The sequence below is a fragment of the Bufo bufo genome, chromosome 1 (genome assembly GCF_905171765.1).
Source record: "Bufo bufo chromosome 1, aBufBuf1.1, whole genome shotgun sequence".
Taxonomy (NCBI): Eukaryota; Metazoa; Chordata; class Amphibia; order Anura; family Bufonidae; genus Bufo; species Bufo bufo.
Window position 1 is genome coordinate 269,174,753 of NC_053389.1, and position 144,179 is coordinate 269,318,931.

The 144,179-nt window shown below is 43.1% G+C and overlaps 1 protein-coding gene across 2 annotated transcripts; it reads right to left on the reverse strand.

Annotated features, from left to right (window-relative positions):
• Positions 1-48,011: 48,011 nt before the first annotated feature.
• On the reverse strand, positions 48,012-108,081 carry CCND2 (cyclin D2). Of its 2 annotated transcripts, none has more exons than XM_040439320.1 (5): positions 107,550-108,081; positions 105,404-105,619; positions 100,069-100,228; positions 74,713-74,861; positions 48,012-49,226 (listed from the first exon to the last, which is right to left on the reverse strand). In XM_040439320.1, exons 1-5 carry the CDS (start codon positions 107,742-107,744, stop codon positions 49,071-49,073), a joined length of 876 nt encoding a protein of 291 aa, XP_040295254.1. In that variant the 5' UTR covers positions 107,745-108,081; the 3' UTR covers positions 48,012-49,070. The 2 variants fall into 2 exon arrangements, with proteins under 2 accessions (XP_040295254.1, XP_040295263.1); XM_040439329.1 differs by lacking the exon at positions 107,550-108,081 and adding an exon at positions 106,399-106,880.
• Positions 108,082-144,179: the final 36,098 nt, after the last annotated feature.

A 144,179-nucleotide genomic window follows, 5' to 3' on the forward strand; every position in this document is an offset into this window, starting at 1 on the left:
CTTTATGTTGGCATCATTATGTAAATATAATTTAATTTTTTAAGACATTACAAGGTGTGAGGAATATGGATTAATATTTACTGTCAGCCATGTCCCCACACCAGCCATCAGCTGAAAGGTACCAGAGGTAGTGAGCTCCACAGGGGGGCCCTGCTTTAAAGCCAGCAGATGGCCGAGGACCTCTAGCAGTCCACCAGTGTTTACAACTTTTCACACTTCCATTCAGCCAGGAACCCCAGCTAATGGAACAGGAAAGACCTCTCTGCAGGAGGTCTAAGCCATTCCCCAGTTCAATCAAATCTAGCAGACAGCATGGAACCGGCGATTTACAAGGAATTATGAATCGTCCAGCCATCACAGGCGCAAACCGGATACATATTTGTGTCCCTGTGGCCACGATGAACAGGTCTGTGGTCATAGTCTGGCGGTGGGAAGCCAGGGAAGGGAGATTTACATATCTCCCCACAGAAACCACACAACGGTACCAGGTTTAGACTCTACTTGTAGCCGGGACCCAGGCGGGTCTGTTGGTCCCAGGACCATCTCCCTGTGACCTTCTGGTCCTAAGCTATGAACCCTAAATGGTTTTGTGGGTTGTTGATCTGCCAGAATCAGCAGGGAGGGGGGGACCCTTCCCAGAGCCGGGAAGAGGAGGGGCCGGCTACAGTTTAAAGGGCTTGTGCCAGCAAGCGGGCGTGTCTTTTCTCTGCAGGAGGGTCACATTGTGCCATGTGTTTAGAAGGACCTGCAACCAGCTGACATCACTGCCCTCCATGTGAATACAGCGAAGAACTCATCACAACCCAAAGGACCCATATATCTCGTAAACTTACTTATTGTTCTGCTTAACTACCTATTGTACCCTATTAACTGTATTTGTAACCTCAGACCACTATATATATTCTTTGTGTATAGTGTGTGATCTAGTGAGCCCTTAAGGCGATTAAATATATAATTTAATCGTGTGCTGTCTTGTATCTCGATCACGAATCCCCACGTCCGTGTTTCAGCCTAGCAATACGCTACCGCGGGTTGGTTTCTCACCCTATATAATCCCGTTAGCGGACCAGGCTTATATCAAACAAGAAACTGGTGTCAGTCTTTCCGGGCTGAGAACTCGCTGTTTCACTGGGGCAGTGACAAGGCTCTCTCAGCTTGTTGCCTCTCTGTGCCCGTGTGGACAGGAGGAGTCTGGGAAAACTGTCACGCCTTGGTAACCAGTGACCATACCGTATCTCGTGAGCTCTACGTAGTTGAGGTCTGAAGTCAGTCCGGGTACAAGGGGTGGTATTCGTCACATATGGTTTAGAATTTTAGAAGCAATTCTTAAAATTTTCAAAAAATTCCAAAACCCACTTTTTAACCACTTCACATCCGGGGCCATTTCCCCCTTCCTGACAGAGCCTAATTTTGCAAATCTCACATGGGTCACTTTATGGCCTCATGCACACGACCGTTGTTTTGGTCCGCATCCGAGCCGCAGTTTTTGCGGCTTGAATGAAGACCCATTCACTTCAATGGGGCCGCAAAAGATGCAGACAGCACTCCGTGTGCTGTCCACATCCGTTGCTCCGTTCCGTGGTCCACCAAAAAATATAACATGTCCGATTCTTGTCTGTTTTGTGGACATGAAAAGGCAGTTATATCATTGGCTTTCCGTGCCGTTACGCAAATTGTGGAACGCACACGGACGCCATCTGCACTTTGCGGATTCGCAATTTTCGGACCGCAAAACACACAACGGTCGTGTGCATGAAGCCTATGTGGTAATAACTTTGGAACACTTTTACTTATCCAAGCCATTCTGAGATTGTTTTCTCGTGACACATTGTACTTCATGACAGTGGTAAATTTGAGTCGATATATTTCACCTTTATTTATAAAATAATCCAAAATTTACCAAAAATTTTTAAAAATTCGCAAATTTTCTAAATTTTAATTTCTCTGCTTTTAAAACAGAAAGTGATACCTCATAAAATATTTATTACTTAACATTCCCCATATGTCTACTTTATGTTGGCATTATTTTGGAAATGTCTTTTTTTTTTTTTAGGACGTTAGACGGCTTCGAATTTTAGAAGCAATTCTTAATATTTTGAAGAAAATTTCCAAAACCCACTTTTTAAGGACCAGTTCAGGTCTGAAGTCACTTTGTGGGGCTTACATAATGGAAACCCCCCATAAATGACCCCATTGTAGAAACTACACCCTTCAGGTTACTCAAAACTAATTTTACAAACTTTGTTAACCCTTTATGTGTTCCACAAGAATTAAAGGAAAATGGAAACAACATTTCTAAATTTCACTTTTTGGGCAGATTTTCCATTTTAATCCATTTTTTTATTTAACACATCGAGGGTTAACAGCCAAACAAAACTCAATATTTATTACCCCGATTCTGCGGTTTACAGAAACACCCCATATGTGGTCGCAAACTGATGTTAGGGCACACGGCAGGGCGCAGAGGAAAAGGAGCGCCATATGGTTTTTGAAAGGCAGATTTTGCTGAACTGATTTTTAGATGCCATGTCCCATTTGAAGCCCCCCTGATGCACCCTTAGGCTACTTTCACACTTGCAGCAGAGTGATCCGGCAAGCAGTCGCCAGAATCTGAATGCAAACGGAAAGCATTTGTTGACGGATTCAGATCCGTATGTCATCCAGAGAAACGGATCTGTTATATATTTTTTTCACATTTTTACCATTGTCATCCGGAAGGACGGATCCGGCATTGCGGTATTTTTAATGCCGCATCCGGCACTAATACATTTCAATGTAAATTAAATCCGACAATTGATCCGGAATTTTGGACGGAGATAATACCCCAGCATGCAGTGACTGAACTGAAGACATCCTGATGCATCCTGAACGAATTTCTCTCCATTCAAAATGCATGGATAAAAACTGATCAGTTCTTTTCCGGTATTGAACCCCTGTGATGGAACTCAGTGCCGGAAAAGAAAAACGCTAGTGTGAAAGTACCCTTACAGTAGAAACTCCCAAAAAGTGACCCAATTTTGTAAACTAGGTAATAAGGTGCTAGTTTTATTGGTCCTATTTTGGGGTTCATATAATTTTTAATTGCTCTATATTAATTTTTTGTGAGGAAAGGTAACCAAAAAATTGGCTGTTTTGGCACTGTTTTTATTTTAAATTTTTTACAACATTTATCTGACAGGGTAGATCATGTGCTATTTTTATAGAGCAGGTTGTTATGGACGCAATGATATCAAATATGTCTACTTTGTTTCATTTTTGTACCATTTTTGGGTACATATGATTTTTGATCATTCATTATTACACTTTATAGGGCAAGGTGACCAAAAAATTGGTTGTTTTAGCACAGTTTTTATTTATTTATTTATTTTTACAGCGTTTACCTGAGGAGTTAGGTCATATGACATTTTTAGAGAGCAGATCGATACGGATGTGGCAATACCTAATATGTACCATATTTTTCACCCTAAAAGTGGGGGGGAAATAGCAGTGCGTCTTATGGGGGGCGAATGCTGCGGCCGTCGGGTATATCGGCTGAGAGGGAGGAGGGGCTGGGGGCCGGCATCTGGTTCTGTAATGGCAGCGGGGCCCGGTGCAGTCACTGTATTTTACTACACCGGGCCCCGCTCACAGTAGTATCATCATATCTATGTATTGTTAAACTATTCAAATATCATCTGAAATCCAGCGCTTTACTTACTACTAACTTCATAGCAGTCAGGAGGCCGGGCAGGCGGCAGCGTAACTCACTACGTCACGCGCCTGCTCCAACCTCTTTATGAATGAAGCAAGCGGCGCAGGTGCGTGACGTAGCGAGTCACGCTGCGAGCGCCCGCCCGGCCTCCTGGCTGCTACGAAGTTGGTAGTAATTAAAGCGCTGGATTTCAGATGATATTTGAATAGTTTAACAATACCTACAAGTTAGATATGATTATATTACTGTGAGTGGGGCCCGATGTAGTAGAATAAAGTGACTGCACTGGGCCCCGCTGTAACAATCCTACAGGCTCACCTGAGTCAGAGGACCGCTGGCTGGAGGTAGGAGTGGAGCCCAGTGGCAAGGACCGCAGGCAGGTAGTAGGTAGGGACAAGCAGAAGAGTAGTCGGCAGGCAGGCGGTGGGTCAGGGCAGGCGGCAGTAAGCGTGGTCAGACAATCCGGATGGCAACGGTGGTAGCAGTTCAGTAGGTAGGGACAAGCAGAAGAGTAGTCGGTAGGCAATTCCTGGTCAGCAGTGGACTTTCAGTAATAGCAGGAGCAGCAGATGAGGAGAAGCTTGATCAAGGCTCAGGAGCTCAATAATCAGCAAGCTAGAGTGCAAGGGGCTGGACTTATATAGGGAAGTACCAGGTGTGGGGAATCAAGGGTGATGAGCAAGGCTTGGCAAGACTGAGGTTACATAATAGGTTTCAGGGAGTAATGTCCAGAGAGGACGGTAGCCTAGTAAGCAGGGCTACCGCCTGGGATGTGGCTGGTCATGGGTTCGAATCCCGACAGTACTCCCCCCCTACCAAGGTGACCTCCGGGCACCGCAGGGGCAGGCTTACCGGGGTGCCGTTGGTGGAACTCTTTTACCAGTCTGGGGGCGTGGACATTTTCTTCTGGCTCCCAGGAGTTATCCTCGGGAGGGTAACCCTCCCACCCAATTAGGTATTGTAGTCTTCCCCGGTGGATCCTGGAGTCGAGGATCTTTGCGACAACGTATTCTTCTTCACCCTGTACCCTCACGGGTGGTGGAGGGGGCGAGTGGCGGCCTGTGAAGGTGTTCTCCACGTATGGCTTGAGGAGTGAGCAATGGAAGACAGGGTGCACCCTAATGGAGTCCGGAAGGTCGAGCCAGAACGTGACCTCGTTGATTTGTGCGGTGATCCGAAACGGACCCATGTATCTTTGGGCCAACTTTTTGGAGGGGACCTTCAATCTGAGGTTCCTGGTGGACAGCCACACCTTGTCTCCCACATGGAAGCCCGGGGTGGGTTTGCGACGTCTGTCTGCTCCCTGTTTAAAACGCCTCTGGGCGAGCTGGAGGTTTTCTATAATGTTCTTTTGTGCCTCCTGTAGGGTTGTTAGGCGTTCGGCCACTGCTGGGAGGGTGGAGGCGACGGGCAGGTGGGGAATGAACACCGGGTGCGAGCCTGTGTTAGCAAAGAAGGGGCTGTGCTTGGTTGAGCTATGCTCAGCATTGTTGTAGGCGAACTCGGCCGTGGGGAGATGGTCAAGCCAGTCATCCTGCAGGTGGGAGCTGAAACAGCGTAGGTACTGCTCTAGGGTCTGATTAGTTCTCTCAGTCTGCCCGTTTGACTGAGGGTGGAAAGCGGAGGATAGGTTCACTTTAACCCCGAGCGCCAGGCAGAAGTTCTTCCAGAACTTTGAGGCAAATTGTACGCCTCGGTCGGAGACCACGTCGTCCGGCATCCCATGCAGCCTGAAGACCTCTCTGAGAATTAGATCGGCCGTCTGTTTGGCGGTGGGTATGCCTTTGTAGGGGATGAAATGGGCCATCTTGGTGAGACGGTCGACCACGACCAGGATAGTGTTCATCCCTTTTGAAGGAGGAAGGTCTACCACAAAGTCCATGGAGATCGAGCCCCAGGGGCGGGAGGGAATAGGGAGGGGTTGTAACAGACCCACGGGGGAGGAACGAGGAGTCTTATTGCGGGCACAGACCGCGCACGAGGAGATGTACCTCTTGATGTCCTCCTTGTATGTTGGCCACCAGAAGGAGCGGGAGAGAAGCTCCTGGGTCTTTCTTGTGCCAAAATGGCCGGCCAGCTTGGAGTCATGGTTGAGTTTGAGCACTTCGAGCCGTGCGATTTCTGGTACATATAGTTGTAGGTTCTGATGAAACCAATGACCGTTCTTAAACGTAAGGCTGACATTCCCTGTGGGGTGGGCGAGGAAGGGGTCATTTTCGTATCCTTCTTTGATTGTGCCCAGGAGTTCTTTAGAGTAGGTGGCCCCTACGACCCTTCTCTCGGGTAAGATGTTATTTTGGCCCTTGTTACTCTGTGAGGGCTCGGAAAACATTCTGGAGAGGGCGTCAGCCTTGCCGTTTTTTGATCCAGGGCGATAGGTGATGAGATAGTTGAAGCGGGAAAAGAATAGGCTCCATCTGGCCTGTCTGGCTGAGAGTCTCTTAGCGCTGCGGATGAACTCGAGGTTCTTGTGGTCAGTTAGTACGATTATGGGGTTGGTGGCTCCCTCCAGCAGGTGTCTCTACTCGGAGAAGGCATCCTTGATCGCCAGTAGTTCTTTGTTCCCGATGTCATAGTTCTTCTCGGAGGGGGACATCTGGCGGGAGAAATATGCGCACGGGTGTAATAGCATCCTCTCCCCTGTCCGTTGTGACAAAACTGCTCCCACCACAGAGTCTGATGCATCCACTTCGACTGTAAATGGGAGCTCGGGGTTCGGGTGGATTAGGATTGGGGCAGAAGTGAAAAGGAGTTTCAACTTGGTGAAGGCCTCCTGGGCCTCGGGTGTCCAGGAGAAGGGGACTGCCTTCTTGGTGAGTTGGGTGATTGGTGCTATGACCTTGGAGAAGTTCCAGATAAACTTCCGATAGAAGTTGGCGAAGCCAATGAATCTTTGTATCTCCTTCTCGTTTTTCGGAACGGGCCAGTTCATCACAGCTTGGACCTTCCCCGGGTCCATACTTAGGCCCTCTGGGGAGATGATGTATCCGAGGAACTGAGTGGTGGTTCGCTCAAACTCGCATTTCTCTAGCTTGATATAGAGAGAGTTCTGTCTGAGTCTCTGCAGTACCCTGCCGACGTGTTCGCGGTGCTGCTCGAGGTCTTCAAGAGAAGATCAAGATGTCGTCCAGGTAAACGACTACAAACAGATCCAGCATGTCCCTGAGGTAGTCGTTAATGAAGTGCTGGAAGGTGGCGGGAGCATTGCAGAGTCCGAAAGGCATGACCAGGTACTCGAAATGACCATAACGTGTCCGGAAGGCAGTCTTCCATTCGTCCCCAGGGCGGATTCGGACGAGGTTGTAGGCCCCTCGAAGGTCGAGTTTGGTGAAGATCTTCGCTTCCCGGAGTCTCTCAAGGAGTTCGGAAATCAGTGGGAGTGGGTACCGGTTTTTTACGGTTATGTCATTAAGCTTTCTGTAGTCTATGCAGGGACGCAGGGAGGAGTCTTTTTTCTCTACAAAGAAAAAGGGGGCTCCCGCGGGGGAGGTGGAGGGCCGGATGAACCCCTTCCTCAGGTCCTCGTCCAGGTACTCTTTCAGAGCCTTGAGTTCAGGCTCTGAGAGGGAGTAGATACTGCCAAAGGGTATTTCGGCCCCGGGCAACAGTTCTATAGGGCAGTCGTAGGGTCGGTGTGGTGGCAGCTTGTCTGCGTTTTTCTTGTCGCAGACATCCTGGAACTTGCGGTATTGAGGGGGTAGCAGATCCTTGACGGATAGTTTTGAGATGGTGGTGTCTTCGGGTGGAAGGACGGGTTTGTGGGAGCAATTTAGCGTGCAGAACTCGGATGGGAATCGTATGCAGCGGGTTTCCCAGTCCACCGAGGGGTTGTGGGTGGCCAACCATGGGATGCCCAAGATCACTGGGAACTTCGGGGAGGCGATCAGAGAGAAGTGGATCTTTTCACAGTGATCTGGTTCTATGAGGAGTTGTAGTTCGGTGGTCTCGTGAGTGGCCGGCCCCGAGGAGAGTGGGGATCCGTCGACGGTTTCCAGGTCAACGGGGGCTGCCTTGATTGTCAGTGGAATGTTCTTTTCGCGGGCGAAGGTTAGGTCCATGAAGTTGCCTCCCGCCCCGGAGTCTAACATCGCTGAACAGGGGAGTTGTCGCCCCTCAATGTCGATGAGGATGGGGACGATGAAGTGGGATCCATGAGCCGCCGTGTTGTTATTTTCAGGGGCTGCTGGCGGGGTTGGAGTCTGTGGTTGCTCCTTTAGCTCCGTGACGGCAATAGTCTTTCGGATCTTATGAGGACATTTGATGGCAAAATGACCCGGCTCCCCACAGTAGAGGCAGAGGTTTTCGGCCAGCCTTCTCTCCTTCTCAGCTGTGGATAGAGACCTACGTAGAGCGTCGACCTGCATAGGTTCAGTTACTGACTGGGGGTCGCGCTGGGCGGTGGAAGAGAAGGAGTAAGTGGGTCTGTGGTCCGAGGACCAGAGTCTTTCTTTCTTCCTCTCGGAGAGTCTTTGATCTACCCGGATGCATAACTGAATGAAGTCATCCAGATCGTCCGGGGCCTCAACTCTGGCGAGTTCGTCCTTTATTAATTCTGACAGGCCTCGCCGGAATTGGCTTCTCTGTGCCGCTGGGTTCCAGGTGGTGTCCGTGACCCAACGGCGAAACTCGGCGGTGTATTCGGCGACGGAGCGTCTCCCTTGCCGCAGACCATGTAGTCGCGCCTCGGCTGTCGCACAGCGGTTGGGGTCATCGAAGACTTGGCTCATGGCGGTGATGAAGTTGTTTAGGTTGTCCAGGAGCTGACTGTTAGTCTCCACGTATGGTGATGCCCATGCTAATGCTTCATCTGTCAGGAGATTGACCACGAATAGCACCTTCTTTTTCTCGGTGGTGAAGGGGGCCGGGTACATCTGAAAATGGATGCGGCATTGGTTTAGAAACCCCCGATACTGGCGTCTGTCGCCGCTGAATCTTGATGGGAGTGGCATGCGGGTGTCTGCGGGTGCGCCTCGGACGTCCAGGAGTTGCCTCTGTAGTTCAATAATCTCCCTCTGTTGGCTTTGGACTACGCCTTGGAGCTGGGCAAACTTCTCCTGATATGTAGTACCAAATTCTTGAAGTTCGGAGACCTGCTTACGCAGAGTGGCCATTGCGGACTCCATAATCAGTGGGGCTGATTATTCTGTAACAATCCTACAGGCTCACCTGAGTCAGAGGACCGCTGGCTGGAGGTAGGAGTGGAGCCCAGTGGCAAGGACCGCAGGCAGGTAGTAGGTAGGGACAAGCAGAAGAGTAGTCGGCAGGCAGGCGGTGGGTCAGGGCAGGCGGCAGTAAGCGTGGTCAGACAATCCGGATGGCAACGGTGGTAGCAGTTCAGTAGGTAGGGACAAGCAGAAGAGTAGTCGGTAGGCAATTCCTGGTCAGCAGTGGACTTTCAGTAATAGCAGGAGCAGCAGATGAGGAGAAGCTTGATCAAGGCTCAGGAGCTCAATAATCAGCAAGCTAGAGTGCAAGGGGCTGGACTTATATAGGGAAGTACCAGGTGTGGGGAATCAATGGTGATGAGCAAGGCTTGGCAAGACTGAGGTTACATAATAGGTTTCAGGGAGTAATGTCCAGAGAGGACGGTAGCCTAGTAAGCAGGGCTACCGCCTGGGATGTGGCTGGTCATGGGTTCGAATCCCGACACCCGCTGCCATTACAAAACCAGATGCCGGCCCCCATTCACTACACAGGGACACTCTTATGGGGGATCTGTGGATGACACATTAGATAAGATGCTATATATGTGTCATCCACAGATCCCCCCCATAGCAGTGTCAAGCTATCCACAGATGCCCCCATAACAGTGCAATCCACATATGCCCCCATAATGATGCCCCATAACAGTGCCATCCACATATGCCCCCATAACAGTGCCATCCATAGATGCCCCCATGACAGTGCCATACACAGATCCCCCATAATAGTGTCATCCACAGACCACCATTAGTTCAAAACCCACCAAAAGCACACCTCAAAAACCTAGGTGCGTCTTATGGGCCGGTGCGTCTTATAGGGCGAAAAACACGGTATGCTTTTTCTTATTTAAGTTTTACACAATAATAGCTTTTTTTTAACCCCAAAAATTATGTTTTAGTGTCTCCATAGTCTGAGAGCCATAGCTTTTTTAATTTTCTGACAGATTGTCTTAGTTAGGGTCAAAATTTTTGCAGGATATGGTGACTGTTTGATTGCTACTATTTTGGGGGGGAATACGCCTTTTTGATTGCTTGGTGTTGCAATTTTTGTAATTGACTTTTTATTGGCACTGTTTTTATTTTTTAAAAATTACGGTGTTCACCTGAGGGGTTAGGTCGTGATATTTTCATAGAGCTGGTTGTTACGGACGCGGAGATACCTAATATGTATACTTTTTTTTATTTATTTTACTTTACAAAAAAATTATGTTTTAATGTTTCCATGTTCTGAGAGCTATAGTTTTTTTGTTGTTATGATGATGGAGGAGGAGGACTAGAAAAGGAAGATTGAACCATATAGCCTTTTTTGTGGTGGAAGGGGTGCATGGGATTATGTGTATTCAATACTGCATAAAAGACACATTTAAGGTGCCTTTATGTTCAGCCACTTTCCTCTGGTTGAGTAGAGAAGTCAGGGGCGATCCAGGCCTTGTTCAGCATTTTCAGTTGACAGGCGGATCCGCTTATCAGTTATTATGCCCCCAGCAGCACTAAATACCCGCTCTGACAAAACGCTGGCGGCAGGGCAGGCCAGCACCTCCAAGGCGTAGAGCGCCAGTTCGTGCCACGTGTCCAGCTTGGACACCCAATAGTTGTAAGGCACAGAGGGATAACTGAGGACACTGACACGGTCTGCTACGTACTCTTTCACTATCTTCCAAAACGTTTCCCTCCTTGTGACACTAGGCCACGCATCAGGGTGAGGGTGTTGGCGGGGTGTCATGAAACTGTCCCAGGCCTTGGAGAGTGTTGCCCTGCCTCTGTTGGAACTGCTGTGTGTTCCCCTCGTCTTCCCTCCTCTGTTGCCCAAGGAACTATGTACTCTGCCGCCAGCGTTGTCAGCTGGAAATTTTTCGAGCAATTTTTCCACAAGGACCTTCTGGTTTTGCACCATTTTGCTAGTCCTCTCCACCACAGGAATGAGAGATGAGAAGTTCTCTTTGTAGCGGGGGTCGAGAAGGGTGAACAACCAGTAATCGGCGTTGGACAAAATGCGTATAACGCAAGGGTCACGGGAAAGGCAGCATAACAAAGTCAGCCATGTGTGCCATAGTCCCAACAGACAAGACTTCGGTGTCCTCATCAGGAGGATGACTCTTAATCTCCTCATCCTCTTCGGCCCATCCATGCTGAACAGATGGAATAAACCTGCTATGGGTACTACCCTCTGTAGCGGAGGCAACCGTCTCCTGCTCTTCCTCCTCATCATTATGAGAAGTCGAACTGAGGGTGGTCTGGCTATCACCCTGTGTACTGTCTTCCCCCATTTCCACCTCTTCCACATGCAAATCGTCCGCCTTCATTGTGAGCAGCGAGTGTTTCAGTAGAGACAGAAGTGGGATGGTTACTCTGATAATAGCGGCATAGCCGCTCACCATCTGTGTTTATTCCTCAAAGTTGCGTAAAACCTCACAGAGGTCAGACATCCATGCCCACTCGTCGCTTGTGAAGAGCGGAAGCTGACTAGAAAGGCGACGACCATGTTGCAGCTGGTATTCCACTACTGCCCTCTACTGCTCACAAAGCCTGGCCAACATGTGGAACGTGGAGTTCCAGCATGTGCTCACGTCGCACAACAGTCGGTGAGCTGGCAATTGCAAGCACTGCTGCAGCGTTGCTAGACCGGCGGCAGCTGTAGATGACTTTCGGAAAAATGGACACACACGCAGCACACCTTCACCAGTAGCTCAGGCAAATTGGGGTAGGTTTTGAGAAACCGCTGAACCACTAAGTTGAACACATGGGCTCGGCATGGTATGTGTGTTGGCTTGCCGAGCTTAAAACCGCCACCAAGTTACGGCCTTTATCAGACACAACCATGCCTGGTAGCAGGTTGAGTGGCAAGAGCCACAGCTCAGTCTGGTCCCTTATACTCTGCCACAGCTCTGTGGCAGTGTGCTGTTTGTCACCTAAGCAAATTAGTTTCAGCACGGCCTGTTGCAGCTTCCCCACTGCAGTTCTGCACTGTTTCCAGCTACTGACTGATGGCTGACTAGTGCTGCAAGATGAGAATTCAGAGGTGGAAGTGGAGGAGAAGAAGGGGGGATTGCAGCCACTAATGTAGGTGGTGGCGGAAATCCTGATGGAAGTAGGGCCCGCAATCCTTGTCGTCGGTAGCAGGTGTGCCATTCCAGGGTACGACTTTCTCCCGGCCCCCACAACGTTCACCCAGTGTGCCGTCAGGGAAATGTAGCGTCCCTGGCCAAAATCACTTGTCCATGTGTCAGTCGTTAAGTGGACCTTCCCAATAACAATAACTGTGTTGGTCAGGGCACGGGTGATGTTACGGGACACATGCTGGTGTAAGGCAGGGATGGCACATTGGGAAAAATAGTGGCGGCTGGGGACTGAGTAACGAGGGACGGTCACCGCCATCAGGCTGTGGAAAGCCTCAGTGTCCACAAGCCTAAATGGCAACATTTCCAGGGCCAGCAATTTGGAAAGGTGCGCATTTAGTGCTATGGTCTGTGGGTGGGTGGCTGGGTATTTGTGCTTTCATTCAAAGGCCTGGGGTATGGACATCTGTACGCTGCGCTGGGACACAGAATTGGATGTGCTTGCGAAGGTCCAGGTGCAGGGTGGGAGGCATCCAGGCCTGCGTCTTGGACAGGGGATTGGCCAGTACGTAACACAGGGGAAGAGGAGGCAGTGGTGTGACCCGCAGACACTGATTGTGGACCCAGGCGTTCGGCCCACCTATTAGGGTGCTTTGATGCCATGTGGCGGATCATGCTGGTGGTGGTGGTGAGGTTGCTAGTGTTCACACCCCTGCTCATTTTGGTATATCCCATACCCAAAGGGTCTGTGACTAATCCCCTCTTCTTTTTTATCCCTCTTATCTCTGCCTCATTTTGGTATGGCACAGTTTGAAAATGACAATTCTTTTATCGTCCGAACTTTCCTCAAATAAGCGCCAGACTGCAGAACACCTAGCCCTTGGCAAGGGAGATTGCCGCAAGGGGGTGCTCCTGGGAAGAGTTGGTGTGGCCCGCCTTCTCCCTTTTGCCACCCCACTTCCTCTTCCAGCCTGTTGCGGTGCTGCGGATCCCTCCCCCTCTGTACTGCTGTCCTCGCTCGGCTTGCTGACCCAGGTTGGGTCAGTGATTTCATCATCCACCACCTCCTCTTCCACTTTCTCATTCTGGTCTTCTTCCTGACTTGTAGACCTAACAAGAACCTCACTTATTGACAACTGTGTCTTATCCTCATCATCCACCTCGTGAAACACTTATTGCCGTTCCCCACCGTAATCTTCTTCTGACTGTGGATGCTCAAGAGTTTGGGAATCAGTGCACACGATCTCCCCATGTCCCTCTTCAAGCGGGCCTGGTGAGAGGCCCAAATCAAGGAATGGCGATGAAAAGAGCTCCTCGGAAGATCCGAGTGTGGGACCACTTGTTTGCCAAGACTCTCCATGGTGGGAGGAAGGCGGATCAGGGTGAGGATTCTGTTGACCAGACTCTTGGCTACTGAGACTGAACTTTGTGGAAGACAGGGTGATGCTTAACCGACTGGAAGCATTATCTGCTGCAATCCAACCGACCACCTGGTCGCACTCACTGGTGTGACTTCGAGAGTGGTGTCCTGCGCCACCCTGCAAACTGGGACATGAAGCTAGGTATCCTGGATGAGTGTGTTTCTTGTGCTCTGGCAGAAAGCACAGTTTCGCCATGACCTCTGCGTGCACCATCAGCAGCACGGCCACTTCCCCGTCCCTTACTGCTCACCTTGAGCATATTATATGGTATATATGCTTGCAAGTATGTCACACGTACAGTAGCGCAGGTTTTATAAGTGTATGCGCAAATAAATTACACTGAATGTCACAGATATTTAGGATGCGCAAACGTCATACAGGAAATGTAGCGCAGGTAATGTCGCTGTCACCAGCGGCTAAGAAAAAATTACACTGAATGTCACAAATATTTAGGATTTGCAAACGTTATACAGGAGATGTAGCGCAGGTAATGTCGCTGTCAGCAGCAGCCAAACAATTGCGCTGAATGTCACAGATATTTAGGATGCGCAAATGTAACACAACAGATGTAGCAGAGGTTGTGTCACTGTCAGAAGCAGCCAAACAATTGCACGCAATTTAGCGCAGGTTGCGCTAATAATATACACTGCTCAAAAAAAATAAAGGGAACACTTAACACAATGTAACTCCAAGTCAATCACACTTCTGTGAAATCAAACTGTCCACTTAGGAAGCAACACTGAGTGACAATCAATTTCACATGCTGTTGTGCAAATGGGATAGACAACAGGTGGAAATTATAGGCAATTAGCAAGACACCCCCAATAAAGGAGTGGTTCTGCAGGTGGTGACCACAGACCATTTCTCAGTTCCTATGCTTCCTGGCTGATGTTTTGGTCACTTTTGAATGCTGGTGGTGCTTTCACTCTAGTGGTAGCATGAGACGGAGTCTACAACCCACACAAGTGGCTCAGGTAGTGCAGCTTATCCAGGATGGCACATCAATGCGAGCTGTGGCAAGAAGGTTTGCTGTGTCTGTCAGCGTAGTGTCCAGAGCATAGAGGCGCTACCAGGAGACAGGCCAGTACATCAGGAGACGCGGAGGAGGCCGTAGGAGGGCAACAACCCAGCAGCAGGACCGCTACCTCCGCCTTTGTGCAAGGAGGAACAGGAGGAGCACTGCCAGAGTCCTGCAAAATGACCTCCAGCAGGCCACAAATGTGCATGTGTCTGCTCAAACGGTCAGAAACAGACTCCATGAGGGTGATATGAGGGCCCGACGTCCACAGGTGGGGGTTGTGCTTACAGCCCAACACCGTGCAGGACGTTTGGCATTTGCCAGAGAACACCAAGATTGGCAAATTCGCCACTGGCGCCCTGTGCTCTTCACAGATGAAAGCAGGTTCACACTGAGCACGTGACAGACGTGACAGAGTCTGGAGACGCCGTGGAGAACGTTCTGCTGCCTGCAACATCCTCCAGCATGACCGGTTTGGCATTGGGTCAGTAATGGTGTGGGGTGGCATTTCTTTGGAGGGCCGCACAGCCCTCCATGTGCTCGCCAGAGGTAGCCTGACTGCCATTAGGTACCGAGATGAGATCCTCAGACCCCTTGTGAGACCATATGCTGATGCGGTTGGCCCTGGGTTCCTCCTAATGCAAGACAATGCTAGACCTCATGGCTGGAGTGTGTCAGCAGTTCCTGCAAGACGAAGGCATTGATGCTATGGACTGGCCCGCCCGTTCCCCAGACCTGAATCCAATGGAGCACATCTGGGACATCATGTCTCGCTCTATCCACCAACGTCACGTTGCACCAGAGACTGTCCAGGAGTTGGCAGATGCTTTAGTCCAGGTCTGGGAGGAGATCCCTCATGCAGGCTCGGACTGGCTCACCGGGAAGCCGGTGAAATGCCCGGTGGGCCCCTTGCCTGTCTGCTTATACTACAGCCAGAGCCACCAGCAGGGCAGTTACTATTCTTTCAGGCACCTGGCTGTTATCAGGTGCTGGACTGCAGCACTGGCACACATATCATTTTACTTTGGTGAAAGGGACAGCACAATACTTTGCAGCGCTTGTTCCTTTCTCCAAAGTAAACTTCACCGACCCGACATGAGCAGACAGCTCCCCCCCCTCCTCTCTGCAGTGTGAGATTCCATCATGTGTGAGGAGGGGGCGGGGCCAGAGGAGCCGACAGCCGAGGCAGGCAGCAGCAGGAGATGGAGACGCTGCTCTCTCTGAGTCACTGTGCCTCCCTCCAGTATAAAGTTCAGTTCTCTTCTCTCACTGGTCCACAGCAGCACTGGGGTAAGTTACTGTGGGAGGGAACTGGGAAGTTAGGAGAGTCCTGAAGCTGCTGCCCCTGCACATCTTGTGTCCCTGTTCCAGCCCCTCACAGACCTTTCCCACCAACTATCTCACCTATACTTTATACAGGGCAAGAAGGTATGTCTCCCAGTGTCCCCCTCTTCCCTCTCATCAGTGGCATTTCACACTTTCCCAGCTCCTCACCCCCACATAATATGTAATGTCTCTGGAGCAGTGGCGTGCACACAATCCATGGGGCCCCGGTGCAAAACTGAACCATGGGGCCCCCCCCCCCAACCTCCCTCAACCAGCAGCAGAGTTAGGCTACTTTCACACCTGCGTTAGGTGCGGATCCGTCTGGTATCTGCACAGACGGATCCGCACCTATAATGCAAACGCTTGTATCCGTTCAGAACGGATCCGTCTGTATTACCACGAACAAAAAAAACAAGATAATGCAAACGGATCCGTTTTGACTTACACTAAACGTCAATGGGGGACGGATCCGTTTTCAATTGCATCATATTGTGTCAGTGAAAACTGATCCGTCCTCATTGACTTACATTGTAAGTCAGGACGGATCCGTTTGGCTCCGCATCGCCAGGTGGACACCAAAACGAATCTGCACAGACGGATCCGCACCTATAATGCAAATGCTTGTATCCGTTCAGAATGGATCCGTTTGGCTGCAGGCAGCGTTTTGGTGTCAGCCTCCAGAGCGGAATGGAGGCTGAACGGAGGCAAACTGATGCTTTCTGAGCGGATCCTTATCCATTCAGAATGCATTGGGGCTGAACTGATCCGGTTTGGGGCGCTTGTTAGAGCCCTGAAACAGATCTCACAAGCGGACCCAGAAACGCCAGTGTGAAAGTAGCCTTACTCTGCTATATTTCTGTAGCCTGCAACCTCTGACTGCCCAGTTGGGCTGAAACTACTACACCCAGCATGTTCTGGCAGTAATAGTAAATAGATATTGGTGCAATTCTGAGCTACTAGTCTATATAATACAATATAATATTATATAGACTAGTAGCTCAGAATTGCACCAATATCCATTTACTATTCCTGCCAGAACATGCTGGGTGTAGTAGTTTCAGCCCAACTGGGCAGTCAGAGGTTGCAGGCTACAGAAATGTAGTAGAGCTAGTTATAAAGCCAGCCCCCATCAGACCCTACTCGGAACTCACTCACCATAAATGTGGTGAGCAATTATAAGGACCTTTTTTTTTTTTTTTTTTTTTTTTACAAATCTTATCTTCACTTCCGGACCGGCACCGGCTTCTTCACGCTCTCCCGAAAGCTTTTCCGGCGCCTTCTCCCTGCTGTGTCTCCGCGTTGTTGTGCGCCTAGGGAAACGTCATGTCCGGTGCGGCCACCCAACAGGAAATGACTAGCCACGCCGCACCCGCACGGGGAGGAGAATCAGGGGGAGGAGACTCACTCAAGGAGGGTAGGGCTGGCCTGGCACTGCAGCGCAGAAACGCAACACTGGGCGGCGGGCCCCAGGTCGGCCGCCCGGGTTAAGGCTGTTTCACACGAGCGAGTCCATTGCGGGAATCACGCTCCGTGTGTGAGTGTGAACCTCCGCTCTGGACTTGCAGGAGCGCACAGCATTATCATGATTTATAATGCTATGTGCCTCTGCTTGACCCTATTTCTACAGAATCATACTGACAGCTTTATGTCGCTATGTCCAGAGCGGAGGTTCACACTCACACACGTGTGAAACACTCACTCGCTCGTGTGAAACAGCCCTTATACAGGCAGGCACAGCACTACTGCGGGGCCAGGGGTCCACAGGCAGCTGGGCCCCCTGGAGTGCCGGGCCCGGTCGCAACTGCGACCCCTGTATATACACCCCTGCTCTGGAGGTTATATCAGTACTGGAGCGATATAAGAGGAATGGCTGATATCAGTCACATAGGATGTAATGTCCCTGAAGGTTATATCAGCGTTGGAGCATTATAAGAGGAGCGGCTGATATCAGTCACATATGATGTAATGTCTCTGGAGGTTACCGTATTTTTCGCCCCATAAGACGCACTCCCCCCCCCCCCCCCCCCCCAAAATGGGGAGAAAATGCCCCTGTGTCTTATGGGGCGAATGCTGACATTTTTACATCGCAGGCTGCGATGTATGAGCGAGTGGGGAGGGACTGGGAGGAGGAGCTGGGGGCCGGCAATAGCGGCAGGGCTGGTGCAGTCACTGTACTCCGGCCCCGCCGCTCCAGTGCTGCAATATTCAAATATAAAATGTCTCATTCAATTAAAAGTGATTAAACATGCCCCCCACCCACTTTTAATATTACCGTACACCCTAACAGCTTCTGTAGAATGCAGGCCGGGCGGGCGGCAGCATAACTCCCTGATGTCACTTGCCTGCGCCACCTACTTTATGAATCAAGCAGGTGGCGCAGGCACGTGACGTCAGTGAGTGACGCGCTGGCCGCCCGGCCTGCCTGCCTGCGTTGTACAGAAGCTGTTAGGGTGTACGGTAATATTAGGAGTGAGGGGGCATGTTTAATCACTTTTAATTGAATGAGACATTTTATATTTGTATACTGCAGCACTGGAGCGGTGGGGGGGATCTGTGGATGACAGTTTTATGGGGGACATCTGTGGATGGCACTGTTAAGGGGTGGGGGGGGTCTGTGGATGGCACTGTTATGGGGTGGGGGGGTCTGTGATGGCACATCCATAACAGTGCCATCCACAGATCCCCCATAACAGTGCCATCCACAGATCCCCCCATAACAGTGTGTCATCCACAGATCCCCCCATAAGGCCTCATGCACACGACCGTTGTTGTGTTCCGTTCCGCAAAATGGGGTTCCGTTGTTCCGTTTCCGTTTTTGTTTCCGTGTGTCTTCCTTTATTTTTGGAGGATCACCAGACATGAAGGAAAGTAAAAAAAAATCTAAGTCAAGTTTGCCATGCTATTGATAGGAAAAAAACGGATGCGGACACGTGGACGTGGATTACAATCTTGTGTGCCTTCACGTTTTTTCACGGTCCCATTGACTTGAATGGGTCCGCAAACCGTTTTCCGTGGAAAAAGTAGGACAGGTTATATTTTTTTGACGGACTGCAACCACGGATCACGGACGCGGATGACAAACGGTGCATTAGCCGTGTTTTCAACAAACCCATTGAAAGTCAATGGGTCCGCAGAAAATCACGAAAAACTGAACAACTGACACGGAATAAAACAACGGTCGTGTGCATGAGGCCTAACAGTGCGTCATCCACAGATCCCCCATAACAGTGCCATCCCCAGATCCCCCCATAAGTGTCCTTCACAGATCCCCCCCCCCATAACAGTCTCCTTCACAGATCCCCAGTAACAGTGCCATCCACAGACCACCATTAGTTCCAAACCCACCAAAAGCACACCTTTTGGTTAAAAATATTTTTTTTCTTATTTTCCTCCCCAAATACCTAGGTGCGTCTTATAGGGCGAAAAATACGGTATATCAGTACTGGAGCGTTATAAGAGGAGCGGCTGATATCAGTCACATATGACTGTGGATAGGTTATCAGTATCTGATTGGTGGGGGTCTGACACCCGGGACTAGGGATCAACTGATATAGATTTTTTTTAGAGCCGATAACCTGTGAACTTTCAGGCCGATAGCCGATAATTTATACCAATATTTTGTGCATTTTCAGAAATTCCTACACAAATCTGTTGTTAAATGAAGAGATGCCATTATATATCTAAGATTAAATATTTATACTTAATATTTTGGTGTTTTTTTAAATTTAATAACTATCTCCCCCTCAGTAGCGTCCTGGCTGTCATGGTAACCGATCAGAGCCCCGAAATTACACTGCTTGGGCTCTGATCAGAAGCTGCCACTGCCACCAATGAATATAACTTGCCCATTAATTAAAATATAGTGACACCTGACCTCTATGAGAGGTAGCTGCGGTCCGCGGCAGTTAACCCCTCAGGTGCAGATATATGATTCACCCGCCTCCTATATTTGAATTAATAACTGAGTTAACATCATTGGTGGCGCAATGGCCACAGCCCCTCCCCTCCTCCTCCCCTCTTGCCTCTCACTGGTGGCAGCGGCAGCAGCGGCACAGGGGGGAGGGACTGCTTCCTTCTCCCCTGTGCTGCTGAGGGAACATTGATCGCGTTGATAGCAGCGCGATCCATGTTCGCGATTCGTTATCGGCATATCGGCAAGGTTAGATGCTGATACCGATAACTTTGAATATCGGCCGATAATATCGGTAAATCCGATAATCGGTCGATCCCTACCTAGGACCACTGCCGATCAGCTGTTTGAGAAGGCACCGGGGCTCCTGTGAGCCCTGTGCCCTTCTCTGTGATTTTTCTGGGCCATGTGACGTCACGTTCATTGATCAAGTGGCCTAGGAGCAGCTCAGCCGCATAGAAGAGAAAGGGGCTGAACATGATACCAAGCACAACCGCTATACAATGTACGGCGCTGAGCCTGGTGAGCTGTGAGGAGGCCGGGGCACTACTGCCAGCACTTCAATAAACTTATCCTTCTGAATATGCAGGAAACATTTCCTTCACTTTGGATATTGTTTAGGCTGGGGGACTGGGTGGTTCATCTAGGACATGGAATGTCCATGTGTGACCGCTGTCTAAACTACTGACTGTAAATAACAGATACAGTTATCAACTAAATGAGTTGCCTAAAGGGAGTCTGTCATCACAGTTTCACCTTTTTAACCCTTCCCATAGCTTTCGAGCAGCATTACAGTTGATAAAAACGTTACCTTTATAAGCAATCGTGGATTAATAAAACTGGCAAATCATCTTAGTAGGATATGCAAATGAGGGCTCGCAAGTGCCAAGGGGCGGCTTCAACCTTGTAGGTGCCCAGGCAGCTCTGCCTTATCGCCGTTTCCCCCCGCCCATCCTTTCCCTCTGCCCGCCCATCTTCTTACTTCTTCTTTTGCCGAGATCCCGCGCCTGCGCACTGAGTCCATCGGCCGGCGCATGCGCACTGCGATGTCCATTCCTGGTACGGCATCACAGTAATTAATGCGCATGTGCCGGCTAACGGACTCAGTGCGCAGGCGCGGGATCTCGGCAAAAGAAGAAGTAAGAAGATGGGCGGGCAGAGGGAAAGAATGGGCGGGGGGAAGCGGCGATAAGGCAGAGCTGCCTGGGCACCTACAAGGTTGACGCTGCCCCTGGGCACTTGCGAGCCCTCATTTGCACATCCTACTAAGATGATTTTTGGCAGTTTTATTAAGGTAACGTTTTTATCAACTGTAATGCTGCTCGAAAGCTATGGGAAGGGTTAAAAAGGTGAAACTGTGATGACAGACTCCCTTTTTAAGAGAAACTATTTGATATAGTGCAGTGCACAATACTGTTCTGTTTAGCATACTGTTACTGTATTGTGTGCTAAAATGCATACATTCATGTGTGCGAGACTGAAAAATGAACAAGTTATATCTCCAGCTCTAGGATGGGCCCCCAAAATCAATTCCACTGGTGGGCCCTAGGCACCCCAGTCCGACACTGCCCTCAGGAGACCGTCCGCCACCTCATCAGGAGCATGCACAGGCGTTGTAGGGAGGTCATACAGGCCGTGGAGGCCACACACACTACTGAGCCTCATTTTGACTTGTTTTAAAGGACATTACATCAAAGTTGAATCAGCTTGTAGTGTGTTTTTCCACTTTATTTTTGAGTGTGACTCCAAATCCAGACCTCCATGGGTTGAAAAATTTGATTTCCATTTTTTTTATTTTTGTGTGATTTTGTTGTCAGCACATTCAACTATGTAAAGTATTTCAGAAGAATATTTAATTAATTCAGATCTAGGATGTGTTATTTTTGTGTTCCCTTTATTTTTTTGAGCAGTGTATATTGCAGCCAGATAAAACAATAGTCCTTAAAAGGACTTTTGGGTCTCTAACACCTTTCCACACTAAACCCTGCCTTAAAAAAAACCAAAAACAATTCCTGTCCCTACACCAGGGATCAGCAACCTCCGGCACTCCAGCTGTTGTGAAACTACAATTCCCAGCATGCTCCATTCATTTCTATGAGAGTTCTGAGAAGAGCAGAGCAAGTATGCATGCTGGGAGTTGTAGTTTCCCCATACCTGGAGTGCCGGAGGTTGCCTACACCTGCCCTACACTATCTGCCACTTTTGCTGCAGCTCGCCCTGACTAAGACTGAGCTGAACCGAGTGTCATCGGGTGCTATATAGCACCAGATGACACGTTTTGGCCAGCCAATCACTGTAATGCCAGTCGCCAACATGGCTATGGCATTACAGTGAGTGCCAGTACTTCCCCGCACGTTTATTGGCTGCGTATTCCACTTCATCAACTTCAATTCGCTCATCTCTAGTTGCTACCACTGCCCCTACAACCACAAACATAGTTATGCATCAGGTCTTCGTCTCTCCCTGAACCTCCTCCTCATGGCAGTCCAAACTCAGAAAGTTTCTCTGTTGATGACTTATCATGTGCAGCGCATGGTGTTTTTTTTTTTTTTGCCTCTGAAAGGTTTTCTGGGCTTGCAATAATGAGCAGCAGGAGGAATGCTGTCACCTTTGGTTCCAAGACTTGGTGTCAGACATAGAGGTGACCCCCACATCATCCTGCTATAACTGAAAGGAGTGAGCCATCTAGTCCACAACCTCATCCTCTTTGTTCTCAATAATAATGTTGCGCCTTTCAAAAGCTATGGAGAACTATAGCCTACATTCTGACTCTGGGAGTACATAGGTCTTTCATTTTATTATGATGCCTATAAATAAAAAGTCACATGTATGGTAAACACAGATTATTTACTAAATTGTGTGCTTTCTGTAATTTAAAGAAAGAGGTGGCGTTACATGTCCCTCCCCTTTTACAAACACACTGGTATTGACAATTTACTTGGGGAATAATGCAGTGTTTGGGGTAATATGTCTTTGAACTATGTTTTCATATCAATTTTTGTACGAAAATGCATCCACTAACACGTATATAACAATGCAGTGTAAAATGTCTATGAACTATGCTTGTAATAACAGGTATAAAAATGGTTTTAATGCCATAAAATGATTTGCTATAATACAATGCATTTATTAACATGGATATAATACACAAAAAAAGTGCCAGTGCAGAACTGGCAGGCTAAGCAAGCAGCTGTATTAAAGGGAGTCTGTCACCACAATGTGAACATATACAGCACATTGTCTTGTAGCACACCTATACATGAATGTAATGGTACCTTTGCTATTTTCTTTACACTTGCAGAAGCAGGAAAAACGATGTTTCACTCATATGCAAATGAGCACTCGCAAGTGCCCAGGGGCGGTGTTCACTGTGTAGGAGCCCAGGCTGCTCTGTCTTCTTTCATGGTTACTCTTCCACAGCCTCTGCCTTTGCCCGCCCTCCTATTCCCTTGCATCATCCCTAGGTCCGTTCCTGAATGGTATCCGTTCGCCGGCGCATGCTCACTAGTTGATCGCAGTGCACATGCCCCAGCCCGGCGAGGCAGTGCGTAGGCGCGGGATCTCGGCCAGACCTAGGGATGACGCATAGGGAATAGAAGGGCAGGCAAAGGCAGAGGCTTTTGAAGAGTAACCATGAAAGAAGACAGAGAAGCCTGGGCTGCTACACAGTGAACACCACCCCTGGGCACTTGCAATTGTTCATTTGCATATGAATTAAACGTCGTTTTTCCAGATTCTGCAAGTGTAAAGAAAATAACAAAGGTACCATTACATTCATGTATAGGTGTGCTACAGGACAATGTAAGTGCTGTATATGTTCATATTGTGGTGACAGACTCCCTTTAAGTAAAGTATTACCAGCCCCTCACTCCCTCAAACCTTTCCCTAATCAAGTTCCCTATAATCTACACAATTTTCTCTCTCTAGTGTTCAATACCAGTGGCTTATGTCTAGAATCGTTTTTATGTCAAGACACATTCCTACCTGGTCAGAAACTAAATACAATGTGACTTTTTTTTCTCGGTCAGCGTAGGGATCTCTCTGTATACTGCCCCCCTGATTGGCTGATGAAGTAGTCTTTCAGCCTATGAGCCAATCAGGGAAAGCTTTTCCCCCTACTTCCTCCCATTGTTATGTGATTCTTCATCATCTTCTTCCCTTGTAGGTTTCCTACCAATATTAACAGTAAAATGGTGCTGGAAGCCATTTTTACATGATTCATCTGAAACTAATCACAAAAGCTTTGGATTTGTTTTGTGAAATTTGTAATGAATCCGATTAGTTTAGAATAGATTCAGTCATCTCTAGTATGGATATGGACCTCATGTGCCAAAATACAGGGTCTGTGAAAACAGCTCATGTATGTGCATGAGGTGTTCGTCACTAGTCCGAACAATTTCTTGTCTGATTACCAGGGTATTGTCCCTTCAAGTTTTTATGATGATATTTTGTTAAAGTAAGGGAAAAATCTCTCTAGCTGTGGGCCGTCCATGTATGGTAGCAAGATGTGGACTACATGTTAGTCATAATATAGCAGGAACAGGTCAAAGGTTATGTGTGATTACCTCTGATCGGAGACTGGTCAATCATTCCTTGTAAATTGTCTTGATTAATATATGCAGCTCCCATGCAAACCAATGTTTACTAGGTGCATCTGCTGATTCATGGCTACCAGTTATATGTAGCTACATAATAACATAGTAACATAGTAATAGGAAAATGAGCGAGCACTCATACACTTGGCAACCAAATTGAGATGTGCAGAAAATATTTATTAAATCCCCATAAAATACAAGTAATAAAATTTATAAGAACAATGTAGCAATAATATACAACATTACAGTCACTTGTGGTAGATATGATCGACACTATATTCATATTCATATGACTCAATAGTGTCGATAAATTCAATAATATATATCACACCAAAAAACCTCAAGTATATGCTGTTATTTGGGAAGAGGGGGTATTATCTTCTAGCGCTCTATCCCAATTTGGGAAACTGAATGTCACTGAAAATGTTGTAGGTGTATTCACTGGGAGCGCAATATGTTCATAAAGTGTCCACAGGAATCCTGATAATGTGAAAAGTCTCTTATAGCATATCCTTTTAAGGTCGATATGAGCTTTGAATTGAAGAAAACTTTAAATCGATATTTGGCTTACCGTCTAGAGTCTGCTGTCTCCCTATTGCTTCAATGGAGCTTTAAATATTTGCCGGCTTATTCAGTCGCTCCATACAGCAAGCTGGTTTAAATTTCGCGGGAGTTCCAAAGATCGCAGGAGTTGCCACTCTGTTCCGCAATTTCCTTTGGTGCAGCTTTCGACGATAAGAATAGTTAATCCTTTACTGTAGAGATTTTCTTCTGTATGGCCATACAGTATTATCGGAGGCTTTTCAATGCAGGTACATCACTTGTTTCACCATACGCGTTACGGGTAGATTCACTCTCCCTTCCTCAGTGGTCAAGTGCCTGCCTGTCTGCCTCCATTTTTATCCATTCCTTTAATTGCTTCCCAAATCTCGGACACCTGTTGTTCATGCTTCTCCCAGTTTGCCAGGGAATCCTCCCACATAATCAGGGGATAATTCTATACAGCCTTGATTTTTTATTTTTTTTCCCTCTTGCAGTTTCCATGCGTTTTTTATGCGTTTTTTTGGGGACACATGTGTTTTTTGGCCCAGATGTCCCAATTGGTGTGATATATCATTGTGTGAAATATAAACTTGATATCTGATTGCTAACACTTATAAAATGACTTTTTATAATAAAATATTAAACAAATTTTCAAGATTTAAATATCAATATAAGAATATAAAACAATAAATAATAAATGTGAGGAATCTTGAAAGTTTCATAGGAATCCTAGAGTTTGATACAATTATTCGGATTTGATAGAGAAAGGGTGGGTATCTCGGAGCCAAGGACACGTCGCAGCGCCGATAAACGGCCTAGCATGCGACGTGCCGTCGGCCACGAGACATCCAACCTACATAAATCCAAAAATTTCCAACTCCGAATTAAGGCCTTTCGGTTGTAGAGATCCAAATTCATAAATGCGTCTGGATTCTATCCTAGACATTTGTCTGATAAAATCACCGCCTCTCCAGTGTTTCTCCACCTTCTCCAGTGCCATAAACACCAGACTTGATGGATCCTGATTATGCATCTCTTTATAATGTTTAGATAGGGAATGTTTATCATAACCCTTCCTGATGTTGGCAATATGTTCGGCCACTCTTTTTTTGAATGGCCTCTTAGTACGTCCTATATATTTGTCTGTTACAGGGGCACTGGAGAAGGTAGATAACTCCACTGGAGTCACATGTAAGACAATCTTCTATCTCCCAATTAAAATTGTTCTGAGTCGAGGGGACATTAGTCGTCAGGCGGGGTTTTTTATTCATTCTACAACCCATACACTTTCCACATTTATAAAAACTCTTCAGACTCAGCCAAGTTCCTGAAAAACTCAACTTATTCTGTTTCCACGGTTTTACGGTAGGGGCCACCTTGATACCTAGATTGGGTGCCCTAGTGAAGGTAATCGTCGGAACAGTCGGGAGTAAGTGTCCCACAATTTTGTCATTCAACACATGGTGCCAACGGGTTTTAATAATTTTCTGAATCTTCCTATAATTCTCATTAAATGGAAGAACAACTCTCATGGCTTCTTCTTTATTTTGTATTTTATCTTTCTCATTATCCATCTCATTTTTATCTTTATTGTCCTCCTTATTAAAGAACTCTCTTCTATCTAATTTCCTAATTTGGTTGAGTGACTCCTCCACTAAGTTTTCAGGATATTCCTTCTCAATAAATTGTCTTTTCATCTCAATGGCTTCCATCTCAAAAGTATGTCCCTCTGTGCAGTTCCGCTTAATCCTACGGAACTGACCAGAGGGAACATTTGTCAGCCATTTTGGCAGGTGACAGCTAGAAAAATCAATATAACTATTTCTAGCTGTGGATTTACAAAATGTCTCACATATATATTTATTACCAGATTGTGTGATTAATAAATCCAAGAATTCGGTGCTCTCCTGTATGTTTGAGGTAAAGACCAGATTTAAATTATTAATATTAATTGTTTCTAGGAATTTTTCCAATTCTTCTTTACTCTTTTTCCAGATGAAGATCACATCTATATAACGGCGCCACAGGGCCAGATCCGTCCCCAGCCTCGGCTTGATGAGGTTGTACTCCCACTCAGCCAAGAACAAATTAGCATAGCTGGGGGCGAATCTGGTCCCCATGGCGGTACCCCGCTTCTGCAGGAAGAATTCCCCCTCAAAAAAGAAGTAGTTGTGGCCCAGGATATACTCTATTCCTTTCATTATAAACTCTTTCTTTTATTGCTCCATACGAGCCATCTCTTATTAATTGCATTTTTACAGCATCAATTCCTTGCTGATGTTCAATCACTGTGTAAAGTGACTGAACATCAAGTGTACCCATAATCCATCCAGACTGGACATCTAAGTTTTCCAGAATCTGTATGATTTGGGTCGTATCTTTAATATAGGAATTGGTTTTCTTGACTATTGGCTGTAACTGCACATCTATATATTTGGACAGGTTGGATGTAATGGATCCAATCCCTGAGACGATAGGGCGTCCTGGGGGATCATTCGAATTGTTGTGCACTTTGGGCAGGCAGTAGAAGCATGGTAGCCTCCTCTGTGTGCCCAAAATGAAATCCAGTTCCTGCTGTGATATTGTACCATTATCCAATCCGTCCATACTGTATCTCCTGAGCTCCAACTCAAATCTCTCAAGGGGGTCTCCCCCCAATTTTTGATAGGTCTCCCCATCTGAGAGTTGTCGGAGACATTCCCTATTATAATTAATTGTGTCCATCACCACTACCGCACCTCCCTTATCCGCGGGGCGTATAGTGATGGAGTGTTTTTTTTGTAGTTGTTTCAATGCCTCAAACTCTCCTCTGGTAAGATTGTTTGTGGCTCTTGATCTAGCCGTTAGTTTGCAGATATCTTCCTCTACACACTTCTGAAAGGCTCCTATTTCTTTGCTGATTTCACTCCTTGGGAACATGTTTGATTTATTTTTTAGGAGGTTTTTGTTAGGGTTTTTTGTCTTTTTTACGTTTTTTTCAACTACCACTTTCTCATTCCTCACAATTGGATTTTTTTTTTAAAAATTTTTTGAGGCAGATATTCCTTATTAGTTTTTAGTGAGACATTTTGTAAATCCACAGCTAGAAATAGTTATATTGATTTTTCTAGCTGTCACCTGCCAAAATGGCTGACAAATGTTCCCTCTGGTCAGTTCCGTAGGATTAAGCGGAACTGCACAGAGGGACATACTTTTGAGATGGAAGCCATTGAGATGAAAAGACAATTTATTGAGAAGGAATATCCTGAAAACTTAGTGGAGGAGTCACTCAACCAAATTAGGAAATTAGATAGAAGAGAGTTCTTTAATAAGGAGGACAATAAAGATAAAAATGAGATGGATAATGAGAAAGATAAAATACAAAATAAAGAAGAAGCCATGAGAGTTGTTCTTCCATTTAATGAGAATTATAGGAAGATTCAGAAAATTATTAAAACCCATTGGCACCATGTGTTGAATGACAAAATTGTGGGACACTTACTCCCGACTGTTCCGACGATTACCTTCACTAGGGCACCCAATCTAGGTTTTAAGGTGGCCCCTACCGTAAAACCGTGGAAACAGAATAAGTTGAGTTTTTCAGGAACTTGGCTGAGTCTGAAGGGTTTTTATAAATGTGGAAGGTGTATGGGTTGTAGAATGAATAAAAAACCCCGCCTGACGACTAATGTCCCCTCGACTCAGAACAATTTTAATTGGGAAATAGAAGATTGTCTTACATGTGACTCCAGTGGAGTTATCTACCTTCTCCAGTGCCCCTGTAACAGACAAATATATAGGACGTACTAAGAGGCCATTCAAAAGAAGAGTGGCCGAACATATTGCCAACATCAGGAAGGGTTATGATAAACATTCCCTATCTAAACATTATAAAGAGATGCATAATCAGGATCCATCAAGTTTGGTGTTTACGGCACTGGAGAAACACTGGAGAGGCGGTGATTTTATCAGACAAATGTCTAGGATAGAATCCAGACGCATTTATGAATTTGGATCTCTACAACCAAAAGGCCTTAATTCGGAGTTGGAAATTTTTGGATTTATGTAGGTTGGATGTCTCGTGGCCGACGGCACGTCGCATGCTAGGCCGTTTATCGGCGCTGCGACGTGTCCTTGGCTCCGAGATACCCACCCTTCTTTCTCTATCAAATCCGAATAATTGTATCAAACTCTAGGATTCCTATGAAACTTTCAAGATTCCTCACATTTATTATTTATTGTTTTATATTCTTATATTGATATTTTAATCTTGAAAATTTGTTTAATAATATTTTATTATAAAAAGTCATTTTATAAGTGTTAGCAATCAGATATCAAGTTTATATTTCACACAATGATATATCACACCAATTGGGACATCTGGGCCCAAAAACGCATGTGTCCCCAAAAAAACGCATAAAAAACGCATGGAAACTGCAAGAGGGAAAAAAATTAAAATAACAGTAGCATGAACAACAGGTGTCCGAGATTTGGGAAGCAATTAAAGGAATGGATAAAAATGGAGGCAGAGCAGGCAGACACTTGACCACTGAGGAAGGGAGAGTGAATCTACCCGTAACGCGTATGGTGAAACAAGTGATGTACCTGCATTGAAAAGCCTCCGATAATACTGTATGGCCATACAGAAGAAAATCTCTACAGTAAAGGATTAACTATTCTTATCGTTGAAAGCTGCACCAAAGGAAATTGCGGAACAGAGTGGCAACTCCTGCGATCTTTGGAACTCCCGCAAAATTTAAACCAGCTTGCTGTATGGAGCGACTGAATAAGCCGGCAAATATTTAAAGCTCCATTGAAGCAATAGGGAGACAGCAGACGCTAGACGGTAAGCCAAATATCGATTTAAAGTTTTCTTCAATTCAAAGCTCATATCGACCTTAAAAGGATATGCTATAAGAGACTTTTCACATTATCAGGATTCCTGTGGACACTTTATGAACATATTGAGCTCCCAGTGAATACACCTACAACATTTTCAGTGACATTCAGTTTCCCAAATTGGGATAGAGCGCTAGAAGATTGGGATAGAGCGCTAGATACCCCCTCTTCCCAAATAACAGCATATACTTGAAGTTTTTTGGTGTGATATATATTATTGAATTTATCGACACTATTGAGTCATATGAATATAGTATCGATCAAATCTACCACAATATATGTGACTATAATGCTGTATATTATTGCTACATTGTTCTTATACATTTTATTACTTGTATTTTATGGGGATTTAATAAATATTTTCTGCACATCTCAATTTGGTTGCCAAGTGTATGAGTGCTCGCTCATTTTCCTATTACTACATTTGCCTTTTAAGAGAGGGTGGGGTGATTCCCTCTATATGAGCTTGCAGCACCATACCTTAACTACTTGCTAGTGAGCCACCACAACCTACCACTATTTAACATAGTAACATAGTTTATAAGGCTGAAAAAAAAGACATCTGTCCATCCTGTTACCCTGCAAGTTGATCCAGAGGAAGGCAAGAAAAAAAGAAACCTGTGGTAGAAGCCAATTTTCCTCACTTAAGGGGAAAAAAATTGCCTTCCCGACTCAAATCAGGCAATCAGAATAACTCCCTGGCCTGGATCAACGACCCCTCTCTACTAGCTATAGCCTGTAATATTATTACACTCCAGAAATACATCCAGGCCCCTCTTGAACTCTTTTAGTGAACTCACCATCACCACCTCCTCAGGTAGAGAGTTCCATAGTCTCACTGCTCTTACCGTAAAGAATCCTCTTCTATGTTTGTGTACAAACCTTCTTTCCTCCAGACGCAGAGAATGTCCACAGTCCTGGGGATATATAGATGATGGGAGAGATCTCTGTACTGACCCCTGATATATTTATACATAGTTATTAGATCTCCCCTTAGTCGGCGTTTTTATAAAGTGAATAACCCTAATTTTGATAATCTTTCAGGGTTCTGTAGTCCACCCATTCATTACTTTAGTTGCCCTCCTCTGAACCCTCTCCAGCTATGCTATGTCTGCCTTGTTCACAGGAGCCCAGAACTGTACACAGTACTCCATGTGTGGTCTGACTAGTGATTTGTAAAGTGGTAGGACTACGTTCTCATCACAGGCATCTATGCCCCTTTTGATGTAAACCATTATCTTATTGGCCTTGGCAGCAGCTGTCTGACACTGGTTTCTACAGTTTAGTTTGCTGTTCACTAAAATTCCTAAGTCCTTTTCCATGTCAGTGTTACCCAGTGTTTTACCATTTAGTATGTACTGGTGACTTGCATTATTCCTTCCCATGTGCATAACCTTACATTTGTCAGTAGGGATGAGCGAATTAACTTCGGATTAAACATCTGAAGTCGATTTGCATAAAACTTCTTTCTAATACTGTACAGAGCAGGAGCTCCTTACAGTATTAGAATGTATTGGCTCCGATAAGCCGAAGTTATTGCTTCGTGAAGTCTCACGAGACTTTGCGTAATAACTTCATAAATTAATTTGTACTGTAAAAAAAACTATTTCCCGAACTCTGGCTCTGTTCCAAGGTACCACTTGGAGCCAATACATTCTAAGGCCTCATGCACACAACCGTTTTTCGGGTCCGCATCCGAGCTGCAGTTTTTGCGGCTCAGATGCGGACCCATTCACTTAAATGGGACCGCAAAAGATGCAGACAGCACTCCGTGTGCTGTCCGCATCCTTTGCTCCGTTCCGTGGCCCCGCAAAAAAATTATAGCATGTCCTATTCTTGTCCGTTTTGCGGACAAGAATAGGCATTTCTACAATGGGCCGTCCGCTCCGTTAATTGCGGACCGCAAAAAACGGAACGGTCGTGTGCATGAGGCCTAATACTGTATGGAACTTCTGCTCCACACAGTATTGGAATGAAGTTTTATGCGAATCGACTTTGGATGTTTCATCCGAAGTCAATTCGCTCATCCCTATTTGTCAGTGATAAACCTCATCTGCCACTTCTCTGCCCAAGCCTCCAATCTATCCATATCCCTCTGTGGCAGTATACTGTCCTTCTGTGCTAATAACTTTACACAGTTTTGTGTCATCTGCAAAAATTTATATTTTACTGTGTAAACCTTCTATGAGATCATTAATATATTGAAGAGAATAGGGCCCAATAATGACCCCTGTGGTACCGCAATAGTGACAGTGACCCAATCTGAGTGTGTACCATTAATAATCACCCTCTTTTATTCTTTCACTGAGCCAGTTAGTTACCTACATACACACATTTTCTCCCAGTCCAAGCATTCTCTTTTTATACACTAACCTTTCATATGGTACAGTGTTCAATGCTTTGGAGAAATTAATTCAAGTCTAGAACTTACCTCCCCGTTGAGACTGATTAAATTAGTTTGACATAGTTAGCTCTATGCATTGTTTAAAGTGGTATTCCACTTTTGACAATCCCATTTTGTTACATTGGTCTCCCGATTAGACGATCACAGGGTTTCCTTATGCTGGAACACTTATCAGCTTTAGGGCTCATGTACACGACCGTATGTATTTTGCGGTCCGCAAAAAATACGGATGATGTCCGTGTGCATTCCGTATTTTGCAGAACGGAACAGCTGGCCCCTAATAGAACAGTACTATCCTTGTCCGTAATGCTGACAATAATAGGACACGTTCTATTTTTATTGCGGAACGGAAATACACACATACAGAAACGGAATGCCCTTAACCCCTTAAGGACACAGCCTTTTTACACCTTAGGACCAGGCCATTTTTTGCAAATCTGACCAGAGTCCCTTTAAGTGCTGATAACTTTAAAACGCTTTGACTTATCCAGGCCGTTCTGAGACTGTTTTTTCGTCACATATTGTACTTCATGACACTGGTAAAATGAAGTCAAAAAAATTATTTTTTTTGCACCAAAAAATACCTAATTTAACAAAAATTTGGAAAAATTTGCAAATTTCAAAGTTTCAGTTTCTCTACTTCTGTAAGGCCTCTTTCACACTTGCGTTGTTGGGATCCGGCATGCACTTCCGTTGCCGGAGGTGCCTGCCGGATCCGTAACAACGCAAGTGTACTGAAAGCATTTGAAGACGGAACCGTCTTCCAAATGCGTTCAGTGTTACTATGGCACCCAGGACGCTATTAAAGTCCTGGTTGCCATAGTAGGAGCGGGGAGCGGGGGAGCAGTATACTTACAGTCCGTGCGGCTCCCCGGGCGCTCCAGAATGACGTCAGAGCGCCCCATGCGCATGGATGACGTGATCCATGTGATCACGTGATCCATGCGCTTGGGGCGCCCTGACGTCACTCTGGAGCGCCCGGGGAGCCGCACGGACGGTAAGTATGCTGCTCCCCTGCTCCCCGCTACACTTACCATGGCTGTCAGGACTTTAGCGTCCCGGTAGCCATGGTAACTATTCAGAAAAAGCTAAACGTCGGGTCCGGCAATGCGCCGAAACGACGTTTAGCTTAAGGCCGGATCCGGATCAATGCCTTTCAATGGGCATTGATCCCGGATCCGGCCTTGCGGCAAGTGTTCCGGATTTTTGGCCGGAGCAAAAAGCGCAGCATGCTGCGGTATTTTCTCCGGCCAAAAAACGTTCCGTACCGGAACTGAAGACATCCTGATGCATCCTGAACGGATTACTCTCCATTCAGAATGCATTAGGATAATCCTGATCAGTATTCTTCCGGCATAGAGTCCCGACGACGGAACTCTATGCCGGAAGACAATAACGCAAGTGTGAAAGAGCCCTTATACATAGTAATACCCCCAAAAATTGTGATGACTTTACATTCCCCATATGTCTACTTCATGTTTGAATTGTTTTGGGAATGATATTTTATTTTTTGGGGATGTTATAAGGCTTAGAAGTTTAGAAGCAAATCTTGAAATTTTTCAGAAATGTACAAAAACTCAATTTTTAGGGACCAGTTCAGGTCTCAAGTCACTTTGCGAGGCTTACATAATAGAAACCACCCAAAAATGACCCCATCTAAGAAACTACACCCCTCAAGGTATTCAAAACTGATTTTGCATATGTTGTTAACCCTTTAGGTGTTGCACAAGAGTTATTGGCAAATGGGGAGGAAATTTGAGAATTTCATTTTTTTGTCTAATTTTTCATTTTAACCCATTTTTTCCACTAACAAACCAAGGGTTAACAGCCAAACAAGACTGTGTATCTTTATTGCCCTGACTCTGCCGTTTACAGAAACACCCAATATGTGGCCGTAAACTACTGTACGGCCACACAGCGGGGCGTAGAGTGAAAGGTGCGCCGTTTGGTTTTTGGAGGGCTGATTTTGCTGGACTGTTTTTTTGGCACCATGTCCCATTTGAAGCCCCCCTGATGCACCCCTAGAGTAGAAACTCCATAAAAGTGACCCCATCTAAGAAACTACACCCCTCAAGGTATTCAAAACTGATTTTACAAACTTTGTTAACCCTTTAGGTGTTGCACAAGATTTAATGGAAAATAGAGATACAATTTCAAAATTTCACTTTTTTGGCAGATTTTCCATTTTAATATTTTTTTTCCAGTTACAAAGCAAGGGTTAACAGCCAAAAAAAACTCAATATTTATGGCCCTGAATCTGTAGTTTACAGAAACACCCCATATATGGTCGTAAACTGCTGTACGGGCACACGGCAGGGCGCAGAAGGAAAGGAATGCCATTCGGTTTTTGGAAGGCAGATTTTGCTGGACTGGTTTTTTGCCACCATGTCCCATTTGAAGCCCCCCTGATGCACCCCTAGAGTAGAAACTCCATAAAAGTGACCCCATCTAAGAAACTACACCCCTCAAGGTATTCAAAACTGATTTTACAAACTTTGTTAACCCTTTAGGTGTTGCACAAGATTTAATGGAAAATAGAGATACAATTTCAAAATTTCACTTTTTTGGCAGATTTTCCATTTTAATATTTTTTTTCCAGTTACAAAGCAAGGGTTAACAGCCAAACAAAACTCAATATTTATGGCTCTGATTCTGTAGTTTACGACCACATATGGGGTGTTTCTGTAAACAGCTGTACGGGCACACGGCAGGGCGCAGAAGGAAAGGAATGCCATACGGTTTTTGGAAGGCAGGTTTTGCTGGACAGTTTTTTTTTTACACCATGTCCCATTTGAAGCCCCCTGATGCACCCCTAGAGTAGAAACTCCAAAAAAGTGACCCCATTTTAGAAACTACGGGATAGGGTGGCAGTTTTGTTGGTACTAGTTTAGGGTACATATGATTTTTGGTTGCTCTATATTACACTTTTTGTGCGGCAAGGTAACAAGAAATAGATTTTTTGGCACGTTTTTATTTTTTGTTATTTACAACATTCATCTGACAGGTTAGATCATGTGGTAATTTTATAGAGCAGGTTGTCACGGACGCGGCGATACCTAATATGTATACAATTTTTTTTATTTATGTAAGTTTTACACAATGATTTCATTTTTAAAACAAAAAAAATGTTTTAGTGTCTCCATAGTCTAAGAGCCATAGTTTTTTCAGTTTTTGGGCGATTATCTTGAGTAGGGTCTCATTTTTTGCGGGATGAGATGACGGTTTGATTGGCATCTATTTTGGGGTGCATATGACTTTTTGATTGCTTGCCATTACACTTTTTGTGACGTAAGATGACAAAAAATGGCTTTTTTTACACCGTTTTTATTTTTATTTTTTTACGGTGGTCATCTGAGGGGTTAGATCATGTGATATTTTTATAGAGCCGGTCGATACGGACACGGCGATACCTAATATGTATACTTTTTTTTTATTTATGTAAGTTTTACACAATGATTTCATTTTTGAAAGAAAAAAAATCATGTTTTAGTGTTTCCATAGTCTAAGAGCCATAGTTTTTTCAGTTTTTGGGCCATTATCTTGGGTAGGGTATGATTTTTGCGGGATGAGATGACGGTTTGATTGTTACAATTTTGGCGTACATGCGACTTTTTTGATCACTTTTATTACCTTTTTTGGGAAGTAAGGTAGGCAAAATTTCAATTTCATCATAGTTTTTTATTTTTTATTTTTATGGCGTTCACCGTTCGGGTAAAGTAACATGACCGTTTTATAGATCAGGTCGTTACAGACGCGGCGATACCAAACAACATGTGTAGGGAATTTTATTTTTTTCATTTTTAATCAGTGATAAATGTGTTTTTTGATTTTTACTTTTTTTTCACTTTTATTCACTTTTTTTTTGACCCAGACCCACTTGGTTCTTGAAGATCCAGTGGGTCTGATGTCTGTATAATACAGTACAGTACAATATATATTGTACTGCACTGTATTTTACACTTGTCTGAACAGATCTATGCCTTTTAGCACAGATCTGTTCAGCACCATGGACAGCAGGACGCCTGAGAGGCGTCCTGTTGCCATGGGAACCTTCCCCGTCTGCTCAGTAGTGGCCAGAACTGCGCAGACGGGGAAGGGTAAGGAGGGGATCTGTCGGGGGGCTCTCTGGGGGCTCTCTCCCTCCCCATCGGGGGGCTGCAAAGGCACAGCAGCCCCCCGATGGGAGAGGGAGGGAGCTCCCTGCGCTGTTAACCTTTTCCATACAGCGGTCCGTACGGACCGCTGTATGGAAAGGGTTAAACGGCTGTCATCGCATCGCAGATGTCAGCCGTTTATACCAGGGTGCCAGCAATGTGCTGGCACCCTGGTATACCCACTAGAAACCAACGATTATACAAGGGGAGGCAGGCGGGGGATCGCGATCCCGCCTCCCGCACCGCCCGCAACCCTCCCCCTGCACCTCCCGCCACCATAAAATCATTCGGGGGTGCAGGAAGGGGGTTAATAAAACATTATTTTAGGAATATAAAAGTTTCTGACCAGAAACTGCAGAAATCGCAGCAAACCGCAGGTCTGAATTGACCTGCGGTTTGCCGCGATCGCCGACATGGGGGGGTCACGGGACCCCCCCGCGCATTTAGCCTAGGTGCCTGCTCAATGATTTGAGCAGGCACCGGGTTCCGATCACTGCCGGCCGGGCGGCAGTGATCGGAACAACACATGACGTACCGGTACGTCATGTGTCCTTAAGAGGTTAAGGGCTCATGCACATGAACATATTTTCTTTCCTTGTCCGTTCCGGTTTTTTTGCGGACTGTATGCAGAACCATTTATTTCAATGGATCTGCTAGAAAAAAAACGGAAGGTACTCAGTGTGCATTCTGTTTTCATATTTCCATTCTGCAAAAAAATAGAACATGTCCTATTATTGTCCGCATTACGGACAAGGATAGTACTGTTCTATTAGGGGCCAGCTGTTCCGTTCCACAAAATACGGAATGCACACGGACGTCATCCGTGTTTTTTGCGGACCTCAAAATACATACGTTGTGTGCATGAGGCCTAACGTGGAGGATTCAGGCAACAAGTCCTTCATTTCCTGGCAGCAGCACCACCATAGGGGATCAGAAAACAAAGGATAGTAGCCATCCCAATCAAAGGTCTGTCCTTGTAATAGGATTTGATGGGTTCTCCAGAGTAAGAAATGCACTTTGTAGCAGTTGGCGGCTCTGGCTAATAGATGCAGGTCTTGTCTTTTCTGACTTTTCTAAGCCAGACAGCCATTGGGAAATCTGAAAACAAACAATTTAAGGCTACTTTCAAACTTGCGCCAACAGGGTCTAGCAGGCTGTTTCGGCAGGGGAACAGCCTGCCGGATCCGTACTAATGCTAGCCCAAGTGTGCCACTGGAAGTCCTCTCCAGCCCCATTCACTATAACTGAAAAAAGCCTTAAGGGGTCAACATATGTGGTCCGTGTGCAGTAAAGAACAGATCGTTACTTAGCTGACAGCTTCCACACTGCTGCGTAATGGTGGAGCTCCGCACACTAAATTAGCTGGTGCCAGCAAGAACTTGGTAGTTGCACTTGTAGAAGAGAAGATTGCGGCACACAGAACCATTTGGACCAGATTAGTTCCCTGGACACCATGGTCAAGATCAACCAGAGTGGTAACATCACAGTGGACCCATACAACAAACCCACGGACCGAAATAGCTTACTCCACTACAAAAGTTGTCATCCTAAAGCAACTAAGATCCCATTAAAGGACGGGCATTTAATGGGATCAATATTGTCATTGTATTACAGATAACTAGACCGCTGAAGAAGGTCCAACTAGGATCGAAACGTCCGGTCGATATGTTTACTAAAAGTGGCTATAATAATGCATGAAGTACCTGGATCATAAGTCAAAAATTATGATGCTTAATCAATAAATGATACACAATTGCAAATATATTTTCGCAATCTTCTCTTCTACAAGCTTTCACAGTGCTGGCCCAGTTCTCCCAGCAGGTCTGTTTACTCGGCTGTAGCAATAATATCACATTGACAACATGTGACTGCTGTAGCCAGTTACCGGCTTCAGCATTACAATGAAGAGGCCAGTAATTGGCTGCAGTGGTAACATGTTGTCGACATGACATCACTACTGCAGCTGGGTAAAGAGACCTGCTAGGAGAACCAGAACAAAGAAGCAGGATCTGTTGGGTAAGTAACTACCTATTCTTTACCGCAGGCGGGTCATATTTGCAGTCCAGTTTCCTGCTGAACCAGGACAAGAAACATAGAATGTGTCGGCAGATAAGAACCATTTGGCCCATCTAGAGCTTTAAGAAAAGCAAGACAGGTAGCATGGTGGCTCACTGGTTTGTATCATAATCATTGTCTTACAGCACTGTGATCTTGGGTTCAAATCCAACCAAAGTACAATATCTGCATGGAGTTTGTGTATTCCTCCATACTCCTTTAACCTCTTCCGGACACAGGGCGTACATGTACGCCCTGATGTGAGAATCCTTAAGGACACAGGGCGGTACATGCCCGGCGGTGATCGGAACAGAGTGCCTGCTGAAATCATTCAGCAGGCACTATGTGACAATGCCAAGAAGGGCATATCGTCGATCGCAGCAAACCGCAGGTCAATTCAGACCTGCGGTTTGCTGCGTTTCCGGGTCATTTAGGTTAGATTTAGGGAAAGGTTAGATTAGGCAGGGAGACTGAGGGATAGTTTAGGGGGAAAAAAAAGTTTTTTTTTGTGCTTCACCCTGATCGGGTGTCTGGTGTCCACAGCACACTCAGCTGTGCGACCCTAGTAGACCCCCCCCAGGGGTGCTGCAGCTTGCCCCCCCCCCCCCCCATTTTTGGGGTGCAAGCATTTTTTTTTTGTGTGCGTGCGCTGACTGTGGCCAGCACTCTTAGCGTCCGGCTACTGTTAGCGTATCGCCCACCCCACGGCTGATCAGCGAGTTCAAATCCTTTTTTTTCCCACATTTTTGGGGCTCTCTTTTTTTTCATTTAGTTTTATTTATTTTTTCTGTTAGGTTTAGGGTAGGGTATAAGTGAACACCCGTCCCCCCACACACACACTAAAGTTTTACACACACACACACACTCCCCTATGGCCCGCTGGACGTTCTCAGCCGAGGAGGCATACGCCCTGCTGGTCTCAGACACTCAGAGAGCCCCAGTGAGGACGAGGATGACCCCACTTTCCTCGTTATCCACGTCCTCCTCATCATCTAATGATGATGAGCCCCCAAGGCGGCGGAGACAAGGGGCCCCCATGCCGGGGACCCTGTGGCCCACACTAGTATGAGCAGCCCTGGGGCTCGTACTAGTTTTCCGGCCCACCAGATAAGTCCACCTGAGCCCCCTACCGGTGAACTTGTCTGGTGTACCCCAGAGAATTTTGAGCCTGTGATTCCTGACTTTGTTGGCCAACCAGGAATCCAGATTCCCACAGTGGGCTTCACTGAATATGACTTTTTTAGAGGTTTTTTCAGTGACCACTTTGTGAATCTGATGGTGGAGCAAGCGAAACTTGTTCGCCCTTTGCTCAACAGCCGGGCTCCTTTTTGGCTAGGTCCGGTGGCTGGACTCCGGTCAGTGCAGCCAAGATGAGGACGTTTTAGGGCCTCGTGCTGCACATGGGCCTAGTTAAAAAAAAAAAAAAAAAAAAAAAAAACTGTTAGGCAGTACTGGAGTGGGGTCGTCCTTTACCAGACCCCACTCCACTGTATGGCCATTACACGTTCCCGTTTTGAGGCCATTCGGAAATGCCTGCATTATGCAGATAATGCAGCATGGTTACCCCGAGGTGATCCTGCCTATGACCGCCTGTACAAAATCAGGCAGTCATCGATAACTTCAGGGCCACATTTTTGGAGGCCTATGTACCTGGAAGGGAGGTCGCTGTTGACGAGTCTCATTGCTTTCAAGGGGAGACTCATTTTCCGCCAGTATATTCCCTCTAAGCCGGCGAGGTATGGCGTGAAGCCGTACAAACTTTGTGGGAGTACCTCAGGGTACACTTACAAGTTTTGCATGTACGAGGGGCGAGATTCCCGTATTGAACCCTCAGAATGTCCCCCCCACTTTGGGTGTTAGCGAGAAACTTGTGTGGGACCTTATGCACCCACTGCTAGATAAGGGTTACCACCTGTATATGGATAACGTTTATACTAGTATCCCCTTGTTCCAGTCCCTCGCCGCCAGATCCACATCCGCTTCTGGGACTGTGTGGAAAAATCAATGCGGCCTCCCTACCCACCCCCTCCAGGTACCTATCCCCAGGGGGTGAGACCTGTGCCCTTACCAGTGGAAACCTGTTGCTGGTCAGATATAAGGACAAGAGGGATGTCCTTGTACTGTCCACAATTCACATTAACGGCATCACCCCTGTCCCTGTGTGAGGTACCACGGCAGCAGTCCTCAAGACCGATTGTATCGTGGACTACAATCTGTGTATGGGATGGGGATGGTACAAAAAAGTTGCGGTCTACTTGATACAGGTTGCCTTGTACAACTCTTTTGTGCTGTCCCGGAGTGCTGGCAACACAGGGATATTCCTGCAGTTCTATGAGGCAGTCCTCAAGGACCTGATCTTTTCTGACCGGGAAAGAGCAGGCTGGGAGTACCTCGGGAACTGGAGGAACCCGGATCCTCCCTGGCCAACACTTTCCAGGTGTGGTCCGCCATACTGGAAAGAAGGGACGGTACCAAAAAAAGTGCAGAGTGTGTCACAGGAGGGGGATACGGAAGGACACCACCACTCGGTGACACGTTCCCCGATCATCCGGGTCTCTGCATTGATGGTTGCTTCAGGGAGTCCCACACTTCCATGGAGTACTAAATTTATAATCCCCTTCCCCAATTTTAATTCTATTTGGCCACAGACAAATCGCCCAGAAAAATATAAAATAAAAATATGGCTCTCTGACACTAAATCATTTTTTTTTTTCAAAAATTATATTTTGTAAAACTAAAATATAGAAATAAATAAAGTATACATATTAGGTATCGCCGCGTCCGTAATGACCTAACCCCTCAGATGAACACAGTAAAAATTTTTTAATAGAACTGGTGTAAAAAAAAAAAAGCAATTTTTTTTGTCACCTTACATCACAAAAAGTGTAATAGTAATCAATCAAAAAGTCATATGCCAATAAAACCGTCCTCTCATCCCGCAAAAAATGAGCTCCTAAGACAATCAGCTAAAAAAAAACAAAAAAAACAAAAACAAAAAATGACTCAGACTATGGAGATACTAAAATGTTTTTTGTTTAAAAAAAAAAAAAAAAGGATATTATAGTGTAAAACCTAAATAAATTGAAAAAATTTGACATTAGGTATTGCCGCGTCCGTAAGAATCTGCTCTATAAAAATAACACATGACCTAACCCCTCAAAAAAATAAAATAAACTGCCAAAACAGCTATTTTTTGCCAAATTAAAAAAAAGCAAGGATTAACAGTCAAATAAAACTATTTATTGCCCTGATTCTGTAGTTTACAGAAACACCCCATATGTGGTCGTAAAATGCTGTATGGCCAAAACGGCAGGGCACACAAGGAAAGGAGCGCTATATGGTTTTTGGAAGGCAGATTTTGCTGGACTGGTTTTTTGACACCATGTCCTATTTGAAGCCCCCCTGATGCACCCCTAGAGTAGAAACTTCATAAAAGTGACCCCATCTAAGAAACTACACCCCTCAAGGTATTCAAAACTGATTTTACAAACTTTGTTAACCCTTTAGGTGTTCCACAAGAGTTATTGGCAAATGGCGATAAATTTTTGAATTTTAAAATTGTAATGTAATAAAACCAAAAATCTTATATACCCTAAAAATAGTCCCAACAAAACTGCCACCTTATCCCGTAGTTTGCAAAACGGGGGTCACTTTTTTGAAGTTCCTACTCATGGGGTGCATCAGAGGGGCTTCAAATGGGACATGGTGAAAATAAACCAGTCCAGCAAAATCTGCCTATAAGAAACCATATGGTGTTTCTTTCCTTCTACGCCCTGCCGTGTGCCTGTACAGTAGGTTTATGACCAAATATGGGGTGTTCCTATAAACTACAGAATCAGGGCAATAAATATTGAGTTTTGTTTGGCTGTTAACCCTTGCTTTGTTACTGTAAAAAATTGATTAAAATGGAAAATTTGCCAAACAATTGAAATTCTGACATTTCATCTCCATTTGCCAATAACTCTTGTGGAACACCTAAAGGGTTAACAAAGTTTGTAAAATCAGTTTTGAATACCTTGGGTCATTTTTGGGTGGTTTCTATTATGTAAGCCTCACAGTGACTTCAGACCTGAAATGGTCCTTAAAAATTGGGTTTGTTGAAAATTTCAGAAAAATTTCAAGATTTGCTTCTAAACTTCTAAGCCTTGTAACGTCCAAAAAAAATAAAATGGCATTCCCAAAATGATCCAATCAAGTAGACATATGGGGAATGTAAATTAATAACTATTTTTGGAGGTATTACTAGACATTATAGAAGTAGAGAACTTGAAAATATACAAATTTTTCCAAATTTTTGGTAAATTTGGTATTTTTTTTTATAAATAAAAATGAATTTCTTTGACTCCATTTTACCAGTGTCATGAAGTACAATATGCTACGGGAAAAAAAAACTCAGAATAGCCTTGATTGGTAGAAGCGTTTTAAAGTTATTCACACATTAAGTGACATTGGTCAGATTTGCAAAAAAAATGGCCCGGTCCTTAAGGGGTTAACATGCCGATTGGTTAAATGGCTTTCTATGGGATGAACTCTAGTGCATTTCTGAGATAAGGAAATTAGAAGCTAAAGTGAATGCCAACAGCTCTGCAGAATATGATATCACTATATATGAAATGAGCAATCATAATAAACCATTTACAAGTGATTGCAAACGTATCTTTCCATAGTAGGGTATGGTTGTAAGGTGTGACTGCCGTGTCAGTGTGCCCCACACAGATATTTTAGATGGCCTTGAACAACTAGAGGGAGTTTTATCGGTGATGGACCCCGAAATATAACGTTGACTATCCTGAGATCATCAGACGCATTCCTTAGGAGTTAGGTGATGTAATATGCAAGTATTTATCTATCGTCCCGTCCGGGATTTCCATCAGAAGATCGCTCACAGGCTGCCAAATCCCTCTTGTTGAGATAATTTCTTTTATTTGCTTAACTCGAGGGCCTTTTATAGAAACGGCGCGAATAAAAGCAAAAGGAGTCAGCTTAGGTCAAGGTGAATTTATTGCCCAAACAGCATTCTTATTCCCCTCAAAAACACATTTCATGAATCCATCTTGAAACTAAGTCAATTAACATGTTAATAATACAAAGGCAACAACTTTAACACTGAACAGACAAGACCTTTCCCATATGTAATTGACTACACAGCGATCAGTCTTCCCCACCATAGGAAATCTCACGTACGTTCTAAAAGTTCATTAATTTAATTCTACACTTGCTATTGTTCCCTGACCATGTAATTGTCAATTTTTTTTTTAAGTTTTCTGATTTCTTACATTTTTCTTAAAGTACATTGTGAGAGAACATTGACTTGATATGGCATCACACTCTATTAAAGCAACAAGAAAATGAGACAGTTGTGCAGAGTGATTGAGGTACTTGCTGAAAATAAATTAGACAAAAACATACACTTGCCACTGGGGGAGTGTTTAGGGCATTGACATGTATCAAAATGAAGAAGAGAAAAATTAGGGCCAGCAGCATCACCTTCATCATAACATTTGGTAATATTCAGTATGGAACACTGGTCACTATGAAACTGGTTATAGGGTCAATAAAAACACCTAAGCTGTTGTAAAGGGATGACACAATAGCTCCTATCAAGTGACAAAGTTACAGTCTTGGCAAAATGGATACCTTATTCGATCTAGTGGAGGCCCTAAGGGGGCAGTACATGACTGATTCAATAACACAAGAGAATCCCGGTGTCATATGCCGCCCACTTCGACCCTGCACTAGACATAGCACAGCATCCATTTTGCCTGCAATGTTGCTTTAAATTAACTTCAAGTTTATGGTCACAGGTTATATTTCATTCACAAGTCAGTGTTTTGGTCAGTGATTGAGCCAAAACCAGGTGCGGCTTTAAACACTGAATAGGTGCAGATCTTTCCCTTATGCCTCATGTCTGTGGAGGATCCAATCCTGGTTTTGGCTCACAATAACTGATCAGAATCACTGACCAAAACACTGACGTGTGAATGAGGCATTACTATGAAAGATTATGTCGGATAGGATTTAAAAAAAAAAGAAATTCACTGTTTTTTAAAAAAGTTGGAAATTTTCTAAGAAAAAGTTTTTTTCCTTTTGCACAACTTATCATAAATGCCCCCACTGTTTATTAAAGAGCAAGTGTAATGGCAACGATCAAATGGATAGAAATTTGACAAGTCTCCATTGTGGCCAATGATCTTTATAGCAGAACAGATCGAGTCTGTTGCCCCGACCCCCAAGATCTGATCTAAATGATCAACATTTAGCCCTCAAAAACTCCACAAACTGGGATCCCATAGCCTATGGCAAATGACACGTCTTTAATGTGCTTTGGACAGTTGGTGTCATTTTACTGTACAACGTAAAAATGATCAAAAACATCAACTTTGGAAACAGACAGAAGGGAAATTGTGCACAAAAGCCCCCCCCCCCCCCAATCCTGCCCCATAAATAGACCTATAATGGACATTGGCAGCTTCTACTTTTCCAAAAACTCTGGAATTTGGCAACTTGCTGCCATTGAGTTACCAATAAATAGCGTGATGTCATATGAAGACCTTTTTTCCCCTCTGACTGCTGTTTGTGTATCATTTTCATAGAGTAAGCTTTGGAATTTCTATAGATTAGATTACTCCAGTTACAAATCAAAGTTGCCATGAAGAAAACACTTGCAAAAAACCATCAGCCATATTAGGTTTTTTTTTTTTCTTTGTCCGTTTACACCATATGATTTTTTACACAATGCCTGCTGGAATTTAATATTTTTTTTTTTATTCTTTCTTTCTTTCCATTTCAAGCAGCAATACATAATAGCAGTCTTAGATCAGCCCTCAACACCACATTTCAGAAGGTCAGGCTTTGGCAAACTTTAAAGTGTACCCATTATATATCCACAGTGGAGGCTGCCATTTTACTGTAGGGGCAGAAGAAGTTGGAACCTAATTGATAGCCGATTCCTTCATAACTGTTGCAGTCACAGCCCTCTTCACCACCACTGTGTGTATACGACAGATAAAAAATTTATGAAATACTTTAAAAAGACACAAAAAGAAAAACAAAAATTCAGATATTCAATTTTTAAAAAATTTAAATTAAAACATGTTTCAGCATTTACACAATTACCACAAAAGTCTAGTACATTTTATAAAGTCCTAAATTAGGCTATGGCTAGCCGAAGCCCACACAGAGATTGTCGCTGATCACAAAGCTCTCTGAGACTTGTAGTTCAGCAACAGCTGATAAGGCACGGATTCCCTACTTGTGTCCTAAGTACAGTTTTTCTGCTACGTAATGGTTAATAGGTCACAGACACAGAAATGTGATAGAAGCCCTTGTTCTTATTGGCTTAAAGCCAATATACAAGGTTATTATGCTGGTGAAATTAACAAAACAAAATTAAATTACCTAATAAAGTCTCTTTCATGCCAATAAGCAGAAATCTTGAGGAACACCTTTTGTATCACTTTAGGTAAACACCCTTTAAATCCCAGAAGATGATTTGTAAGTACTTGCTTTATTTGACTTTTAAATGGCCATGAAATTGCGACCCACCTCGGGTTACAATAGACCAAATGGGAAAGGTACAAAAGTGATTTGTTCCTCACCCTACAGAGGCCAAAGCAATATTCATGCCTTGAACTTCCTTATTAACCTCCCTCTAGAGTTCATAGCAAGATTGGATCTGGGGAGTCTAGCAGCTGTTTAATAGCTATATACTTTAGTATATAACTAAACTTCTTCCAATCCATAAATGCACACAATGTAACTTTTCATTTTACAAAAAATAAAAAATTTAAAATCACTACTGTAAAAATCTTCTAACTGATGCTATGCTCACCAAAGCGGTTTGTGAAATGCCATACATATCCATAAGAGCGTGAGATTTGAGTATCTTCATGTCTTTATATACATAGTATGCCTTTCCCTTAACTCCTAAAACTAGTATATAAAAGGTCATTTTTTTTCTTCCTAAATATGATAATGACAACTTTAACTGAATATTGCGCCAAAAAAAAAAAAAAAAGTAGAAAAATGGTTAAAACATTTTTTTTGTTTATTAATCTGAAAACCATATCTTGCTTCTCAATCCATTTACTTTTGCTCCCCTGAAGAAAAACTAAGACTTCAGCTGCATTTATATTAAAGAGCAGCCTTTATATCAGCCCAAAGCCTTCAGGAAAAGTTTAAAGGGGCTCCCTACATATCTAGTACCTTTAACTTACAAACTGCATGATGTCAAGCACATCAAATAGGGACAAGCCCTCTATATCTAGACGGATCAGGAACATGCTGTAATGAAGTAGTATACCTTAACTGGCTTGCAGCCATTTTGAGGATGGAGCCTTTATTGGCAAGTTCAGCAACACTGCTAGTTCTTGTGCTCAGGAACATTATTGGTACAGCCCCCATAATACCCAGTGCATCAGCAACTTTATATGGCTCACGTGACTTGGCCTAGACATCTTCTACCCCATGTTGGAGGATCAGAAGCCATTCCAGCAGCATTTGTTCATGCTAGGGTCCCCATCGTTATCACTGCAGCATGTTCATCCATCCTGACTGGCCATATGCATGATCTAGAATCCAGCACTGGGATTTATGTAACTCCGCTGTCCCCTGCTAATCTGACAAACTGAAAAGGGAATGAGTAGCAAAACGTCAAGTGCAAACACAGATCCCTGCTGAATTTGCACCATTGCACAAGGCTCCCAGAGGAAAACTGTAAAGTGTGAGGTATTGTGAGAGCAGGAACCATTCTGTATCCAGTAAACCTGAGGTAAGTCTACCATCTTTAGCGGGTGTGATCAGAGAAGATAGTCATTGACACGCTATTTGAAGAAGATAAAAAAAAAAACCTGTACAAGGGCATTTCCAGTAATCAAAAATCCTCATATGTCAACTTAACCATCTACTTACTTCAGGATTGGAAATTTTAAGCAGTAAAATAATATATTATAAAAATGTTTATAAAATAGCAGCACACTCAGTGAAACAATACAGCTAAGTACTGTTAATGTGAATAAGGATGAAACAAATCATAGCTCCTTAGCAGCGCAAAAAAAATAAAATAAAAAAATATATATATATTCACTTAGTCCTCATATCGCCAACACATGGGAAAAAAACCGCATTTAATTGTCTTTACTTTTAATTTAAAAAATCCAAAATAAACTTGCAAACATTTTTAAGCAACAGCTCAACAAATGTGTCAACTGTCAAACAATTGTGCAAAAAAAAAAAAGTTGCAACAGCATTAAAAGAAAACAAAAATTGCCGAATTGCTGGAGCAACGACATCCAAGGATAATTTTTTTTTTCAAGTACAATGGTATTTATCATGCAACAAAATATCTAGATGTCTACCGTTTGTCGCAAAAAAATAAAAGAAATTAAAAATTAAATAAAAAAATTTAAAAATTCCACGATTTGGATTGTACCCTAGTGGGCCTAGGGAATTACTAATAAAGACAACTGAAGGGGTGGACATTGTCCAACAATATTTTTGTACATACTCGGAATGTTGTTCAAGGAATGTCATCCAAGGCAGGTGTCGAAAAATCCAGCAACTCCGTAATTCGGCAGTGTACGGAGGCTGAAAGGACGCCACGTGGTCAGCACAATTTTCATAAACCATCCCATGTTATCCCTTAGGAACAAGTGTCAAAGTGCTTTTATGAATGAAATGGTTTACAATAATGCTACTAGCAGACCAACAATATAAACCACTAGTGACGACATAACACGTGGAGTCGTAGCTTTTTTTTTATGGAGATATCTACTTTTTGTCTATTTTAAATAGACTTTAGCTATGAATAACGTAGCTAAAATATCTGCCCATAAGCAAGTAGCAAAGATTTTTTTTTTATTTGGTTGGACTTGCTAAGTAATGTCACATGCATTTTTTGGATGCCCTTTATAATCATATTTATCTTTATGTATTTTTCATAGCTAAGACTTTTTTTTTTATAAATCCTTTACATTTTTTGGGATGTGTAGTTGAAGTAAAAAAAAAAAAAAAGGGAGTACCACCTTTCTTTTTAGCTTACCGGGACTATTCTGTTTAAACAAAAAAAATTAAAAAATCTAAAATACATTCTTTTGCAGTTTATAAGTCCACAGCTGGCTAAGCGAGCCTCCTTCAAATCCCAGGCATGCTTGTTATGAACATTTATGTGGGAACAAAAACTAGGGAATCAAAAACATTTTAGGAAAAAAAAAAAAAAATTACCTGCCTCAGTCTTGCAAAAATAAAGCATTTTTTTTCGGTAGCAGCTACCATAGACAGCAAAAGTAAACAGAACTAAATAGGAGATTCAGAAAGCACCTCTCTTTAGATTAAAAAAATGAAATAAAAAAATTACACAGATCCCAAATCACCCAAAAATAAGCTTCAGTCTCTTTAGGGATCGCACTTTCAGTTGCCCTCTAGAATCCATTAGTCTTTTGCTTTGCAATCTACATATGAAAACCACATATATGGCGCCAGACATCCTCTCTGACATCTATAGAGAGGTGTAAGCGACTACAAATATAAAAAGTTTACCTACATTTCATCCCACTGCAGGCTTGCAATTTCTCTAGCTATGGTTTATGCTTACACAAGCACTTAAATTTAACAATATATAATAATAACAGCAATTATCAAATATATTGTGGGATTCCCTTCTAAAAAGGACATCAGAGGCACCAAAAACATTTTTTTCATTTTTTTGTATTTAAAAGAAGTTTTAATTTTTTTTTTATCTAAGTGGGAGAACAGATATAAAACAAACAGGTTTGTTCTAGAAAATACAGAACAAAGGAAAGACTCTTGCTGCAGAACTCCTCACAGGTTGATGTCCCGCACATCTGTAGGGGTGCTGGCCTGGTCCAGTTCATCCACAGACTTAACAGCGTTCCTTTGTTGGGTTGGTGGTCTGTTTTGTCTAAGGCTGCTGACTAGCACGGATTCGATCTGTTCTTGACAAGCTTTAAGGCAATCCTAAAAAAAAATAAAAAAAATATATATATACACATACACCATATTTGTAAATGTAAAAAAAAAAAAAAAAAAAAAAAAAAAAAAAAAATAGGATTCATAAATCAGGTAATGAAGAGATTACTGTATATTAGCCTCCAGGCTGGGAGGTATTTTTTTCACCTCTACAGGATAGGGCGATAACCATTAGATCGGTAGGGGTCCTACCGCTGCAACCCCCCGATCACAAGAATGGGCCCCCTTACCCCCTGCCACCCCTCTGAAAAGGCAGCTGCTTTATTCATTTCTACGGGACTTCCATAGATGGCCTTTATTCCATTCTTTGCAGGGGGTACGGGGTTCTCATGATCGGTGGGAGTCCCAGCAGTAGGGACCCCCCAGTCTAACAGTTATCCCCTCTCCAGGGGATAACTTAATACAGCTGGTTTCAGGTGGCTGTAATGTGACCATGTTTGAATATCTGAAATCACAGCCACAAGACCCAGAACCACCAAAACTGAACACAGATCCAAAGTTATTGTATGGTGTAGACAGGTGTAGGGCCGTTTTTCTTTTTTCATGAAAGCAGTCATGTTCATGTAATCCTCTACAACCGCTTTAAACCTTTATGAATAGCTTTTACCCATATGGGACATTTATGCCATATTGATAAAATATGCCTTAAAACATCCAATAGATGTGGATCCCACCTCTGGGACCCGCTCCCATCTCAAGAATGCATAAACTGAGCATGCCACGCCCATGAGGCATCCATCCTCTCCATTCACAGCTATGGGACATCCAAAAAAAATAGCTGAGGCAGGGCTTGGATATTTTCAGAAGATATGAGGTACTCCCATTTGTATTCTTGGAGTGCCTCTTTAAGGGAGACTTGGGGGGGGGGGGGTACTAGCTCTCCTTGGGAAGAGAGCTCTTTAGTCGGCGTAAGGAGACAGTTAAGCCAGTACTCTATGCTCTGCACTGAAGACGGCAATCACCCTGAAACAGCTGTCTGCAGATGAGGTGCTGGCTTATTTAATATCCTAGTCATGTCTCAAGGCCTATTTAAAGGGTGAAAAATTTACTTATAGAATAACTCTGGTGACATTAAAGGCAGGGCTTGTTAAGAGGTCATTTGCATTCCTTTCTTCCCTTTAAGTCATCATGATATATTGTTAAAAACCATTGCTATATGTGGGAAGGATGTTATTATGCATCAGAAGCTGTCACTTGACAGGGTAAGGCTACTTTCACACTTGCATTCAAAGCGGATCCGTCTGGTGTCTGCACAGACGGATCAGCTCCTATAATGCAAATGATAGTATCCGTTCAGAACGGATCAGTCTGCATTATATTTCACAAAAAAAGCTGCGTTCGGGTGTCCGCCTGCTGAGCGGAACGGAGGCCAAGTGGAGCCAGACTGAGGCATTCTGAGCGGATCCGCATCCACTCAGAATGCATTGGGGCTGGACGGATGCGTTCGGGGCCGCTTGTGAGAGCCTTTAAACGGAGCTCACAAGCGGAACCCCAAACGCAAGTGTAAAAGTAGCCTAACACATGACGAAGGCTGATCATACACTCTAGATAGCTGTCCCTCCGGAAACCCTCCCCACCCTTTACCAAATGTTTTGGCCAAGAGTGTGTTCTTAATTAAGAAAAGGTGAAAAATACCAACACCTCCGGCCATGGCATATCACCACTTGGAACAAAAGGATCGGCAATGTTGAAATCCAACAGCTTGATCCATCTTTCCTCCAAAAATCTGACATTGAGAGCATGGCCAGCTTTAGCATTACAGGGTTGTCTGAGATCATAAAAAAAAAAATATATATATATATTTTTATATTTTTTATTTTTCTCAGAAATTGCTCCACTACTCCTGCTCATGGCTGTGTCCAGTATATACCTAGTATAAAAGTAGCCCTTTTTTCTATTCCTAAACAACTGTTCAAATGTGTAAAACTTAATTGGGGACTGTCATATTGGTGTGCCAGTCTGTCACTGTAGTTTAACAGACCACATCATTTCCAATACATTCATGTCCTTTGTGACAGTCACACTCCAGAGGTCAAGATTGTGCATTTCACACCTGAAATACTGAATATGAGGCCGGGTACCATACTATCCAAAGTCTGTAAAATGTATTCTGCCCCACTTTCTACAGGGTTAACCACTCATATACGAAAACCTCTGACGACATTTACACTCATCGCCATCTGTAAATTGAATTTAAAGACATTTAAATCCATCTATACGCCAACATCTAAAGCAAATAATCAGTTGATTTAAGATACAATAGGCTGTTTAGGATGGGAAGTAGAACAAGGACACATAATCCCTCTAGCGCCCAGTTATCGTAGATCTATAGAATAGGGGATTAGGTATTGTGCGCCTGGCAAAATACTTGATAGATATTCTATTGAGAGTTGGTATAATCAGTCTCTTCCGGCAGAATCCCCTCATCTTTGGGGCTCATAAGGCGACTGAATATTTGTATCCGCATCAGTTCTGAAATTTTGTGGAATGGATGTGGACCCATTGATTTCAATGGGGCAGCAAAATATGCGAACAGCACACAGTGTGCTGCCCGCTTAGTTACTTCCACAGTTACGTGGTCCAGCAAAAAAAAAAAAAAAAAGATAGAACATTTCCTATTCTTGTCCATTTTGCGGACATGAATAGGCATTTCTATCATACGGCTGGCCAGTCTGTTCCGAAAAATGTGGAACACACATGGCTGGTAGCTCTGTTTTGTGCATCCTCAATTTGTGGACTGCAAAACAGATACAGTCGTCTGAATGAGCCCTTACTAAGAAGAGGTCAGGCACGCACATCATACCTCATGTCTGCCATGTTGAGCCTCGACTTGAATCATATTGCATTTTACACCTTGTGAACCTAATTATGTAAAAACAAAAATGACCCGATTTTGCCGATCCTCTGTTTTTGCACTAAGACGCTTAAAAATAAGAAGCAATTGTTTTAAAATTTCCACTCCTAGACAGCCAGAAAATTAACACCCACCCTTAGGGTTAAGGGATTTGGAGGGAGGGGCGTGAGGGGGTTTACCTGCATTTTGTAACCCATTGGGCTCCAATGGTGCCCTAAAGGCAGTATGCCACTATTTATGTCTTAAGAATATAGAGGGAGCTGAAAGAGTTAAGCATCTGACATGTCTTGCATCAACTTTCATGATACAAGATAAATGAGATTCCAGAGATTCTTCAGCATTATTTGCAACTAGAATGGATCTTGTGAACAAGCGTGGGAACGGTGCTGTGTGCACAGCTCCCCAGACTGCTAGTTTAACAAAGATTAGGGCATGGAAAACTCTAAAAAACCTGCTGGTTTCTCCTGAATGCAACTTTCTTATTGTGAGAATATGAAAAAAAAGTTGCAAAAAATAAAATAAAACATAGTAATAATGTGTATATTACTGATGCAGGTTAAATTAAAAAACAAAACAAAAAAAAAACCTATATTGTAATATCTTAAATTATTAACAACATTTTTTTTATGTTATGATACAGATACCCTGGTGTACTGGAGTATTTCGTTCAGAAAGCCATTCTGCAAATTCAACTCAACGCATACAAAAAATAAATAAATAATAAAATGGAGAAGAAAAAGAAGTAGACCGGTGTTCTTTTTTAAAATGGGCCATACATGAATGGTCAGTGAGAAAACCCATCTCTACTGAGGCCCATTTATGATGTGGGAATAAATGAGGGGCCTTCACTCTGACAAATATGTAATATGAGGCATTATAAAAGGGGTTGTCTTATTGGCAATGGCCACAAGCATTTAGGCTAGGTCTACACGACGACATTTGTTGCACCAATGTCGAGCAACAATTTTTATAGTCTATGGTGTCGCACTGCGACATGCTGCGACGCGACAGTCGCAAAAAATCCATTCGAAATAGACACCATAGACCATTATAAAAATTGACGCACAACATTGGTGCGACAAAATGTTGCAGTGTAGTTGTGACTTATTGTCGCGCGACACATGCCGTCGTGTAGACCTAGCCTAAAGGGCTTGTCGAGTATTAAAGAAAAACTGCTTTCTTCCAAAAACAGTGCCACACAAGCCCATGGGTTATATGTGGTATTGTAGCTCAGCTCCACTGAGGTAAGTGATGCTGAGCAGCCTCACACCTGTGGACAGGTGTGGTACAGTTTTTGAAAGAAAGCTGCCATGTTTTTGTAATACTGAACAACAGTGTTGACATACCATCAGACGACAACTAAACCCTGTCCATATGTCCCATAAGAGTCCTGACAGACTGAATACTGCCCCAGTAGCTGACAACCTCTTCTAGGAAGCTAGACCTTTTGCAATCAGCTGATTGGACCAGTGGTTCTTGCATTAAATATGTCCCTTTTAATGAACTAGAAAACTCATTGTAATCCCCAAATTGCCATTTTTTTCCTACTGAATCTCCTCCACTAAGGGTGAAAGGCAAACTGTGAGAAGTAGTCATGGCCATACTGCCGTTAACCAGCTTCCACAATATGAGAACTTAAAGGAAATGTGTCACCAAAAATGTTAGCTGCCAGTTTATACAAGATAGAAACATCTGTTTTTATCCGATTGAAGATTTTTTTAATTCCATTTCCTGGACATGATTATGGGGCGGCCATTTTGCCTGAGCTGTTCTTAACGGCATTTAGAAAACTTAAAAAAAATTGCTTTACAGCAGCCCCATGGTCCATAGACACAATAGTCTGAAGCAGACCCTATTGACTTTTATGGGAGAGTTTTCTGGGCATGCTCTGTGACCTGTGCAGAGGTTATTGTACGAGGAAAGAACAGATAGGATGTGATAATCACCTATTGTGAATAAGGGTTGGGAGATATCAAAAATATTCCCACGATAACGATCTTAAGAAATTCATCACGATAACGATATATATCGTGATAAATGCGCATTTAGAAGAAAAAACACTTGGGGCCACAAGGAGACGTCATACTGTATGGGGGCAGCCACAAGGAGACGTCATGCTGTATGGGGGCAGCCACAAGGAGACGTCATACTGTATGGGGGCAGCCACAAGGAGACGTCATACTGTATGGGGCAGCCACAAGGAGACGTCATACTGTATGGGGCAGCCACAAGGAGACGTCATACTGTATGGGGCAGCCACAAGGAGACGTCATACTGTATGGGGCAGCCACAAGGAGACGTTATACTGTATGGGGCAGCCACAAGGAGACATTATACTGTATGGGGGGCCACAAGGAGACATTATACTGTATGGGGGGCAGCCAAGCAGCCACAAGGAGACACTATACTGTATGGGGGCAGCCACAAGCAGCCACTATACTGTATGGGGGCAGCCACAAGGAGACACTATACTGTATGGGGGCAGCCACAAGGAGACACTATACTGTATGGGGGCAGCCACAAGGAGACACTATACTGTATGGGGGCAGCCACAAGGAGACACTATACTGTATGGGGGCAGCCACAAGGAGACACTATACTGTATGGGGGCAGCCACAAGGAGACACTATACTGTATGGGGGCAGCCACAAGGAGACACTATACTGTATGGGGGCAGCCACAAGGAGACACTATACTGTATGGGGGGCCACAAGGGGACATTATACTGTATAGGGTCAGCCACAAGGAGACGTTATACTGTATGGGGCAGCTAAGCAGCCACAAGGAGACGTTAATTGTTATACTTTTATATGTCATATTTTTCACCATTTCGGGTGTCTGTAACTAGTAGATTGACTTCTAGTAACACTTTCGGGGGCCAATGGAACAACAAAAACAATTCGAACATTGATTTTTGTGTTTTATATTTTGTGCTATTCAGCATGTGACATAACTAAGGTATTATGGGGCTGTACGATCATATCAATACCAAATAGGTATATGTTCTTTATTTTTTTACTACCTTTGTATCTCATGTGTTTTTATGTCGCCCTTAATGGAGCCTTATGTGACCTTGCAACACAACAACCAATCAGAGCACTGCTTTCAATGTTTACTCTGCTGAGATACAAATGTGAAACGGCCTATGATTGGCTGCTGCCATCAGTGCCGTGTTCACAAGCTCCTGTGTACCATTACAGGGTTAATTCTGTACCAGAACGAGTGGTTTATAGTAATCTCGTGTATCATCTCCTACTAGAGGGTGTATTGCAGGCTGTAAGCAGAAGAGTTGGTGGCGCTCCTGTCCTGTCCTGCGCCACGCAGCCTCACCTGTCATCTGATTCCGACATCAGACGTCGGTGGGTGGAGACTGCATTATGGGAGCCTGCATGGAGGAGCCGGGGTAGCCGCTGCGGGCAGCAATTGGTATGGAATCATGCTGGGGGGGGGGCAGCTGCGGATGCAGATTTTAAAGCGGTCAGCGCATATGACCGCTTCTATGACGTCACAAAATACTGCGGTTATTAGGAAACAGCGATATCGCTGTTTCCCAATACCACGGTATACCGCCAACACCGGTATATTGCCCAACCCTATTGTGAATGGTGAATCCTGTCTTATCTCTACACAGAGGTAGTATCATTAGACAGGATTAGAATTCCAGATAAGCAGGTAACTGCGGAATATGTTGGCACTATATTAAATATTATTATTATTATTAAGAATAGGCACGTATTATTTGACATAGTGGTCAGTGTGAAAACTGCAGGATGTTACGTTTTTTGTTTAAATATAGATATTGACATGTTTATGGAATTTTTAATGTAAAGTTAACCAGCTTGGAACTAGGCATACATTGTTCATAGGTGAGCACCAAAGCTTCAGTCCTACCACACACAGCTTAGCCCTGCCCACCAGCTGACTTGTAGCACATACAGCCCTGGTTGCTCATACTGTAAATGCCATTCTTCAGTGACTTATTTCCTTGTGAAATGCCAGTAGTTTCTGACGCGTTTCATGTAGTTGTGGTTTGATTTTCATTTTTAAGCTAAACATATGTGATTTCAAAAACACTGGATACTGGAAAAAGGCCTAAAAAATTATTTTACTTCTACAGCTACTTTCAAGGACAGATTTAGGGGCTTAAAGGAGTTCTCTAGTTTAGAAAATCCCTTTTCTAATACACTATTGGGGAAGGGGGGGGGGGGGGTTGGTTCTCCTCATTCTGAACCTCCATCAATTAGCTAAAGCAGACAGCGACTACAAAGAATCTCTCCCTCTCCTTGAAGAACCCAGACTGTTCATGCATTATATGATCCATTAAAGGGATTGTCTGGGTTTAGAGCTGAACCCGGACATATCCCCTTTTTTACCCAGGCAGCACCCTGATATGAGCATCAGAGCATTTCATGCTCATATCAGGGGGACTGCCTGGCTGAAGAAGGGGATACGTCCGGGTTCAGCTCTGAGCACGGACAACCCCTTTAAGTTTGAAGAATACTATGCAATGCTTCATATTCCCTGTGGTGGCACTGCAGAAGAACTAAAGAGCTTGCTGCCAGGATGCCTACAAATTACAGGTCAATGCTAGGGGCCCTAGCATTGGGAAAACCTGTGATCATCTCATTTTCGGGGGACCCATCTAAAGAAAAAGCACTGTAAATATTGGAGAACTTCAACCAAATTAATAATCCACAGGCCCCTTTAAAAATTTCTAATCTAAAGGCCCGTTTACATGGGCCATCTGAGCAGGCAGCTCTTTGTCCCAGACACCGAAATCATTGTTTCTAAGCAAAAAGATCACAGTTTCCAGGGCACAATCTGCGGTTCAGAAATGATGACTTAGGTGACTGCATCAGTGATGCCTTCATCCAATGAACGGGTGTTTGCTCGGTGATCGGCCTGACTATTGGGAAAGCGCATTTGTACGAATAGTTGTTCCTAATAATCAGTCCAATAATTTTCCCATATAAAAAGGGACCGGAAAAGGGTTGTCTCACTTCAGCAAAGGGCATTTATCATGTAGACAAAGGCACTTACTAATGGATTGTGACTGTCCATATTGCCTCTTTGGTGGATTGATTAATTTATCCATCACATTATACACTGCTCATATCCAGGAGTTATGACCACCCGGTAATCCAGTAGTGGTGGCCACGCTTTCACACTAAGAAAAGGTGTCGGCCTTTCTGATGGCTGGGACCGTGGGTATGTGCAAAGGCCAATGCTTTTTCCTGCAATGTACAAGAACGGCCACTGTTGCTAGATTGCAGGGTGGTCGTAAGTCTGGAGAACTGTGGTCATTATGATGCAAATCCACTCCAGATGAGCAGTGTTCATAACAGGAAATACAGCTTTCACACGGAGAGTGTCTCCCGCAGTTAACATACACATCTCCTTGATTATCTAATTTTTTTTAATCAGATTTTAGATTTAGGTGTCTTTTACTTCCTGCACCCATTCCCATTGTCTGTTTATTAAGTCCTTTTTTAAAATAATCTTCCTGTACGATGTACCTACAATCAGCCAGTGCAGCAAGATGAGGCAGTGTATTACACAGCTGATAGAACTGTGACCACATGGATACAGGCAACTACATGAATGCAAAGGATCTCCACCCACATTGACATTCAAAAAAAGGACCCTCACATCACCGGGAAAAAGAGGGGGCGTTACCCATAGGAACCAATCAAGTTTCCGTTTCATTTCCAAAAGGACTTCAGAAGAAGGAAAGCTGGAATCTAACTGGTTGCTACCGGTGCTCTACTTTATTACCTACATTTACATAATCCTGGAGGACTCCTTTACGCCATTAATCTCAATGATGTCATTACATAGGGGCCTAGTTATTCTACTTCATGTGATTTGTCATCTTGGTTGGAATAGACTGTAGCGCTCTTTATTCCCCTGTGGCAGGCGAAAAGGGTTAGACAAAGTGCATGGGAAATGCTAGGAGGCTTCAATATCCTGTTCTAAGATCACAAGGAAACCATGCGGCAGGGCTGTGAAGCGGGGAATGTGATTTGCTTTCTCCTGACATTATCAAATTACTGCTAAGTGCTCTATTATTTCCCTATATCACAGAAGCTCTGAAGTGCCGGGGTAACATGGTTCGCCTCACTTTACCTTTGGCAGCGGAGAATTGAAAAAATAAATACTAATTTGTCCCAATTAATTCACACTCTTGAATTAAAAACCACATAAAAAGTCCAAAAATAAAATTTCTTAACATGCACCTGACAGTATGTATGGTTTCCACTACAATCCTGTTTGCCTTGATCTAAATTGGTAGAATCTATCTAATATCTAAGCTTCTCATATCAGTCCAATATATAGCTATAACTATCATCTATTAAAAATCTATGTAATATTCATTTTATGTAATATCTAAATCAATCATATTACCGGGGGGGAGTTTTCAATGCACTTGGTGCTACATGGAAGGTATTTAGTGCAGCACAGTTATTTGTTGAGCGCTGCTCAGGAGGTATTTGATGCTGCTGGCGAGAGTTATGTTGTGCTGCACGGTGGTGTTATTTTGACTCTGCTGAAGAGGTACATTTTGCTGCACTGTAGCATTAGGTGGTGTTATGGGATAATATGGTTGCGGCACGGTAGTATTTGATAGCTGCGTGGGCTCCGACATCACCATAAATTGGAGATATATATATATATATATATATATATATATATATATATATATATATATATATATATACACACACACACACACACACACACACACACACACACACACACTTTCTCTTACCCATCATATCTATCATACTGATATAGCAAGAACCAGCCTAACACTTCGCATTACAAAGCATAGCGTGCCATTCGCACAGTTAAAGCTCTCTCTATCTATCCATCCAATCTAATTATCATATAATTCCAATTCTGTCCATCTACCCTCTTATTGTTATACCTGCAAATATATAAAAGAATAGCGGTAGACAGTGCGCCACCATCCACAAAGCCCTATTTATATGTATATGTCCTGTAGAGATTTGTATGAAAGACAGATCGGGATGTTCAGGCCTAGGAACCTGAATGCATCTTTAAGATGATTAATTAAACACTCCGGTTTCTTGAACCAAGCCATCTGGGGTTCTGTATTTAGCTTCTGCCAAAAAACTAATTATGCTAAAAATAAAACTAAGTTTATCTGGATACAAATCTCCACTGCTTGTAATAAATGCTCTTTGTCAGTGCAGAGAGAAGGCATCTGCTGTGCTTGTCATAGGGACAAGCATCAAACCCGATGATTGTAGCTTGCTAGTAGATCATGGGGCGGAAACAAAAGTATGTGTACTGCCGCTCATTAGTTGGGGCCCTTACTTCCTCTGCTCGTTGGCTCCGTCACAAGCCATGCACCCTTCACTGGACTTATGAATGGGGACGACGGAACTCCAGCATCAGACTGCAGTGTATCTGCATCACCCCATTGTAACCACACACGCAAAACACTCACTGGGGAACAAAAAGCTGAATGAACTTGGAGCAGCTGCCAAATCAGGCAAAAAACAACTTAGGAAACTATCTCATTATCCCTTTCTCTCCGGGTTATTCTGTCTGATGTTTCCTTGCATACAAAATACGACCTGACACCAGAGGCAGTATACAGGCTTTTAAAAATGGTAGCTTGCTTATGCCACCCACCGATAAGTATACAAGACTTCATTTCTGAAGGTTCTCGATACTTGCTGAAGAATTATATATAATTTTCTACAGCTGGCTAAAAATCCAGAGTATCTGATGATCTTCCATTAATGCCAGATTAAAGGGATTTCACCGTATGCAAGAATACTTCTTTAATCCAGCATCAATGGTAACAGTCAGGTTTGACGATTATTAAATATTCTGGCTTACCAGACAATTGTAGAAAAATTTTGTCTGAAAGTTCAGAAGATATACCACCTGTCTGTTCTTATTCATGCTGGAAGGTATTTAATTGTATACATCAGAATTACTGTATTTTTTTTGGCTATAAAAACACACTTTTTCCCCCCAAAAGTGAAGGAAAAATGGCAGTGTGTCTTAAAGTCTGATTGCTAATGACCGCTTCATTAGTATGCAGGAGGTACGTGGTGCGGTAAGGAAAGTTCTGCACCGGCTGTACTGCGTACGTGTCAGGAAGTAGTGCACATTAGGCATGCACTATAACCTGACGTGGTGCAACGTCAGATCACAGAGCAACGTGGGCCAGAAGAAGGACAGCGAGTCCCGAATCTGCAAAGTAGAAAACGCCATTCGGAGCAAGCAAGGTAAGTTTATTTATTTTTAATGTCTGAAGCTGATTGAGGTTGGGGGTCTGATGAAAAATATTTTTTCTTATTTTCCTCCTCTGAATCCTAGGTGCGTTTTATAGTCTAGTGAGTCTTATAGTCCAAAAATATGGTACTTGAATCTGGTATTAATAGCGAACTATTAGCTAATCAGACAGCTATAGAAATGATATACAGTTTATCAGAAAAGATGGATACTCTTCAGAAAGGGAGCCAAACATAAAAATGATGGAGGCTGGTTTTAAAGTCAGTATAAAACTGAGTCTGCTTATATAGCACCTACCAGTAGCCATTTGGCTCCAGGAGAAGTATATAGTGGGCTCAGCATGCATGTTGGTACTTGCATCCCTGGATCCGATGAAAGCTGTAATGGCACCAGACGGGGTTAAAAGCAGAGCGTGTGCTTGCTGTACCTGCACTCCCTGGACTTTGTGTGGCTGTCATGGCCCATAACAGGTAGGAACTAGTGTTAGGGACCACTCAGAGGCGACCTTGACATGGTGAGTGGCTTATTACGCTTTGGCCAAAATGTACACCAATGCCTCATTCAGCATGGAGGCAGGGCAGAATGCTGGTTGCAGAGTGCTATTGCATTTGTTTTCGCGTTTCTAGATTATCAGACTTTTTGATTTATTGGATACTGAAGTAAAGAGATTTTCATGGAGATGGCTTATGCTTTTTCCCCATGGGTTTCCATTTTAAAGCAACACTATAGCAAAACATTCAACTGAACCCCACTGACCTAACCTTCATTATATTGATGCTAACCAGCCATTACATACAGAGGGGGTGCACTGCAACGTTTGGGGCAACACAAGACATGGCCGTAGTGATGGCGTGCCTGGGAATGTGTACCAAGAAAAGCCTAAATAGAGCGCCAATGGTAAGAAGCGCTGGGAGTCCTAGTAGTTCTAATCCACTACTAGGCACGATAAAGGGCATGTCATAAGTTACCTGAAACATTGTAATGCACTGTCTTCTGTGGTTAGAAAATAATGGAGTGTGGCAGTTTTCTAATAAGAGATAATCCTTAATTTCGTCTGTTGCGTTATTGTGCAAGAACTGTGAAGATACCATTCCGATGCAGTATGGATTTATTAGGGACTTGCACCAATAAGAGGATAAGACCGTCCAGTTGCACTTGTCTACAAGTGAATACGTAGAGAGGGAGCAGACACCTCCACAGGAACATACATGACTGGAAATAGCTGCTTGTTATCAGGTGACAACAGCCGATCTCCACATCCTGTGCGATCACACAGAATGTGAAAATCAGCTGGTCACCTGATACCTGCAGGAACTGTTGGCACACCCGGAGCCAATTCTGGCTGATATTTTATAACGTTATATTACAACACCAGGGGTTAAGAACATACAGCAGGACCAAGTTAACACACAAAAAGACATCTGGCATCTGAGACCTAGGGGGTAAAGTGTGGGCCCGTACACACTGCAGTTCCACTATAACAAAAGCAAGTTTCTCTTTTAGTGAAAACAGAATGGCCGAGAGGCAGTGACACAGTTAATTGGTTTCTTCCTCTTTTTTCCCCTCTCACTCTTGCAGAAAGGAGTCTCTTGAAAGATCAACAGCTGACTTTATTTAAAAGCCCCTATGAGTCAGTAATACAGTATGCCGTTCTGTTCCAATAAAACTCAGACATTCAGTACATACAGCCTACTGACACGCAGGTGAATCGGTGTCACAGGCCTAGGGTATTATCTCACACAGTCATTCCTAGATCGTTATTAACAATTGGGGAGGGCCGGAACCACAAAAACCGCTACAATATTCAGGTTACTACTGACGGTAGGTTGAGCATTTTCAATGAGTCATTGACAGGAAGCAACCCACACACAGTCTCTTCACAGCAGTACGACGAAAGAGACCAGAATTTCCAGGAGTTCAGGACCCCCCCCCCCTATGTGGTGAAACTTTGGTATCATAGGGTGCTCAGAATAGATGTTACAGAGAACAGTATAAGGCTCACACATAATGCATAACATGACAATACGTACACTTATAAAACATACAAAATGTAAAAAAAAAATTTTTTAATGCATAGTAAAAATTATAAACTATAGGAAAGCTTTCGAGGAAAACCAAGAGAACATATTTGACCATATTGTCTGTTGCTTCAGCCTACAATGCTGGTTAAATCGTCAGTCAACAACCCCAAGCCGGCAGCCGATGGACCAAACATTTTACCTGGCTAATCAAATCCTTTTTAAAAAGGGATTTTCTGGAAATACTCCGTTTTTACCAAGTGCCTCCAGCCCGCCTCCGTAAATAGAAGATTCATACTTACCCAAAGACATACTATGCGAATGCAGTGCAGGAAGAAAACCATGCCAGAACCGGGATGTGGACACAGCAGAGGACCGTAGTGGGGGGGATATAAGTATGAAGCTTCTATTTACAAAGGCAAGCTGCAGGCACTTGATAAAAACCAAGTATTCCCAGGAACCCCCTTAAGGTATTTGTTCAGCATCAGATTTTGACGAGACCACAAAATAATTGTTCTAAATAAGACAAGCCCTTTAATGAAAAATCAACTTAAAAGGGTTGTGCAAGAATGGGAGGGGGGGGGGAATAAAACAAAATAAACCCCACACTTGGCAGGACCTGTAAATGGAAGCCTTTTAAGGCTACTTTCACACTAGCGTTTTCCCTTTCCGCTATTCAGATCCGTCATAGGATCTCAATAGCGGGGGAAACGCTTCCGTTTTGTCCCCAGTGTCAATGGGGACATAACTGAACTGAACTAAACAGAGTGCCCCAGAATGCATTCTGTTCCGTTTGGTTGCGTCCCCATCGTGTACAGAATAACGCTGCAAGCAGCATTTTTCTGTCCGATGTGGTGAGAGCAAGACGTCCTGCCTGACACACAATAGAAAACTGATCCATCCCCTATTGACTTTCATTGGTGTTCATGACGGATCTGTCATGGCTATATAAGACATCATACAACCGGATCCGTTCTTGACGGATGCATTCGGTTGTATTTTTAAACTGAAGCGTTTTTGCAGATCCATGACGGAAAGTAGCCTTACCTGCTTCCTGGCACTGGCTCCCTAAACCTTCTTCTTCCGGCCTGCGAGGCTGCGTTATGCTCCCTTGCTTTAAACATCAGTCCAATCCCTCCCCAGTATTAATCATTGGTGGCAGTGGGCAGTGTAATGCTGGGGCCCCGATCGGTTACCATGGCAGCCAGGAGTCACGCTACTGAAGTCCTGGCTGCGATGGTGTGTTAGTGAGCAGCATTATACTCACGTGCGCCGTGGCCGCCGGTCGCTCCTTCTTCTCATAGGTCTGTGCGGCGCATTGCTAATGCTATAAGCACAGCATTAGCAATGCACCGCACAGACAGAAGGAGCAACTGGCGACCACGGCGCACGGGAGTATAATGCTGCTCACTAACATACCATTGCAGCCAGGACTTCAGTAGCGTGACTCCTGGCTGCCATGGTAACCGATCGGGGCCCCAGCATTACACTGCTGGGACTCCGATCGGAACTGCCCACTGCCACCAATGATTTTGGGGGGGGGGGAGGGACCTTGTGGGATATGGCCTCCTCCTCCTACTCTGTTCTCATTGGTGTTCAGCGGCAGCCGCGCACAGTGGGGAGGGACTCCCTCCTTCTCCACTGTGCAGGCTCAGGAGAAAATGGTGCGCGCAGAGAGCGCGATCATATCGCGGTCCGGCGATATGGTGAAAATCCATATCGTGGCCCAAATTTATATAGTGTATCGCCCACCCCTATGTGAAAGTACCCTTAGGCCTCTTGCACACGGCCGTTTTTTTTTTCCCGTTTACTGGCCGTTTTTTGCGTTCCGTATACGGAACCATTCATTTCAATGGTTCCGCAAAAAAAACGGAATGTACTCCGTATGCATTCCGTTTCCGTATTTCCGTTCTAACATAGAACATGTCCTATTATTGCCCGCAAATCACGGTCCGTGGCTCCATTCAAGTCAATGGGTCCGCAAAAAAAACGGAACACATACGGAAATGCATCCGTATGTCTTCCGTTTCCGTTCCGTTTTTTGCTGAACCATCTATTGAAAATGTTATGCCCAGCCCAATTTTAGTTATGTAATTACTGTATACTGTATATGCCATACGGAAAAACGGAACGGAAAAACGGAACAGACACGGAAACACAACGGAAGCAAAAAACGGAACAACGGATCCGTGAAAAACGGACTGCAAAACACTGAAAAAGCCATACGGTCGTGTGCAATAGGCCTTAGTGGTCTTGGCTAACTCTTTGGGGGTTGAAGAACTGATGGCTACAAAAGCCCCTCCTTTCTGTAAGCTCACAGCCAGTCAGCAGAGCTAATTTGGGGAGGGGGGGATTTCACATGACAGTTCCCTGCAGGGACAACATGTCAGAAATAGTAACAAAAAAAAATTATTTTGTTTTAAAGGGGAATGCCAGTCAGAATAATCTCATTTTTTCTATATAAAGAAACGGTAAAGTCTGATCTCAGGCCGTGCTATGTTAACCTCATGGGACAAAGTGCAACATTTCTGTCACTGGAAACTCAATTCATGTGCCGGTTTCACTAAGCTGTGCCCTTTAACAGGACATCTGTATTTATAACCCAACTAAATCATAGTGTTCTGGCCCTTTAATAGAAGAGGATAATTTTCCCATAAGCGGCATCACCCTAGCTGTCACCCGTCTCTGGAGAAAACTTTGAAGGACTTTTTCAAAGTCAGTAGAACCTTGATAATAAAAGCCAGGCGAGGGACATTTTTTCCTCGCTGCCAGCCGCACTATACCAATATAGACATTTACCTCACATGAACTGTGCTGTCTTCACAGTCTTATGACAGATACAGTATTCAAAAAAGGAATACAAACATTTTGCCAATTAGAGAGTCGGCTCGTTCCAAGAATGATTAGAATTTAACATCTTGTGGCTCTTGGCGGCGGAGATAACTTTAATGTGATTCTATTTCTTGTATTTTCCCTGTGGATTTCATTATGTAGTCTTTGCCATATTCTCCAGATAATCTACTAATGTTTATGCCTCCAGGAAATGACTCTGGTACATAAAGCTGAGAATTCTAGTTTTTTCATGCCACGATTCATGTAAAACATGTAAATTACACATAATATGGTATGTAATGTCTTTCTAACAAAGCTAGAACCAGTCCTGCACCTCACAAGGATCCAAAGATCTCCTCATGCATTGCTCCAATTGCGCGGCTACGTTTTCTTTAGGGTGGCAGCAGCCTCCAACAGTAAATATGGTTGTGGCAGTTAAAGGATAATACTGAGCACATGCGACCACCTCAGTAGGTGGACGTGCACATTACTATACAGATTACTAGGGGATGCCACTATAATGAAAGAAAAATCTCACAACTGGAGCAATTTTGTAACAGTAAATTACAAAAGCAAGTTGTTTTCCCATGCTGAATTATATTAAAATAGCATTTAATGATGGTACATCCCCTTTAAAGGGATTGTCCTATATGGTGAAAGGGGGAGCCGCAGCTGCAAAGAGGTTCTGTGACCACCTGCTCTTGTGCAATCCTTTCAAAGTAGTATTATCTTAGGATAGGTCATCACTATTAAATTGGAGCAAAGCTGGCCTCTGGGATCCCACTGATCCTAAAAATGAAGGGGGGACATCACTGATTAACTTTTCCACGCACAGTCGGGAAAGCTAAAGCAGTGTTGCAGCCACTTTCTCCTCAGGACCAGTGGGGGTCCCACCCAAACTGATAGCACATCCTAGTGATATGACATCACTTTCTAAGATGCGAATATCCCATTAGAGCCCAATTCCACTAAAAGCATTAAAAATCAGATGGACTGTATCCAACCTCAGTGTCTCACTATCCACATTTCACACTAAAAGGGTTCCAGGAAGCTTAGATATAGTATGTTTGTTAGGGTTTGCTTGTGACATGGAGGAATCAAGGTGGACATCAGTTAAAGAGGACCTTTCACCGATTATTACACTATGAACTAAGTATACATACATGGAGACCGGCACCCGGGGATCTCACTGCACTTACTATTATCCCCGGGCGCCGCTCCGTTCTCCCGTTATGCCCTCCGGTATCTTCGCTCACTAAGTTATAGTAGGCGGAGATTCCAGTCACTAAGTTATGGTAGGCGGAGTCTTCCCTTGTTCTGCTCTAGCGCTGGCCAATCGCAGTGCAGAGCTCACAGCCTGGGAGGTTCTTTTCTCACAGGCTGTGAGCTCTGCAATGCGATTGGCCAGCGCTACAGAAGAACAAAGGCAGACTCCGCCTACCATAACTTGGGGAACGGAGATATCGGAGGACATAGCAGGAGAACGGAGCGGCGCCCGGGGATAATAGTAAGTGCAGGGAGATCCCCGGGCGCCGCTCTCCATGTCTGTATACTTAGTTCATAGTGTAATAATCGGTGAAAGGTCCTCTTTAAAGGGCATCTGTCAGCAGATTTGTAGCTATGAAACTGTCTGACCCGTTACATGTGTGCTTGGCAGCTGAAGGCATATGTGTTGGTCCCTTGTTCTTATATGCCGTCATTGCCGAGAATTTTTTTTTTTAAATATATGCAAATAAACTTCTAGGAGCAACAGGGGCGTTGCTATTACTCCTAGAGGCTCTGCAACTCTGAACTCTGACAGATCCAGGCAGTGTAAATATGATAACACCTGGCCCTATCAAATCAATGTGGAGAGGGAGCGGCAGTTAGAGAGAACAGAACCTCTAAGTGTAATGGCCCCCCCCCCCCCCCCCCACGTTGCTCCTAGAGCAGGGATGCCCAACCTGCGGCCCTCCAGCTGCCAGCAGATGCCTTCAGCTGCCAAGTGCACATGCAACAGGTTAGCCAGTTTCATAGGTACAAATCTACTGACAGATGCCCTTTAACGCTCGTCCTATGATAACAGGGATAGAACCATCTTTCTGGTAGCCAGGGAAAGGAGTACATCGGTGACCAGACTACCCCTCTAGGTAACAAAACAGTGAAGCAACTCTCCAGTGTGTGAACCACACCAAACAACCTCATATATCTGATTTTCAGGGCGGTAGGAACTGCAGTCGCACCTTTTCAGGTTATCAGTGGAATTAGGTTTCTTGAACATTGAAGCAAGAAGAGGCAACCATATTGCAAGATGAGGAATTAGCAAACGTCAGCGATAAAGTTTTAATGAACTGAAAATTTGGTGTGTTCAGACCACATTTTGGCTGCCCCCCGTAAGGAACATTTCCTCACCATAAGGCCTCTTTCACACGACAGTATGGCTTTTTCAGTGTTTTGCGGTCCGTTTTAAACGGATCCGTTGTTCCGTTTCCGTTGTGTTTCCGTTCTTCCGTATGGCATATACAGTAATTTCATAGAAAAAAATTGGGCTGGGCATAACATTTTCAATAGATGGTTCCGCAAAAAACGGAACGGATCCATTTCCGTATGCATTCCGTTTTTTTGCGGACCCATAGACTTTAATGGAGCCACGGAATGTGATTTGCGGCCAAATATAGGACATGTTCTATCTTTCTACGAAACGGAAAAACAGAAATACGGAAACGGAATGCATATGGAGTACATTCCGTTTTTTTGCGGAACCATTGAAATGAATGGTTCCGTATACGGAACGCAAAAAACGGCCCGCAAAACGGAAAAAAAAAAACAGTCGTGTGAAAGAGGCCTAAGGATAAAGCCCACATCACACAATGACCGTAGCCACGTGTCTGTGCTGGGGAAGGATTAAGCAATGTTCAGCACCACCCTTGTCTATGGGTTGTGTCAAGTATTACAGCTCAGCTTCATGGACTTTTAAGGGGTTATCCAATGATTAAGGTATAAAAAAAAAAAAAAAAAAAACACACCTCTTAAATCTAGAAGCATCCCTGTACCTTCACATGGATCCAGAGCTCTCCCTATTCATTGCTCTGTTAGGCCTCTTTCACACGACCGTATGGCTTTTTCAGGGTTTTGCGGTCAGTTTTTCACGGATCTGTTGTTCCGTTTTTTTATTTCAGTTATGTTTCCGTTCCGTTTTTTCTGTATGGCATATACAGTAATTACATAGAAAAAATTGGGCTGTGCATGAAATTTTCAATAGATGGTTCCGCAAAAACGGAACGGATACAGAAGACATACGGATGCATTTCTGTATGGGTTCCTTTTTTTGCAGACCTATTGACTTGAATGGAGCCACGGAACGTGATTTGCGGGCAATAATAGGAAATGTTCTATCTGTCAACGGAACGGAAAAATGGAAATACGGAAACTGAATTCATACTTTTTTTTGCGGAACCATTGAAATGAATGGTTCCGTATACGGAACACAAAAAGCGGCCCGTAAACGAAAAACAAAACTGTAGTGTGAAAGAGGCCTTAAAAAGGTTTCTAAAATGATGACCTATGCTGATTGGTGGGGGGTCCGACACCCAGGACTCCTGCTGATCAGTGGTTTGAGGAAGCACTGGCGCTCTTGTAAACACTGCAGCCTTCTCATAGCTTACTCTAGTCTAGGCCAGTGCAGTCACGTTCAGTCATGGGGCCTAGGCGCAGCTAAATCGCATTGAAGTGAATGGGGCTGAGCTATATACAGTGCTCACAGGAGCGCCGATACCTTCTCAAAACAGCTGATCAGTGGGGGTCCGGCCCCCACCGATCAGATACTGATGACCTATCCAGAAGATAGGTCATCAGTTAGAAAAAGAGTCAGAAAATCCTTTTACATTTATTTCAACCTGGAAGCTCAAGGGGCATGTCTGAGCATGTGCGACCACCTCAGCGAGGTAGACAGAGGGATGATAGAAAGAACAAAATGGTGGCGATATACAGATACATTTTACAGAATAACTCAGTGGCTATTCAAAATTTTTAATTACATGCAATTACAAAAGTATTCAGATCCAGGTGGCGATTAAAAAAAAAATAAAAAAATGAAGTTTAATATTTATTTGTGGCACATCATCCCCTTTAACCCCTTAAGGACACATGACGTATGGGTACGGCATGTTTCCCGAGTCCTTAAGGACACATGACGTACCGGTACGTCATGTGTTGTTCCGATCACTGCCGCCCGGCCGGCTGTGATCGGAACAAGGTGCCTGCTCAAATCATTGAGCAGGCACCTCGGCTAAATGCGCGGGGGGGTCCCGTGACCCCCCCATGTCCGCGATCGCAACAAACCGCAGGTCAATTCAGACCTGCGGTTTGTTGCGCTTTCTGCTGTTTCTGATCGCTGCGGTCCCTGACCGCGGCGATCAGAAACTTTAGTGTGCCGAAAATATATTTTTATCACCCCCCCCTGCACCTCTGAATGATTTTAGCCCGGTGGGAGGTGCAGGGGGGGTGTTGCGGGCGGTGGGGGCGGTGCGGGAGGCGGGCGGTGCGGCAGGCGGGATCGCGATCCCCCGCCCGCCTCCCATTGAATAATCGTTGGTGTAGAGTGGGTATACCAGGGTGCCAGCACATTGCTGGCACCCTGGTATAAACGGCTGACATCGGTGATGCGATGTCAGCCGTTTAACCCTTTCCATACAGCGGTCCGTACGGACCGCTGTATGGAAAAAGTTAACAGTAAGAGGGAGCTCCCTCCCTCTCCGATCGGGGGGCTGCTGTGCCTTTGCAGCCCCCCGATGGAGAGGGAGAGAGCTCCCAGACAGCCCCCCGCCAGATCCCATCCTTACCCTTCCCCGTCTGCGAAGTTCTGAGCAGACGGGGAAGGTTCCCATGGCAACAGGACGCCTCTCAGGCGTCCTGCTGTCCATGGTGCTGAACAGATCTGTGCTGAAAGCATAGATCTGTTCAGTGTAAGTAAAATACAGTACAGAACAATATATATTTTACTGTACTGTATTATACAGACATCAGACCCACTGGATCTTCAAGAACCAAGTGGATCTGGGTAACAAAAAAAAGTGAAAAAAAGTGAAAAAAAAGTAAAAATCCAAAAACACATTTATCACTGATTAAAAATTAAAAAAATAACATTCCCTACACATGTTTGGTATCGCCGCGTCCGTAACGACCTGATCTATAAAACGGTCATGTTACTTTACCCGAACGGTGAACGCCATAAAAATAAAAAATAAAAAACTATGATGAAATTGAAATTTTGCTCACCTTACTTCCCAAAAAAAGGTAATAAAAGTGATCAAAAAAGTCGCATGTACGCCAAAATTGTAGCAATCAAACCGTCATCTCATCCCGCAAAAAATGAGACCCTACTTAAGATAATCACCCAAAAACTGAAAAAACTATGGCTCTTAGACTATGGAGACACTAAAACATAATTTTTTTTGTTTCAAAAATGAAATCATTGTGTAAAACTTACATAAATAAAAAAAAAGTATACATATTAGGTATTGCCGCGTCCGTATCGACCGACTCTATAAAAATATCACATGACCTAACCTCTCAGGTGACCACCGTAAAAAAAAAAAAAAAAAAACTGTGTAAAAAAAGCAATTTTTTGTCATCTTACATCACAAAAAGTGTAATAGCAAGCGATCAAAAAGTCATATGCACCCCAAAATAGTGCCAATCAAACCGTCATCTCCTCCCGCAAAAAATGAGACCCTACTTAAGATAATCGCCCAAAAACTGAAAAACTATGACTCTTAGACTATGGAGACACTAAAACTTTTTTTTGTTTTAAAAATGAAATCATTGGGTAAAACTTACATAAATTAAAAAAATGTAATACATATTAGGTATCGCCGCGTCCGTGACAACCTGCTCTATGAAATTACCACATGATCTAACCTGTCAGATGAATGTTGTAAATAACAAAAAAAAAAAAACGGTGCCAAAAAAGCTAATTCTTGTTACCTTGCCGCACAAAAAGTGTAATATAGAGCAACCAAAAATCATATGTACCCTAAACTAGTACCAACAATACTGCCACCCTATCCCGTAGTTTCTAAAATGGGGTCACTTTTCTGGAGTTTCTACTCTAGGGGTGCATCAGGGGGGGCTTCAAATGGGACATGGTGTCAAAAAAACAGTCCAGCAAAACCTGCCTTCCAAAAACCGTATGGCATTCCTTTCCTTCTGCGCCCTGCCGTGTGCCCGTACAGCGGTTTACGACCACATATGGGGTGTTTCTGTAAACTACAGAATCAGGGCCATAAATAATGAGTTTTGTTTGGCTGTTAACCCTTGCTTTGTAACTGGAAAAAAAATATTAAAATGGAAAATCTGCCAAAAATGTGAAATTTTGAAATTGTGTCTCTATTTTCCATTAAATCTTGTGCAACACCTAAAGGGTTAACAAAGTTTGTAAAATCAGTTTTGAATACCTTGAGGGGTGTAGTTTCTTAGATGGGGTCACTTTTATGGAGTTTCTACTCTAGGGGTGCATCAGGGGGGCTTCAAATGGGACATGGTGTCAAAAAAACAGTCGGCGCACCTTTCACTCTACGCCCCGCTGTGTGACCGTACAGTAGTTTACGGCCACATATTGGGTGTTTCTGTAAATGGCAGAGTCAGGGCAATAAAGATACAGTCATGTTTGGCTGTTAACCCTTGCTTTGTTAGTGAAAAAAATGGGTTAAAATTGAAAATTAGGCAAAAAAATGAAATTCTCAAATTTCATCTCCATTTGCCAATAACTCTTGTGCAACACCTAAAGTGTTAACGACGTATGTAAAATCAGTTTTGAATACCTTGAGGGGTGTAGTTTCTTAGATGGGGTCACTTTTAGGGAGTTTCTCCTCTAGGGGTGCATCAGGGGGCTTCAAATGGGACATGGTGTAAATAAACCAGTCCATAAAAATCAGCCTACCAAAAACCAAACAGCGCACCTTTCACTCTACGCCCCGCTGTGAGGCCGTACAGTAGTTTACGGCCACATATTGGGTGTTTCTGTAAACAGCAGAGTCAGGGCAATAAAGATACTGTCTTGTTTGGCTGTTAACCCTTGCTTTGTTAGTGGAAAAAATGGGTTAAAATGAAAAATTAGACAAAAAAAATCAAATTCTCAAATTTCCTCCCCATTTGCCAATAACTCTTGTGCAACACCTAAAGGGTTAACAATGTATGCAAAATCAGTTTTGAATACCTTGAGGGGTGTAGTTTCTTAGATGGGGTCATTTTTGGGTGGTTTCTATTATGTAAGCCTCGCAAAGTGACTTCAAACCTGAACTGGTCCCTAAAAATTGAGTTTTTGTAAATTTCGGAAAAATTTCAAGATTTGCTTCTAAACTTCTAAGCCTTATAACATCCCCAAAAAATAAAATATCATTCCCAAAACAATTCAAGCATGAAGTAGACATATGGGGAATGTAAAGTCATCACAATTTTTTGGGGTATTACTATGTATTACAGAAGTAGAGAAACTGAAACTTTGAAATTTGCAAATTTTTCCAAATTTTTGGTAAATTAGGTATTTTTTTGTGCAAAAAAAATAATTTTTTTGACTTCATTTTACCAGTGTCATGAAGTACAATATGTGACGAAAAAACAATCTCAGAATGGCCTGGATAAGTCAAAGCGTTTTAAAGTTATTAGCACTTAAAGTGACACTGGTCAGATTTCCAAAAAATGGCCTGGTCCTTAAGGTGAAAATGAGCCCGGTCCTTAAGGGGTTAAAGGAGACGTGCTACAAGACCAGACACATCCAGTGGACAAGAGTGCCGCTCTTCAATTTAGAAAGCCATAAAACAAAATGCAACTAGTCCAGGATATTGCAGCCAGTAGAATGGCTTTCTTGGATCAGAGTGGCTACTGGTTTTGCGGCAATACATCTTCCCGCTCCTGCATAACTGGAACCATGTGCCGTTAACAGTTTAATAAACTTTACAAACTCTGCAGGAATAGAAATGCCGCCGTTCTGGTTTTCACTTAGCTTTACCAAGTGACAATCTTCCATAATAATGGGGCCTCAGGAAACCATATTTGCATCTGGTCATCTTCTTGGGCAGCATTCACAGGATATACACTAATTTGTGGGGAATGTCCTGAGCGTGAATCATCCAGTCTTTATGGTCGGCTGCATTTTTTTTTCTATCCTAAAAAAAAAGGCTTACAAAAGAAAGAACTTTCCAGAACTGATCCGATTCGTACAAACCCTACACAAGTAGCAGAATGGATAGCAGGTAAAGTGGAAGAGACCACCTGGGGGGTGCACTCGCTCACTCCGCCATATACATTCCACCAAGACCGGAAACACTCGCCCTGCAAGTTAATGACCCCTCTCCATTTATTTGAACTTCTTCTAAAAAGGGACTGTTTGCCAATTCCAAGAGTGAAGGGTTCATCTAAAATTAGGAATGACTGTAAACAAATGGCATTGTGGGAAGCAAGAGGTTACTGTTCAAAGGTCGGATCTGGTAGCGGTGGGGGGGGGGGGGGGGTGATGTTACGGGATTGTAGTTTAATTCCTGGTAATACAGTAGAATTCTGCTGGCCTCATTGTTAAAAACCGATGCTCAACCTCCATAGTTAGGCAGTGTATGGGACAGAACACTTGACACTCGGAAAAAAACACCTGGGGGGGGGGGGGGGGTGGCTGCAGTATTTCTATGGAGGAAACTATGAATGCCAAGGCAGGTTACACTGCCCATACGGCAGGGTCTAACCCCCTCCATAGATCCAATTGTCGCTGCCAAAGCTGTCTTTATAGTACATACACCCTGATGTTCATAACATCTGTCTAATTATTTTTATTTACTTTGTGGTTTCAATGTTTTACTTTTTTTTTTTAAGTTCTCTGCTTGCTTTCAGTGAATGATCAGAGTGAGTTTTTGGCTTCTGGATGTGAACGAGAATGTTCTCGTTCAGTGACAACAATCATAGCTCTTGAAAACGGAATTGAATATAGCCACAAGCAACCATTTTTACACAGGTTGTATCAATGTAGTAATGCTAAATTATAATTTCAGCACCGTGCCTATTATAAGCGACTGACGGCCTGAACGGGTAACCTCTCATGCCAGCCTGTTCCCAGAGACAGATTCCTATGAATACCCGTTTGTGAACTGTGCGGTGTACAGTGATTCCCCCTCCAGATGTGTTTTGGAGCCACGTGTGAAATTCCAGGTGTCCAGAAACTTTAACATGTGACATGTTAGGCAGCTTCTGACGGGTGTTCCCCTTTAAGCGTTGGTTTGTACAGGAGACAGTCTGTGCTAGGCTGGGTTAGCAGCCGGCTGCTCTGTGCCAAATGACAAATGCTCTTTTAAGGGCATTGATTCAGCAGTAAGAAATACCGCACCTAACTGAAACGCAAGGCGCATCAAAAACTTAAAGTGGCAAAAACAGCCCCTGAAGGCAGCTGCAGATACAACATGGAGGCCCAGAACTATGGGGTAATAATGGATTTTTTGTTAATTATGATGGAGGGGAAAAAAAAGATACTCACCACATCTGTGTTAGTGATCTTAGCCAAGTGCTCTGTCAGACTATCCCCGGAGAGGTGGCTTTCTGCATCGTCCAACTGCAGCCCACAGATTGCAGCTCCCACGCTTCCAGTCGCTATCATAGATGGTGGGTACAGGGCAAAATTAAAATCTGAAAACAGCAAAACACCCAGTCAGGAAAAGGCAGGAAATATTTGCGGTGTGCCAAGATGAGGATTAACCGCTGTGGAACAAAGTTTTACTTATAGATGTAGCAGAGCTGAGGAGGTTTGGAGCTCAATATCTTACAGGAACACAACTGTTGTGCCAAATTCTGGGCCTGTGGGGGCAGTGCAGGACACATGGGCTCTCTCTTTAATGTTCTGGAAAGCTCTATCGCGCTTCACCCCCTCAGGTGTTGTAGCAACCACAACACCGTGAATAAATCTTACCCTTTAACAAAAATAAGAAATTTGTTCGTAGAAGTCAACTTAAAATACAAGACATGTATTACATTTGTTTGTATGTAAAGAAAAAAAATTAAAATGAATAAGGGTACTTTCACACTTGCATTGTTTGATTCCGGCAGGCAGTTCCGTTGCCTGAACTGCCTGCCTGATCAGGCAAACTGTATGCAAACGCATGTTATACATGCCAGCGAAAAAAACGGAACACTTGCCTGAATGCCGGATCCAACATTTTTTTTCCCATAGGGATGTATTAGTGCCTGATCAGTCCGAAAAATGCATTGCAATACCGGATCCGTTTTTCCCCGAGTCACCAGGCAAAACGGATCCGGTATTTATTTATTTCGCATTTTTAAAGGTCTGAGCATGCGCAGACCGGAATACCGGATCCGTCAATGCGGCAATTTGAATGCCATATCTGGCACTAATACATCCCTATGGAAAAAAAATGCCGGCATTCAGGCAAGTGTTCAGTTTTTTTTCGCTGGAGCTAAAACTGTAGCATGCTACGGTTTTCTCTTTTGCCTGATCAGTCAAAATGACTGAACTGAAGACATCCTGAACGGATTGCTCTCCATTCAGAATGCATGGGGATATGCCTGATCAGTTCTTTTCCGGTATAGAGCCCCTGTGACGGAACTCTATGCCGGAAAAGAAAAACGCTAGTGTGAAAGTACCCTAATAAGGTATATTGGCAAGTTTCTTCTGATGTTTTGAAGAATTTTAGAAAACCCCTTTAAATTGGCCACCGTCAGTCTAATGTGTATGGTTACGACAGAACAGAATGCACTTTTTCAGGAGCAACAAAGGATCGACTGGATCAAAACCTTTTCTTGATTTACACCTCTTTCCACAATGGAGAGGAACGGTCAGACATGGTAACAGGCCATTATGACATGACAAATTCAGCTCTGCTACATCTGTACATTTAGATGCAAAAGACTTTACAGCTTTTCTTGCTTATAGGAATATTCATGTTACATAAGAATGTGCTCGCCAGCTTCAAGAGCTGCCAAATCTAATGCATTATAGGATATGTAACTCAGACTGTAATTCTTGTCTGGCATAAAAGAGTCACAGTGCCTATGCCAGCCAGCACTGCTGTAGGTCCCACTCCACGTGTGGTCACAAGAGACCCCGGCAAGGTCCAATCACCTAGTTATCCTCCTTAATGTCATTCAGAATGCAAATGAGACAGCGAGCGAATGGCGAGAGGCCCAGAGTGACTAGGGATCAGCATTCACAAAGTCCCTGCTCTCCTCACGCTAACCGCTCCAGCAAGCGCCATAAAGTTGGCCATCAAAAGCTCACACATGCCTCGCCTTTGTTGGACAACAGGCAGCAATTTGTATCAACGGCTCCTATTTTTTAGCATATTAATTAAGTGCTGCAAATGGGGCGGCAAGTGTCTTTGAGTGCAGAGTGTGGCCCCCATTGTGAAGCGTCTCCTTACCTCCAGCTATGGAGAAACTGCAGACAATAAGAATTCACGGCCCCCACAGGAAAATACTTTTGTGTTGTTTTTTTTTTTTTAACTTTGTGTAGGGGGCACTACCCCTCCTGCACAATATAGGCCTGGGGCATACTAAATTGAGATATTTTTTCCAACCAAACCTTATTAATATGGGCAGGAGGAGATCACCATTAGACTACACTGATCTTTATGCAGAAAATCTGCATTAAAAACAAGATAAAAACCACACATAAATCAGCACTATTTATTGCGGTTTTTATGCTGTTTTTGATGAGGATTTTCTGTGTATTTTAACAGCCATGGAGCCGCATAAACAATTGACATGCTGTGGATTTCTAAATCTGCACTGCAGGTACATTCTACACACCGCGTACAGATTTAGCACATCTCATTTAGTTTACTTGAACTGCTGGATCTGCCACACAAAAACATGCACAGAAAACCTGCGTGCAATCCGCACCGTGTGCAGGTACCCTTATAGATTTAGGCATAGGAGAGGTTGCAATAATGCCTGTACAAGCGTCAGACACCTAAACAGGCAATTTTACGCAAAAAAATAAATAATAAGTCTCATGCGTATTTCTGTGTGTGAGACTTTCTTTGGGCCAGAGCGCTGGATCACCGCAACCTGTGAGGTCTGTTCATTCCCTGCTGCCCACAGGAAATCCTGGTGCTGGCGGCAGGGACTGAAAAGACCTCACAGGATGTGCTCCTGATCACCGTTGGATATTGCCACTGATAACGGGATAACTCTGATGGCGGCCACTTATCTAGACAGTCAGAGGAACCACGGCATCTAGGCAGTCAGAGGGACAGGGCTCCTTCTGCCACCATCAGCCATGGCAGCTGAAGTCCTAACAAAAGGCCCCAGGACTGCCATGACTGTAGGTCTATAAGGCTGTATGGGAGACACAGGTTAATAGACTACCTGTCACTGGTACAGTGATGGTCTTTACTGCATTGGTATATGAACACCGCATTATAAAAGCTATGTAAAAAAATAAAAAGGTTAATAAACATTATTTAAAAAAACTAAATTACCATAAAAACTAGTTTTATTTTTCAAAAGTGGTTTAAAAAAAACTAACATGCACACATATATGATATCACATGCGTTTGCCAGAACACATACAAGTGTCTGACTACTTAGGTCTATGTAAAATTTTAGTTATTTTTTTAAATTAGTAAAAACATTTAAAAAATTCTGCTTTCACTTTCTCATTATTGGGTATTGAGTGCAAAATGATGGGGAAAAATTTGTTTATTTTATTTTAGCACCAGGCCGCAACTTAACAAAATGAAAAAACTGAAAGGATCTGAAGACTTTCCAAATGAACTCTATATATTCATCGGGCTTAAAATGTGTACTAAAATGATTTCATTGTATGGATAAAAGGCACTTGGCGGGTTATCAAATATTCTGAGTTACTGGATGGTTTTAAAAACGATCTAAAAAAGGAATTTGTGATTTAGTGAACTACCAAAGAGCAGTTGTATGCAGGAAAGGGGTGGGTTATCAGACTTCCTGGTTTACAGGATGCTGGATTAAAGGGAAATCACAGTATAAAAATAATGCAAGTATTTTACATTATATGCATTTTAACATCTTGAGTCCAGACTTGTGCCCACAGTAAATGTGAATATTTTAGACTTGCTCAGATCACAAAAAGTGGCAGTCAAACTAAATGACTTGTTGGGGATAAAAAAAAATAAAAAAATAAAATCAATGTCACACCTCTCCACAGGCCGTGTCTGGTATTGCAGGTGAGCTCCACTGACGTCTGAAGGTTCACATTTATCCAGGTCATGGTATATCTGTAAAGAATAAATCAAGGCAACTGGACTTACTGTAGATTTCTTGAAAACGTTTCACTCGTTTCAAGAAATCTACAGCAAGTCCAGTTGCCTTGATTTATTCTTTACAGAGCGCCACTGATGTGAATGGGGCTCAGCTGCATTACCACATATAACCTGCTGTGGCGCATTGAATGAAAGCAGTCATGTTCAGGTTCTGTATTCTTCAAGCAGACATCTAAGGAGCCTGCAAAGCATGGAGATAGCATACTGCCTTATAATTTATATCTGACTGTCACGGTAGGGAGTGGGGAAAAACTCCCCACCATATAGCGTGGGTAAACGGGGAAGCAGCTAGGCCTGGACATCAGGAAAAGTAAGCAGGACACCTCCTAAAGCTGCCCTAATCCTGGCCCTGACTCCTAACCGTATGAGACCCAGATGGTAAGTGGGCTCATACACAGGAACCACGGACCCCGAGTCGCCCTGCCGATCCCCGAAATAAGGTCAGGAACTAGAGACGACCTGTTCCTCCAGAACACTGACGGACAGGAGTCTCACAGGCCAAGCAGCAAGGATAGGGAAGACAGTGAACAGCTATTGGGATGGCAGGTAAGAACCCAATGATACGACAACACACCAGAACAACAACAAGTACTTACCTGCCGCAGCAACAGGATGAAACACCAGCCCCAAGACTACCTGGACCCCCATGCGGACCGAATGCATGGCGGCCCCAGGCAGAGCTGCTCACTGACTAGTGGTCCCCCCTCCGGGGAACCCAGGGGCGCTCCCACCGAAGGCACAGACAGGGAAAAGTCTAGCAACCATGCTGGACAACACACAAAACAGACCAGACATGGAACACAACACTAGACAAAACACACCCTGTACATAAAACCTCATCAAACATATACAAGGGAAGGTAGGGTAAAATACACTGCTCAAAAAAATAAAAGGGAACATGTGGCGAAACCAACCTCGCCACTGGGTTTTGGAGAGGACTGGCTGCTGGCCTCTTGCCCCTGGATTATGGGCCATATACTAACTTTTAAACCCCTGAACCTATTCAAGTGAATTTTGGATAGGTTTGTCCCAAAGTTATACTGTTTAAATTGATGTAAGTTATATGTATGGCCAATGTAAACTCACAAAGTTGTAACAATTTATAATAAGTGTAACTTGTCAGCTTGGGAGGGAAATGCTGGGTGTGTTTCTATTGTGCCATTGTCCCATTGTGTGTTTAAATGGTGATGTCTGTTCTGTTGTCCTCACATGTGTATTGGCGATCTCCCTTTGTCCTCAGAGATAATTGGATTGCTCCTCAGGTTGTCTGCGGGACAGAGAGGAGGAGACCATGATGCATTGTGGGGATATGTTGTCCTATGTCACAGTCTTCATTCTGGTCCTCTGGGGGCGTGAACGATTGGTTGCTGTAGTTACATTGTATGTGTTGTAAATTACTGATTGGTTGTATTTCAAACCCCTGTGGGCAGTACTATGTTTGTGGTTGGTGAATAAAAGAGGCTGTACGTGAAGTACAGTCAGACCACTGCTTGACCCTCAACACGGAGCCTTGTCTCGTTATTGGGGGGATTCACTGTATGCTGTTAGAAGACCGATTGCCAGAAGTGTAAGCTGATCCCTGTTCGTCTGCTAGCAGCTATTCGTGAGGTTCCAGTTTGGAGTGCTACTTTGTATCCAGTTCGGGGGTTTGGTGTATCCTGCAGTAGCTGTGCCTGTCTCTCAGAAAGGGGCTTATCGCCTAAATGGATTTTAACCCCTGGTCTGCTGAAACGGTCCGTTACAGAACACTTAAACAACACAATGTAACTCCAAGTCAATCACACTTCTGTGAAATCAAACTGTCCACTTAGGAAGCAACACTGAGTGACAATCAATTTCACATGTTGTTGTACAAATGGGATAGACAACAGGTGGAAATTATAGGCAATTAGCAAGACACCCCCAATAAAGGAGTGGTTCTGCAGGTGGTGACCACAGAATACTTCTCAGTTCCTATGCTTCCTGGCTGATGTTTTGGTCACTTTTGAATGCTGGCGGTGCTTTGAGACGGAGTCTACAACCCACACAAGTGGCTCAGGTAGTGCAGCTTATCCAGAATGGCACATCAATGCGAGCTGTGGCAAGAAGGTTTGCTGTGTCTGTCAGCGTAGTGTAGCGTAGTGTCCAGAGCATGAAGGCGCTACCAGGAGACAGGCCAGTACATCAGGAGATGTGAAGTATTTCAGAAGAATATTTAATTAACTCAGATCTAGGATGTGTTATTTTTGTGTTCCCTTTATTTTTTTGAGCAGTGTACATAACGATGACAATGGGATGACATCGGATGACCTTGATGTCTAACTAGGTGGCCCTCACACTGAAAAGATGGAAAATCCAGGAGAGGAGCATAGCTCCAGCACAGACAGAGGCTGGAGTACCACTGACCCCATCTCACAACACCAGATTACGTAGAGCCATGAGGCCACACCTAGCCAGGAAGTTAACCCCTCCAGCACCAGACAGGGAAAGAACCAGGAGAAGGAGGAAAGCACAAACATGCTGCACAACTGTTGCCCATGGCAAACATGTCACAGCGTACAAGACCGTGACACTGACATTGGGCAATTCCCAAAACTGACCCTAAATTATAATATGTTTATTAAGTCGTGTTTTTGTTACATTAGTCTGGGAAACCTGGGTGACAGCCAGTAGAGTGTCCATTAGAACTTTCAAGCTTTCCCACATCCCTGAAAGGCAATTCGGTCTCGCTGTGCCTTGACATATCTCCTGCTCCCATCATACAGCACAACTAAACAGATTTGCCATTAAAGGGGTTGTGTCACTTCAGCAAATGGCATTTATCATGTAGAAAAAGTTAATACAAGGCACTTTCTAATGTATTGTCATTGTCCATATTGCTTCCTTTGCTTGCTGGATGAAATTTTTCCCATTATACAGCGCTCGTTTCCATGGTTACGACTACCCTGCAAATCCTTCAGCGGTGGTCATGTTTACACACTATAGGAAAAAGCACCAGCCTCTCTGGTGGCCGGGACTGTGGGAGTTCACGTAGGCTGGTGCTTTCTTCTGTAGCAGGGATGGCCAACCTGCGGCTCTCCAGCTGTTGTAAAACTACAACTCCAACCAAGCCCTGTAGGCTGATAGCTGTAGGCATGCTGGAAGTTGTTGTTTTTCAACAGCTGGAGAGCCTCAGGTTGGTCATCCCTGTTCTATAGTGTGCACGGCCACCGCTGCTGGATTATAGAGTGGTCGTATCATGGAAACGAGCAATGTATAATGTGATAGAAAAACAAATCCAGCCGGCAAAGGAGGCAATATGGAGAATCACTATACATTAGCAAGTGCCCTCAATTAAACTTTCTCTACATACAAAATGCTATTTGCTGAAGTGAGACAACCCCTAGTCTAAAAAACTGGATGGAAAAATTAAAAAAGTTAGGTTTTTCTTACACTTTACATAGTGAAAACTTCTATAGCCAGTAAATGCGATGACTGTGCACAAAGCTTAAATTAATGCAGATTTTGGTTAACAGTTTGTATGTGTGAGGTTTCACAATATTCCAGGAAAAAGAACGAAAAAGATCTGACTAATGTAAATCTTTCTTTACTGCTCAAAAGGTGTAAGTTTGGTTAACACTGAGCCCCACCTTTCCTTTTTAAGAATACAAATGAACTGACATTATTAGGCTGTGTTCACACTGGGTTTTAGGCCACAGCTGGCCTTTATATATGTTTGAGTACCCTAAGGTTGGTATTGCGCTGCCCGATTATCGTGCACTGTGAGCACCAATGGATGGCAACACAGCTATCAGCACCAGCCTGATTACACAAAACTAAACTGAATGACGGAGGAACATTTTGTTTCCCCCTAAGGCCTCTTTCACACGAGCAAGTTTTCTGTCAGGGTGCGACGCGTGAATCAAAAGCAAAGCAGCTGGACTAAAACCAGGCCCATGCATTTCAATTGGTCTGTGCACGTGTGGCTTTCCACGCATCATTTCTACGTTCAGAAAAAAAAAAGAATATAAAAAAAATTGCATGTTCTATATTCTGCGTTTTTCACGCAGTCCCGGTTTCATAGAAGTGAAAAACAGACTGCATCTGGATACAATGCGTTTTTCACCGATGGTTGCTAGGAGATGTAGATTGTTATGTCGGGTTTTTTTTCCCACGTGTGATGAACGCATCAAAAACTGATTGCACTCACATGTAAAAAACTGAAACACTGACAAAACTACCTGAACTTGCGTGCAAAACCATCAGATTTTGAGAAAATCTGTAATACTCGTGTGAAAGAGTACTAATTCAGTTCTATTCCTGATCGACAGCACCTCCCTGATTTCACAGGGATGTGCTGCCGATAATCAGCATCTTTTATCATGATGGAAGATGCCTGATCAGTCATGAGGCAAAAAAATCAGTCTAAGGCCTCTTGCACACGAACGTATTTTATTTCCGTTTCCCTTCTTGTGGTTTCCGTTTGCAGTCCGTATGCGGAACCATTCATTTCAATGGTTCCGCAAAAAAACGGAATGTACTCAGTGTGCATTCCGTTTCTGTATATTCGTTCCTCTAATAGATAGAACTTGTCCTATAATTGTCCGCAAATAACGTTCCGTCGCTCCAATCAAGGTCAATGGGTCCGCACAAAATACGGAATGCATATGGAACACATTTGTTTGTCATTCGTATTTTACGGATCCATGCCCACGTGCTTACCGTTTAAAACATTACAGTAATGATTACAAATTTTATGTTTCCTTTTGCGATCCACAAAAAACGGATCGCATACGGAGTGGTTTTTGTGGAAATACGAAACGGAAACAAAAAAAAAATGGAACGGATCCGTTAAAAACGGACCGCAAAATACATACGGTTGTGTAAAAGAGGCCTAAAGGATACAACGTTCGATCATTTGTTTCAGTCTTTTTTTTTTCCTGGACAGAATAGTGCAGTGTACAACGTTTTGAACTTAGACATGACTAACCCTTCTTTCCACTGATATCTGTCGGAGGAGAGTCACAAGCCCCAGTACACAAACTAGTCGGCTTACAGGCAAAATAGGAGGGTTCAGTCAGCTTTGCTCTATTGCGTATATGTCTTAAGGCTTATGCACACTAGCCAGTTTCATGCGCGGGTGCCATTTAAATTTAAAACATTCAGCGTCCGCAGTGAAAAACGGACCTGATAAATCAATGGACATCTTCTTTTACAGGAACAAAAAATGCAGTATGTTCCATCTTTTGTGTTCTTCACACAAGATGGGCCCCAAAGAAATGTGTGCACCAAAAATTCTACTAAACACAGGGCATGCATTTCATTTATCAAGTTTTTTCATGCATTTGAAAAACACATGAAAACTGATGACAACCGCTCAGACAAAACATGCAAGAACTTTAGAAGTGATTTTGACCAGTGTGTAGATATACCATATATTCTATTGGAGTGACATCACCACTCTCCAGATACAGTATACCACATGGCAGCACAACTCCCATTACCTAACAAGAATACTATAAAAGAGAAACAATAAAGACACAGACACTTCTATGTGTGGATAAAACAAACATCGCGACTGAACAGGGGGAGGGTGGGCGGGGCACGGTATTCGAACTCTTCTGCGCCTCAACTGACACAAAACACCAGATAACCGGGTTTAAATAGAGGAATTGGAGAGGACAACAAATCACAGCTGTCAGATTTTCCCGCTCTGGTTCAAACATCCAATAAAAACCCCTAGCAACCAGAGGCAGATTAGAAGAGCAGGCTCGGACTTCAGTACAGCGGACCTCAAGTTGACCCCAGTTCCTCAGGTTCAATTACCTGCAATAAATGACTCCACATACATATACGAGAATGGGGATGGGGGAGGGAGGAAATAGCGAGAAACCCGAAAAATGTACAACCATATACTTATAATTCTGAAACCGCAAAAACTAGCTTATTGGGAGTGTGCCACCATGTGTCCCCACGAGCAAAAGCTCTGAGGGGGACCTTACATTCTCTTACAGTGACATCACCACTCTCTAAACATATCACATATTGTACTGGAGTGACATCACCACTCATATTCTATTGGAGTGACATCATTCTTCCAATAGAGATGTTCTGTTAAAGTGACATCACCGCTCTCCTGAAAAACCAGATATACTATTGGAGAGACATTGCCACTCTAGAAAATGACATCATAAATACATATTTTATAACAGATTCCAACAGATATGTAGGTTATTATATTCAGCTACACCAAAAGTAACCCAGTGGTTAAAAAAAAATATTAAGTGGTGACTCACAATACCCAGATTAAAACACCCCGGCTTCTTGGCTAAGAATACATAGAAAAATCCTGTTTAGTTAGCGCAGACAGGCGAGAGGCCCGTGACATTTTATAGATCCCTCAGCGCTTTCAGTAACTTAACACAAAACATGTCCAGTTGACTCCACTGACCTCATCTACAATTAAAATAAAACCGCCAATTAGTGCCAAATGTCATCGCCATGTGATTGTCACATACACAAAAATAGACAAAATGGGTTATTTTTAGCATACTATGATGTCATACCGCAGAAATAGATGACATGGAAGTTACTGTAAAGTGAATTGCTGTGAAGCACTTATTTCAGGCCTCTTTAAAAACAGTATGTCCATAATTAGAATATGCCAAATAAAATTTTTAATATACGCAATTTAAAAATTCTATGCTACCTGGCAATAAGGTCCTATACAAGGTCTGTGTAGTCCTCTGGCTAAATTGTTCTTGACAGTGTCCAAATACCACCATACAATACACAAATAATGCCATCATAATTGCCAAAAGAGCTAGGTAGTCCCCAACTCAAACTGCCATACAATGCCCTAAAAATACAAACACCTAAATAACAGCGCTTATACCAGAGTCATAGAAAAGCTTTTCTTCACTTAGGACAATGACTCAATTTGCTGACCAAGCCTAGTATCTAAATACCCTGGCAAGTAGCTTGTTGGCCCCTAGCTACACCACTGGCTTAAGTAGGCCAAACATGAGATCTGCTGCATAGTAGCATCATGCCAGACTAAACTGGCCATCCAGACAGTCCATTTTTTTTTTTTTAAACCTGGACGTTCACATTTTTGGCTCATGGCCATCACAAACGATTGCTTCCATTAATTTTTGAAATGATAGTTGGCCAAAATCATCCATTTTAGATAACTTTAATCTTGTGCTTATGGTTGGCTTAATATAATGCCCAGAGCTTCAGAGACTTATTCTTGCGATTAAATCTCCTGAGGAGGGTGGCAGAAGGAGGCATTTCGCTTCTTTACCCTCCCAATGCCATGTGGAGGATACATTCCCTTCCATATTTTGTGCAGATGTTAAGCTCCATCACATTAGATTCCATGCACGTATAGATCAGTACTCACAAGTCTGCTGGTTGCCTACAGTCCAAAGTCAATCACGTGACTTAACAACTTGACTATATGACATCTGAGCCACCACAATGTTTCCTGGTAACAGGAAAGCAACTAAAGTCTAAACTCCATTTTGGATGTGAATGGAGTTTAAGGCACAATTCAAGTAAAATCTATAGACCTTTTATTCCAAATTGTACTGTACAATAATTTTCGGTGGATTTTTCCTTTATGTCCATTATGATGAGAAATGATGGTCTGAAGGTAAACACTATGGTGAGAAATTTTGAAGTCTTGTCTTTTGTACCCTGATCATCTGATAAAACCAGGCCTGTATACTTTCAACAAAAAATAAATAAAAATATCAGAGACATCTATAGAGATGCTGTCCTAGGAAACAAGTAAGGCTACTTTCACACTAGCATTAAAGTTTTCCGGTATTGAGATCAGTCATGGGGCTCAATACCGGAAAAAAACGCTTCAGGTTTTGTCCCCTTCATAGTCAATGGGGACAAAACTGAACTGAACAGAATGCTCCAAAATGCATTCTGTTCCCTTTAGTTGCGTTCCCAGACTGGAGAGCAAACCGCAACATGTTGTAGTTTGCTTTCCGTCCTGGGGATGCGGAGCAAAACGGATCCGTCATGACCCCAATGCAAGTCAATGGGGATGGATCAGTTTTCTCTGGCACAATCTGCCACAATAGAAAACTGATCCGTCCCCCATTGACTTTCAATGGAGTTAATGACGGATCCGTTTTGACAACGTTAAAAATATGTTACAGATAATACAACCGGATGCAGATGGTTGTTTTATCAGTAACGGAAGCGTTTTTTGCTGGACCCTGGATCCAGCAAAAACGCTAGTGTGAAAGTAGCCTAATGAAACTGATCACATTCAGTCACCTAACGAGGGCCACCAAACCACTGGTCTCAGGGACTTGACTGGACATCAAGCAGTACTCAACCGGTTAATATTTTGAGAGCCCATAATATTACCATAATAGAGTCCTTGTCAGCAGATATTCTCTTGGAAGGCAGTCCTCCTTTCCAGTGGGCACATTTCCCAGTAGAAGACATATCTCCCAGTCCATATTTGTTTTATGAAACCACAAAAACCAGAAGTGGAAAAAACATAACTTGTTGACAGTAAATTAGCCGATTTAAAATGGCAACTTGTTCTTTACTTGAGATATCCAATCAGAGGATATCATAAGGCTTAAGTACCAACGACAGAACCAAGAAACAGATCCTTCCTCCACTGGAAGGCAGCCCGCATGGAAAACGGGAGCACCGGTACAGGAACTAAAAGATATTGTAGGTCACTGCAACCGAACCTATACTTGCTTTTACTTCACTCAAAGGGGACCTCTCAGAACAGAAAAAGGGCTCTAAAATTGTGTGATAGAGCAGTGTTGTCATGGAGACAAGCCAGGAAGCATGGATATGTTATTTTTGATGATTTGAATACACAAAAGTTTAGAGAAACTCTGCACTGGACAGAACGCAGAAAGGGACAGTTATCAGAATCACCCAGTACTCTAGCATTAGGCTTTGGGCCTGCAACTTTGGGTGATCACCACTTAGACCAGAAATAAGATTCTAAAAACAGTTTTTTTAATTTAAAAGTAAAGTTTTCCTATTTTTGTCTTTTAAATCCTTCTCATGTTCTTAAAAGGGTTGACTGGCTGCAGTAGACATGTGTCACCCATGTGACTGCTGCGGCGGTCATGTGACCTGTGTCAAACAGAATGTTGACCTGGGTAGACTCAGGATCAGCAGTGCCGGAGGGGGAAGAGATGGAATTGGATCCCAGGGTTGGGGACCAGATAAGTATGCTCACCACTGTGGGGCCGGCCATGTTGGGGGGGGGTCCTTAACCCCTTAAGGACACAGCCTTTTTACACCTTAGGACCAGGCCATTTTTTGAAAATCTGACCAGAGTCCCTTTAAGTGCTGATAACTTTAAAACGCTTTGACTTATCCAGGCCGTTCTGAGATTGTTTTTTCGTCACATATTGTACTTCATGACACTGGTAAAATGAAGTCAAAAAAATTATTTTTTTTGCACCAAAAAATACCTAATTTAACAAAAAATTTGGAAAAATTTGCAAATTTCAAAGTTTCAGTTTCTCTACTTCTGTAATACATAGTAATACCCCAAAAAATTGTGATGACTTTACATTCCCCATATGTCTACTTCTTGTTAGAATTGATTTGGGAATGATATTTTATTTTTTGGGGATGTTATAAGGCTTAGAAGTTTAGAAGCAAATCTTGAAATTTTTCAGAAATTTACAAAAACTCAATTTTTAGGGACCAGTTCAGGTCTCAAGTCACTTTGCGAGGCTTACATTATAGAAACCACCCAAAAATGACCCCATCTAAGAAACTACACCTCTCAAGGTATTCAAAACTGATTTTGCATACGTTGTTAACCCTTTAGGTGTTGCACAAGAGTTATTGGCAAATGGGGAGGAAATTTGAGAATTTCATTTTTTTGTCTAATTTTTCATTTTAACCCATTTTTTCCACTAACAAATCTAGGGTTAACAGCCAAACAAGACTGTATCTTTATTGCCCTGACTCTGCCGTTTACAGAAACACCCAATATGTGGCCGTAAACTACTGTACGGGCACACAGCAGGGCGTAGAGTGAAAGGTGCGCCGTATGGTTTTTGGAGGGCTGATTTTTATGGACTGGTTTATTTACACCATGTCCCATTTGAAGCCCCCTGATGCACCCCTAGAGGAGAAACTCCCTAAAAGTGACCCCATCTAAGAAACTACACCCCTCAAGCTATTCAAAACTGATTTTACATACATCGTTAACCCTTTAGGTGTTGCACAGGAGTTATTGGCAAATGGCGATGAAATTTGAGAATTTCATTTTTTTGCCTAATTTTCCATTTTAACCCATTTTTTCCACTAACAAAGCAAGGGTTAACAGCCAAACAAGACTATCTTTATTGCCCTGACTCTGCTGTTTACAGAAACACCCCATATGTGGCCGTAAACTACTGTACGGGCACACAGCGGGGCGTAGAGTGAAAGGTGCGCCGTTTGGTTTTTGGAGGGCTGATTTTGCTGGACTGTTTTTTTGGCACCATGTCCCATTTGAAGCCCCCCTGGAGTAGAAACTCCATAAAAGTGACCCCATCTAAGAAACTACACCCCTCAAGGTATTCAAAACTGATTTTACAAACTTTGTTAACCCTTTAGGTGTTGCACAAGATTTAATGGAAAATAGAGATACAATTTCAAAATTTCACTTTTTTGGCAGATTTTCCATTTTAATATTTTTTTTCCAGTTACAAAGCAAGGGTTAACAGCCAAACAAAACTCAATATTTATGGCCCTGATTCTGTAGTTTACAGAAACACCCCATATGTGGTCGTAAACTGCTGTACGGGCACACGGCAGGGCGCAGAAGGAAAGGAACGCCATACGGTTTTTGGAAGGCAGATTTTGCTGGACAGTTTTTTTTTTACACCATGTCCCATTTGAAGCCCCCCTGATGCACCCCTAGAGTAGAAACTCCAAAAAAGTGACCCCATTTTAGAAACTACGGGATAGGGTGGCAGTTTTGTTGGTACTAGTTTAGGGTACATATGATTTTTGGTTGCTCTATATTACACTTTTTGTGCGGCAAGGTAACAAGAAATAGATTTTTTGGCACGTTTTTATTTTTTGTTATTGACAACATTCATCTGACAGGTTAGATCATGTGGTAATTTTATAGAGCAGGTTGTCACGGACGCGGCGATACCTAATATGTATACTATTTTTTTTATTTATGTAAGTTTTACACAATGATTTCATTTTTAAAACAAAAAAAAAATGTTTTAGTGTCTCCATAGTCTAAGAGCCATAGTTTTTTCAGTTTTTGGGCGATTATCTTAAGTAGGGTCTCATTTTTTGCGGGATGAAATGACGGTTTGATTGGCATCTATTTTGGGGTGCATATGACTTTTTGATTGCTTGCTATTACACTTTTTGTGACGTAAGATGACAAAAAATGGCTTTTTTTACACCGTTTTTATTTTAATTTTTTTACGGTGGTCATCTGAGGGGTTAGATCATGTGATATTTTTATAGAGCCGGTCGATACGGACGCGGCGATACCTAATATGTATACCTTTTTTTTTATTTATGTAAGTTTTACACAATGATTTCATTTTTGAAACAAAAAAAATCATGTTTTAGTGTTTCCATAGTCTAAGAGCCATAGTTTTTTCAGTTTTTGGGCGATTATCTTGGGTAGGGTATGATTTTTGCGGGATGAGATGACGGTTTGATTGGTACTATTTTGGCGTACATGCGACTTTTTTGATCACTTTTATTACCTTTTTTGGGAAGTAAGGTGGGCAAAATTTCAATTTCATCCTAGTTTTTTATTTTTATTTTTATGGCGTTCACCGTTCGGGTAAAGTAACATAACCGTTTTATAGATCAGGTCGTTACGGACGCGGCGATACCAAACATGTGTAGGGAATTTTATTTTTTTCATTTTTAATCAGTGATAAATGTGTTTTTTGATTTTTACTTTTTTTTCCACTTTTTTTAACTTTTTTTTTGACCCAGACCCACTTGGTTCTTGAAGATCCAGTGGGTCTGATGTCTGTATAATACAGTACAATATATATTGTTCTGTACTGTATTTTACTTACACTGAACAGATCTATGCTTTTAGCACAGATCTGTTCAGCACCATGGACAGCAGGACGCCTGAGAGGCGTCCTGTTGCCATGGGAACCTTCCCCGTCTGCTCAGAACTTCGCAGACGGGGAAGGGTAAGGAGCTGATCTCTCGGGGGGCTGTCTGGGGGCTCTCTCCCTCTCCCATCGGGGGGCTGCAAAGGCACAGCAGCCCCCCGATGGGAGAGGGAGGGAGCTCCCTGCGCTGTTAACCTTTTCCATACAGCGGTCCGTACGGACCGCTGTATGGAAAGGGTTAACGGCTGACATCGCATCGCAGATGTCAGCCGTTTATACCAGAGTGCCAGCAATGTGCTGGCACCCTGGTATCCCCACTAGAAACCAACGATTATACAAGGGGAGGCGGGCGGGGGATCGCGATCCCGCCTGCCGCACCGCCCGCAACCCTCCCCCTGCACCTCCCAACGGGCTAAAATCACTCGGGGGGTGCAGGAGGAGGGATACAGATCTATTTTAGGAATACTAAAGTTTCTGATCCCCGCGGTCAGGGACCGCAGGGATCAGAAACTGCAGAAATCGCAGCAAACCGCAGGTCTGAATAGACCTGCGGTTTGCCGCGATCGCCGACATGGGGGGGGTCACGGGACCCCCCCGCGCATTTAGCCTAGGTGCCTGCTCGATGATTTGAGCAGGCACCGGGTTCCGATCACTGCCGGCCAGGCGGCAGTGATCGGAACAACACATGACGTACCGGTACGTCATGTGTCCTTAAGTACCAGGACATCATGACGTACCGGTACGTCATGTGTCCTTAAGAGGTTAAAGAAATCACACCAAAAGTAAGCAACCCTTTTAAGTTGTTTCCATATGGCCTAGTTTATGATATAGAGGCCAACATCCTGAAAAGCACTGAAAAAGCTCACTTTTGGGCCTTCGTGGTCCACAAATTGTGGATCTGCAAAACACAGATACTGGTAGTGTGTTCCACATTTTGCGGATCACCACGTCCTGCCGTTAAAAATGTCTATTCTTGTTCTATTTTTTATTTTTTTTGCAGGTCAGCATCAGATTAAAAACAAAAAGAAAAAAAAAAAAAAAAAAAAACGGTTCAGATGCAGACCGAAAATACAGTCATTTAAATACCCCCTTCCTCCATGATGGTACTGCAGGAGAAGCAAATACATACTGCTAATGTCTGTTGCAGATCAGTGGGAGCCCTGGCAGCAGCAACTCCTTGTTATTGGCTTATTTTCAGGAAGGGACCCTTCTATAGGACCGTTATAAGCCCGATACATACAGGTAGTATGTATAGGCAATACATACTGCATTGCTCAAGGACTGCAGTGACATTAAGCATTCCTTCAGTATTCTTCTAAGAATGAGTACCAGGACCACTACTAGTCACAAGGTCTTAATTTCTTGGTGCTTTTTAAACAATGTCAAACCTTTGGGCAGCATGGTTTGACATTGGTGGTTAACACTCGTTGCCTTGCAGCGCTGGGATCCTGGGTTCAAATCTGACCAATGACAACATCTGCATGGAGTCGGTATGTTCTCCCTGTGTTTGTGTGGGTTTCCTCTGGGCACTCTGGTTCCTCCCACACGCCAAAGACATACTGATAGGGAACTTGAGCTCCACTAGGGACAGAGTGATGCAGAATATGTCAGCGCTGTATGAGCGAGTAAAATAATAAATGATAATAACGAAAGGGAATATACCTTATTGGGAATGAGATTCCATTATTCTAGGGACAGTGAGCATCTCACTGATCAGTCTGGTGCCCCTAGTCCCGCCTTAGAAATGCCCCAAATTCTTATAGCGATAACCTTGAGTACCAGCCGTCAAGTATCATTCTTTAGTTCAGAAATATCACTAAACAGATCCTGTAGAAGCAGAAAAAAACAAACAAAAAAAAACAAAACACCTGTCTTGGCAATCCCTTCACGGTAATACAACTTAAAGAGGACCTTTCACCGATTCTTACCCTATGAACTAAGTATACAGATAGGTAGAGCGGCACCCGGGGATCTCTCTGCACTTACTATTATCCCCGGGCGCCGCTCCGTTCTCCTGCTATGCCCTCCGGTATCTCCGTTCCCTAAGTTATGGTAGGCGGAGTCTGCCCTAGCGCTGGCCAATCGCACTGCAGAGCTCACAGCCTGAAAGAAAATAACCTCCCAGGCTGTGAGCTCTGCGCTGCGATTGGCCAGTGCTAGGGCAGACTCCGCCTACCATAACTTAGGGACTGGTATCTCCGCCTACTATAACTTAGTGAGCGGAAATACCGGAGGGCATAGCGGGAGAACGGAGCGGCGCCCGGGGATAATAGTAAGTGCAGTGAGATCCCCGGGCGCCGCTCTACCTATCTGTATAGTTAGTTCATAGGGTAAGAATCGGTGAAAGGTCCTCTTTAAATGATCCAATATTGGCATTGGTGATAAAAGGAACAGATTTTTTTTAAAATAAATATATATAACTACTTTCAACTCTATAAACCCCATCTTCCATTGTGCTAGGTGGCCTTAAAAGGGCCAGTAAAGAAAAATTTAAAACACTAAAAACTAAGCATCAGACTGTGCAAGTGAAAGCCATCTTAAAACATAAATGGTCTCCATGAGCCAGGTGACAAGGCTTAGATAAGAGGTACTTTCAACTGGGTAATCATTCTACAAATGAGTAAAAGGGGTTGTGCAGGATTGGAAAAACTGCACCGCGCCTCCTATCCATGGGACATGTCTGGTAATATAGGTCAGCTCCATTTAAGTGAAATGGGTTGATCTGCAATACCACACACAACCTATGGAGAACTGTGGTGCTGCAATTGGAAAAAGCAGCCATGTTTTTTTCTAATGCTATGCATTCGGTCGAGGGAGCCGCCGTGAAGACTCAGATCAGCAGAGTCTGGCACAAAAATTAGAGTGAAACTGGAAACTTAGCGGAGTTACAACATGGGCATGTAGGTTTGTCTCACAGATCCACACAAAAGCTTTGTTTCTGGGCGATATAGTAAGTGTTTTTTATGTTCACCTTTCAGCATGATAAAGAGTAGGTTCACATGGCGGCATTTTCTTTTCATCAAAAGTCTGCATCAAATCCACACCCCATTGGTTGTACTTCTTGATACAGTTTCCACATCTAAACCATCATTGGTTGTCCATGGATAAGCCTATAAAGTGGTCAGCCTCAGATACATGCCGTGGCTACCTCAGCAGATTCTTCCACTCGGGGTATGTGCACACAGCAGATTTTCCAAGCTGGATGACTTTTTAGTTACATTACTTATTTTGTACTGACCCAAGTTGCACCTTGTGTTAAGCTTCAGAGCTGCATTCAGAACTCTGCAAATTGTTGCAGAAATCAACTCAGCTGAGCTCCAATATTGCAGTGGGACAGCAGATTACTATACATTGTCAGGCATAAGAATGACACTTTCCAGAGAAAGTGCTGTGTAGACATTCAGCAGACAAGGAATGCTGGGAGATTTCAGCTCTGAAGCCTGCAGAATTGTGAATACAGCTCAGCAGTAAAATAGACTGTAATTTTCAGGATCAGCACAAGATACGTAATGTATGTACAATGTGAGTCAGCTTTTTATGTAGAAATCTCTATGTAAATCGGTGTTCAAAGGTGGACGTGTGCTGTGAGTTCTTGGCAGAAATACATCTAAGCACCCACACATCTATATAGGTGTTCAGGTATAGTAACTTCATCTTCTAGACGGAGGTATAGGAAGCTTGGATTCTAAATTCTGTTTTTGTAGGCCTACAACCACTACACCCTCCATTTCTGCACTTACACAAGTTACAACCCAGCTTTTCCAGGCATCTGAACGGGACACTTTGCCTAATTATGTACTGCTATGAGCCTATGGGATTTTCCACCGAATTAGCGATCATGCACAAGACCGTATATATTTTGCGGTCCACAAAAAATACGGATGGCGTCCATGTGCATTCCATATTTTGTGGAACGGAAGGCCCCTAATAGAACAGTACTACCTTGTCTGTAACGCGGACAATAATAGAACAGGTTCTATTTTTTTGTGGAACGGAAATACGGACACGGAATGCACATGGAGTAACTTCAGTTTTTTTTGCGGACCCTTTGAAATGAATGGTTCTGCATGCGGTCTGCAAAAAAAGCGTCACGTAAACAGAAAGAAAATACATTCGTGTGCATGAGCTCTTAGGACTCATGCACACAGCTGTGTCCGTACTGCGGTCCGCAAAGCACAGATAAGCAAAACAGACACCTTCCATGTGCAATCTGCATTAATCTCAATCCAATTAATAGAAATGGTTGTTCTTGTCCTTAAGACAAGAATAGGACAAGTTCTATAATTTGCAGAACGGACATACGGATGCAGAGTACAGCACACGGATGAAATCCGTGCAGTCTATTTTTTTTTCCTGTGGACCTGTAGAAATAAATGGGTCCGTGTGCAATCCGCAAAAAATACGGATCAGACACAGATACAAAATACGGCCATAAAAAGACCGTTTGCCATTCACGAGTTTGAGAAGGTTAGGCGACAACCACTAACAGTTAATACTGGTTGTCACCGGGGTTTCCCAGGAACAAATATAACTGACATTTTTGGAAAATTTCTGCAGCAGAGGATTTTTAACGTTTTTAAATTTTAGAGCAATTAAAGATAGAAATGAATTCTGAAATGAAGGGTAATTTTGTAAAAACACGCTCTCACTGGTCTGTTAATATGACATTTTAAAAGGCCACTGTGGTACACAGTCCTCACCACTACTTACAGACATGAAAATGTGGTCTGTGTTTCTGTGAACCTGGACTGTCAGACTTCATAATCTAGACTTTGCCTGTAACCAAAGTTTAACATACTCCATGCACTTTACACACAGTGTGACTTCATGTATCGCTGTGACTTGCGTTACCATAAAAAGTAATACATGACTATGCCCTAACTAGAACTATAGAATTCTTGCACATTTCATCTAGAAAAATCACTTATCAGGTGCTGATCCTCAGCTATGGCCCAACGATCGGGACAATCACGGAGGAAATTTTCCTATCAATGCCAATGTCAAAGGTTAGTGGGCAGCAGATCTTACTCTGAAAACAAAGATGTGTTGCCCACAATATATATAGGAATGCAACTCAATGACTGGGATCAAGCAATTTGTTCCCGATCATTGCCCAGTCCAAAGGCTCTTCTACTGCAGAGCTGAAATTTCCTAGCATTCCCCTACACAGAGCTCACTCTGGTTATCTTTACGCTGAGCACTTTACAATACCTGTCCTCTTTCTAGAGTTGTATCCAGGGTCGTAACTATAGGGGAAGCAGCTGCTTTGGGGCCCTGACGCAGAAGGAACCCATCCAGGAGGAGGAGGACTAAAAGATTTTGTCAGGGCCCCCTCAACAGTATTACACAGTGAAATTACTGTATATACATGACAGTATAGACAGTGTATAAAACGGATTGAACAGCTGCCGGGCCTGGTCTGAGAGATCGATCTTTACTAGCCACAGGAATGGGGGCGGCATGAAAGGAAGGGGTTGTGAAAAAATTACTGAGGGAGGGCCCCCCCCCCTTCAAAAATTTGCTGTGGGGCCCAGTCATTTCTAGCTACGCCACTGGTTGTATCTATCAACAAACTTACATTGCTTCCAATCACAACCAGCAGAATTGTGAATGCAGCTCTGGAGTTTAACACAGACAGAAACATAGGATCAGTATATGTAATTTTGAAGACAACAATGCTATATTTAGAAAACCTGACCCCCATCAGGGCACTCCTAGAACGAAATGTGTCTAAATGACATGCGCTGTACTCCATTACTGCAAGCTTTTCTGACATCATAGGCAATTACCATTACATGAGTTTTAAAGGGAATCTGTCACCAGCAACCTCCATTTAAAACTGTTTGCATAGCTGTGGTTCACGCAATTAAAACGCTATTTTTCTTTGGTTAATCCGAGGCTCCGTTCCCAAGTTATGATACTTTTTCTTGGTATGCAAATTAGGCCTTTGGTGCAACCAGGGAGTCACCAGCCCTCTAGGTGCACCCAACCTCCACTCCTTACTGTGACCAGCCCCTCCCCCACTGCTTTACCTCCTACTGGCCCTGTCAATCAGGGCAGAGAGGGAAGGGCTGGCCACAGAAAGGAGCAGAGTTTGGGTGCAACAGGAGCAATGGTGATGCCCTCATTGCACCAAATGCCTAATTTGCATATTGCGAAAAATCATAAAACTCGGGTATAAAGCCTCAGACCAACAACAGTCTGTGCAAACAGCTGGATAGGAATGTCACTGGTGCAGGTTCCCTTTAAGTGCTTTAAATTGTTGGAAACCCTCATTACCCATACTACTATCCTGATTCAGAGTGGTCCAGTTGAACAATCAGAATATTAGTCAGGCTAATTTGCATATTAGTCACTAAAATTTACCAGAACTGCATTTCTCCTAGCCAGAGAAGGGATTTTTTCTTTTCTTTTTGAAACTATCAGGGTCAACTTAAAACGGAGACCTGAGCTCATACAAACAGCTGGCTGTATGCTGCATCAACCATGGAAGTACAGTTGCTTTATTTGGCACCAAAAGGGTTAAGTATGAGGAAATGCAAACCTCAGTATTATATGTGGATAAGAGCTCTAGGTGTGGTAGAGAAATATGCGCTCTCTCCGCCACACCTATCCATTCTCATAAAATTTCTGTAAGCTATTTATTTGCTGCAGTCAGATGCCTTTCATCATATTCTCCTGACATTAAGTCAATAGCTTGCCTCAAATCCACAAACAGGAAGGCAGCCATCTTTAGTTGTGGACCAAAACCAATATTTCCAAAACTGATCACCACAGGTCTGACTCCTGACACCAGCCACAGCCCGGAAGATGTGTTCCCCCGTAGCGGCTGCGAGAGACGCTGCTTCTAAGGCTGGGTTCAGACCTGAGCGTCTTTGATATGCGCGTTTAACGCGCGTTTTTGACGCGCGTTTTTTGCAATAGTAAACGCGCGTTTGACGCGCGTTTGTGTGATTGACTGCAATGTCCTATGGCCACAAACGCGCTGTAAAACGCCCCAAAGAAGCTCAAGTACTTGTTTGAGCGTAGGGCGTTTTACAGCGCGTTTTTCAGCGCTGTAAAACGCTCAAGTGAGAACCAGGGCCATAGGGAAGCATTGGTTTTCATGTGTTGAGCGTTTTACAGCGCGTTTGAACGCGCTGTAAAACACTCAAGTGTGAACCCAGCCTTAGGGGCTCTTCACAGACCACCACTGTCCACACGTTCTAATAAGGCATATGGACATCAGATGAGCCACACAGCGATTCCCCAACATATCCATATCGATTGCTTCCATAGCTCCCATACTCATGAATGGCACTCCTAGCTCTCCATTTAACCTCCCTTTAGAACGTGGCGACCACCTCACCTGGTAGAGGTTGGGAGACTGCACGTCTCAATACCGGGGGTCCTTTGGCTCACAAATGTAGTAAGACTGGTTTCACATATGCAGTTTTCATGGCAGTTTATTGAGCCAAAACCAGAAATAGATCCAACAGGAAGGAGAAGTCTTTCCTTTACATTTCCCACAACTTCAAATCCACTTCTGACTTTGGCATAGAAAACGGCAAAAATCTCCACGTTATTCTGGCCTTAAAGGGAACCTGTCACCAGGATATAGAGCTGAGGACATGGGTCGCTAGATGGCCACTAGCACATCCGCAATACCCAGTCCCCATAGCTCTGTGTGCTTTTGTTTAAAAAAACTATTTGATACATATGCAAATTAACCTGAGATGAGTCCTGTCCCTGAGATGCGTCAGGTTAATTTGCATATGTATCAAATCGTTTTTTTTACACAATAAAAGCACACAGAGCTATGGGGACTGGATATTGCGGATGTACTAGCGGCCATCTAGCAGCCCATGTCCTCAGCTCTATACACAAAATCCCAGTGACAGGTTCCCTTTAAGGATCTGTTCACACTGTGGATTTAGTCCCTGGACACAGACAGCACCAAATTTCCAGTGGTGGCAATGTGGTATCTGCCTCCTATTGTTTTCTTTGGGAGGCAGCAATGCACCAAGAAAGGACATGCCCCTTCTTGGCGCAAGGTGTGGACAGCCGCCAATTGAAGCCGCGACAGATGTCAGTTTGCAGCTTAGCTTGCAGTATACACAGCAGATTTTGAGTCTCAAATTCTGCTGTGTGAACAGACCCAAAAGGCACAGTTTTTATCTGTCATTTTTGCCAACTTGCCGCCTCGAAATGTTAATCTAAGTCTATGGGAATTAGGAATCACAGCGTACACATGCATTTTTAGGGTTGTGCTCCGACTATGGCTTTTCCCCCTTCATGGATTGCAATTATTTGCAGGGGCAAAAACTCATGTTTTTAAGGTGTACTGCATTTTATGTAATTTTTACATTACATTTTTTCACAATGGTTTTTGTTAAAAAGATCTATAGAGAAAGTGACTACAAAGCAGGCTACATACTTTCCAGTTCAAAATAAAAAAAAAAACAAAAAAAAAAAACACACACACACACACACACACACACACACACACACACACACACACACACACACCCCTAAATGCATATAGTAAAAAACACACTTAAAGCCACAAAAATGACATTAAAAAAAATACTGGTACCTTAAAAATGAATGTAATGTGAAAAAAAAGCATGTGGTTTTGGAGAAAACACCAAACCATTATATGTGAAAGGAGCCTAAAGTGGTTTTCAAAAATCTCCACTTGCAGCCATTTATTTATAGAACAGTCATCGTTTATTCCCAGGGATTAAAAAATCTGTCCTGGTCATGTGACGGACACACAGGTGTCTGGTTCGTTAAAAGACACAGCTCTGATCACATGACCAGGGCAGATTTTTATCTACAGGAAGTAAACAATGAAGGTTTAGGCTTCATGCACAAACGTATTTTCTTTCTGTGTCAGTTCAGTTTTTTTTTTTTTGCGGACCGTATACGGAACCATTCATTTCAATGGGTCCGTGTGCATTCCGTTTTCATATGTCCGTTCCGCAAAAGAGTAGAACATGTCCTATTATTGTCCGCATTACGGACAAGGATAGTACTGTTCTATTAGGGGCCGGCTGTCCCGTTCCGCAAAATACGGAATGCACACGGACATCATCCGTATTCTTTGCAGATCCAATTTTTGTGGACCGCAAAATACATTACGGTCGTGTGCATAAGGCCTTATACTGTAGGACAGCAAGCAGAGATCTTTAAAAATAAAGAATAAACTGATACAGAAAGTATATTGGAAAATTGTACAACTTTTCATTAAACAAAGGAATACTTGAATACTTCTTTTAAAGGGTTGTTCTAGAACTAAAAAAAAAATTTACATTTTTTTTTTTTAAAAGTGACATCTGTCCATGGACTTCTACCACTTCTCAGGTCTTCTACTGCATCCTGTTGAATACGGATTAGCTGCAATTCCAAACACAACCTATGGACAGAAGTGGAGCCGTTTCTGGGAAAAGCAAACCTTTTTTTCTCATCCTGGACAACCCAAATTTATAGAAAAATTACCAAGCAAAAACGTACAAGTTTCCCTGTGCTTACCTGTGGCACAGAGTGCAATAAATGTCTGTGCATGCTTCCGGACCATAAGCAGTTTATCTTTAGGTAATGGCAGCTTTCTTAATATATGTTCAATAAAGTCATGTGGTGTGACGGCAGCAAGGTTCCACTTCAATTTTCCTAGCACCACCAGTTCCCACTCCTGGAATCCAAAAAAAAATAATCCTAATTTATTTACGTTCCAATTTTCTGTGAGAACATTAAGATGTTACTGAGGTACCAATTTCTTGCTTTATTAGACTGGCCTCCAGCAACTGACCGCTACACGTGATGCCTTTTTTCGCCTTTATGTGCACCCATGTGAGCAAACTGTTGTAGGCAGCATTTTTCTTATGTTCATCAGTTTACTGACTTGTCTACTAAAAAAAATAGAGAGGCCTAAGCATTAGGCCCGACCCATCAGTTGCCCTTTGTAACGTCATGTCTACGATACAGCAACATCTTGCGCATCTCATAACTGCAACGGCCCTATTCCTTCAGCGCAGCTCTGCACGTAAACTTATCAGCGGCACCAGTTTGATAAAGGCCCAAACGTTACACCGTATTTATACAGCCACATTTCCAAATAAAATCTCACAAGTTTTCATCTAAATTCCGGGAGTTTCTCCTTTATATACGTCCAGGGTGGGAACCCGACTCCCAGGGAGAGTAAGCAGAGTGATACAAGGTTTACTTGTATGATACAGCAACATCATATACTAACTCTAAGCAATGCAGTGCAAAACACAGTGTGAGGACCACTGGATATGGACCATTGTAGAGTGCCTGGTTCTTTCACACCTGCAGGTGTCTGATGTTGAACGGGAGAGTCCGGTGACCACAAGTCTATAAACAGCTAGTGAAAAAGGACACATCCTTCCTAGATAAGCCTATTAGCCAGAACTCCAACCACCATATACCCCATATTTAGCTCTCTCTCGGAAGCTGGACCATGTGTCCAGGTCTAGTTTCAAGGAGAAACCATGAGAAGTCTATCAGTCTACAGAAGATACCTAGATGTGCTTAGGTATAAACTACTGACAGGTACCCAGATAAAGCAGATTTTATTTTTATTTTTAATTGCTGGGCACCCTCCAGCTTCTCTCTACACAGCTCAGCTCGATGGAGAGAGTATACATTGGAGTCTAACTAGGTGGGCAGAAGCCGGTTTTTTTTGTTGTTCTTTTTTTTAAACAATTGGGGTCATTTACCTGGTGCAAAGTAGAATTTGCTTAGTTGCTCATAGCTTCCAATCAGATTTCACCCTTCATTTTTGACAGCTCTTTTGGAAAATTAGAGGTGGAATCTGGTTGCCGGTTATACTTTACACCAGTTTGATACATGACCCCAAATGATTTCTCCAAAATGCCACTGTGTTTCAGGTTGAACATAGTCCTTTGAAATGGCTAGAGTAGCATGAAACAAATGGGACGTTCCCTTTAAGATCTGGACACTGCTCTAGGGGATTATGGCTGCATGAAACCCATTGATTGAGATTTATTAAAATTAGCACAATAGAAAACTGAAGCAGTTGCCCATAGCAACCAATTAGATTGCATCTCTCATTTCTTTCAATGGGTTGTCTCATCTGAGACATTGGTGGCATATCCTCCACCACTGGTGGCAGTCCCCCTCCATTCATTTCTATGGGAGTTCCAAAAATAGGTGAGCCCTGGCCCGAATATTTCTGGCAGTCCCATAGAAATAGAGCACTCTACTTCTCAGTGTCAAAAATAGCAGTGCGCTCTCCTTCACTTTCAGAGGCTCATTTTAGAGATGGGTGCCACCTCTGAGACCCATGCCCATCTGACTTTGATGGCATATCCTAGTGATATGCCATCAAAGTCCCAGATGATACAACCCCATAAAGGCCCTCTAAAAAAAAAAAAAAAAAAGTTGACACCTAATTAGTTGCTATGGGCATTTATTTTCTTTTGCATTAGATTTATCACATATGAATTTAAATGAAAGTCTCAAAAAAGGGGTCCTGACTATGGCATCCATTTGACCTACGACACCGCCAGTTAATACACCATAAACACAACGTGATCACCAAGCAGTGATATTATTCTGTTTTCCCAACTATAGTATACAATGTGGGTCTGTGTCTGCCGTTTTCAGTGAGCAGTGTTGGCTATTTGCATTTTAGTCCAGGGGAGAAACATAACCATCTACTAGGTGGCGGATTCACCTCTTAGATTGCCTTTGCGGCTGGGAAGCAGATTCCGCCAAAAACAATGGAGAGAAAAGTCCTGCATGCAGGACTGTTTCTCCGCTAAAATAGCAGACTCCCAAACGGATCTCATTATAGTCAATAGGATCTGTCTGGATCCGATGGGGTCCGTTATACACCATATCCGGCACTTTCAATAGCACGGGTGTGAACTGACCCTAAAGTGCGCAGCTCCCCAGCTCTCCGCTTTACAGTCTGGAGGAGACACTTGATTGAGAGTTCTGACTTTTCCATTGCACAGTTATTTATTAAAATGATAAAAGCTCTTGGAAAATGCATGCGAAGCACTAACAGTTTTGTGTTTTGCAACCCATGAACAGATAAAAATCAGCTGTTTATAGTAGTATAGCTTACAGCAGCTGGTTCAAAGCTAGTTCCTAGTTGCAGCCTTAAAGGGGTTGTCCGGCTATACATATTAATGACCTATCGTCACGATAGTTCATTAATATCTGATCGGCTGGCACCCCCGCCTATTAAGGCTCCATTCACATGTCCGCAATTCTCTATGGGGACCCATTCATTCTCTATGGGGACGGAATGGATGCGGAAAGCACACAGTGTGCTGTCCGCAACCGCATTTACGGAGCGTGCCGCCGATCTTCTGGTCCGCGGCTCCGAAAAAAAATAAAAAATAGAACATGTCCTATTCTTGTCCACAATTGCGGACCAGAATAGGCATTTCTATGGGGGTGCTGGCCGGGTGTATTGCGGATCCGCAATACACTACGGACGTGTGAATGGACCCTAACTGTTTGACGGGGAGGCAGCGCTTGCATTCCTGGTCTTTACACTATGCGTCGTCTCCTGTGGAGCAGCAGCGTAGTGTAATGTACAGGATGAGGTGCTCGCATGGAACGCTGCCTCCTCTTCAAACAGCTGATTTGCTACAACTAGTAATGCAGATACATACATGGAAGCCTAAGGCTCATTTACATGAGCTGTTAACAGTCTAGGATGGGAAACGGACAGGAAAAAAAAAGCATTTCTGGGCTGTTTTTGGTCATTATGGAATGTTTTGTGGCTCAAAGGGTACCTGTCACGTTGAACATTTTGTCGGAGCCGAGTAGATCGATATATAGTTTTACAGGGGGGGGATATCAGTACAATCCATACTTTATTCCTTTACTGTCTATCCCTGCTCATTCTGGGCTTTGAAGTCCAGGAGGCGGTACTACCAGTGATTGACAGCATTCCCTCTAGGACTGTGCATACACAGATATCAGTGATTGACAGCTAGGACCGCCTCCTGGACTTTAAAGCCCAGAATAAGCAGGAATTAAAAGTCTTACTGAATCTTTTCCCATAAAACTATATATGAATCTGCTCAGCTCTTCTGTAATATCAAAATGTCCTCAGGTTTTTCTAGACTCTGTATCTGATAGGTGGGGGGGGGGGGGGGGGCCCCCCCCCCGGAACCCCCACCGATCAATTGTTTGAGAGGGCAGGGGCGCTACGGCCTTCTCTCAGCAATCACGGTGTCAAACATTGTACAGTGGCTATGTTTGATATCGCAGCTCAGCCTCATTCACTTCAATGGGGCTGAGCTGCACCTAGACCATGTGACCAATGAACGTGATGTCACATGACCTTGGGAAAGCAGCAAGAAGGCCGCGGCACTACTACTATCCAGAGGATAGGTCATCAGTTTAAAAGTCTTGGAAACCCCCTTTAAATTGATAGCATGTCACCATTTTTCTCCAACCACTGAACATTCCCGTCGTACCCGACGATGGATGTCATTACAGTTACTGCACATAGGCCCTTATACACTGGCAATGTAGTTTTAGAAGAAAATAAAATTGAAAAGTTATCCATTTCCATTAAATATCTTATCGACTTTTAGCGTTTATAGTGATGGTCTCAGTATCGGCATTGGCCATCTCAATGCCTGGGTGCTGTCCGTTGCTCCGTTCTGTGGCCCCACATAAAATAGAACATGTCCCATTCTTGTCCGTTTTGCAAACAAAGAAAGGACATTTGTGAAGGAGTGAAAAAAAAAAAAATGGCGGCAGGCATCAGTGTTTTGCAGACCGCAAAAACGGCTATGGCCATGTGCATGAGCCCTAAGAGGAGAAAGTTGCTGCTCCTCACCCAATCAGCTAGGCCGTGTGCATGTGTTAACAATAAGGGATGGCATTCAGGTTACATTTTCTTCACCTGCTGCTGAAGGTGCCTGGAAGCCATTAATCTACCAGTCTATATATATACACTTCACCTAAGCACGGAGGGTAATAGAGACTGAAAAGTACCAGCCCAACAGATCACCACCAGCCATTACTACAAGACACTTAGCACATGATTACTATACATGGCCAAGTCATACAACACTTTAGACAAACTATAGTGTAGTTGCCCATAGCAACCATTTACTGAATCAAAAAAATTATTTTTTGCATCTTATTGGTTGCCATGGGAAGCAATGACACCATGTCATCTAAACGCACTCTCCCCACCAAACTACAGTTACCATTGTAGGGTGAAAACATCTAAATTATGTAATTTGTATATTTACAACAGGCCTCTCCATTATAAGTGAGAGTTGAAAATAATGGAAGGCAGTTTATTAAAATGCTACAAAAAATAAAAATAAAAAAAAAAAATAAAAAAAAAGCTTCTAATGCGCTGTAAAGTCTAAAAACTTAGAAAAACCCAACAATACACACAAAAAAAAAATATCTACACTATTTAAAATCTTTTAACCAAAATATGTGAAATAATAATAATCGACCTTTTCATGAAGAGAAAAAAGTCTGAATAAATCTGTGCACCACTAGGTGGCAGCAGATACCACAAAAGGAAAGAACAGCCTGTCACCATATGAGAGAGTATGCCTTCCACATAAATGTTAAAAAAAAAAAAAGTGTAAATATAGCTATTAAAATTAAATGTGCTCATTGACGTTTATTACTCGACATTGAATACCTGGATTGGTCTATATACCTACCGGTCAGTAAAGAATCTCATTACATTTTATATTTAGAAATGTATTCTAAAAATGTGTAAAAAAACAAAAAAAAAAACATCAGTGTTAAAATACAGATACCTTTCCCATGGAAGAACACAAAAGGCTGTAAACATTTAGTTTAGGAAACAGGCGCTGCTTACCAGCAGCTCTTGGGGTTTGATTGAATTGTCAGTGTATATGCAAAGTTTCTCTGCAGTTAATGGAATAGTCTCTTTGAGTTTGGATGCTAAGAACATGCAGACAGCCCCCAGGAGTTGCAGGTGACATTTTCTGGTGGGAATAACAGCTAAAAACCTGTCCAGATAGTTCATTGCCAATGGGAATACCTCCTCCTCACACTTCTGCTCTTCACAGACCTGTACAAAAAAAAAAAAAAAAAAAGTGAGGGAGGGGAAAAAAAAAAAAGGGGGGGGGGTAAAGTAAGATTGAGGGGGGCACAAAGAAATAGGGAAGGGGAAAGGGGGAAAAGAAACATGGACGGGGGTAGAATTGATTAAAAAAAAAGGAAATGGGGACATAAATATTAATCAAAAGTATTAAAACAGCAGAGAGGACAGAAGGAACATTTTAAGATGAAAATGAAAAAAAGGCAAAAAATAATAAAAAATTAGAAAAAGGTGTTTAATTGGAAAAAAAATAGAAATAATGAAATGAAGTTAAAATATTACACAATAGAATAAAAAAACAAATTAGCAGGCAAGCAGAATGGAGGGGCACAGAAATGACGGCATGAAATGGAATTCTAATGAAAAGGAGCAATTGGGGGGATAAGTGGGGAAGGGGTAGAAATTGGGGAGTTTTAATAAATTACAGAGGGGAGTTTGGGTTAGAGGTTTAAAAGGAAAGGTCCAGAGAAAATGGAGGAAACGGAGACAGAGAGAGAGAAGAGGGAGGGACAGGGTTAAGTAATGCACTTTAAAATGGCATTTAATTGCAGCCTTTTTATTACAATGACCGACCACATGATGAGGGTCCCGATGAGGGGGTCTCGGGGTGGGAGCTCCACATCCCCCTGCACCCCTGACCATGAGGCAGAGAGGAGCCATAGATTCAGGTCACACTCCACCCCAGACATTGGGACAATTTCTGATTTCGTCATTTTTTCAAAAAATATTTAAAAATACTTAAAAAATACCCAGGCGCCCGCTTTTTGCGGAGACAGCAAGATCAGACCCCCCTGCATCTTTCCCGACAATTGAGGGAAGCCTGGGACCATGTTTTGGGGGTCAAACCCACCGACGAAAGGGGTGCAGGAGGTCCCAGGGCTGAGCAGAGCATGGCTGCTGCAGGAGGGAGGGGGGGAGAGGAGGGCTGGGATCGTTCTGTTAATGAAGGAGGAGAGGGGAATAAAGTATGTGAGGCATGACTATCGGGGGGTACACAGGGGGGTGTTAGGGGTCACCCCCAAATTATAAGCAGAAAAGGGGGGATACATATTAGAAACCGAACTTGGAACTGCAACCTCCTGCCTCTAGAGGATAGGACACATCCATTTACAGAAACGAAATGCACCCCAATATTTGTATAACAGCCCCCCACAGTGGTCGTCAGACACCCCCACATTGAGCCACTGTTAACCCTTCAAGTGCCAGAACGCCATATTGATGCCTTCCCCAGCTGGGAGGTTGGACCCTGGTTCTCAATGCAATAGATGACCCATATAGAAATATACACACACAACAGTGCACCCCCAGTATTCACACGACCCCCCCCCCCCCCCCCCAAGGCTGAAAAGACCCCCTTCCCCACAGTCAGAAAGCACAAGTCCTTCCAGTTCCGGAGTGCCACATTCATGCAGCTGCACACCAGCCAGGCGGAAAAGGAGGGGGGGGCTTAACGATTGCTTCAGAGAAATGGGGGTACAGGGGGGGCTGCAACTTCTAGTCCACAATAGCAGGACCCCCCCCCCCCTCATGTGAACCCCATTCTTCCGGGGAGAGACCGTGAATGACATTGCAGGACAGAAGCCCAATCCCTTCCTTTGCCTAGACAGACCCCCCTCCTCCCTGCGCCCCCCAGGCAAACAGGGGGGGACCACCAGAGCAGAGAGGGAGATCTCCCACTTTCTAAGCATCAAAGATTCAACGGCCGAGGGGGGACCATGTGCGGGACAGGCTGCAAGGACTAGTGCAGCCAACATGGCGCAAAGTGCCATGCAGCCTGTGTGCATACGTGGGCACCAGCAGACTCCCCAACATCGCAGAGGGGGTAGTGCCCACCAGCTGGGCCAGGTCTGCACCCCTCTACTAGACAGACTCCAAAGTTCGCTTTCGTGACTCCACCAACCTCCAGCATCCAGGTGGCCACCATCTTCCTCATGAAGGGCTGGATGTCCTTCTGGACACACTTGAAGTAGGAGCACTGGGGCAGATACCTCTCCTCCACGGTTAGAAGGTTCTGCAGGACCCGGTCATCAAAGAGCAGCGTGGGGTCAGTCTGAGCCCTGCGGACAGTATCCACCTCGGAGCAGAGCAGCTCCATGGCTCCCAATGTTGTAGATCCAGTGGGTGCAGAGCAAGGAGCTGGGGGTCCTGGTGGCTGCACTGCACAGGGGTCTGTCTGTGTTCCCAGGCTCCCAGCTCGCTGCACAGTGACGCAGCTCGCACTGGGGCTGGCCCAGCCACTTGGTGTTATTATGTAGAACAGCAGCTGGCCAGACTTTTTAAGGTTTTTTTTTTTCCTCTCTCTCTCTCCACTCCTAGCTAGCAAGAAAGCAGGAGGCCCTCGTTCAGGGCACACATGACAGCTCTGCTCCTAGGCCCTCCCCGTCCTGGCTCTAGGAAAAATGGAGGTAATTAAGTCACTGGAGGTGTTATCAAGTGCATGCAACAAAGAGAAAACTCCTTGTGAGAGGTGCAAGCTTATAAAGCTCCTGCAAAGGAAGGGGGTGTAGCTGGAGGAGGTGAAGGCAGCTGATGCCTGGCCTCTAGACCTACACATAGGTGCACTCCACAGGAAACTATCCCACAGATATGCACATGGCCACTTCCAAATGATCAGTCTTTCATTGGCCATTTTTCACGCAAGCAAGCATTAGATTTTAGGCTGACACGTTGCGCAACATTTTTTTATATTTTTATAACGATAGTCAATGGTGTCGCACGTGGCGACTGACATGATGGTCGCAAAAAATCCATGAAGTTCGATTTTTGCATGACTGTTGTATTCACGTGTCATAGTGCGACACCATTGACTATCATTACAAAAAAAATTTTGGATTTTTGTCGCACAACATACGTGCAGCCCCAGCCGTAGCTGGACATTGCTATTTACTGGGGGGAGATTTATCAAAAATAGTGCAAAAGAAAACTGGCTTAGTTGCCCATAGCAACCAGATTCCACCTTTCATTTTTCAGAGCTCCTTTGGAAAGTGAAAGGTGAAATCTGATTGGTTGCTATGGGCAACTAAGCCAGTTCTACTTTACACCAGTTTGATAAATCTCCCCCTACTGACTTTGGCCTATTGCACACAACCGTATGGCTTTTTCAGTGTTTTGCGGTCCGTTTTTCACAGATCCGTTGTTCCGTTTTTTTTGTTTCCATTTCTGTTCCGTTTTTCCGTATGGCATATACAGTAATTACATAGAAAAAATTGGGCTGGGCATAACATTTTCAATAGATGGTTCCACAAAAACGGAACGGATACGGAAGAAATACGGATGCATTTCCGTATGTGTTCCGTTTTTTTTGCGGACCCATTGATTTGCGGGCAATAATAGGACATGTTCTATTATGCAAAGGAACGGAAATACGGAAACGGAATGCATAAGGAGTACATTTCTTTTTTTGCGGACCCATTGGAATGAATCGTTCCATATACAGACCGTATACGGAACGCAAAAAACGGCCCATAAACAGAGAAAAAAAAAGGTTGTGTGCATGAGTCCTTTATCATGCATTAGGTACGTTATACTCATAAGGGCACCTTGACATGCAGCAGAAAATTTGTGACTGGAGCAGCAAGGACATGGATTTCTGCAAGCCCCATTAAGATGAATAGTACGGATTTTCAGTCGCCACACGGCGATCATGGTCATACACGTGTCCTGCCCAAGGATCACAGTCCAGCGGTGCTAGCACAAGCATGAATGGGGCTGCAGTGTGACTCACGTTTGCCACGACCCCAGAATCGCAAAAAAAATCCAGTAGAGTTGATTTTTTTTTCTATGCTAGCTCCGCTAAAGTGTGATCCTTGGACACGTCAGGGGTTGTGCGACCTAGATTGCCATGTAGCCGAACTCTGAATATAACTAAAAGGGGTTGTCTGAGTTTTAAAAAAAAGGATCTACTTTAATCACAATAATCAAATGCTATTTATATAGCACCAACATATTCCGCAGCGCTTGTGCAGAGATAGCGCCACTCTTGTGCATAGGTGGTGCCTGGTATTGCAGTATTCACTGGAAGGAGGCTTGGCTACACAACCTATGCACAGGTGGGGAAAAAAAAAGCAAAGGAAAACCTGCTGGAAAAAATTGACATTTGGTTTGACAAAAACATCACAAAAAAACCCCCATAAAAAATGTAGGTGGTATGGAAAAAAAAAAAAACACAAGCACCTTTTATGGTTTTCAAGAAATAGTAGACCAGATTAGTGTGTAGCTGTAGAGTTTAGCCAGTCTGCATTGTTAACGGTCAGGTGACCATAAAAAGTGTTTAACTAGATCTCGCTGCACCCATACAGCTGCGCAGTACTCCACTGCAGCGCGGTGACATGACCGCACCATGTTGTTGCACCCTTAAGGCCCATATACAAAAAATTTGGTCTACCATTTTTTGACAGCCATAAAAGGAGCTTGTGTTTTTTTCCACACCGAATGCGTTTTTAATGGTGTTTTTTTTGGTGCCATTTTTGTCAAACCAAATGTCTGGATGACATTTTTTTCCAGGTATCTTTTCCCTTTTGAAGAAATGGGAAAAAAAGCGTGAAAAACAAAACAAAAACATTACTGCTTCTGAAAGACGGCAGCATATCAAAAATCAGCAAAGCAACAACCAAACAGGAAAAAACGTCACTAGGCAAAAAACACTTGTGTGTCCTGCATTTCATATTTCCCATAGACCTTCAGCTAACATCTGGACCTTGTGTTTTTGCAACAAAAAACGTACCACAAAATGCAGGTGCCAAAAATGCCACTAAAATACAAAATGAGGAAAAATGCAGCAAAATACAGCCTTGAGATCAAATACCAACATGTTCTGGGTTATTTTTGAGCCCCTCTAGGGTATGTTCAACATGTCGCATATTGCTGTGGATTTTGCATTGCAGATTTGAATCCGCAATTGCGCCTGCACATAACCTGACCTGCAGATGTTAAATCCACTGCATGTCAATTAATGCTGCAGATTTCCAAACCCACAGTATTTATGAGTCCTGCAACCAAGTCTCCACAGCATTACGTCAGACGCACAGGGGATTTTCCACCACGGAAAATCTGTGGCAGACCCGTCATATGTGGATATAGTCACTTTGGAGGCGAATAACAAAGACAGAATCCAAAACCTGGGGGTGGCTGGAAAAGTAGAAAGTGAATGGGAAAACAAGCTATAAAGCAGTAATCCTAGCCTGTGGCCCTCCACATGTTGTGGAACTACAACTCTCAACGGCGGTGACAATGTAGGGAAGTGTGTTGCAATATTCTGTGAGTCCATAAACAGTGCCACACTGGTCCATTGGCTTTGTCTGGCATTGCAGCTCATTCTCATTCATGTGCTGCAATACCAGACAAGGCCTGAAGACAAGAGTGGCGCTGCTCATGGAAAAATCAGACCCTTTATCTGACCCTGGACGACTGATTGAGAAGTTCTCCCTGTATAATACACCCTATATGACAGACAGCATTGTCAGCACAGTTTGGTCACATACGTTTGATAATGATCATTGGTTTAATTGCCAGCTCTGTGACCAGCAATCCTCCCAGTCTTCCAAGTTAAAAACAACAAGTTTTAGCCACCATTTATTCTTATGTCACGCTGCAAGAAAACCTGTTCCGTTTCTGATTCAGTTATATCCATTTGTGGGAAAGCTGGATGACCACATCTAAATCATGCAAGGGGTGTTCCAGAATACTACATAGTGAGAGGAACATGAGATGGATCTCTACCGAACTATGCCATTATGGTGTCATGGTGGCCATATTGGTTGTCGCCCAATTTTCCTCTGGAGAGAAAAATGGCTGACAAGGACGACTCAGCACTTCGATTTAGGTGTCATTTTATGCTTTTTGATGTATTAGCACTGAAATATAGACCTAAATACTATGGCATGGGATCCTCATGAGCAATTTTTTCCGCGAAATATACGGGAAAGTAGTAAATGAGAAAATACATAGAGAACAACAATTCTAAATACCTAATCTTCAGGCACTAACGCGTTTCAGACCTGTTTTTTAGACTGAGGCCATTGGTAGCATATAGTCAGGACAGATCCTCAGTTGTAGTCTATGACTGGTTGCTGCTGGTGATAATTTCTAGAATATTTGGCAGCGACAGCAGCCGCTATCTTTTATTGCAGCAAATGTTCAGACTGATAGAGGCTTTGAGGAAAGCTTTGGCCATTTTTGACCGCAGTATTACTTTAGTGCTTTACCCTTTCCTCATGTCAGTATAAAATGATTCCAGGGGGTAACTATAAGAGTACCCCCCCCCCCCCCCCCCTCCATAGAATCAATGAATTATCAGTAATTATAAAGTCCTTAAAAAATGACACTGCCGTTTTTTTTTTTTTGCCATGCATTGTCAATTTTTTTTTATTACTGAGCTTCTGGTCACTAAAGGGCCATACACTGCAAGAGATCGGCAACGAATAGAATGATATGTATTGTAGAAAATTGCTGTGGTTAGTGTTGTGGTCCCTGCGGCACAAGTAACGTTGAATCATTTACACATTTCTGTCCATTTTTGTAGCATACATGTAGTGGTAACATAGATGACACGTCTGGGCACCTTTTACATATATCTGTGTCTAAGAAAGCTGGGTGGCCAAAGGGGCTGTCAATCAATTTCCTAGATTGTATATATTGGGATTCAGGAGTCTGACATATTATATCACTACTTGACTTTCAGGAACCCAGGAATGCAGGGTAAGACCCATATGGCTGCTATACTAGTGCTGGAATTGGTGGCACCCAGCTTTCCTAGGACAGATATCACTGATAAATATATGTAGATTTTTTCCCCCAAAAAAAATACTTGTTTTTTTGGTGTTATTTTTAATAGGATATAGACTTAAGGTTTTGTAAATCATTCTAAAAAAAATTTGGAGAACTTTGTGACGGTCCGACCACGATACCCTGAATTATCAGCACAGGGAGTGTATAGATTTGGTTAGGTCTAAACATGTTCCTGTTGAGCTGAGACTACACACTTTGACATATTGGAACTTTTTCTAGGAGTAAACACCAGTCTATAAAAAAAATTAGCAAAAATTTCCAACCCCTAATGCAGTAGTCTACTACCTATACTGTGAGGAGCAGCATAATGCGAAAATATCACTTTAAGTGTGAGAAAGAGTTTAGCTTGCAGTTTACTCCACTCCCCCTGCTGTATTTGCATAGCCAATAGTTGTAGTGTGCTTGCTACTGCGCGATGATTGTTACTGGGCAGATTTTTTCTTTTTTTTGGGCGGGGGGGGGGAAGCTTTCTCTCTATATCAGTAACTAAGACAGCGGGGAAAAAAAAAAACTTGCTGACTATCAGTTGGGCAATGCATTAGTTAATCTCTTGACAGGTTAGGAGAAATAATAAAGCCCCCAAAAAATGTCAAGGATTGTAGCAGAGAAATGACAGCTCACATGTGAAATTTCTGCAAAAATAACTTTTTTTTGTTGTTGTTGCATTTATATGATTCTGTGAGCCCTGAAGTATATGTATATTATTTTATTTTTTTATTCCATTTATTTTATATGCATGCACATTTTTATTTTCACGTTTGTTTAGGTATATGCATATGACTGCATTTTATGTATAGAAAATAACTTTCAAAGTTGAACAAAAGTATAAAAGTCCTAATTAGTAGAAGAGCAGCAACCCATACTTCTAACAGAACCATCTGACTGGTTAACCCTTCCACAGCTGGCCAGTAAGACATGCTTCCCATCATTAAGAAGACAGACCCTACCTATCCACGCCCCCTTCCCATTTATGAAGAAATGCAATGAACTTAGACCTACTCAAGCAGCATGCTCCTTTTACCAAAATGCTCTCAAGTTCCCAATTCATTTCCTTGTTCCTATTGCCTCACTGATCCCATATACAAGGAGTAGGTTGTTTAACACTTCAGTGCAGAAACACTATTGGACTGTATAACCTTTTAAGTGTAGTAGTGTTTTTTTTACTGGCGTGCATTGCTAAATTCACAATTATAAAATGACACAATTATTTAAGTAATAAAATAATACAATTAATAAAAATTGTAAAAAAAATTATAATATAAATAACAAAAAATAGCTAGTTATGCCAAATTTTTCTTCTTCTCTTTTGAATAATATAAATAGTCAGGGGCTGAGGAAGTGGCTGTCTATTGGTAGATATCTTCAAGGAGCTAAACTGTTGTGGACAGAGCAACAAATGGGTTATAAATGATATATAAGCCAGCTATGGGCTATGCCTGATGATTAATAGGAATGTAGGCAGCAGATGTGTTATCGGTTTGGTCCAGTCCTTCATGCCCCAGATGTTCCATAAAAAAAAAAAACTATAGGATTATTAAATTCAGTCCTGAGGCAATATATTTTGTGACAAATTTGCCAACAAAGCCAATTGTCTTACATTATTACATTCAACAAGCTTTTTGGTTTTCTATTATATGACAAAGGACAATATTCATCTTTATACTCCAGAAAAAAAATCACAACCCCCCCCCCCCCCCCCTCTTCCTCCATTCACAGGCTTCCCCTTTCCTGGGTGTGATTAGACGACTGCTTTCTGGGTGGCAAAAGGTCTGATCTCTTCACGGATATCCAGAACCCAACTCTTTGCCAAATTAACAAGAAGATGTTTAGTGACCCTGAATAACAGGCAGATCCCATATTATCTAAATGCATGAGTTGAATAAACACACCTACCTTCCTTTATCTCAACCTCCTGAAGGCCTTAATTATAATTTAAATCTTCTGCAACTCAATAGGACTTTAAGATATGTGTTTGAAGTCTAAAAGCTAGCCAACTACTAAATTCCATTGTATGATAGTCAGACCCTTTGGATCTTCCCAAGAAGTGTTTTTTCTACTACTTTAAATATGGCCCCTTTATAATCAAATCTATAAAAAATGTAGAAATAACAAAAATAAAAACTATATAAAAATATATGTATAACTACTTCCAAACACTTTTGCATCCCTGTTGTTGTTTCAAATATAACATTTTTTTATTAAAAAGTGGGAAACTTGGTGGTCTGATGTAAGGGTACTTAATTTTCATAGCTTGTTCACCCTTGGGGATGGGGAAAAAATAAAAAACAAACATAAAAAGACTGGCACTTTAATGAGGTCTGTTGAAGGAGATTCAGCCCTGTTAGCAGACTGCTGCAAGTTTATTTCCTTCCTTTAATCGCAAACTTTCACTTTGTGCAACTTCCCCCCCCCCCACACAGCATTTAACTCCTAACATACCACAACGCTATCAGCTCTATTGCTTGCAACAATGCTGCTTTAAATACATTTTTTACATTCCTTCTTAATTCACATGAAAACCAGGTTTTATCTACCTCCACTCCACTTCCTGCCCTGTGGTGAAAGTTTTTTTTGTGTGTCTTTTTTCTTTTTTTTTATATTCAGCATAGATATTCAGCGTACTTTATCAAAGGTGAAATAAGTACTAAAAATACACATGGGAAACCCCTAGCCTTGGTTTGCTTTATCTTTTTTGGCATCTTTAGAGCCTTTTTACCTACATTTTGCTCAAAAAGGATCTGGGTGAATAAAACATTGAGAACATGATTCTAAAAAGTTGCTATTTTTTCTGTGTTCCATAAGATCTGAATATTTGCTTGTAAACAGTTAGATTTGTGTAGTAGACTATTAAATCAGCCATGTATAACTAAAGGTTTAAGACCAGATTCACTAACATTTCTGTAATGATTTTTTATAAACCTTACATAATACTAAGAAAAAAAAATAATTGTTAATTTTTTATACCCCATTTTGTGAGGTTAGTGATACTAGACGTCATTTTATATATATGGAAATACATTATACAGCATTAATAACTGCCATCCTCACAGTGGCTGCATTGCTGAATATAGGGAAGTGTATTTTTGGTCCTTTATTTTTTCATCAAAATCTATGATATCAACAAACTTTATATATGCGTAAAAAAGATTATCACTTAAAGCTACAAACGTTCAACAATCCATAGCTTATATAAAGAATTTAATCGAAAATTATTTATCATCATATTTTTCTAACCCCATTTATCAATCAGACCTAAAAATAATCCAAACATCCCTAAAAACAATTGGAACATTTATAAAAAGAGAATATTTGTTTAAAATATAGACGGCAGCTAAAAAAAAAGGTAACGCTATAGATACATTTAGAAAAAATTTCAAAAGCCATTTCACATAAGTAAAAAATATGATTTAAAATATAAAATTCTAAAAGAAATTACAATTAAATGAAATACCACTTATAACATTAAAAAGAAAACACCATTTCTGGAAAGGGGATAGGTTTGGTGTGAAAACCTGAGCTGGAATCATGTTTTGTATTAAGATTTTTAAACATTTCATTGACCATTCCATAAGGCCCCAATGTGAGCAGAGGTCACAAGAACTGCTCTCTAAACTTCCTGGGAAGGAACTTGAAAACTGAACTTTTAACCCTACAACGCATTTTTCTTCCCTCTTACACTACCTGTAATTCAACAGTTTGCCTGTCTATAAAATTTTGCTAAAAGAAACCAAAAACACATTTTCAGTCTATAAAAGCTAAACACAAAGAATGTATTATCTCTACATGTTAAAAAATATATTTTTAAAAAGAAAAAATACGAAATTTACAAAAAAATACTGTTCTATGTGCAATAAGTAGAATAATACTTAATATCTAAGGGATAAAATATATATATATATATATATATATATATATATATATAAAAAAAACTGAATTACACACATTCACAAAAATTTGTCAAAATGTTTGCTTTATTATTTATGTTTCTCAAATATTTAGTTTATAATTTTATTATCCTTTAGGTAATTAGGCCATACCACATCAAACTAGAAAATAACCACAATACTTGCTCGCAGCTTACTTTATATCCTTCAGTTACTTTATTACATATAGCAAACCAACCTGTGTGAACTGATTTGAACATATTGAATTTAACTATATCTCTGTAGTATATCACCTTCATAATACTGCAACTTTTTATAGTCATTTATACTATTTTATATGATGTCTATCTGATTTTACTCAAAAAACTGTATATGGTGAATTTAAGTTCCCAGATTCTACAATGGTTGTCATTTCCTCTTAATACTGTTTGCTGTTAGTGTACATGATGTTGGGGTAGAAATCTATATATTTTGAAATTCCTCAATTAATATAATTTGCTGAAAATATCATGATTAAAATCAGAAAAGTAACTCACTTGAAATGCAATATATCTTTTTTTATAACACGGTGCGAGAAAACAAAACATTACTTTTGCCTGCTTATTTCACTATGAAAAAAAAAAACTAATAACTAGTCACATAGACTCATCTATTATCATCATGCATAAACGAGAAGAGAATCAACAGACAGGCTTATTTTTATATTACCGCACCAGTCATTATTGTCAGCATTACCGCAAAATCAAACCTGTATACACAAACATGAACATCATTACAACATGGAAGCAAAAAAATTACTTCATGGCCAATCAAACACAAAAATGTTCTAGTTCAGGAGATGAACCCTTAGTTTCTGTAATTACACCATTTACAGCAATTTACTGCTAAAATGGATAGTGTTGCCAGTATCATACTGAAATTAAGACATGTTAAAAACCAATATAAATAGGAACACAAGCAAAGTACTTAACCAATAAATGGCACAATAAAGTTAGCTATGAATATTGGTAATAGAAATTATCTGCTTAAATATTGCTTCCAGTACACAAATTACACAACTTGGGAACATTTTGATGGCTAATTATTCTGTAGAGCATTTTATTCATATTTGATGACACAGATGTAATGTACAAGATACCAATGATGTATACATTAACGTGCAATATATATAATGTTCTGAAAAGCATTCTTTGATATAGTGCAACACAAATTTAATAAACAAGTCGCCTAAACACCTAAAAGAAGAATATATTCAATAACCTGTCAAAAACCGTATCAAACTGTGGCAAATATATAGAAATATGCATAAGTATATGGTCAATAGAAATGTCTGATTATATGTCCTCTATGGTGCATTTAAATCCAAAAGACAGAAAGAAGCCAGTTATACTTCAGCAAATCTTTATGCCTGACAACATAAAGATAATAAGCAAGTCACCTAGGTTAGCAACATATTAACTGAAATAGGAATCAATATAAAAACTGACAAAGCTAAGTAAATATATATCAAAAAGCATAGGAAATATATCTAAATATATTCTTCTTAGGCTTTATAATTCACAGTATATTCCCCAATTTAAATTCTAAATTGTGAACAGGTTGAGTACAATAATGTCAAAGCTCACTGATAGTGATAGAAGTGCTTGGTTATTGTTAAATTCAATTTGCTTCTAGTACAAAAGAGATAACAGCTTGGTCAGTCATCGTTACTACTTTAATAATCCTTGACAACACAGAGGTAATAAGCAAGTTACTTAAGTCAAAAGAAAATTAGCTAAAAGGCAATAACTGGAACCCAAAATGAAAACTATCACTGCTATATAAAGTTTAGTGGTGTAAAACATAATTGTGAACAACCTGGGTACAAAATTATTTAAACAAGGTATATATGTACCCAATAACTAATAGAAATGTCTGATTAATATAAATTCACCTTAAATTTTGCATCTAATACAATGAGACCAAACAAGCTTTTCAGATATTGATCACTAGACTGCTTAAATTACACTCAACAAAAGAGAGGTAATAAGCAAGTCACCTAAGTCAACAACACATAACCTGAAACAAAGTATACAAAAACTCAAAGCAAACTGTAAGAGAATGTAAGAATAAGAAATGTATATTACCAATTATACTTAAGTATATTTTTATCCACAACAGATAAAACAACAGATATTGTTCATTGGACTATTTTAATGATGCCCAACAACCCCATTGTAATAAGTGACCAAACTCAACTATGTATCAAATGAAAAAGAAACAAAAGCGAATATGCAAGGTAATAGATATATCTGTATATATTTATCTTATCCATCATTCTCAATGTATCCTCAACATAATATAATTGTATACAAGCTGGTAATGAAAATGTGTAATGTGTATACTTGTAACTGCTAACTCCTACATTATTACAAAACCCACCTTAAACTTAGCTTCTACTAGGAAAAAGACCAAACAAGTTTATCAGAAATGATTATTTCTTAAGGATGCTGTCACCATAACAATGCAATGTAACCTGCCAGCAGCATGTTATGGAGCAGGAGGAACTGAACAGATTGATATACAGTTTTGTGGGGAAAAGATTCAGTACAAGTTTTATATCATTCATTTAGATTCCTTCTCATTGTGGGCTTTGAAGTCAAGGAGATGGTCCTATCAGTGATTGACAGCCTTCCCTCTATGCCTGTGTATACAGAGATAGCTGTCAATCACTGATAGGATCGCCTCACCGACCTCAAAATCAAAAATAAGCAAGCATTTAAAAGAATGAAATACAGGTTATAGTGAATATTTTCCCAAGAAACTATGCACCAATCTGTTCAGCTTCTCCAGCTCTATAACATGTTGTGGGCAGGTTCCCTTTAACAGAGAGGTAATAAGCAAGTTGCCTAGGTCAGCAGCATATCAATTAAAAAACACAATGAATCAACATCAAAACCATCAAGGTAAGTAAATATCTAACCATACAATGTAGAGGAAAGTAGGTAATAGAAATGTCTCAGTATATTTCTTTTAAGCTTCATTCCCAATACATTTCAAACAAAACAATATCGCGCAGGTTGCGCACACAGATGTCAAAGCTAACAACAGTTGTACTGACAAAGTAACAGAAACTCAAGATTATTTGAAGATTCAACTTAAAGTTTGCTTCTAATAGAAAATGATTAGAGAACTTGGTCAGTTATTGTTTGGTAGACTGTTTTAATGGTGCCCAACAAAGGTAATATACTGTATGTTACTTTGACTATGTATTGAGTAAACTATAGTAGAATGGAATCTTATAAAAACTGTCAAAAGGAAGGGAAAATAGTGAAGAAGGTAGGAAACAGAAATTCTGATAGTCTATCTAAGCTTCATATATTGATTGATAGACTGTTGACGTCTGACAACACAGTGGCAATAAGCAATTTACCTATAGCAACAATGTATCAAATGCAGAAAAAGCGTAGCCAACATAAAAAAAACTGTCAAAGCAAGTACATATCTATTCCCCAAAATGCAGGAGGGTATGGGAATTATGGCGCTTCCAACAAAAAAAAAAAAAACATGAATAAGTTGGATACAATAAATTCAAAGGTAGGTATATTTCTACTCAACAAGTAATAGAAATGCCTAGCTTAGCAGTCAAAGTAAGATACCCAGGTGGACCATGTATTCAATGACATTCAAAAATAGTAATAAAAAAACATTAATTTATATTTTCCAAACTTTTCCAAGTTTTTTTTGTATCAAGAATTCACAAGACAAAGGCTGCTTCAAATAGTTCACATCAATCAAATGTTCTGTATATAGCACAAATGAAGCTAAACATGTAATATAGATGGAACATTAGAACAACTTTGAACTTCTAACTAGCATTACATTCCCCCAACAACATGAATAAATGCTCAATATAAGCTAGGACAGTTGACATGGTCACATTACTGCACCTTATTTTTCATTCAGAGATGCCTCCTACAATTGGTTCCCTTGATTTTTTTTGTATTTACTAAAAACATCCCATACATTCCTAAGGCAAGGAGATACCCCAGTACTCCTACTGTTAGAGGGGTATTTCTTTACTAAAGAAATAAGAGTGTGGATGTGTAAAATAATCCACAATTGCTCAACCAAGAAATTGCAAATGGCCCACAGTACACTGCAAGCCTATTTATAAACTTGAAAAGGGTTTGTGCCACCATCTCATTTGTAGTTAATTATATAGAATACAGTATTAAATTTATTTATTTTTATTAAAAAATACTGCTTATTCACAAAGCTCTTTATCATTGTTGCCAGTCATGGTTGCGTTCATGGTGCGTGCTTTGTACATCCATGAATGTGCTTCAGATAGGGTGGCCCAGCATGTGTGGTCAATGGATGTTGCTATGGTCCACTGCAGAGAATAAAAAGAGACCGAGGATTAATTGAGCATGTTCTGCCGCCTAATCTGAAGCTCATTAATGGATGGAGAGAGTGGGCAAAAATAGGCATAAAAGGTAAATAGCTTTGTAAAGAATCAGTATTTTTCAATAGGTGTACATTGATTAAAATATCATTTTCTATATAATTAAAGGGTTATTTGAGTAACAACAAGTGATCCATAATCCACTGGACAGACCCTCCCAAATCAGTAGACTAGAGGATCTGTGTCACTGTATGAATAGAGCAGCAGTCTACCATAGGCACATCTGCTCCATTCACTTTGGGTTATGTCAGCAGCACATGCCCTTTTTACACAGAGCTGCCAACAAACGTCAATTTTGGATACCGCATAAAAGATATGCTCACCCAACAAAGGAGAGTTTGCTTATGTACCAAATGGTCAACGGCACCTTTAGATGGGCCAATTATTGGGAACGACCAGCGTAATGCTGTTCAATCACTGTTCAATTGGTGCAAAGATTATTCGATTGTGTTGACAAGGGCAATGGTAATGCCTAGCTATCAATTTATTTATTCATTTAGGAATAAGAGGAACAGTACAATACTGAGGTCTAAGAATTGGTATTTCATGCAGAATGCAGTACTTAATAAAACAGACATGGCAAACCGCTAACAACAATGCAGATACAGTGGTCCCTCAAGTTACAATATTAATTGGTTCTGGGGCGATCATTGTATGTTGAAACCATTGTAACTTGAGTCCATAACTCTATGGAAAACTAGAAATTGGTTCCAAAGTCAAAAATGTCATCCCAGAATAATAAAAAGTGAAGTCTTAAGAAGAATAAGTAGATAACCAAGACATATAAGGCAAGTCCATAAGTAAAACAGACAGGAATAGATGCTAGGAGATGTAAATCACCTTCTAGGGTGAGGGCAGGAGCTTCTTCAGGGTTTTGTATAGCACATAGATGTACCAGAAAAATACAATGGAGTCTACACCTAACTGGTGTCCAAAAGAGCAGCTCATCTTAGCACAGACAGGGGCAGCTACTAGACAACCAAAAAAGGTGTTTTATGAATTAAATAGCCATATCGATTAGTTGGATCTGAGTCTGAGACATTGTATGTTCAGTTTAGGGCTCTTTCACACCTGCGTTGTTGTGTTCCGGCATAGAGTTCCGTCGTCGGGGCTCTATGCCGGAAGAATCCTGATCAGGATTATCCTAATGCATTCTGAATGGAGAGAAATCCGTTCAGGATGCATCAGGATGTCTTCAGTTCCGGAACGGAACGTTTTTTGGCCGGAGAAAATACCGCAGCATGCTGCGCTTTTTGCTCCGGCCAAAAATCCGGAACACTTGCCGCAAGGCCGGATCCGGAATTAATGCCCATTGAAAGGCATTGATCCGGATCCGGCCTTAAGCTAAACGTCGTTTCGGCGCATTGCCGCATCCGACATTTAGCTTTTTCAGAGTGGTTACCATGGCTGCCGGGACGCTAAAGTCCTGGCAGCCATGGTAAAGTGTAGTGGGGAGCGGGGAGCAGTGTACTTACCGTCCGTGCGGCTCCCCGGGCGCTCCAGAGTGACGTCAGGGCGCCCCAAGCGCATGGATCATGTGATCACATGGATCACGTCATCCATGCGCATGGGGCGCTCTGACGTCATTCTGGAGCGCCCGGGGAGCCGCACGGACTGTAAGTATACCGCTCCCCCGCTCCCCACTACTACTATGGCAACCAGGACTTTAATAGCGTCCTGGGTGCCATAGTAACACTGAACGCATTTGGAAGACGGTTCCGTCTTCAAATGCTTTCAGTACACTTACGTTTTTCCGGATCCGGAGTGTAATTCCGGCAAGTGGAGTACACGCCGGATCCGGACAACGCAAGTGTGAAAGAGGCCTAAATTACAACTTACGATGGGACAGAAAAGACCATTGCCTGTTGAAAATATTGTATACTGAGGCCATTGTTTCTTGAGGGATCACTGTATGGGTTAATACATTACATAATTTCACTCAAGCATAGCATGTATACAGTGATGCTGTTTATTAGTTTAATTTACAATGAAGAAAACAATAAAACTGCGTTTTACAACTTATTATATTAAAAGTGAAAACCAATAATATCCTATTAGGAAATAGAAGGATATCTACTGTTCAGGACCAGAGTAGAGAGCAGCTCTAAAGAGTGTGCAGTGCACAGATAAACCAGTGGCTTCAATGTTAACTCACTAATGCTTAATTTCCCCTGTGGTGGCACTGCAAAGAAATCAAACGTTTACTGCTAGGTTCCTCCACAGATAATGCTGGGGGTCCCAGCATGAGGACACCCTCATCAGCTTATTATCAGGAGATGCTACTAACTCCTCCAAAATTTTTCCAATCATGTCAGTAAGTGTAAAAAAAAAAACCAACCCAAACTCTAATTCATTAACTTTTTAAATTCTGCGCCATTCCCACTTCAGATGTGCCATGGTCCACTAGTTTCGCTATTACTAATAATAATCTTTATTTATATAGTGCCAACATACTGAACTCAGCAGCACTTTAGAATCAGAGGGTGCATGCAAAAACAAATCATCAATTCAAACAATAGGTGTGAGGGCCCTGCTGACAAGAGCTTACAATCGATGAGGAAATGGGCGTGAAGGATAAAAGTGCTTGATTTGTACAATGGTCTAGCCATCTTAAAGTGGCTCTGTCACCAGGATCAACCCTAAACAACCAGGCATTTAGCCTGCTAGGGTTGATAAAGCTAATTCAAATTATACCTTTCTTTTCTCGGTAGAAACATGCGTTCTTGAGAGATTTAAACTTTTGTTAATACACAAATGAGCTATTGGGGCACCAGGAGAAAGGCTTATGCGGTTTGAGCACTTGTTCAGCGACGCCCCTGGTGCTCCATACTGACACCTCATTCCTTCAAAACACGCCCCCCACCGCCTAGATTGAAGCATAGCAAGGAGGAGTTGGTAGTCTACAGTGTTGAATGCCGTAGAGACGTCTAGAACAATCAGTGGAGTAGGGCTGAAACAATTACTCAATTGAATCGAGCAATTCGACACAAAAAAATCCTTGATGCAAATTTTTTGCATCGAGGATTTCGTTTGCGCCATGTGACCATGGAGCAAGAGTGAAGCGCTTGCTATTATTTACCGCTCCGTGGTCACCCACCGCCCTGCACCGCGCTGCACTTTCCTCCTGACACATCTTGCGCGCACTATGTCCTGACACTGTGTGACGGACAGTTCAGCACGCGGAGAAGATGAAAAAGCTGTTGAGCGGCGCCCCTACAGGAGAGGTAAGTATTTTACTTCACTAGCGCTGGGGACATGGGTAGGAGGGCGAGATGGTGGCACTGGGGGGGGCAAGCTGGTGGCACTGGGGGGCAAGCTGATGGCACTGGGGGGGACCTGGTTGCATTAGGAGGGGCACCTGGTGGCACAGGGGGACAGCTGATGGCACTGAGGGGGCAGATGGTGGCAATGGGGGACAGTTGATGGCACGGGGTGGAAGCTGATGGCACTGGGGGGAGCTGATGGCACGGGGGGGAGCTGGTGGCACTGGGGGGGCAGCTGGTGGCACTGAGGGGGCAGCTGAGGGCACAGTGGGGGAGGCCTGATGGCACTAGGGGGGAGCCTGATAGCATTGGGGGGGGGGGGGGCAGCTGATGGCAAGGGGGGCTGATGAGTTTTTATAAAGCAAAACTATCTTTTAATTAGTTTTTTGTTATTAGAATACTAGATTACAAAAATAGTCGATAGCTGCAGCCCTACAGTGGAGACTGGTAGTCGCTATTGAGTTTAGCCATCAGGAGATCATTTGACACTTTGGTAAGGGCAATTACTGTAGATGGTGGAAAGTAGATTGTAAGGGCTCAAGAAGAGACTTAGCAGGATGATAGTGGATGAGGAGAGAGTAGACCAAGCTTTCCAGAGGTTTGTAGAGGAGGAATAGTTAAGTTAGAGTGCAGGATCAGTCAAGAGATGTTTTTTCATTAGTGACATTATGACAGCATGTTTGACCCTCAATAAATGCTACACAGTGGTACACAATGCTTAGTGGTTATTTGCATATTTGGTGGGTAACTGGCACTTGAACAGAAGAAACATTTGAGGATACAAACTTTGTTGTAGAACTATTGAACAGTCTCTTTCTGAGGCCCAGGGAAGCTACCCCCTATCACAATTTACTTCACCTATTACAGTTACAGATTATGCAAATGAGCCCCCAAGTTTATATAGACCACTGTCATCCTGCTGCTCCTCCTTGGTGACAAACAATATACTGTCAGTGCCATACAGATAGACCCCCATAGTGCTCAAAGACTGCACTAGTCTCAATATATAATTCTCCCCCACCCTAGTGCCAGTATATAATGCTCCCCCAACCCCAGTGCCAGTATACAATGCTCCGCCCCCCCCCCCCCCCCCCCAACGTGATGACATCCAGGAACCTTATTACAGGTGCCAACAACTTTAAACAGGTGATGACACCACTGCTTATGACAATGGTTTGCCAAACTTTATCCAATGTGCCCAAACATTATTCAAGGTGCCCAGACTCGTATACAGAGGACACAGAGAAGGCACTACAGTATATAAAAAAAGGGCACAGACAACAGGCACTATACTTAGGGGGTACTGGCAAAAGGCTGTATATATACACAGGTGAAACTTGAAAAATTTTAATATCGTGCAACGTTCATTTATTTTAGTAATGCAACTTAAAAGGTGAAACTAATATATGAGATAGAGTCATTACATGCAAAGCGAGATATTTCAAGCCTTTATTTGGTATAATTTGGATGATTATGGCTTACAGCTTATGAAACCCCAAAGTCACAATCTCAGGTCCCCTTTGCTCAGGGGGTATGGATTAATTAGCTGACTAGAGTGTGACACTTTGAGCCTAGAATCACAAAATTCTAATTTTAAGTTGCATTAATGCAATTCCTTTTCATTTGCATTACTGAAATAAATGGAGTTTTACACATATTCTAATTTTTTGAGTTTCACCTGTACATGGGGCACAAAGCATGATGCACTATATAAAGGGGGCACAGGCAGGAGTCACTCTTTACAGGGGGCAGAAAGCATGAGGCAGTATATATGGGTGTGGCACTATCTATAGGGCACACCAAGCATGTGTTGCTATATACAGAGTGCACAAAGTGTGTAGAACAACCATTAGGACACCATGTATGTGGAATATTATTTTAAGCGGGCATAGTATGCGACATGATTGTAATCAGGGCCACATTGAATAATACTATTAAATTCAGGCCATAGCATGTGGCACTAAGAAAATGTTGTGTTAATATATAGGTTGCCAATGTGTTGGTAAAGCAAGAGGATGAAGTCATCCAGGTGGCAAACTGTGCAGAGATGATCCTGGCTGGGAGAAGTTATCATTGTGGTTTAAACCAGATAACTCTGAAGGAGTTGTTACCTGTAAGTCACTAAATGTAAAGGTTTATTCTGCCGCTGACTGCCACTGTGTCTGATCAGTGCTCCCCAGTAGGCTTGAGAAAAAAAAGAGCTTCGGATCTTAGGCTACTTTCACACTAGCGTTTGGTGCGGATCCATCATGGATCTGCACAGACGGATCCGCACCGATAATACAACCGCATGCATCCGTTCAGAAGGGATCCGTTTGTATTATCTTTAACATTGCCAAAACGGATCCGTCTTGAACACCACTGAAAGTCAATGGCCATATTATGTCAGTGAAAACGGATCCATCCCCATTGACTTACATTGTGTGTCAGGACGGATCAGTTTGGCTCCGCATCGCCAGGCGGACATCCGCCTCCAGAGTGGAATGGAGGCGGAACGGAGCCAAACTGAGGCATTCTGAGCAGATCCTTATCCATTCAGAATGCATTAGGGCAAAACTGATCAGTTTTAGACCGCTTGTGAGCCCTGAAACGGATCTCACAAACGGAAACGAAAATGCCAGTGTGAAAGTAGCCTTAGATCCGAAGTCGATTCGTTTAACCACTTCGTTCTAATGCTGTATGGAGACCTGAAGTGATTACCGAATTCATTCACCAGTCTCCCTATTATGTAAGCCATGCCCCTTAAAAGCTTACTCCCGTTTTTGCCACCACCTGCTGTGCAAATATCACCCGTGACATCTCTGCATATCCCAGCTTCATTGACCATGACTTGGAGGAAGGGGCAAGGAAAACTCTGAGACAGATTCGCATGTAACAAGAACACAGTGCTCCAAATATTCTCCAGTCTCCTTTGACACCTCTGCTACAGGTTCACATGCTATAGGAGGGAGCAGATGACACAGGAAGAAGTGTCAGTTCCTAGGGCAATAGAAGCTGCAGGAAGAGGCATCAGATCTAGGGGTGATCAGGACTGCAGTCTCAGATACAAAACTCTAAATTTGCACATAGGTTGCCTACAATTACTGTGCACTTACCAGTAGCTAATTCCTTAAAAAAAAAAAATGTGATGCTTTCCCACTCAAATATTGAAAATAACATACAATTATTTTCTGTACAGTACTGTATTTCACTTTTTTAAAGCTGCAATGGCTATGAACAGCTACTCCATGGTCATCAAAAGTATATAGGTATATATATTCTCTTCCATGCTCCACTTTGCCCTTCTATATTTTATTTATTTTACATAGCGCCAACATATACCGCAGCACTTTACAGACATATCATCAGTCACTGTGCCTAGTATAGGTCACAATCTAAGTTCCTTATAAGTTTGTCTTTGGAGGGTTGGGAAGAAACACCCAGGGGAAACCCACACAAACACAAGGAGAACATACAAAATTCATGCAGATGTTGTGCTTGGTCAGATTTCAACCTAGGACCCCAGTGCTGCAAGGCACCAGTGCTAACCATTGAGCCACTGTGCTGACATTCTGTCATTCTTGTGCACGTTTGCTTTTTGAGTATAGTTGGATTACTACACCAATGAAAAGTAGCACTACGCTAAGAAAAATGCACCCACATGCTTCACATTTTTCATATATCTCAGTAATGGGGCTTTCGGGTACTAAGATACTCATGGTCTCTACTCAGGACAAGTAATCAATAACAGATTAATGGGGGTCAGACACCACCACTAATCAGCTATTTTAGGTAGCCACCGAAACCACAAACTGTACAGTGGACAGAAGTCTCCATCTACTCTCACCCAAATAGAAGCTGAGCTGCAGTATCCTGGCTCGGCCGTTACAGTTCGCCAGCCATTGTTGCCTCTAGCCAATGATTTGGTGCTCCGGGGCTCAAGTGCATCAGGACACTCAGCTAGTATCTCCACCCGTACAACTACTCTTTGTGTGTCTCTGCTTGTTGTTTCCCTGTTTGCGTGTTGCCCTCACACGTATTCCAGTGTAGGGACTACCGCCCAGTTGTGGGGCCACTATCTAGGGTGAGCATGCAAGCAGTCAGGGATAGTGGGTCCAGGAAGTTTTAGGCCAGCACTATCCATGTTTAAGCATTACGGTAGTAACCTTATCCTGACAATAGTGAGATAAACTTTGTGCTTCTGGTTCCATCCATTACATAGTTTTCTGCGCTAGCAGATATCCAAAACAGCTAAGGCTAGTTTCATATATGCTGTAAGAGATCTGGCAGAGAAAAGCCTGCCGGAACTCGCTGCATGCATAATTTTTTGTTTAGCTGATTCTCTGCATATTTGCCAGGTAGCGGCCAGATCTCCACTGGACCCTGTTATAATTAATAGGACCCAGTTTCACGTTCGGGTGTGGGAGGGAAACACCACACCGAACATAGGAGGGAAAGGGGTGAGGGAATAAGGCCTGGAAATTAGGGAAAGGAGATGGACACCTAGTAAAACCCTAAGCAAAGTTTTGACTACATACATAGACAGGAATACCTAATGTCCTAACTCACCCTGTAGGACCCTGGTACTAATGTCAGGACTGAGACAACCTGTTCCTCTAAAAAGAAAGGGACAAACAGGAGTCTCCATCAGGACTTAATTCAAATGACAGGGAAATGCAACACATAAAATAACTCAAACAAAATACAAAAGGGAAAGAAAACACTTCAAGTGGCTATGGCAGCACCAGGAACTCGAGATCCACACACCAGCTATCCACAACTTAAACAGAAGCTATAAACCGCATAGCATAGTGGGAGGAACAACAATAAATAGAGAAGGTTAAATGACCATAATAGCAACACCTGGGGAAAGAAGGTGTGGCAAGCACCAGAAACAACAAAGACGTTATTTGATCCAAACAGAAAACATGTCAGGTCACACCACATGTTGCCAGTCTCACCGATCTCCTGCCACCTGTTGCGGGATGTCCATGACACCCAGAGAACTCCAGCAGGCGATTCTCTGCCGGAACAGCTTGTCGAATCTCTTACCACATATATGAAACTAGCCTAATTAGTGTGGTGCTGGCTTTTGAACTCCCACCAATCTGATTTTGATGACCATCCTGAGGATAGCCCATCAGTATCTATGTCCTGGAAAACCCCTTTAAATCCATACAAAAAAAAATCTTGCCATGCTCCATGGATGCTGTATTATCCAGAATTGCCTCTAGGGAAGAATGTCTTGGTACTCTGGTGCAGTATTGAGACACCATTTGGTGGCACATGGAAAACCTATATAACATCTCTCAGTGCTGCTGCACATGCTTAGCCCTCATGGCTCCATTCACTGTACAACTAATGGACTTTGAAAAATAGTGGGACTTTGAGAAACTGAATCTCAGAAATAAGTTATTGAAAGTTTATGTAGTGCACTGGTCTGGACAGTCAAGACAGACAGGTGCATGCAAAGATCAGTTTACAAGAAAAGCTTCCACGGTATCACAAATTGGTTCTGCAGTAGCGCCTGCAGTGACCATCTGGACCATAAGAAACTGTCTACTTGAATCAGGACTTCTTTCATGCACTCCGCTAGCTCGTTTGCAACTGACATCTCATCATCACCGACAGCATCAGCACTGGTGCCGTGAGAGAGCCCACTGAAGGCATGAATGGCAAACCGTAGTATTCCGTGATTAAACAGGTTCTGCATTTGTTCTAATGATGGCCGCAAGAGGGTGGGAGAGCGCCTGCCATCATGCATAGTGCAGAGACACACAGGCCCAATACGGGTATAATGGTGTGGAGCACCACTAGCTACCATTGCCCTTCCTGTCTTGAAGAGAACACTGACTGTCGTATGACCAGGACATTATGGAACCAGTCCTACTTGCTTTTTGATTAAGGAACTGTGGTGTTTCAACAAGATAATGCCTGCCCACACACTGTCCACGCAACATAATGGGCTCTACAGGGTATGCAGCAGCTTCCCTCCTGCCATGCCAGATCTCTTCCCTATCAAGAATGTCTGGTACTGGATGGGGTGACAGATTCCCCCATGCACAGCAGTCACAAACCACCTTGGCTGAACTATGGGTCCAAGTTGAAAGAGCTTGGAATGGCATACCTCAGAAGGATATCCAGCATCTGTATGCCCGTTAACATGCCAGAATGGCAGCCTGTATCGCCATGGGGTAGATGCCACCCAATATTAATGTGACCCTGCCTCAATATATACCCTGCTGCATAACCCATAATAAAGGGTACACCACCTTGGTTGTGTGATCATTGACCATGCATCATTTTCAGTTTATAGTTTGTCAATCTCTGCTTAATCGTATTAAAGGGAATCTCCTTCAGTTCCAAACACACCTTCCAAACTAGAGTAAGCGGTGTATAGTGTAAGTGACGTCGACTTTGATGACTAACTCACTTGCATTCTGATGCTGTGCTGCCATAAACCAGCAGTTAAATACATTGAGAGGACTCCTCTTTGTTATGTGCATAAGCACAGGAACCCTCTCAAAGTTGCAAGAAAAAGTATGTGAACCCTTTGGAATGATATGGATTTCTGCACAAATTGGTCATAAAATGTGATCTGATCTTCATCTAAGTCACAACAATAGACAATCACAGTCTGCTTAAACTAATAACACACAAATAATTAAATGTTACCATGTTTTTATTGAACACACCATGTAAACATTCAAAGTGCAGGTGGAAAAAGTATGTGAACCCCTATACTAATGACATATCCAAGAGCTAATTGGAGTGAGGTGTCAGCCAACTGGAGTCCAATCAATGAGATGAGATTGGAAGTGTTGGTTACAGCTGCCCTGCCCTATAAAAAACACACACCAGTTCTGGGTTTGCTTTTCACAAGAAACATTGCCTGATGTGAATGATGCCTCGCACAAAAGAGCTCTCAGGAGACCTACGATTAAGAATTGTTGACTTGCATAAAGCTGGAAAGGCGAAAAGCCTTGCTGTTCATCAGTCCACGGTAAGACAAATTGTCTATAAATGAAGAAAGTTCAGCACTGCTGCTACTCTCCCTAGGAGTGGCAGTCCTGTAAAGATGACTGCAAGAGCACAGCGCAGACTGCTCAGTGAGGTGAAGAAGAATCCTAGAGTGTTCAGGATAAGACTTACAAAAGTCTCTGGCATATGCTAACATCCCTGTTAGCGAATCTACGATACGTAAAACACTAAACAAGAATGGATTTCATGGGAGGATACCACAGAGGAAGCCACTGCTGTCCAAAAAAAACATTGCAGCACGTTTACAGTTTGCACAAGAGCACATGGATGTTCCACAGCAATATTGGCAAAATATTCTGTGGACAGATGAAACCAAAGTTGAGTTGTTTGGAAGAAACACAAAACACTATGTGTGGAGAAAAGAGGCACAGCACACCAACATCAAAACCTCATCCCAACTGTGAAGTATGGTGGTGGGGGCATCATGGTTTGGGGCTGCTTTGCTGCGTCAGGGCCTGGATGGATTGCTATCATTGAAGGAAAAATGAATTCCCAAGTTTATCAAGACATTTTGCAGGAGAACTTAAGGCCATCTGTCCATCAGCTGAAGCTGAACAGAAGATGGGTGTTGCAACAGGACAACGACCCAAAGCATAGAAGTAAATCAACAACAGAATGGCTTAAACAGAAGAAAATACGCCTTTTGGAGTGGCCCAGTCAGAGTCCTGACCTCAACCCGATGAAGATGCTGTGGCATGACCTCAAGAAATCGATTCATACCAGACATCTCAAGAATATTGCTGAACTGAAACAGTTCTGTAAAGAGAAATGGTCAAGAATTACTCCTGACCGTTGTGCATGTCTGATCTGCAACTACAGGAAACGTTTGGTTGAAGTTATTGCTGCCAAAGGAGGTTTAACCAGTTATTAAATCCAAGGGTTCACATACCTTTTCACCTGCACTGTGAATGTTTACATGGTGTGTTCAATAAAAACATGGTAACATTTAATTCTTCGTGTGTTATTAGTTTAAGCAGAATGTGACTGTCTATTGTTGTGACTTAGATGAAGATCAGATCACATTTTATGACCAATTTGTGCAGAAATCCATATCATTCCAAAGGGTTCACATACTTTTTCTTACAACTGTATGAAAGAGCACAGCATTAGAATGCAGAAGTGAGTATGAAGATAACAATTACATAACCAGACTCAGTGTCAATTACCCTATACACCGCTTACTCTAGTTTGGGGGGGGGGGTTCAGAGCTAACAGATTCTCTTTATGTTTTCCAGGTGTTCTTTTTTCATTTCCAAGTGTACTTTAAGATAGGAAATTTTCTGATAATATGAGGCAGGAATTTAAGACAATTAAGTAATTTTCAAATGAAAGTTTATATCCCCTGGAAGAAGAAAAAACATTCTATAACACTCTTCCGCTGCCCATGCCGAAGTCTTGAAGTCATCACTGAAGCTTAATTCCATCCTACAGATCAGAGCTATTAGCGGACAAACATCTCTTCCTACACAATTACAGCAAGTTAGCTCTTGAAGTCCACATTTTTGAGAAGATACTAATGGCAATTTTTCCTCAACATGCAAATAAAGGATCGTGAGTCATAAAATTAGTCATCTGAGCCTCCACCTGTTTCCTATGCACACACCACACACTTGTTTGCCTAATGCATCGGGGACCATGGAAAGTAGCCATATTTGTAAACTGAATATTTTCCTCTATAGTTGATCTGTAACTTTTTACTTTGTTTTTCTTTGAGAAAGCAGCAAATTCTTGTCAAGTATCTGTCTGTGCGTCTTCAGCTTCTCCCATGTTCCTACTGATAGCACTTGAGTTTTTGTGTCAGAGACCAGCTGCTAGCTGATACCACAGTTGAATTTTTTTGTCCTCACCCACCACAAAGCTTGTGAAGGGAGTTTTTTTTTTGAAGATATATTGATAAATGAGCCAGGCTTTGTAAAAATAAATGCAGCCTGGAAGCTTCTGTGAAGAAAAGGCTGGTGTGGCTATAGGCTTTAAAATTCTTTAAAGGGTTGTTTCATCAAAAACATTAGTGGTGTACCTCTTACTGCTATGACCCCCGACAATTTCTAGAATGATGAAATACTGGCGTCAGGTATACAAGCTGTGCATCTACTTCATTCTAACAATTAGTGGCTCTGACTATTAGATATTGATAGTATATCCTTGCAATATGCCACCAATATCTTTGATGAAGCAATATGCAATAAAATATTGATAGAGTTGTATATAAAGACCACGTGGCCATATAGCAAGTGACTTAATGCCCCTCCTTTCCAATAAAGAGACAGTGTGCTTCCATCGCCCTTTCTCCCTGCTCTGCATGTTCATTTGCCACACACAAGCCTGATCAATGTTGATTCTAGCTAAAATAGTGTCCAGATCACTTCCGTGACACTTTCAGGCAGTGGAAATGTCTTTTCTTAAAGGGGTTATCTAAGAATAAACTTTAACAGACTTCTTCAGAATGGCAGGACCTCTAGTGAGGTTCATACCTACCTGGTCCCCACTGCTGCATTCTGGCTTACATTGCTCGACACACTCCTCCACAGGTCCCAGGTCTCTGGGAATCAGCATCCTGTTGACGGGCATCACGTAACCACTGCATCCACTCACTGGCCGCAGAAGGGACCTGCAGTACGTCACTGGTCATCATGTGCCACTAGGGGGGACAATTACTGTCCGCCACAGTCATGTGATGTCCATCAACAGGATGTTGATTCCTAGAGACTCGGGATCCGACGAGGTGGCTGTGAAGCAATGCAGCTGGAATCCAGCGATGGGGAACAGGTAAGTATGAATTCCACCACGAGTCCAGCCACTCTGAAGAGGTCTGTTAAAAAACTTTAGTCTTGGATAACCCCTTTAAATAGTGATGTCACCATCCGGCAAACTGGAGGGTGAATCTAAGTTAGGAGGATGCCAAGAGAACATTTCCTGTATGAACATATACTGCCTATCAAAGTTTGGTGGTGAAATGTCATTTTTGACTGTATGTACTAGACACCTTAGTTCCAGTAAATCAATGTCTTAATGCCATGTTAGAAAATAAGGTGCCTTCAACTCTGTGGTAACAGTTGGCATAAGACCCTTTCTTGTTTCTGTATTACAGTACCCCATGCACAATTTTGATCTTGAAGAACTTGACCAACATCTAGCACTGACCTTAACTCAGACCTTATTCTCTTAACATCATAAGAGTGGGTGCAATCAGGCAGTGGTGTGTGGTTCTTTGGGGCACTAGTTCTACTCCACCTTTGGCTTGACAATCATAGAGCATTACCAGATGACCATGGCCACTGTAATCAGCCCAGGTTTACCGACACCAAAGCTGACAGGCAGAAATAACTTCATAATAAGATGTTCAACAAGCAGTTGCCCTATGAATGTGTTGGCAGGAAGCTGGTGGCCATTTATAGCAGCCTGTATCCTGTCTACAGAGCAGCAGATAACTGTAAACCAACCTGAAGCTGGTGACGGGCACCAGAATTCACCCCTGCTTGTAATAGGAACAGTTCAAGTAAGAAGCCACCAATGGGGGAGTTGCTATATATGCTATACAGTGCAGGTATGGTAAAGGTGAATGGGCCCTTTAAACTGGATCCACATCAATAATGCTCCCATCTCGACCCACTTTTTAAAAAAATTCTCCATGTTTTCAATAGAAACAAGCCTACGAATGCACTGTGAACCATAATCTACCTATAAACGGAGATGTCCACAAACAATCTATGGCATGTATACCTAAACAGTATAAAGTTATGACACTCTATAGAAAGCGAGAGACAAGAAATTTCATCAGCAAAAACAATATATATATATATAATTTAGAAGACGACAGTGCTATTTGTATTGCCATGAAACAAGCCTATTTTCATTACGAGGGCAAACTTAACCCTACAGACAATAAAATCTGCACACATTCAGTCCTACGGGTTCATATGATTTATGCTGCCAGCACATATGCACCTAATCACTCGAGATTCGCAGACATTGGAGTATTGGGGGTCGGGGGTGGGGCAGGGTATTTTCTTTATACACAAAGAAGTCATTATTAACCAAATTCATCAAACTTTTTGTTTCAAATCAGCCACAGACGTCTCATAACCTGCTTGTATTTTCTATGCTAAGCACAGAGGTCTGTGCTCCACTGCTCTGTACAGGCCATTTCTAACCCTAAATTCTATTCAAATATAGTTACATCTGCTGAGAAAGCTGGGTGACAACTAGAGATGAGCGAATTTCCGGTTATGAAATTTGTTCACGCTTCGTTTACTGGTAAAAGGTGAATTGCGTTATGGATTCCGTTACCACGGACCATAACGCAATTCTATGACGTCCTGTTTCCGTTATGCAGGGGAGTCATCTCCTGCATAACGGAAACGGGACAGATCCGTTTTGCAGCCCATAGACTTCTATTATGACGGAATGAATAATGGAATGCCTCTAACAGAATCCATAACGCAATTCATCTTTTACCAGTAAACGAAGCGTGAACGAATTTCATAACCGGAAATTCGCTCATCTCTAGTGACAACCCATATGGCCATTATTAAAACTGACAACGAGGGGGCCTTGTGCGATTCTTGCCTCACTGATGCACAAGGCAGGTTTGCAATTCAACATTCTGGGAAAGTTGGGTGGCAGCAATGGCAGCTACATTCATTGCTGGGCTAACTTTGCCAAAAGCAAATAGAACTAAGTTAGGGTACTTTCACACTAGCGTTTCTATTTTTCCGGTATTGAGATCCGTCATAGGGTCTCAATACCGGAAAAAAATGCTTCCGTTTTGTCACAATTCATTGTCATCGGGGGAAAAAAAGGTAACAGAACGGAATGCTCCAAAATGCATTCCGTTCTCATACCGGAGAGCAAACCGCAGTGGTTTTCTTTCCGTCATGGGATGCGGAGCAAGACACAATAGAAAACAGATCCCTCCCCCATTGACTTTCAATAGAGTTCATGATGGATCCGTCTTGGCTATGTCAAAGATAATACAACCGGATCCATTCATAACGGATGTAGATGGTTGTATTATCAGAAACGGAAGCGTTTTAGCTGGATCCGGATCCAGCAAAAACGCTGGTGTGAAAGTAGCCTAATTGCGCTAAAAAGAATGCCTAAGAACTTCATAGATGACTTCCTATGAGTGTTATCTTAAAGAACTATATAAAAACTAGTGTAGCAGCTGATCAAAGCAACCACTCAGATCACTGTCAATTCATTATCAGGCATTTAGGTTTATGAATAGAATGACAGAACTACAGTGAAGAATGACACACAACCAGCCCTGATATAGGTTTTCCCTCTCCTAGCAAAATCTCTGAGCAGTGTATCATCTAAATATCTAAATATCTATCTATTTATCTATCTCATATCTATCTCATATCTATCTCATATCTATCTCATATCTATCTCATATCTATCTATCTATCTATATATCTATCTATCTGTCTCCATCTATCTATCTATCTATCTATCTATCTATCTACATTAATGGAGACTTGCAGCTTTTACGGGTACATTATCCCTTGTATTTTAGTTCATGACCATCAGCCTCATTCGTACCTACCCTATATACATTTATAAATGTTTTCTATTGTATTGTTATATTACCTTTTTTGACAACTTTCTGATATGCTGTGAAATGTGATCCAATTTAATGCCTCGAACAGTTTAAAACAATAAATCGATAAAAGGCAGTGTACGTGAGAGTGTCCCTTTTAATCACAAAGCCAGGGTTTTACTGCACATAAGAGAACTTTGATGATGTGATCAGACCGCACATTTTGGACCAGAAGGTATCTAGATTAGGTGGCGCCTGCAGCTGACATTGACTGCGTGGGCGGTGGAGAGTTCACATTGCAAAAGAAAGGTAAGCAAAAAAAGGTGATATAATTGTTCTTTCTCCTCTTTGATCTCCTACAATCCAAATTTGGGGGCTCAAATGTAGCACCCCACATCTACAAAGAATAAAATGGAGACTAAATGCTAGTATAAGGTTTATTAAGTCATACAGTCATAAAATGCGCTATTAGGACATTATAGATGGGAGCCCTGTGCTCCGGACCATCTTCTATGAGCCAGAACAGAAAACTGCTAACAAGCAGCAGATCTCATGCCAGAGGACCTAGTCTGTCCGTATATAACACGGACACCCATTAATTTGAATGGCCAGGTAATTCTACATTTCTCCTCTAGTGGCCGCTGCAGGGAAAACGAGCAGCCTACTGGTACTTCACCAGGGAAAATAAGCAGTTCTTAACAGGGTTGCACTGGCTTTCAAAATACCGATAGCAAAAATCTAGTTTTAACCTCCGGTGTGAACTAGATCCGGCACTGCCGGATGCGGACAGAATGTCCGCCAGCCCCATTAAGTATAATCTGTAAGCATTCCAGCAGACAAAGCGGCCGGACATAAACCGCTGCATGCTGCAGTTTGTGTCCGGCTGATTCTTCGCTTGTCTGCGGAAACAGCCATGCCAGAGTTTCACACCGGAGATGTGATACTAGCCTTAGAAAAGTAGCAACCTATAAAATGTTCTTAGCAGATATATTTTTTTGATCCACCATCAGCAAGATGACCCTGATACAGATGGATACCTAACGCTAAACCTATTCCTAATCCATATGTGAAGACCGCCACACCTCCTGATATATCCTACCATGCAAAATGCGCAGATTTATTGTTTGTTTTTTTTGCAGCAAATATCAAGAGGTGTGCCTGCCTCCATGTAGACTCATATCATTAACCCATACAGTCGTTTTTAATTAGGTGTTATGTATAGCTGACAATGCATCTCATGGAAGGTTTGCTGACACAGAGTGACGGAACAGGTCATTGCCTGCTCATTCTGAGAGGTAGCAATCAGTATTTTTATGGGTTTAGCTCTCCTTGAAAGTAGATGTCCATGAACGAATGGCATATAAATAGGTTTAGAGTTAGGTACTCATCCGTATCAAGGTCAACTTGCTGTTGGTGGATAGGCCCAAATACTTTATCACAAAATATACCTCTGATTGCATATTAGATGAGGTATTAAATTAGTCTTTAAATAGATCATGTATAGTTAGTTTGAAGAATGCTGCTATGCCTGTCTTACTCTCCCTGACTGTGGCAAAATATACTGGGGGAGAATTATCAAAAGTGGTGTAAAGAAAAACTGGCTTAGTTGCCTATAGCAACCAATCAAATTCCACCTTTCATTTTCCAAAGTAGTTCTGAAAAATGAAAGGTGGAATCTGATTGGTTGCTATGGCTGTTTTCCTTTTCACCCATTTTGATAAATGTCCCCCACAGTGTATAAAAATATAACCACTTTCATGCACTTTTGCAGCAAACAATGATTATTAGAAAAATTGGACAAAAATTCTAATTTGCGACTAAAATGTGTACTCTAGCACAGTCTTTTAAAAAATATATATATAGTCTGTAAAAAATGGTAAGATGTGAGGCGCTCATACATACCATATATGTCTACATTCAATGCTGCATTTGTTAAATGCAAAAACTTCGGGAATGCACCAACCAATTTTTACATGCAAATATTGGGAATCGTGTAGTATATAATTTACCACTCCCCTATACAAACTGTAATCATAATTAACAATGATAAATCCCTGAACCTCATATGCTGTATTAAATAATGCCACTTTCTGATAGGTATAATATGGGTGTTTTATTACTCCTGTAGTATAGACACAATACCTGAGTCTCTTATAGTTCATTAGAAAATGAGTTACAGTGCTGTACCTCGGGTTTTGATGAACTGCGGGAGGACCAAGTGTTGCAAGACAGCGAGTATACTCTCTGATTGATGGGTGAAAGGGGTTTATAACATACACATAAGTCCATGTTATCCTCCCCCTGGGGGCATGTACACTTAGACAGTGAGAGAGAATCTATGTCTCCTCAGTGCAGCCTGTCAGCAAGTCCGCCACTGCCTCGTCCCACTTTTACTAGGCTGGCTGACAGGGTAGGGCTGCTTGTTCCTGGTATATCTCAAGCTGTGTAACAGTTAGAGATTGTTTTAAAAATTACAATCTCAGCTTTAAGACCAAGATGGAGGCTCTAGCCATGAAAAATTGCAAGTTAGAGTAATAAGAAATTGACTCAGGAAAGAATGCTACAGGTATATGACCCCTTTCTAAGGGCTAGAGCCTCCATCTTGGTCTTGTTTTAAAGCTGAGATTGTCGGATTTAAACAAGACCTGGTTTGAATCTCTTGCCGTTAAACAGCCTGAGATCCAGCCATCAGTAACAAGTATGAACAAAGTATATCCTTCACTACTGAACTGGCAACCTGAAAGATTGTATGACATATGTCCTTGGCAGGGAAAGGGTTAAATGACTTTTTCACCATTTGCTAACATCCCAGTCATATTCCCATTCATGTCAAAATGTATCTTATCCTCAAATCAGTAGTAGTATCCCATTGTGTGGGGAAGCTTTCATCCTACACCCGGATGACCTTTGCAATTGCCAACAAGGGTTCAAAATGTTAGGTGGTACAAGCAGCTATTGCACCCTGGGCCATGGTGTCTGAATGGGACCAAGGGCATCAGACATAGGGATGAACGGACCCGTGAATGTTCGGGTTCGCTAGGTTTGGCCGAACTTCGGGTCAAAGTTCAGGTTCGGGACCCGAACTTGACCCAAACCCCATTGAAGTTTGATGCACTTTGATGCACTAAAATGGCTGTAAAATAGTCGTAGTAAGGGCTAGAGGGCTGTAAAAGGAAGCAAAATAGGGGTAAGAGCAAGACAGTTGCCCTGCAAACAAATGTGGATAGGGATATAACTTAAAATAACATATAATAGAAAAAAAATTAAAATAATAATTTTGAACCAGGAGGCAGAGGTAAAAGTGGAGTAAGAGGTTAAGGAGGTGGTGGACATGGCGGTGTAGGTGGAAGCGGCGGTGGAGGAGGTAGCCAACACTGTTTTTGTTGTTTTTTTTATTTTTATTTTTTTCCCTTTATTTATAAATTTGGGAAAACCCCAAAACATTGGGAAATAGAAAAGAGAATGCAAAGAGAAAGTGCGCTGGAGTATAACAATGGCTGGATGCAGCCGGTGTACTTGTCTATTCAGCACAAGGTATGGACAAGTCCTGTGGGATCCATGCCTGGTTCATTTTAATGAATGTGAGCTTGTCCACGTTGGCTGTGGACATGCGGCTGCGCTTGTCTGTGATTACCCCCCCCCCCCCCCCCCTGCTGTTCGGACAATACACTTGCTGCAGGGCAGGCCAGCACCTCAGAGCCGTAAAGGGCAAGCTCAGGCCATGTGCCCAATTTGGAGACCCAGAAGTTGAATGGGGCAGACCGATCAGTCAGTACGTGTATGCATGTGCACACATACTGTTCCACCATGTTGCTGAAATGCTGCCTCCTGCTAAGACGTTCCATATCAGCTGGTGATGTTGGTTGTTGTGACGTGTTGACAAAGCTTTTCTACATTTCGGCCATGCTAACCCTCCCTTATGAGGTGCTGGCGGTGCCCCAGCTGCGTTGGCGACTTCTTCCTCCTTCTCCTCTGCCTTCGCCTTGTACTTCCACTGAGCCCCCGCTGTCAGGCCTAAATGCCATCAGCAGCATGTCTACCAGCGTGCGCTTGTACTCGCACATCTTCCGATCATGCTCCAGTGACGGAATTAAGGACAGCACATTGTCCTTGTAGCAGGGATCTAGCAGGGTGGTGTCATGGTGGGGAGTGGAGGAAACTGCCCACCGTACAATGTCGGGTATAAAAAGGATACAGCTAGGCCAGGACGCCGGGATCAGGGAGCAGGTAACCTCCTAAAGCGTCCCTAATCCTCGCCCTAACTCCTCACCGTATGAGCGGACCTGGATGGTAGGACGGCTCATACCCAGGATACCTTTGGCCCTGAGTTGCCCTGACAACCTGTTCTTCCAGGACACAGAAGAACAGGAGTCTCATAAGGCCTAGAAGCAAGGAAAGGAAAAGACCATATGCAGTAACTAAATCGGCAGGTAAACAGAAACACACTTACCTGCCGCAGCCACCATAACTGGAACCGGTGCAAAAGTACAGGAGCCCACACACCAAACAAGACACTGTACCAACAACACCAACACACAGGTAACCAGCACACCAGATACTGCCTGGACCCCATGCCGCAAGGTGCATGGCAGCCCCAGGCAGCGCTGCTTTCGGAGGTACACAACAAACAGGGGAAATGTCAAGCAACCATGCTGGAAGATATCACCAAACATACCAGATATGGAACACCAAGCTAGACATTACAACACACCAAATCATAACCCCACACCAAACATACAACACATGTAAGGGAGGGAAGACATTGCTGAAGACCTTGATGTCCCACTAGGAGGCCCTCACTCTGGGAGATGAAACATGAAGACCAGGAGCATAACTCCAGCACACACCATGGCTGAGTACCACTGACTACTGGCCTCTAGCCACAGGTAAGTTGAAGCACCTAGTGACCACACCCAACAAGGTGGTTAATCCCTCCAGCATCGGACAGAGGAGGAAACAACTTAAAGGGGAAGTGCACACACCAGCATAAAAAGCTACACGTTGCCGCAGGCAACAACATGCAAGGCAACCATGTCACGGCACACACCACAAAGGCCGTGACACTTCCCCCGCATGCTAAAACAGCAACACGTTGCCACAGGCAACAGCAAGGGTGGCAAAAGTGTCACAGCGCACACCAAAGGCCGTGACAGGTGGCCACCCAGTAATCAGCACTGGTTAGAATGTGGGAAACTCGGCGGTCGTTGCGCAGGCACTGCAGCATGTAGTCGCTCCATTGATGCCCATAAGCTGCTTTGGGTGCCATCCTGCCGTGAACACGGTTCCTTCCCCTCATCATCATCCTCATCCTGCAGAACTGTGCCTTAGCTGGACAGTTGTGTACCTGGCCTCTGTTGGTGCAGGAACCCACCCTCCGAGCCACTTGTGAATGACTGGCCTGATAACCGTGGAAATGATCCCTCTTCCTCCTCCTCTTCATCCTGTGCCAAATCCTCTTCCATCATCGCCCAAAGTGTTTTTTCAAGGAGACATAGAAGTGGGATAGTAACGCTGAGGACTGCGTCATCAGCACTGGCCAAGTTGGTGGAATACTCAAAACAGTGCAACACAGCACACATGTCCCACATGGAGGCCCAATCGTTGGTGGTGAAGTGGTGCTGTTCCGCAGAGCGACTCACCCATGCGTGCTGCAGCTGAAACTCCTCTATCGCCTGCTGCTGCTCGCACAGTCTCTCCAGCATGTGCAAGGTGGAGTTCCACCTTGTGGATTAGTCGCATATGAGGCGGTGAGCGGGAAGGCCGAAGTTGCGCTGCAGCGCATATAGGCGAGCAGCAGCAGGGTAAGAATGCTAAAACCGTGCACAGACAGCCTGCACTTTATGCAGCAGCTCTGACATATCGGGGTGATTTTTCAGGAACCTCTGCACCACCAAATTCAGCATATGCGCCAGGCAAGGGATGTGCGTCAAACCAGCTAGCTTCAGAGCTGCTACGAGATTTTGCCAGGCTTGAGGCTCAGTGGCACCAACCACCCATCGGTTTGTTGTTCCCTGCCCATCCACAGTTCCTGCGTGGTGTGGGGTTTTTCCCCCAAACAGATGAGTTTCAAAACAGCCTGCTGTCATTTCCCCCTGGCTGTGCTGAAGTTGGTGGTGAAGGAAGCAGAGTAGGAAGAGGCGGCAACGATAAATGTCCTGCAATCCTCAGTGTCGGTAGGACATGTGACAAACTGCTATCCGCCTCAGGCCCAGCCGCCACTGCATTTACCCAGTGTGCAGTTAGGGAGATGTAACGTCCCTGCCTGTGCTTACTGGTCCATGTATCGGTAGTTATGTGGACCTTGCCACAGATGGAGTTGCGCAGTGCACACCTGATTTTGTCCGCCACTTGGTTGTGCAGGGCAGGGATTGTTCGGATGGAAAAGTAGTGGCGCCTGGGATGTATTGTGGGACAGCCACCATCATAAGGCTTTTAAAGTCTCTGTCTCCGCCAGACGGAATGATAGCATTTCAAAGGCCAGGAATTTTGAAATGCTGGCATTCAGGGCCAGGGATCGCGGGTGGTTAGGGGGGGTACATCCTATTTCTCTCCAGTGTTTGGGAGATGGACAGCTGAACGCTTCCATGGGACAGTGTGGACATGCTGGGTGACGGTGGTTGTGTTGCTGCCACATCTTCTGTTAGCGGGGTGGCAGGTGCCACTGTCACTCCAGAGGGGGAGAAAGAGGCCGAGACTGCAGCAGACAAGGGAGCAAGAGGAGCCTGAGATATTCTGTGGTTTTTGAGGTGTTTACTCCACTGCAGTTCGTGCTTTGCATTTAGATGCCTGGTGGTGCTCTGGTTTAGAACATTTATGCCTCGATGCAGGCTCTGATTGCACAGCGTGCAAACCACTCGCGTCTTGTCATCAGCACATTGTCTGAAGAACAGCCACGCCAGGGAACTCCTTGGAGCTGGCTTTGGTGTGCTCAGTCCCTGGGAGCGGTGGGCAGTAGCAGGCATACTGGCTAGGGGACGGCCACTCTGCTTTTGCACCCTGCTCCCTCTTTTGCTGTGTGGCTGGTGCTGTATGACCACCACCTCTTCCTCCGAACTGCATACATCACTCGCATGACCTTGATTCCATGTGGGGTCTAGGACCTCATCATCCTCCACATCATCTTCCACCCACTCTTCACCCCTGCCCTCCTTGCCGGTCTACCCACGGCAGAAAGCCGCAGCAGTTGGCACCTGTGTTTTGTCATTATCATCAGAGACGTGCTGCGGTGGTCTTCCCATGTCCACATCCTGAAACAAAAGTGGTTGGGCATCAGTGCACTCAATCTCTTCCACTTCTGGGGCAGGGCTAGGTGAATGGCCCACGGAAACCCTGCCAGCAGTCATCAAAAAGCATAGGAGACTGCTGCATGACTTGGGGCTCACACTGCTTGGCTGATTCAGCAGGGGACCGGGTGGGAGACAATGTGAAGGAACTGGAGGCACTGTCAGCCATCCAATCTACTACCACCGCTACTTGTTCTGGCCTCACCATTCGTACACCGGTATTCGGGCTTACAAAATGAGGCTGAATGTTCTGTCGCCTACGTGCACCCGAGGAAGGTGTTTCATTTGGGCGTGTAGCTGGCACA

Bases quoted from the DNA above. Each gene is read 5' to 3' on its own strand.
- CCND2 (XM_040439320.1), bottom strand. From the start codon at position 107,744: ATGGAGCTGCTCTGCTCCGAGGTGGATACTGTCCGCAGGGCTCAGACT. The intron at 105,620-107,549 runs GTTGGTGGAGTC...TTTTTTGTACAG, and splicing joins TGGCCACCTGGATGCTGGAG to GTCTGTGAAGAGCAGAAGTG. The intron at 74,862-100,068 runs GTAAGCACAGGG...TGCTGTTTTCAG, and splicing joins TATTGCACTCTGTGCCACAG to ATTTTAATTTTGCCCTGTAC.